Here is a 130,076-nt window from a genome sequence, read left to right as displayed (position 1 = left end):
ATAAAATAATTATTGGCCCTCGGGACCAAATCCTGACCGACGAAAATGAGGTCAAATGTCAAAAATAGACGTTTTATCACTAACATTTCATAGCCGTCTCTATTCAGAGCAATTTGTAAAAAGTCGGTAGCGTCTAGGATAATGGAGATAGGTAGGACGAAAGAAAGGACTCAAAACGGCCCGAAACGGACAAAGTGGCGCCTGGACGGTCACGCATGAGGGATTCTAGAAAAAGAATTGGGATAGAGGAAGGTACCTAGAAAGGGCTTGGAGGCACTGCTTTCAATACGAATGACGCGCGCTGTGGCAACAACAGCCGACAATACTAACATAGTCATGCAGAGTATAAGATAGCGTCGACAGCAGTCTGAACAAAATGACGTCATAGCCGATACGCGTCATAATTGGGCGGAAACTTAGCGGAATTCGATAGTGACCTTTATTTCAAATCCGATTTACTCAAAACTTTCTACGTGAACATATACCGTATTTGGTGACATTCGAAAGGGCAGTTCATTGCAGTCAGTGTGACACCATTGCTATCTGCGTGCAATGTATTTCAAGGATTACACGGGTTTTGACGTAATACATAGTAAATGAATCATTTTTGGCGATAACTTTGCGGTGACGTCATCACATTTTACTAGACTTGGCAAACGTATATGGATACATATGTCTGACAAGTTTCACTGACGTAGGTATAGGCCTAAAGATTTTTTTATTTTGGAGCAAGTTGAAGTTATGTCGCAATTTTCTTGAAAACTGCAAATTTGGAGGGCAATTTTCGCAAAGTCGGTTAGTGATAAAGATATATCCTGAGGTATCAAAATCTAAAAAGGGTACGGCCGGGTTGCGTCATATTTTTTCGTACCACGGCGAGCCCAGATTGAGCTCGCGAGGGAAACCTGCGCATGCGCACTCGCGAAGGAAACCAGCGCATGCGCACGTGGAATCCGGTCGGGTGGTCAATAGGGTGATAGTAATTATACAAATCATTCTTTCATCAACTCATCGTTAGCTCAATCGGTAAGGACAGCGTGTTACTAATAAAACCTTGGAGTTGCCGTGAGGGTTCAAATCTCAGTTTATTTAGTTTTTTTACCTTTATAAATAGTGAGGCAAAGCAATAATCAAAGTCGAATTGTTTGTGACCTCTTTGCAAGCTTAAGTAGCTTGTTATGTATGAAAATGAGTTCATTCTGGAATCTGGGCTCGCCGTGGTACGAAGAAATAAGACGCGGCCGGGTTAGGCCGAGCCAATTTCAGAAACGTAGAGGGCGTTATCTATATCGTGCCTGACATTGGAGCGTGAAATTCGGCAGGGATATGTGTTTGATACGATACAAATACTTTAAAAGTTTGAAACAAAAAAGAATTCGTAAAAGAAAGTTATGGCAATTTGTTATTGTGATTTGGGAAAACGACGAGTCAGGTGGCGACATTGGAACACGGAGAATACGCCTACGAAATGAATCGGGCAGGAGAAAAGAACCTAGATAGGAATCACAAGCACTGTGTGCAAAACGAATGTGATTTTTGGCATGAGATAAGACGCAAACAAGAACAAGGCTTTGACAAAAGTCGTTTATGCAATTAACACAAACTTCCTTCTATCTAGATTGGGAGAGAGAAAGAGAACCAAATGAATAAAGAGAGAGAGAGATATATATATATAAAGAGATTGAGAAAGAGAAAGAAAGAGGGATGTGTGTGTGCCAGAGAGAGAGAGAGAGAGAGAGTGAGAGTGGGGGAGAGCGATAGAAAAAGTGTAAGAGAAGGATTGAGGGAGAGAAAGAGAAAGAGAAAATGTGATTTTATATTTGCGTGAGTGTGCGTGTGAGAGAGAGGAAGGTATGGTGGCCCTGAAGGGGCATCGCGAATAGACGAAATCGCGAATTATTCACGACGACATTGGCGACGAAATTCACGATATCGTCAATTTCGTCGAGAATACTTGGCGATAAAATTCACGACGTCGTCAATTTCGTCGTGAATAATTGGCGATAACATTCAAGACGAGATTCACGCCTGGCTGGTTTCGTTGCCAATTACGTCATCAAATTTATTTTTTCCTTGCTTACGCAACCTGCCTAGTCTAGCGGTAAACAATCCAGCCCCTTGAAGACGATTATGACAAGAAGTTTTTACCATGATTTCTGTGAAAATCGTAGGTTTTAACTTCATATTATGCTCTATTTGTATTTTATAGGGACAAGGGAAATTGTACATCGGAAAATAACCCGGTATGCATTTAATAGTAGATCTTTGTCTTAATGCACTTGATGCATTGTCCCAGGGGCGGCGATCCCGGGAGGGGGGGGGGGGGGACACGTCCCCCTCAATTTTTCTAGGGGGGACGAAATCGTCCCCCTCAAAATTCGAAAAAGTGCGCACAAAAAATGTATAGCAAATACTGACTAAAGACTGCAACACCCTTTTAGGCTCTGGAGGGCCTAAGAGTGCAGCGTTTAGAAAAATACAAATGCAAAAATCGTCTCACTCGGGAGATACGCTCCCTCGTGTAATATCCTTAAAAATGCACAAGTAAATACCGGGAAAAGTGAAGTGTAACAAAATGTATATTGCTTGTTTTTATACTATAGTTTTGCTAAGGACTGTATTTTTTAATACAACAAAACTTCAAAAACCTGTGAGGGGGCAGTCACATCCGCCACCTACAACCCTTTCATTCACTACTGCTCCCTCGCATCTGCGTACTGATGGGGGAGGGGGGTTTGAGGACAGTTCCCCCAAATGAAATTCAAACGTGGTTTATTTCTAATTCGATACCAGTGATTTAAAAAAGTTGCTGAAATGGCATGATTTTTCCCTGAGCTTTCGGGGGCTCAGCCCCCTGGACCCCACAAAGGGCCATAAGGGGGAGCCCCTGGTTTCTCATCTGACCGTAATTAAATGCCGAAAACTCCTGAGCTTCCGGGGGCTCTGGCCGATGGATGCTCATCTGATCGTAATTTAATGCCAAAATCCCCTGAGCTTCTGGGGGCTCCGCCCCCTAATTGATCCCACTCAAATTAGTGACCTGCATGCCAGTCTCACAAATAAGGTATCAATATATGCTCATCTGACCGTAAATAAATGCCTAAAACCCCTGAGCTTCATGGGGGTCCGCTGGGTCTTTGCCCTTGGACCCCACGCCAATTTACGCTCCACTTTGCTTTGCTTTGCTCTACGTGATCGTAAATACTTTAGCCCCCCCCCCCCACACTTCGAAAAAACGTTCCCAGGGCCTGCGTAGCATGTAAGAGTGGTGCTGATGATCCCCCCCCCCCTCATTACGCCACAGACTGCTCCCTCGTCCCTCGCATGTTGTCCCCCAGGTCATGAAAAGAAATCGCCGCCCCTGCATTGTCCCATAGCCATACGTTTACTTCCATGTCGTATTTTCTCCTGCAATAGCACACTCGTCGACTAGCTCGAACTGAGCTGAGCTGAGTCGATGATTCAATTCGATGTAGGCAAGCACCAGATCTAGATCTACGAATCTGGGTTGACTTGTTTACTAAATTTGTAAGCTTACTCAGTGTATATACAACCTAACTAAATACAGTTCCAATGCACAGGCACAGGGCCAAGGGTAATTAACAAAAAAATAAACTAGTTAACAAATAATGAAATATTCATGATATTATTAGTTAAAGCCACTCCAGGGGCCTGTTTCATGAAACCAACTCCATGACAGTCATATCTTTGTTGGCGACCTACGGCGATGTCATGAAGTGGATACACCGTTTCACAAAACCATGACAGACATGATATCGATATATCGCGATACTATCAGCTAAAGAACTTGGCCTTTGTCACGATCCATGAGATTTATCCCGAATAACCAAAACTAGTTTTTGGGCTAAAATTGTTCAAAAAGAAATATATATATATATATATATATATATATATATATGTTTACATTTTCCTAAAATAAATCAAAGACAGTGTCATTGTCAAAGTAGATCATCAAACAATTTGCATATTGTTGTAAAGATGTTTAAATTGAAGAAAAATCCAGTGAGTGGTTTTTTCAAAAGTTAGTTGAAGGATACCGTAATGTGATATTTTATCAATACGTACTGATTTGTGTACTGTGACTAGGATTTTTAGGCAAAATACCTTTTCTCAGCCGGTTTATAATTCTAGTGTCTCGTAAACACTCGCTATCTAATTGATTTGATATTGAAAATATAATTTGGAAGAAGTTATCAGTGAGGAAATAATAATGCACATAGGCCCCAAAGGTAAAATGGTATCCTATTGAAAGACTATGGATCGGCTATGGAGAATGGTGTGTAACATTTTTATCTATTTTATTGATGTTATCAATTTTGCAAAAAATCAGTGGAAGGAAATACGTTGATTGAAAATATTTTAAACTGATATAATGTTCATATTCAGCTTTTCCAAACATCTGTATATTGTGTATTATATTTTTGATCAATAAAATCCTGTTCAGTGATTGGTCAACATAGCATCATGTGACCAAACATAACAATGCTATGATGTAACCGTGACGTCATCCATGGTATAGTGCACTATACCATGGATGGCGTCATATATGCAATCGATGAAGATCAATGTGCTATCGGCCGCGGTCGCGGTACCGTCGTCTGCGCTGCTCTCACTGCACTATACACTACTCCAGTGACAGTAAACATTATTATTATTATTATTATTATTATTTGTATGAAGGTTGGTTTGAAAAAATATAAAACAAATATATATCATGCACTATTTCAAGCCAATACAGTGTGAGTCAAAAAAAAGTTTACACCTAGAAAATTGCTAATTATTTAAAGAAATCATCGATAAAATATTAAAAGATTTTATGTCTTATGAAAGAGTGTTTTATCCCAAATCATTTGGTACCATTTGTGTGTGGTATGTGTTCACGCTTGGATGAACAGGAGACATTGTTTGCGAGAGTGCAAACATCGATTTGCGCCAAAGTTGCCTACGTGATGTTTGAATAAAACAATTGGGATTTGGGTATTAATTCGGTCTTTGCAGATCCAAATAATACCCCTAACAAAATTAATTATGCCACACATATCAAATAACGAATATCAAATGTCCACGAACATTTGTGCGCGTGTGTGAGGGTGTGTGTGACTTAGCCCTTTGCAAAACCACATATCCAATGCATTTCATTTGATACATTCAATCCATTCTCTCACTCCGCAAATCCCAACATAATACATACTGTAGGCATCACTTTGAAGCAATCCGATTTTTTGCACTCTCGCAAACAATGTCACCTGTTAATGCAAGCGTGAACACATACCATACAAAAATGGTACCACATGATTTGGGATAAAACACTCTTTCATAAGATGTATAATAATTTACTGTTCATAGATGATTTTAACAATAATTAGCAATTTTCTAGGTGTAAACACTTTTTTGACTCACACGGTAGTTGAAAAAAAGAAAGACAAAAAGTATTAAAGATAATAATGATTGATATAGGTAATTACAACATTAAACTGATGATAGAAATGATAATACGAACAAGAAGAAAAATAAGAAGGAGAAGAAGAGAGGAGGAAGAGGAGGAGGAGGAGGAGGTTAATATGATGATAAATATGTTGAATTTCTGTTTTAAACGTATACAAACATAAGTAAAGGGCCGATTATACAAAATATTAAAAATATGAACCGGCAGAAGAAAACACAAAATCGGAATTCAGGAACTTCAGGCTATCATTGGAACTAAAATGACAGACAAGTGAAAAGCATAAGCCTCGTGGTAGATCAATGCTAATTAAGGGAGTCATGCTTTATATAGAATGAGCATCCCAGAGAATTACGTACCGAACTCGTCTATATTTTTCTCAAAATGATATTGAAACCAATCTTACATTTCGCGGCCAATGGAATGAATAGTAACAAACTGACACATGGTGGCGCTTTACAGCAATTTAAAGAGATATGACGGGTTCGGAGGAGTGACAACTCACTTGTCGCGGAAGTTGTCGCTCGTCTTGGCAAAGACGGTTTTGCGAAACACTTAGCTGACAAGTTGCGTAACAGTGGCGAGATGTCGTTGATAGTGTAGTTATGACGGTTTCGAGAAACGGCATAGAGAGTCAATGGTAATGCGTATTGACCTCTACCACTGCGATACGTGTTAATAGGCAGCATTTTAATACAGGAATAGTCAATACACTCACAACAAACAAATGCACACAATCATGCCGATGCGCTCTCCAGCAAAGCATAAAGTATAATGCGTATTGACCTTTAGCACTGCATACTTGCTTAAAGACAGGTATTATACACAGATACTTACACCACACACTATTGCATAGACTGCACACAATAGCACCGATGTGGCTGATCGGCAAAATTGACACTAGACTTACAATTTGAATTTTTTAAATTATTCTTTTTAACATCAGTAAGTACAAAAATAAAAAGTATTTTACTGCTATTTAGGTGTCGTCAATTGTCACTAAAGTACCGATTTGAGTGAAATCAGTTGAGTTTTGTACAGTGGTGTTTGAAATAATGAGAATCAATAGCACAGCTTTTAACACACAGCCAGTATAGTATTGCAGCTATTATGTGTGGTTAAAGCCAAGGCCAAGGGATCGTTTAACAATGTAAAAATCTTCGAGTGACCGGTTTTACCATAATCGATTTCCCCAATAAACTGTAGTGTTATGAAAACCGTTTGGTAAACGGTTTTCAAAATGTGTAATTCCAATCATAAATATCTTGATAATCACAAAGGCGATCGGCTTGTAAACGTCATGGGGTTCCCGACTGACCTAACGGTTTATAATTATCATGGCAGCATGAGCTAAATCAGGGATTTCGTTTCAGAATCTGAGACAAAGTTACCGGATCCCGCACAAGAAATACTTTTATTTTTAAAGGTATGAACTAGAAATGTCCATGAGAGATCAGTTTAAATATAAAAAGGACTAAAAAGATGAAATACAGTGTGTATATACCACATGTATGCTCATCTAAAGGTCTGTTAGAATGAGGTCTGCTCATTATTCATAAGGACCGCTATCCATGAGGACCACTATTCATAATTTGAGATAAGGGTCATTATTCATTTGGGTCATTATTCATAAGAACCGCTATTCATAAACAAATAGGAGGGTTCCTATTCACAATGCGAGAATAGGGTCACTATTTATAATGCTGAATGAGGGTCGCTATTCAAAATACGATGAGGGTCATTATTCATAATACGAGAAGAAGGTGGCTATTCATAATACAATAGGGAAAGTGTCGCTATTCATAGAAATTAAATAAGCAAACACAATTATATTAAAGGTAATACAGAGTTTTGGTATGGGGTCATGAATTAAGGTCAAATAAACGTATTGGAAGCATGCGATCCTACAATATTCAGTGATCGCGGTTGAAATCGAGTCTAAAGAAGAAATTCTAAATAATAATCTCTTTGTGTTGTATAGCTCCCTCTAAAGGTCAAAATATTAATTTAGCATTAAAACAATGTTTCTTGACTAAAATCGACCGGTTGGATATTCCCGTTTGGAAATTATATATCACAACTGCATATTCTGAGATGTTCATGGTCGCAGCTACCATTGGATGACCGTATAGACACTTTTCCAAATTTATCATTTTACCGGGAGCACCGGTAAACTATCTCGAAAGCAGAATTGTTTTAGAGGCTAAATTCTCGAGTGCCTATAATACATCCTTAGGGCATCCAAATATATAACTTGTTGCTACGAGGGCTAGATATCCCAGCCCCATAATAAATACAAAAACAAATTTCCACAACATTTTTTTTTTCTTCTTCTATTTTGTTGCACCACACCCTATCAGACCTCCTTACCCATCACCCAGTAGCGGATCCAGGAGGGGGGGGGGGGGGGTTTGATTTTTCAAATTTTCGAGGGCCCCAAAAAATAAATTAGTGCTCACTTCTCCGCCCCCTCCCACTGAACGAAATATTGGCCGGCACGATTTTCAAATTTTCGGGAGCAAAAAAAAAAAAAAAAAAAAAAAATTAGTGCCCACTACCCCTCCCTTCCGCCCCCTCTCAATGAGCGAAATGTTGGCAGGCACGATTTTCAAATTTCAGCACACTAATTTCAAATTTATTTCAAATTTGGGCCCCCCCCCCCCCCCATAAGAAATCATTGATCCGCGCCTGCCATCAGCACCTCTTTGTACGCTAAATGACGCAAAAAACCTTCAAGGTCCGAAAGTGTTCAAGCCCCCTATCCTCCCAAACAAAATACAATTTTAAAGTGCCCCCTTCCCACCCCTTTCCGGGCAGTAACTGGACTAATGGTCGAGATTCTAGACAAATCAAGTAATAGGTTAATTGATAATTATGATTACTAGTATTCTGAGGTTTGATAAATCCTGGAAACAAAAATCTTGAAATTCTTCATTGGCAAATATTGAGCTTCTTGGGGCCTGGTCTTTGACTTCTGGCACTGGATTATGGTTAAGGCTTTATAATTTGTAGGTCCATAGGTCCTATAAAAAGCTACTCTTCACAAAAACATTATTGTCGTATATATTATAAATAATTACTAGTTCCTAAAATAGCATGGGCCTGGATGTTCTACTTAATGTCTCAGTGGAGTAGCCAGGATAAGATTAGTAAGGGGCAGGATGGGCGTGGCAAGATTTCTCACAAGGGGGACAAATTACAATAGGATTATAATTATTCGAAGGTAATGGGGATGTCTCTATATAATCATCAAAGATAAAAGGTACAATATACCTTTTTTTTTTAAAGACATACCGGCCATAGACCTACAGGGTACGCCATCGTTCGTGTAACGCCTAAAAAAAAAAAAATCTTATTTGCCTTTAAAATCTTGAAAATCTAACATCCTTATTATATGAAAATTATATTTTGCTATATTATGTATTTACGAAAAGATGGTATATAACCTTAGTCCCTACAACCTCCTCTCCGTCGCTTTCTTCCTTTGCTGAGGGTTAGGGACATGATATCAGCCCCTTGATGGCAACACCTTGAAGACAATTGTTGGTAATATGTACTTGTCCCAAGGGAATGCTGCAGGGAGGGTAGGCCGAATGGCGCAGCGTGGTCGGACTGATTTGGGGTAGGGGTGATGGCTCATGTTCTTTATTGTAGCACGCCTTTTTTCTGTATTTGTTCAGAAATGTATGTTTTCGACAAATATTTGAGGCGTGTATCACCCCCCCCCCCCATCGCTAGTCCACAGCCATGACGGGGGGGGGGGGTGGTGTGTGCCCTTTTCAATATTTCTCTTTCTTGTTATAATTTTGTTAGCTTATTTCTTTTTTATGAATAGCGACCCTCATTCCGTATTATGAATAGCGACCCTCTTCCCGTATTATGAATAGCAACCCTCTTCTTGTATTATGAATATCGATCCTCATTCCGCAATATGAACCGAGCGAGGTTACCAGTTCTATAATATTGGTATCAAGAGAACTGTACTGGTACATTATGTAAGAGATATGCATATAATCATACTCAAGTTAGACATTTCTAGACTTAGATCCAGGTCTACATGTAGTAGTTGGACTTAGATCTACTTGTATAATGTTACCAAAGTATCCAAGTTACATGTAAAAATGTAGATCTAGAAGTTAGAACAAGTTAGATTTCGATCCAAATATATCTCATACATGCATAGTCATACTCATAATTAAGAGTCATACTCAGTCATCATAGGTCCAGTCTATAGTCACCATGAACTGCTTAATTACAACAAGGCTCATTTTAATAATGGTTTGTTTCAAACCGAATCCAATTCGAAACATTATGTCTTAGGTAATTAATCTGTTTTAGTCCTTTTAGTTTTAGGCTAGTATGGTACTAGTATTATTAGAGTATAATCTAGTTTTCACTCCACAATCAGATCCGATCAAGTCCAGCAATTAGTCCTGTATCTACGTGCATGGTCCACTCATTTCTAATCGCCACGTGACTCGAAACATTATGTATTAGGTAATTAGTCTGTTTTAGTCCTTTAACCCTAATAAGGCCGGGGGGGGGAGGCCAATATGGCCCCCCTCCATGATCATATAGCTCCGTTTAGTCTCATTTGAGAACGCCCCCTATCGGCAGAGTCCAGCCTAACATGTACGTTAGCCTATAGACTTTTACAAACAAACAAACAAAATCGTTACAAATTCATTTTTTGTTTAAACGAAAAGGACATCCACCCCGACGTACGTTATCAATAGCTCTTTCATTGGAACCCTCATGTCCCATTGAATTTTGAAAGTTCACCAACCGTAAATTTGATCAAAATAGGTCGCAAGCTCGCCATTGCCTATATAATACATGTAAAACAAGTCGAACTTTGGACTCAATTTACCACGCGATTGTTAGGTTATAAGTCAAGCACACGAATGATAAGAAGCATGAATTATCATAGATTAGTTCTGATTTGTTCATTATGTCCATTTCATCCAACCCCCCACCGTTATTTTTCCATTTAGTATAGGCAAGCATTTTGCCGAGGTAAGCAAAAACATGAATATTCATGAACACCATGGACTATTCGATTATTAACAGAGGGGTGCAATTGTGCACCACATCAAACTCTCCTACTTTTAGTCAAGTGTTTCATTGTATTATGTAGTTTTGTAGATTTATTTTACTAACAGTTTAATTATCAGATATCAATGATAGTTTAAAGATATGGAAAAGATTCTTGCATTTTATATATAGCAAAGCAATCTCACATACAAGATCACTATCAAGTGTCGTCTGATCCGCCGATTGCCGTCTGCTATATACGTTCTATAGATGGCGAACAAGCTACGTTTGTGCTGGCGAAAATGAGACAACCGGAGCAATATGTTTTCTGATCGTTCGGGAACGCATATGGATGGCGCCCGGCCGCTCGCTGACTTTTTTCTTTGGAGCCTTGCGCATCTTTTAAAAGATTTTTTTTGAAAATTGGACCTACAGTTTAACGTGACCTTTTGTCTTTGCATGTCAGCCCGAAAATCGCTCATTTTCGTGATTTGTGTACAAAACATATAGAATTGTCGCTAGAAATGAAATAAAACAACAAAAAGAATAATATACATAAGTGAAAAATACATAAGAAATTTTTAAAATAAGAGATAACATAAGGAATAAGCTGGTTCTTCCAAATCTATTGTCGTATTACTTTTTCAAATAGTCTAATGAATATAGGTAGTGAAAAAGAATGCTTAAATATGAATAATATATGATTTAGGGGTAAAAATGTGATTTGTATCACCTTATTTGCATAAATTACCATAAACATACAAAGGAGTTAATTTCTTATAAAATTGAAATTATCATAGTATATACACTTCACTTGACATGCTAGCAATTTTTCGCGGAGATCGGCTGTTTCACGGCCGAGATCTTAAAGGGGCCTTTTTAGGGTTAAGACTAGTATAAGACTAATCTAGTTTTCACTCCACAATCAGATCCGATCAAGTCCAGCAATTAGTTCTAGATCTACTTGCATGGTCCACTCAGTTATAATCGCCACGTGACGCGCTCTGAGCGGCTCAGTTCCAAAACCCATGGACCTACTACGAGTAGTAAGTCCATGCAAAACTAAACTGCAGTGCTACTGTTCTGGTCATGGTCATACATCTAGACTCTGGTCTTGGCAAGCCACTAGGCTCTGGTCCTTGCGAGCCTCTAGGCTCTGGTTCTGCCGCTGCATCCGTTCTGGTCCTCCATGTAATTGTAGCAGAGCTCTGACAGTCAATTAATTAATCGTTGTGTGCCCGTCGGTCATACTCCTAATGCCCCGCATAATACAGTTCACAGGCAATAAAGTACGAAGCTCAACGTTACGCCAACACATATTGGCGATGCGATGAAGATATACTCAACTGTGATTGTCGGCAGTTCAAAAACGTCACTTATCAATCTTCCCAAGGTCATGCAAGATTATTGCTGGCTCAATGTGATTTGCAGTTTAATAGTAAACAAATATACCATGCACTGAGAGGTTCTAGTTGAAATTATGGATCGAGGTGGCAGGAATAGCACTTTTTTCAAATCTCTATTTTCAAATTCGGGACCAAAAAAAAAAGGTGCTCTTACCACCCCCCCCCCTCCCCCCCCCCCCCCCCGCTTATTCAGCTGCTGGCTGAGTCGTTGCAAAATGTTTGGAACCCCCCCCCCAAAAAAAAAAGTCCTCTTAACCCCCTCCTCCCCCCCCCCCCCCCCCCGCTTATTTAGCGACTGGGTCGTTGCGAAATTTTCGGCGCGTTTTTACATTTTTAAACCCCCTCTACGCGCATGAGCCCACCTATACTTGTTCCAAAAAAAATACATTCCTAGTAAGTATTAGTTTAACATCGACTCTTTCAGTCTTTGTTCACTCAGTGTGCTATTAATATTAATATTAGTAGGCCCTAGATCAGTACAACACTCAATAGATATTAAAACATGGAAATGAGTGTATGGTAAAATGTATTAAGTGCATATAGACCATTACATGCATACTGGGTAATTTTTCCGCTGTAAAATTTCCCTTGTTCTTATCTTGTCAAAGATAAAACACAAATAATAATAATAGAGCACAATATGAAGTTAAAATCTATAATTTTTCACAGAAATCGTGGTAAAAAAAGTCTCGTCATAATCGTCTTCAAGGGGCTGGATTGTTTACCTCTAGACTAGGAAGGACGCGTAAGCAAGGAAAAATAAAATTGACGACGTAATTGGCGACGAAACCAGCCAGGAGTGAATCTCGTCGTGAATTTCACCGCCAATTATTCACGACGAAATTGACGACGTCTTGAATTTTATCGCCAATTATTCACGACGAAATTGACGATACCTTGAATTTCATCGCCAATTTTGTCGTGAATAATTCGCCCATGTCAGCGCATGCGCACTGTTGTAACCGTAAACTGGTGTATTACATGTAGTTACCCTTTTTCTTTGTGTACAATGATCCCGCTTGGATAGTTCAGGCCGGTACTGATGAGAATTTGCTGGGAAGATCCGTTGAGATTAGCTGACATGATTCGGTTTCGGGAATCATCGGTCCAAAAGACTTTACCACGACTCGTATCCAACGCTAGGTTGCGTGGGTCTGAGAAAGAAAACACTGACAAGGTGACCTCCAGGGATGACAATGGAAAAAAAGGTAGGAGAAGAAACAAGAAAGATGTAGAAGAGGAAGATGGTTATGATATAGATATAGAGAGGAAGGACCAAATCGAAGAGATAAAGAGGGAAAAGAAGACTTGGTACTTGGTAGGATTCCTCCAAAAGACGCCGTAAAGGTGTTTAAACTGGAGGTGTGTCGTCGTGTGCGGCCACCAACTTTAGGTGCTGGTTTTAAGTTGGTTTTAAGCACAGATTTCAAAGTATTTAAGGAAGGTTGGGCTACAATTGAGGGAGAAAGACTGTTCCAGTCCTTAACTGTCCTTGGGAAAAATGAGTAAGCGTATGCATCCGTCCTGACTTTGTTGATATAGAATTGTTGGTCATGGCCCCGTCTTGTTCGTTCTACCTTGGGTGAGATGTAATTCTTGTAGTTGATGTCCATCAAGTCATGAATCATTTTGTACAAACAGGTGATACGAGACTTCCGTCTTTCCTCCTGGAGGGGGATCAAACTCATTGAGTCCTTCAAAGCAGTGACACTTGAATATCTTGTATAAGTATTTTTGACGAATCTAGCTGCTGCATCTGGACTCTCTCAATGTTGCTGATGTTGGTGCTCGTATATGGATCCCAGGCTGAAGAAGCATAGTTAAGATGAGGTTTAACCAGCATAGAATACAGCTTCTCCTTTGTTTTTTATTGAAGATTGATAGAAGTTCCTTTTCAAGAAGTTGACTACTTTCATGGCCTTACTTCTTGAATTTTCAACCTGCTTGTTCCATCTCATATCATTTTGTATGATTATACCCAAGTATCTGGTGTGTGTGGTTTCTTCGAGATTGACTCCCATCATCTGGTAGGATGTTCTGTTTGGTTTTCTGCTCCTTGTGACTAGCATAGTTGTGCATTTGCTCGGGTTGAACGTCATTCCCCAGGTATTGGCCCAGTTGACCAAGGTGTTAAGATCCGTTTGCAGTATTTCCTCATCTTTGGGTGATCTTATGGTGTTGTAGATTAAGCAATCATCCGCAAAGAGTCTGGTAGTACTCTTCACACCATTATCAATATCATTGATATGAAGGAGGAAGAGATGTGGCCCGAGGACCGTACCCTGTGGAGTCCCACTAAGGACGGGAACCCAGTCAGAACACTCGTCGTTAATCATGACCCTCTGGGATCTCTTAGTAAGGAAGGATGATATCCACTTTTTGGTTTTGGATCTAATCCCGTAGAAGTCCAGTTTAGTAAGAAGGCTATGATGCGGCATCACGTCGAAGGCCTTCGAAAAATCCAGTATAGCTACATCCGTTGTCAGTCAAGTATCAATACTCTTTGTAAGATCATGAGTTGTCAAGATAAGCTGAGTTTCACAAGATCTTGCCTTTCTGAAAGCATGCTGGTTGTCAGAGAGTATGTCCCATTTTGATAAATGGGTCATGAGATTCGAATCAATGATATGTTCCAGGAGCTTACAGCAAACACACGTTAGAGAGACCGGACGGTAATTCGCTGGGTTTGTTGTGGGCCCTTTCTTGTAGATAGGTGTGATGTTTGCTTTCCTCCAATCCTCCGGGAGGTCACCCAGATCGAGTGATTGCTGAAATAGATGCTGGAGTATAGGAGCAATTTCATCTGCTGCTAACTTCAAGGCTTGATTCGGGACTTGATCTGGACCTATAGCCTTTGAGGTATTGATATTCCGCAACAGCTTCCTAACTCCTTCTGTATCGACAATTACGGGTGGCATCTCCGGGAAGGGATTTCCAGTCATGGTTGGTTGAGGCTTTTGGCCTCGGCTCTCTCGATTGAAGACGCTTTCAAACTGGCTTGATAGTGCAAACGCCTTGTCTCGGGCATTGGTGAGAGTTTGATCGTTGACTTTCAGGGTTTGAATGCCGACATTGTCCTTTCTTGTTGAGCGTATATATCGCCAGAAATTCTTGGTGTTCGCGTCCTCCGTCAACTCTTTGATGTATTGCCTGTGTGCAGATCTGATGGATTTACTAGCATCTTTGCGTATGTTTGTAAAATCAATCCAGTCTTGGTGATTTCCAGAACGCTTTGCTTTGATGTAAGCTTTCTCCTTCTTGCTACACAGTCGCTCGAGTGTGCGTGTGAACCAAGGCTTACGTATATTCTCCTTGGCTGTTTTGGTAGGTACTGTGTCGGAGACTATTGTCTTCAGATTATCCCTGAAACACAACCAGTTTTCCTCAACCGATTTTGAATCAGGATTTCTCTCAAAATAATCTGCATTCAGTTTCCGAACTTTGTCTTTGAAGTCATCGGTGACTACGTTCTTCCATAGTTGCATTATGCGCGGTGACTTTTTCAGAAGATTGGTAAGGGTAGAGAACTTTGCTTTAACAATACAATGGTCACTGAGGCCTGCAACTGGCTTCACATCTGTGACTAGGGAAGGATGTGTTGTTAGTAAGAGATCCAGCGTGTTCTCTGTTCCATTTTGGTGATGTCTTATTGGGAAGGTAACTATCTGGGATAAGTGGTTGTCATCAATAAGATTCAGTAAGGACTTCTGAAAACTTCCCTTTGGTGAAGTAACATCATCAGTGCTCTAAGTCAATCCTGGGACGTTAAAGTCGCCGCCAATAATTACATGAGGAGATCTTGTGCTGCTGTGTATCTTGAGTAAGTTTTCCCTCAACTTATCAATAGGGGTAGCGCTTTCTCCTGGTGGTCTATAGAATGCTCCCAACAGAACAGTCTCGCCAGAAATCGAGGCTTGACACCAAATGAGTTCGACCCCCTCTTATGATAGGTCTTTCCTTTCAAAACATGGAATGTCCTTGTTGATGGCTCTTGGTCAAGCCATGACTCTGTGCCGACCAGAATGTCCAGTTTCTTGTTATCAATGCTTGCTTGTAGAATTGAAGCTTTCCCTCGGACACTGCGGCAATTTAAAATGGCCAAGTTCAGAGAACAATTGGTCGAATTTGGTTTAACCTTAGGATGTTGCCTTCTGGTATCATTATTACATGTAGATGTAGAGTCCTTTTTATTTAGTGTCCATTTTCCCGAGGATTTACACATTTTTATTGGGGAAACATGTCGCTGAACTATTCTCCAACCATCCGATGAGTTGGCAATTTTGAGTGTAGGCACTCGTTTCCGACTCTGTAGGTTGTTGGATTTCGCTTCAGCTATATCAGCTTGAGGTTGATGTCGATGTTGACGGGAAGGGAACCCTGTCTTGGGTAGCTGGTGGTGAGGATCGGCGGTGGATCTGCATCAACGTCGAAGTCAGGGTGCAAATCTTTTCCCGTGTCGTTCTCTTTAAGACTAACATGTAGCAATGGATTGTCACAATTGTTAGAGTAAACATAAGCAGTAGAATCGTTTCTAGATTTAGTTATATTCAAGTCGTCACAGGTAGTACAAATCCAAACCATAGTAGATCTATTACATGTACTAGGATGGCCACTATCTGAAGCACCTGAACAGGCATTGTGAAACCATTTGTTACAACCTGTGCACTGGATACAGTTCGTTTTGACAGCATACCCACACAATCCGCACAATCCGCAAGGATACTTAGGTTTACGTCCCCTGCGGGCTTTTCCATTTTCTGGCCCAGGGTTAGGGTTAATATCGTTGGCTAATAGATTACCTACGATGAATAAGGGAAACTTGACTCGTGGTACTCCTACTGGTCCTAGGAAGGGTGTTGTGCTTAAATTAAGCCCTTTTGCAGTTTGAGGTTTCTTTACACAACTCAATGATATTGAATACATGTTCCGCAGTTCCACACAACTTAAGTCAAACTCAAAGTGGTGATAACGCAAGTTCATAACATTGAGATCACGAGGACAAAAGTCATGGTAAAAAAATGGTAAGATCCTACCGTGTCTAACTCCAACAGAACTAGTAGATCTACTCTGCTCCTTGAATCTCGCCTGGTCATCTGTCCTTAAACGTAGTACTGACAAGAAGAGCATCACACAGATATATGTTGAAAGGTTTGCCGTAAAAGAGAAAGGTTTGCCTCTCCTCAAACCCGATCCCGCTAGGCATGTCATACTCTGAAAACCTTGGTTCCCGAAAAACAACATGGCGGCGAAATCGGCGCGGGAAAGTCAGTCATGTGATCATAAGAAAAATTTGCCCACTTTTATCTTCTAAAAATGGGTTAAGAAACCGCCGTTCCAGTCCTATAAATTAGGTTGATGACACTAAAATGACATGTAGTTAAAAGCACGGCAGATCCGGCGATACTTTATTGAAAACAAAATAAGAAGCTGAAGGCTAACATAAGTTTAAAAATATAAAAGCCGCTAGGTAAAAGCCGCTATGATGACGGCATGCGACGCGATGCAGGGCGGCCGACAGGCTCGGCCGTATTGCACAGCGGTCTATGGTGGGTATAATCTCCGTACACGTGTTGATCTTTTTGCGTTCGGCAGCAGGAATAACTCGATCTAATTTCCAGTTTCCAGTCGTCGAATTTCACAAAAAATTGTCCACAGTTGCTTTTAATCAACTCCAACAACATAATCTTCGTAGATTTTAGTTTAAAAAGCAAAACAAATGGGGTAAATTGCAAGTTTAAAAAACAGAATTTGCAGCAACGAAATTTGATGACCGCCTCCAACGACACACGCAAAGACGAAGAAGAAGGTACAAAAATACAGAGAAAAATAAAGGTTATAAAAGATCATCAAAAGCAAGCACATCAGCAGCATTAAAAATGAGAAACAAAATAAAAACAAGAAGTAGAAGGTGAAGAAAAGTGAAAGGCAAGAAAAAGGAGAAGTAGAAGTCAACGCGGAGAGAGGAAGAAGTAACAAAATGAAATAAACAAACAAACCTAAAACTAAACAAAGATAAAATAAAATAAAAGAAACTAAAAATAAAAACAAAGAAACAAACAAAACGGCGAATTGTATTTAAAGTCATATTTTTTTACAACCTTTAACAAAAAATTCTTACAAATAATTTAAAAACTGAAATGCAATTTATCTGAAATCTTTAAACAAGAAAGACAAATGCTAATTCAGGAATACTCACATCTGGCATTAGTACTATCGACGATCACGCTTTGCATACTGCCATTGATATTCGCGCGTCGTATGGATCCTGTATATTGGGTCCAGTACACCATGCGAGTATCGGGATCGTAATCGACGCCCATCGGTTGAGAGACGGAACCGAAGGGCAAAGCATCGAAGGCTAAAGGGTCGAGACTGCCGCTGGAAAAGTCGGCCATAATTATTGCAGGGCCGGAGTGGTCAGCCACAAATACCATCGCCTCCGCTGTACATGAGAAAGAAAAACAAAAACAAAACGACACATGAAAAAAGTTTATTGTACAGCATGTACAGTTTAAAATACCACAGAGGATTTCTACATAACCGGGCCTTGCATTTGTTATTGCTTGATTGATTTATTAAAACCTCGGTAAAACTGCGGTTCAGCATAAATGTTTGCGCTTGATCAGAACTGATCGCAAATCCTTTAATCAATATCCCATCTCTTTGGTGCAGAGTTGCGATTAGTATGAGGATACGATCAATTTGAATTGATGACAGATGTTAATTAGACGGGGTTCCCTTCATTTTTCACAGATAAGTTCGAAAAGAACAAGTGAACAAGAAATTGCAGTTAAGAAAAAAAGAAAGAAAAGAAGACGAATGAAATTGGTAACGTTATTGCAACCATCGGATTTGTTGTAGCATGGCTCGTTATTCCCCCATCTCACTAGAAAAGCGATCATAATGACCATGGCAATATGTGAAAACTTCGTTAAGCATGGCAGACTTTCCATCCAACCCCACTTTTTGCCTGTGAGGCGAATATACTACAGCTCAGTTGAGATCTACCTGCGCTGAATGCGATGGCGATACGATGAGCCCGCCCCCCCCCCCCCCCCACTCAGAGGTCGGAATGACCGCATGCGTGTTGCCAAAATGTCCGGTAAAGGGGTACTTTTCGTGCGACAAAGTCCGGCTCGAGAATTGTAAAAAAAGGGGTGTATTTGACTTTTCACCCGGAGATTTCTTTAAAAAGGGGGTGTTTTTCTTCTTTTTCTCTCATCTCTTTGGACTTCTGAGAAATTATTCCGAATTTAGGGGGGTACATTGAGCATTTTTCCTGATTTAGGGGGGTCTCCAAGGCAGGAAAAGCCCGCGAAAAGCCCGCGAAAGGGGGGTTCGGAAATGTTGGCAGTCCTCAGATAGGGGGTGATTTCAAAAAGAGGGTACGAGCATATGCGTACCCTAAATAACACTGAGTGGGGGGGGGGGCGGGACGATGAGAGTACGACGCTGCCGCATTCTCGCCTTTTTTTTCGAGGCCGATGAGATGCACTGATTCTGCGATCAAAGCGATCGGAATAAGAGGCCCATGCGCTAATGAAAACCTCTCTACAGTGAGGCTGCGAGCGAGCGAATGTAATAGGTTCATGCTGGGCTTCTGTTTCGATTTGAGGCCATCGGTATATAAATCGGGGCACTCGGCATTACACGACAGTACACTCTGATCTACCGAACGGACGTGCCTCTCCGAGCTCCGTTGCTTGATCAAATTAAATCTACTTTGAAACACCAAATTAGCTCGGTCTTCTGTTAGATTTCCAACCCCAGTCTATCTGGAATAAAGATTTTGTGAATTCACAATACTCTTCTTCGGAGTTTCATTTGTGGAAAATATCAAAATTGTTTCTCTGATTTTCGGAAACCACGCTAATTTTTTTTATTTGGCGCCAAATATATAATGTGACCAAGTGATTGGTCTCAGTGAAAGAAAACCATCTTATCTCTTTCTGACCAAACTCCATTTAGTATTGAAATTGTTTTGGTGTATGGTGATTACCAGAAGGTAGGCAATATTATCGGGCATTTTTCTGCACTGCACTGTATGCTAACCAACAGAACTAACTTGAATTCCTGGTAGCAACACCCATTTCGTAAGCCCGCCAATATGGCGGCCTACAACGACCCTAATCCCCAAAATATTTTTCATCAGAGATAGAAGCGAACCACAATTATAGCTTTATCCCCGTAGAAAAAAAATGCAAAGAAACATCCTAGGAGAGCTCCCAAACGGCCACGAGAAGATAGCCACATTATAGAACGTTAAAAGGCACAGTCGGGATCGGATAGCGATAGCCCTACATTCCAAGAAGCCCGAGCCGACCCACATCAATCTTCCACCACCCAACATGATCTAAGAGTACTACTCATCCCAATCGAATGAACAACAAACCTATGACACGTGAATCCCATAAAAATAGCAGTTAAAGAATCTTTAGGGAGTTGTTTACCTAAAATACAAGAAATAGAAAATGGTTCCTTTCCTACCCTGTCTTGTAGACACACCTGTTGCAACCGACAGTTGGGACAAATCATCTCACAACGTGAATAATAGGTAGTGGTTCAAATATTGCACAGTACCCGTAGAAAGAATATGTAAGACTATTTACAAAGTAATGTCGCTTCATTGCGGGTGAAGTAAGTGAGAAGAAACTCATAATCATTATAAAGTAATAAGGCCTTAGAACCGAGTACAGAAACAAGCGAAGAAGTTAGACGTGAATTATGATGAAGCTAAATTAGCTTTGGTGTAGATTTTAAACCCTCTCTAAAAGACGTGTGCTCCTATAAGAACAGCTCCAGGAGAAGTGATGAATATAGATGTGGCAAGCAAGTGTAAAGTGCATGCTATACCAGTTTCTTGGGTGGTTGCACATCCCAATCACATAGGATATGGAATGTGCTTGCCACAATAACTGCACATCCCAACACATATGTTTAGAATGTGCTTGCCAGAGAAAGTATGTGTTGCACTCTAATAATGTTAATAATGAACGTGGCGAAGAAGCCGCGGAAACGCCCCGCCAACTTCAAAGACGACCAAGAGAAGGAGCTAGGGGAATGACTCTTGGCTAACCCCATGTTCTATGACAAGGTTTGCCAGGCGTACCGCGATACAAAAAAGAAGAAATCTGCCATTAATGATAAGTGTACAGAGATGGGGATCGACCAGGGGAAATACGACACGTGGTACCACTCAATGAGGAGTTGATATGGCAGGCTGATAATGACGTCGTCTGGATCTGGGCCGAGGGAGTTCACTTCTCGGGAGAAATGAATCCTCACCACCTTTTCCTTTTTAACGGCATGAGTGTAATTATATAATTATTTGTTTTGTGATTAATTGATTACTGGCCTATATTTATTTTAGTGGAGCTGTGTAAACAGATGTGTCTAATATGTAGTGCATATTCCAATATAATAATACTGCTTAGTTGCTAACATTGATGTATAGAACCATTTAAACCTGACATTTTCCTTGATATTTCCTGTGTTATGGTTTCTAGCTGAAGTCGAGATCTCAGACGGCGGCCAAACGCCGGGATAAATCGAGGAGAGCAACGCGGAATGGAGGCCGTCCACCCGCAAGACGAACCCCTGAGAGAGGATCGCCTTGATGAAGTAGAGGCCACCACTTACTTGGAAAGCTTAGATCCTCCTCTTTCATTTGATGCAACTCATAATATACATATTTCACGCATGTGTGATTAAAATGAATTTGAAGAGAGGAAACCAAAAAGTCATTTGGCGGATGGTATCTGAATTTCAAAGAATTGACAACAGACTTAACTCCGTTTCGTTGACAATCAGCCATGCATGAAGTCTTTCGTCTACGGCTTATTGTCAGCGAAATGGAGTTAAGTCTTTGTCAACTCTGTTTGTTGCTACGGCAGGCACCCAGTGAAAACGAATTCGTTTGATAAAATTATGGAAATGCAAGCACTACTTTAAACAAACAGAACTTTGTCATTCCTTGCTCATCTTTCCTGACTGAGGTGTCATATGAAAGGGCAGAAACTCAACTTTCTAGAAATGTGATTTTCTCCCTAAAATTAAGATACCGTCCGCCAAATGACTTTTTGGTTTCCTCTCTTCAAATTCGTTTTAATCACTCATGCGTGAAATATGTATTATATTAATTACATCAAATGAAAGAGGAGGATGTAAGCTTTTCAAATATGTGTCATTTAGTAATTATAAATGTGATTAAGTTATGACAAAACGCACGTGATTGTACGTTTCAAACGATAATTCTTAGTTTCGTTTTTTCTGGGACGCACTGTATAATTATGTCAAGCACCACCAATCAAAATTACTTATTTATTATATATTCCTGGAGACATATGATAAGTTGTAGCCGTTCTAATTTTATAAAACCTAAACACACAGTGCTTATAGATATGTAGCTTAAGACAAATGTTTAAACATTTTTTTTTTTTTAAGTCTCACTCATAAATAAGCATATCTGCTTTCAACACGTTTATCGAATGCTACCATATATCTTGGGAACAATACAAAACTAGACATGCAATCGTGTCACAACGATATGCGTGCAATGACGCACGTGATTGTACGTTTCAAACGAAAGAGCTTCTCTCGGACTATCTAGAGCAATGTATAAGAAGTCGGTAGGTTCTGTGATAGTGGAGATTTGGTAGGGCGAAAAAAAGGCCACGAAAACGTCACGCATAAGGGATTCCGGACAACGAAGAATACAGTGACCTTGGAGGAATGCTAAAGACTATGCCGACGAAGTTTGAAGGGAATTGGAATAAAGGAAGGGACCTAGAAAGGGCTCGCAAGTTCTGCGTGCAAAACCCACGGGATTTGGTTCTTGATGAAAATGTGGTGACGCATACTGTGGCACAAACAGCCGCCCATACTAACACAATCATGCAGAGTATAAAAAGGCGTCTAAAATGTCCCCCTTGACCAATTTTGAAAATCCGGCTTCGAGAGGCACTACGCTTGGTCACTCCCAAAACGCTTGCAAAAGGTCAAGGAAATAGAAGGACGGTATGGGGGGGGGCGAAAAGCAGTCTGAAAATGACGTCATAGCCAAAACGTGTTATAACTTGGCGAAAACTCAGCGGAATCGCATTTGAATTTCGACTACAAACAGGCGCGCCGGAAGCAGTTTGGGATTGGGGGGGGGGGGGCAAACATTCAAAGGGGGCTCACCTTCCAGGGGCAGTAGCGTAATGAGCGAGAATGTTTGTAAGGGGGGGGGCAGAAGAAAAATCTGCGTCACCACCACTCTTACACGTAGCATGCAGGCCCCGCGGAAAGTTTTTTCAAAGTTAAGTATTAACAATCAGGTAGAGCGTAAATTAGAGTGGGATCCAGGGCCTTAGCCCCGAAGGGGGTCAAGGGGCTGAGCCCCCGGAAGCTCAGGGTTTTTAGGAATTAAATGACGGTCAGATAAGCATATTTAGATACCTTATTTGTGACACACTGGCTGGTCACTAATTGGCGGGGAGTCCAGTGGGCAGAGCCCGCGGAAGCTCAGGGTTTTAGGTATTTAATTACGGTTAGATGAGCATCCAGGGGCCCGCCCTAGGGCCCTTGGTAGGGTCCAGGGGGCAGAGCCCCCGGAAGCTGGGGGTTATTTAATTACGGTCAGATGAGCATTCAAGGGACCGCCTTAGGGCCCTTGGTGGGGTCCGGGGGCAGAGCCCCATAAGCTCTGGGGTTTTAGGCATTGAATTACGGTCAGATAAGCATATTTGTGACACTGGCAGGTCACTTATTGACGGGGAGTCAAGTGGGCAGAGCTCCCGGAAGCTCAGGGGTTTTAGGTATTTAATAACGGTTAGATGAGCATTCAGGGGCCCACCCTAGGGCCCTTGGTGGGGTCCAGGGGGCAGAGCCCCCGGAGGCTCGGGGGTTATTTAATTACGGTCAGATGAGCATCCAGGGGACCGCCTTAGAGCTCTTGGTGGGGTCCGGGGGCGGAGCCCCGTAAGCTTACAGGTTTTAGGCATTGAATTACGGTCAGATAAGCATATTTAGATACCTTATTTGTGACACTGGCAGGTCACTAATTGGCGGGGAGTCCAGTGGGCAGAGCCCCCGGAAGCTCGGGGGTTATTTAATTACGGTCAGATGAGCATCCAGGGGACCGCCTTAGACCGCCTTACATATAAAGTATCTAACTGCTGTAACCAATTGAGAGCCAGCATTATTCCCGCCTGCTCAGCTCTATATGAGGATGTTCCGTCAGACAATCTCTTTGATTGTTTACACGCAAAGTAAGGAACATAGAAAGCTGCAGAACAACGTCCCTCTATCTTTAGGGTGTTTGGACCCAAATTATCTCTTAACTTCTCTGTTGCAAAAGTAATGGATTATCAGATTTGTTTATCTGACTAGCCAATCCGATTATTTATTATTTTGGCTGTCGTATTTCAATATCCTTGTACTTTTTGTCCAGAAATGTATCCACCTTCAGAGCTGCTACATATAGCTTGACTATTTCATTGCGATTGTGTTTTCACCGTGCCCCTCAAAGCAGTCAACACTTGTAAAGTATATCTGATTTCTTTTCAAAATTACTGTTTTGTTGGAAATGAAAAATAAAACTGAAGAAAACTGAAACGACCCTATGAGCATATAGAAACAGTTATTCCTCTCATAGCAGTCAATATATGAAACGTTTTATTCCAAAAGGAGCTAAATCCACTTTGGGTACTCAGTAAATCGCCTTTTTTGATTTCTCCATTTTCCCTTTAGCCATGTACCTTCATGTGTTTTTATATGTTAAAGGTGTCACCCTGGACCACTAATAATTATATGAATTAAAAAATCTACAATTTTTTCTGATTTTTTACAAAATTTTCATTTTTTAGTTTTCGTAGATTTAGCTCATTTTGGAATGAAAAATGGATTTAGCTCATTTTGGAATGAAACGGATTTAGCTCCTTTTGGAATATGACTGTCCTATGTTGTTTACTTTCATTTAAAAAAACAATTTTAGTGGGGATTTCATTACTATTATTTAAAAGGAAATGTTTGCTACTAAATTTGAATAAATTTCAGTGACTTCGTTGAAGAAAGACAAAATAATTTATACACACATTATCCTATCACGCAACCTGTTAACTTTTTAGAATATTTTCTCTCTCACCATTTTTTCAGCACAAAGAACAATTCGTGCAGTCCTTAAATAACTAACAATTAGACAAAAATAGTATGATTCAAAGTATTCATTTGAGAACCAATAATCATCATGACAAAATCAAAACTGCTTTGAGAGTCGATATACAGTGATCTCTTTTCTCTTCTTCTAAAATTGATACATTTCATTTCAATTGCACCAGGATAGTATACAAAAAAAATTGCATAATGTTTCCTTTGCAATCAATATTGCAACCTTCTTTTAGATTGTAATTATCAGCTTGGTACCTGCAATTCAGAGTCATGTCATACTTCCTATCACAATACACGAAAATGTTTCATGGAGTTATTTAGAAAATCTAATTACAGGGGTGGTTAAACTGGTTCTGTTAAACTTACAACAACAATACAGCACGTAGATAAAAAGTCAATGAAACCCAGTTACTTGTCATTATGGATTGACTGATATTGATGATGCGACTGAAGTATTGAATACGATCGATCAATTTTTCTACAATCAAGTAAAGGAATCCATCGTGAATATGAGGTCAATGCAGTCGATTTGAGTTACAGGGTATACGGTACATTGTATACTCCACTGAAATCATGTTCGAATTACCCAATTCTTCATTTCAAAGTGCGAATATTTCAAAATGTAATGGAGAATGCTAATACAATTCTCTTAGGTTTTTGAAATTTGAATTTAAATCTAGTTTATTTCACCTATAAGATATTAATGGATACGTAGGGAAAAACAAACAGTAGTAATCATTACACAACTATAATAAAAGCAAGTCAGTCATACTGATTTTTCACACTCTGAATCAATATTTAATACAACTTGAATAATTATTATTATGCGTATTTCAATGGTAACGGACAAATATTTTAACAAAAGATGTACAAGCGTAACACATGAAACATCATCAGCCATATTCAGTCAATCAATCCAAATTTCAAAAGACAAAACAACCTGATTTCTTACCTTGTAGAGATGGAGCACATTGTAAAAGAAGACAAAACAGAATGGATAACACGAACCCTTTCAGATCGGCCATCCTTAAAACGGAATGAGTATGGACATATAAACCTGACTGTATAATAACGACTATGCGGCAAAAGCCAAGTTGCTTGCAGATTTTGTTTTGTTTTCAGTATAGTATAGTTTACTGCTGATCGTCGTGAAGGTGGCACCTGTCTGCTTCTGAAGAAAATGGCTGAATGAAGAAAGGAGGAACTAATCATGACACTAAATTGCCTCTCACATTAAGATTTTAAAAAAAGAAGCTATGACGCAAATACTTGAAAAGCGTTTGATATTACTTTATGATTATACACATAGATTGCAAACGATTTGTTGACATTCAGAAGCCGATAACATTCATTCCGTTCCAACTCATCACCCCGAGGATGGAAACAGAAGCTGATGTTCTCACATAGGTATTTGCATTACGTGTGGTTAAGTTGCAATTCATCATATATATTTTCGAAAGGGAAATGTTGAGAATGAAGCGACGCGAATAGGAGATAAAAAAAGGGGTTAATCATTAACAGATGAAGTTAATGCTTTCTTTGTATCAGGAGGCGCGATAGCTCAGTTGGTAGAGCAGTGGTCACGTAATCCTGCAACCCGGGTTCGAAACCAAGACGATGCGCTAGTGCCCTTTGGTAAGGCATTACCCCTCAGGTCTCTCGGAGAGCACTTAAAGCCATTGGTCCTGTGGTTGCTTACTAACAAACATTTAGGGGTTTTTTTTTTTTTTGTACACATGAAATAATTAGAAATTCATGCCGTTTCTTTTCCTTTTTTTTCGATTATTGACATGTTCCTTCTTTTTGACACACATTATTTCTTTCTCACTCCCGTTTGCTCTCTCACCCCCCCCCCCCCCCCCCCCTCTCTCTCTCTCTCTCTTTAACACGTGTCACAAGAGAGAAAAGCCATTCAATATTGTTTTTATTATTAGTATGAAACAAAATGTATTTTGTTCATTATATCCTCATGTTTTTGTATTAATGTGTGCATTATACGTGCAGAGAGAACATAATATTTTGTCTGCATGCATACATCATTGTCTTATCGTGTACATATTTCAAGGTGTAGTTACCTTTCATAAAAAAAAAGTTGCACGGTCATCCGGATACTTTTGCTCAAAGCACAATATGTGCTGACTATTCTGTTTGGCTCAAAACCTTTATACAAACAATAAAATGACACAATGATGCAGTGATGCTTAAAGGTTAAAATCCTGACGCGGAAATATATCACAAGACAAGTTTTTGTACAGTTTTGCAAGCTAGGGCACTCCCTCCATGATTCTCATGAAATATCAAAATTCGATATGTTGATAAAAGACCATTGATATTAGGGACTTTTAGATTTGCACAACGACAGCGTGGATTGCTACGATCGACGTCCTTTTAATGCACTGCCTTGAATGGACGTCACACGTATTAGTCCACGCAAATCTAAAAGTCCCTATTTACTCGGAGTGAACTTGTGTTCTTAAGGAAGGTAGGATTGGGAACCTGATTATAGATGCAAACATAATTGTGGTTTGGATTAAAATGGCTGGAATGCTCCCTATCGAGTGGAGAGTGTGTAGAAAAAATTTAGAAATGTAAGTGTCATCCAGGTGACCAGTGTAATACACTGTATCATGCTTTGAATAGTTAGAAAGATTCTGAAAAAGAAAAGTTGTAAAAAGGAAAACTAAGAATTGCAAAAGACTCATGCCTTTTGAATGTTTGTATATATGCAAATTCTAGTTTATTGTGTTCTTTCCCTCTTTCAAAAAGGCGATGTGGTCTAGTGAATAAGTCATTCGACTGCAGATCACTAGGTATGGGGTACAAATCCTAGCCCGCCACTAACGTCCTTTGACAAGGCGTTAATCTACATTTAGGGAGGGGGGGGGGTCATATCAAATGACCCCCCATGTTTTGTCAAAAAAGAAGGGGACCACCCATTTTGCCCCCCCCCCCCCCCCCATTTTTCTTCTTTGCACCCGGAAATGTGAAAATCGGTCTTGGTTGCACACTACATCGGTCAAGATCGCAATGTAATTCTATGCATACAGGATCTCACATATGGAGTGGTCGTTGATGGAGAGGAGATCATTATGATGATGTTTATGATAATTAATGCATTATCTATCTGATCATTTGCTAAAATTTTGTATTTTTGTTATGAAAGGATGAAGAAAAGATTTCGAGGAGTTTTAAGTTATTAGCGTTCACAATCAGACAATATGTCGATACGGTCAGAGAATGATAAAAACTATGTAATGAAAATGTCTAGAAATGTTATCATGCGTCCATTTGCGCCTTTCCGTTGGGTGTTGAGTTGAATAAACTCTCATCATAATGAAATAGCGGTATTTGTCATGATGTCATCTTTTTTTTCACAAATTATATCGCCTCTCACATCACGATATAAAAAAGCGATGACGCAAATACTTAAAAAGTGTTTTATATTACTTTATGATTATGCCCATAGATTGCGAACGTTTTATTGACATTCAGAAGCCGATATCATTTATTCCGTTCCGTTTTATCAGCCCCAGGATGGAAACAGAAGCTGAATTTCTCACATAACTATTAGCATTTCGGGTGGTTATCATGTTGTAACTAATATGTTGAGAATGAGGCGAGGCGAATAAGAGATAAAACGATGATTTCTTTTATTACCAATGTCTGTGTTTGCTTTGTATACGTGCACATCGAGGGAAATGCATGCTGGTGCTGCTCGTTTTTTTTTCGGGTATTGACATTGTAATATGTAGCGAGTTGCGTTGTATTGAGCAATACTTGCACGCATGCGCAGCGTTGACTATGCATTAAACATGAAGTTGGACGTCAATATCATGGTCTAAATGTGTCCTGCTTACTGCGTCCTTTCACCAACCCACAAACCTAAAACAATTTTGGCGACGAGGAACGGATTATGTATGGAACAACTGAAAAAAGCGGATGATTATGGATATTGATTGCACAACACAGCCATTGCCTATCCATATGGCATAGTGGTTGTCATCCTGTCAGAGTATTTCCATCATCAGATCACTCCCAGCTAGCTATGTAAAGTTTTGTATGGACGCTTTGCAGTGTGAAAGCTGCCAGCCAATAAAGCAGCCCGACGGTGCAATAGTCATAGTTTGTTTAGCAGATGTAGCTCATCTGTTATAAGCCCAGCCATTCAGGACCAGCAAAAAGCCCTGCCAGACTTGGCCCTTAATAAGCCTAGGTCATGTAACAGACTTTTTTTTATTGTGAGCCTAGACCCCCTAGACTAATTAGCCCAGCAAGCTCTATCCAAACGGTCCAGATGATTTCAAGCACAGCCCAGGTCCAGCCCGACACAGCCGTGTAGCCCAATTTCAGCCAAGCCCAGGTCCAGATATTAAAGCTTGAATTAGCCTGCCAAGACCAAGTCTTATGAACACTAAATGAATAGACTCCCAATCTAATGTAAGCAAACAATAGAAAACGAACTCAGTTGAAAATTAGTTTGTGTTGAAAGTTTGGCAGGAACAATATTGACGGATTTCAATTTCAATTTATTGTCCAGTATCGGATTTTTTTTTTGCTCACATTTTACAAACGTACAAAGAATCAAAATAAGTTTACATACAAAATACATCATATACTTTGTCATAGAAATTCTTCAGAATATTGCTTTACAGAAGGTTTTCTTACATCAGTCAGATTTGACCCTCCGGGCGCTCCCGATTATTACCCGGCTGCCATACGGCGCTCTAGCATTTCAAGGAATAAATTCCTACCAGGTACCCATTTACTTCACTTGGGTGGAGTGTGGCAAATGTAGATAAATGTCTTGCAAAAGGACATTAGTGCGGCGGCAGGACTCGAACCGCGGACCATGTGATCGACAATCCGGCGACGTATCCACTGGATCACAACACCTCTGAAGGAGAGTGAATGTGTAGATGCAAGGCTGTAATATTAATTGATCAGCTTATCTATGTTCATTAGCATTTATGCTACGCAATGCTTATGACTGTGTTCTGTATATTCCATTAAAGGTTGAACCGCAATCATCGTTTGGTATCAGCACAAGGGTGTTATTACTGAGTCTTTTATACGTCAACGGTGGGACTTTTAATTAGTAAAGTATTAGAATTATCGTCATATATCATCACAGAGATAGAGACAGGAATTGACAGGAGTTTGGAGCAGAAGGTGAAAACCTGCTCAACTTGTCAGGAGCACCAACGTAGCCCACCACCTGCCCAGATCCACCCATGGGAATTCCCAGCGAGGCCATGGAGTTGGAGTTACACTGTCTTCCAAACACGCCAAAAAATGCCAAACCGGAGCCTGACCGCGATGTTACCAAGGGCAACTACGCTTTACCGGCAAAAATGCCAAGCCCGAAACATTCCAAAACGAGTGTGATCTTTTGGCGTGTTTTGGCGTGTTTGGCAAGTATGAACGTTCGCAGTTGTAACATTGCGATGTTAGGTCACGTGACATTAGGAGCGGAGCTAGCTGTCGTTTTTGAAGAAAATGATAGAACGATGTAAACAAAGAATAACATAAGAGAAGGTGATAGAAGGAAGAAACAAAGAATAACATAAGAGAAGGTGATAGAAGGAAGAAACGAACACTAACATAAGGAAACACAGAAAGAGAAAGTGATAGAAGGAAGAAACAAAGAATAACATAAGGAAACACAAAAAGAGAAAGTGATAGAAGGAAGAGACAAAGAATAACATAAGGAAACACAAAAAGAGAAAGTGATAGAAGGAAGAAACAAAGAATACATAAGGAAACACAGAAAGAGAAAGTGATAGAAGGAAGAAAAAAAGAATAACATAAGGAAAGAAATAAAGTGATAGAATGATAAAAAACAAAGAATAACAAAAGAGAAGGTGATAGAAGGAAGAAACAAAGACTAACATAAGGAAACACAGAAAGGGGAAGTGATATAATGATAAAAAACAAAGAATAACATAAGAGAAGGTGATAGCAGGAAGAAACAAACAATAACATAAGGAAACACGGAAAGAGGAAGTGATAGAACGATAAAAAACAAAGATTTCACAGAGTTGTAGTGCCAACTAATGATATTACCATGCACATCAGACATAGATCTATTTTGTAGACACTTCTCTTGTTATGCTTACTGTACTCTCAGGCTTTCTGAGTTGAGCAGTTGCACGCATTTTCGTCTGAGTCTTTGTGAATTTGATTTCTTACCCACATGACACTACTGTGCCAACCAAGAGGGGAATATACAAAATTACAAACCATTATTCATGTGCAGTTGGATAGTGGACAGTTTCATTCATCGTGGAAGATGTGATAACATTATGGTTAGCGAACAAGTAAATAAATAACACAAGCAAAACATAGAGAGCCTCTCATGTCAATGTATGGAATGTACCTAGTCTTTAAACTGATATTATAACTGCCTTGTTCTTTATAGCTTGCGCACCACATCGGTCAAGATCGCAATGTAATTCTATGCATACATGATTTCACAGATGGAGTGGTCGTCGATGGAGAGGAGATCATTAAGATGATGTTTATGAATAGTAATACATAATCTATCTGATCACTTGCTAAATTGCTTTTTTGGTTGTTATGAAAGGAGTTTAAGTTGTTAGCGTTCACAATAAGACAAAATGTCGATACGGTTAGAGAAACTATAAAATGAAAATGTCTAGAAATTGTATCATGCGTCGATTTGCGCCTTTCTGCTGGGCGTTGAGTTGAGTAAACTTTCAGCACAATGAAATAGTGGTATTTGTCATGATGTCATCTCTTTTTCACAATACATTCATGTCGCCTCTCATATCAAGATATAACAAGAAAGCGATGACGCAAATACTTGAAAAGTGTTTTATATTACTTTATGATTATGCCCATAGATTGCAAACGTTTTGTTGACATTCAGAAACCGATAACATTCATTCCGTTCCGTTTTATCAGCCCGAGGATGGAAACAGAAGCTGATTTCTCACATAACTATAAGCATTTCGGGTGGTTATGTTGCAACTCATATTTTCCAAAGGTAGATGTTTAGATTGAGGCGACGCGAATAAGAGATAAAAAGATGATTTCTTTTATTAACAATGTCTATGTTTGCTTTATATATACGTGCACATAGAGGGAAATGCATGCTGGTTCTGTTCGTTTTTTTCGGTTATTGACATTGTTATGTAGCGGGTTTTGTTATAACATCGTTGTATTGAGCAATACTTGCACGCATGCGCATCGTTGACTTGGCATTAAACATGGAGTTGGACGTCAATATGATGGTCTAAATGTCTCCTGCTTACTGCGTCTTTTCACCAACCCACAAACCTAAAGCAATGTTGGCGACGAGGAACGGATTATGTATGGAACAACTGGAAAGAAAGTGGATGAGTATGGATATTGATTGCACACACAGCCATAGCCTACTCATAGTCATAGTGGTTGTGATCCTGTCAGAGTAATGCCATCACCAGTCCACTCCCAGCTAGCTATGTAAAGTGTTGTATGGACGCTTTGCAGTGTGAAAGCTGCCAGCCAATAAAGCAGCCCGACGGTGCAATAGTCATAGTTTGTTTAGCAGATGTAGCTCATCTGTTATAAGCACAGCCATTCAGGACCAGCAAAAAGCCCTGCCAGACTTGGCCCTCACTAAGCCTAGGTCATGTAAAAGACTATTTTATTGTCAGCCTAGACCCCCTAGACTAATTAGCCCAGTTAACTTTATCCGAACGGTCCAGGGGAGTTCAAGCACAGCCCAGGTCCAGCCCGACACAGCCAATGATAATAAATTTGACCAAGCCTTGGTAAAGTTACAAACACTGTACACAGAAAGATGTATATGGGACTACACGAACACGTGGTGTAACAATCCTACCCCGGAGTTTTACGATGTTACATGCCATATTTAGAATATAAAGGCATTTGAAGAGCCATGCTTTTCAGGGAACATGTCTTGTCTGATGTTCGTCCAAACTTGCATAATAAGAATGATAACGCTCACAAATTGTTTTTTTTTTACCTCTTCCCAGAACTCAACCTTCTCTTTAAAGCTTGAATCAGCCTGCCAAGACGAAGTCTTATGAACACTAAATGAATAGACTCTCAATTAAATGTAAGCAAACAATAGCAAACGAACTCAGTTGAAAATTAGTTATGTGTTGACAGTTTGGCACAAACAATATAGACGGATTTCATTTTCAATTTGTTGTCCAGTATCGGAATTTTTTTCCCTCACATTTTACAAACGTACAAAGAATCAAAATAAGTTTACATACATAATACATCATATACTTTGACATAGAAATTCTTCAGAATACTGCTTTACAGAAGGTTTTCTTACGTTATTGTAAACAAAAATAAGTGAATTGTTCGAATGAACGGGATGGCCCGGAAGCGTAATTTTTTTCCCACTTGTCGAGCTCCGGACCCCCAGTATGAACTCACTTGCATACAGCCAATCAGAGCTCATCTTGTCAATAACTGTTTACGCGTGCTAAAGATGCGAAATTCGAAACGGTGCAAAGCCCTGGGGCCGTATTCTGAACCCTGTGTTATCTCTAATATTGTTGTATCTTTGGATATAAGATAAAGTTGGTATTCTGAACATTGTCGTAACTTTTGTGTTATCTTTTGTTGTATCTTTTCTCTCATCTCTTTGGCCGCGCCTGCGCTCATAATTTGGTGCGCTTGTAATTGTGCGTATTATTAATAAAGTGGCGTTTTATCCTCATTTGCATATGCGCACGAGAAATAATATGTCGAGATAATTGGTATTCTGAAAGTTGTATCTTTTATCTTATCTGATCTTGCATGGTATTTACAACAATATTTACAACAGGTAGGGGGTTGTTGTATCTTTCGTGGTGATGTAATGGTGGCAATCTTCCTTGCCCAGAACCAAGTTCGTGCCAATAGACAAGTTAGAAGAAGATTGTGTGTTGACCGGAAACATCTCAGATGAGATTTTTCTAAGAAATTACACGCTAGGATATGACGATTTTAATGCTCTCATCTTAACTATTTACATGAAAGCGTGACTTGTTTTCATGATCCACATGCCAAAGCGCATATGATGACGCGTATAATGAGCGCTCAATTAACTAATACGTGCCTTCACGGTTGTTTCATCGCAAAGCATGCCGGGACATAATTCTAGTCCATTTTCACCTTCGCCGTGATCAGCTGTCCTGTTGCAAACAACGGGATTCTTATCGAATCAACATCATAATCTTGTACATAGTCCGCTATTCTGCAGTGATTTTCTTCCAATCCAGTATCATTTGTACGGTAAGAAAACCAAAGTTTGTGGTTATTCATTTTTATGACTAATAAAGCTGATAATACGACGTAATGAGAGTGGGCCGAGATCCAACTTTAGTAAATGTAGGCCTACATTGTAGATCTAGTCCCGTATGTTCAAATGTGTGTGCATTTTAAGTAGACTGATTGTCTTTTAAGCTGCTTAAGTACACTCGTCTCGTGTTTTAGGTAGAAATGTACAGTAATATGAGATTTATGTCTCATGAAATATTAATAGACTTTCTAGATCCTATAATTGATAATGGAATAGGGTCTACTAGAATGGCTGACATTTAGATAGTGATTGCAATTAAGTGTAAAAAAGTTAAAGAGGCCATGAAAATGATAGATTTGTCGATCTGGATCTGGATATAAATTCTGATATCGATGAGCTCAACTTGAGCATCTACGTGTTGAAGAAGTGATAAGGATTCTTTTGTTACAATCATTCTTGTGGTCAGGAACTTAATATGATTGTCTTTTCCCTTATATTTATCAGTTGCAGCATCATCGAACACGGCCGATGAAACAGAAGATAACGTGCATGTAGATGTTACGAGAGAGCTCATTTCACAATGGACAACAGAAGTGTTACGTGACTTTCTACAAGGAGGGGACTCAAGCTTGGAAATCGAGTACCGGTAGTCATTATTTTATGGGTGTTCTCTGCCTTGACTCTGGGGGTACTGTTCAGCCATCCGAGGTAGAGATAAACTGGACGATGGATGGCGAGGGGGGGGGGTGGGGGGTAGGCATGCAGAACTGGCCTACTATGTTTGTATGTACCTACTGGATAAGGACCCTCCATCACTAGAGGGAAAAATAATGAGAGACTACAAAGAGGGGAAGGCATATAGTTATTTTGCCTTGTGAAAAAAATTAGATTTAGCCCCTAAAAAAGTGTTCCTTCGGGTATCAAATGACGACAGGTGAAACCTCACAGTTGTAGAATTATTATCTGTAATGTGATTTCCAAACCATGTGACAGCAAATGGTGTATGGTGTATGTTGTAAAGGTATTGTAAAATGCATTGTTTAACAATGTATAACAATGTTTAAACCGAGATGGACGTATGGCCCTACGTGCTACCAGTGTCTGTGATATGGTGTATTAATACTGAAGCCCTAACAAAATTGTGCTTCAAAATGATCAAGAAGTTCCTCTAAAAAGTAAAAATCTTTGTTTGACCCCTTTTACCATACTCGTTTTCCCCAATAAACTGTAGTGTTATGAAAACCGTTTGGCAAACACAAAATTTGGTTTCGATTTTCCAATCGTAAATATCTTGATAATCAGACAGGCGATCGGATTGTAAAAGTCATTGAGTTCCTGACTGACCTAAATTTATCATTGCAGCATGAGCTAAATCCAGGATTTTGTTTCAGAATCTGAGAGTAAGTTACCCGATCCCTTTAAATGTGTTTGCATTAAAGGTGGTACCCCCCCCCCCTTCTCAGCAAAAGTCCAGTGTGTAAAGTCAATACGGGCAGATCTTTTTCTTTGTTACGAGCCAGAGATTTTGGGAACACGCATGCGGTACCTCCGTTCCCGTTCCTGGAGGGGGGGGCGGGGGTGGTACTACTTCTTCATAAGATGTCAACTTATATGCATTGCATTAAACCTGTTGATATTGATCTAACTTGTATTCATCTCATGGTTATATTTATTTTATCAATAAAATAAAACAACACAGAGAAGGTTGTAGATAAATACTAAGCAATCATTACTGTATGTAGGACGCCGAGTTGAAGTTATTCATGATTTATTCAAGAGAGGAAGGTCAGACAGACCTGATGTTTTATATATTTAACGAGAGAAAAATCATAGAAACAGAGAGAGGCATCGAGAGAGATGTCGACGCTTAATGAAAGAGAAAGAGTGATAATAAGGAGAGAGGAGAGAGAAAGAGACAGAGAGGGGAGGAAGAGATAGAGAGGGAGAGCAAGAATTAGGTGTGAAGAGGAAGATCTAAGAGAACAAGAGATTAAATTTTACAAATGTACACGTTTCCATGTCCCTTTACTTAATTTATATTATAATGTAAACGATATTGTGATGGTCTTTGCTTAATTTTAGTTTGCATTCTTTCCTTTAGCTTTATCTTCTAATTTACTATTCTAATTTAGTAAATGTTAGTATAAATATATTTTGATTTCTATCTCTTCCCCTATGTCATAGCCTCCATTCTTGCTCTCCCTTCCTCATGTTAGTCCATCTCTCTTTCTCTCTCTCTGTAATGATAACCCCTCTATCAATCTTTTCTCCATCAACTCATGATATGTTCCTCCTCTTCTCCTTCTCGTTCATCATCACAATCATCATCATCATCTCAAAACTGTATTAATCAATCTATATGACTCTTTAGATTGATCAATACAGTTCTTATAACATATGACCTTTATGTACAAACAATAAACCAAATGGTCACAATCATTTAATAAAAAGTGGTAAGAACAATTATTCCAACTCTATGGGCACCAACGTAATCTCCATTTTCTCCTCCTCGTTCAAATATTAGCTTCTTTTTCATTCTTTACTCGTGTTACTTCTCTATCTCTCTGACTATACTCACAAGAAAGTAGAATCAACGGTTTGACATGAAACAGTCTAGAAAATGAACTAAATTTATTCAAGTATCAAATGATTTTGAATTACAGACAGCTTTCTCCCACGAGATGAAAAAAATATCTCCCTAACCAGAAACTGGCAAAATAACTAAATGCCTTTCCCTCTTTGTAGTCTCTCATTCTTCCCTCTAGTGATGGAGGGTCCTTATCTACTAGGTACACACAAATGTCTTTATAAATAGTAGACGACCAGCTCTGCAGTCTGCATGCCTTTCTCCCCCCCCCCGCCCCCTCTCCATCCATCGTCCAGTTTATCTCTACCTCGGATGGCTGAACAGTACCCCAGAGTCAAGGCAGAGAACACCCATAAAATAATGACTACCGGTACTCGATTTCCAAGCTTGAGTCCCCTCCTTGTAGAAAGTCACGTAACACTTCTGTTGTCCATTGTGAAATGAGCTCTCTCGTAGCATCTACGTTATCTTCTGATTCATGGGTCATAGTGTTCGATGATGCTACAACTGATAAATAAAAGGGAAAAGAAAATCAAATTTAAGTTTGTGACCAAAGAACCCTCATCACTTCTTCAACACTAGATCATGTAGCAGACGTGTATGCAGGGGGGGAGGGAGTTTCGGGGGTTGAACCCCCCCCCTCCTCCAATTCTGTTTAGACTATGTGTGTGTGTGTTTTTGAGGAAACCCCCCCCCCTCACTTTTTTAATAACAACAATAAATTAAACATTTTTTGTGCTAAAGGGTGACCCAAAAAAGGTGACCTTACCCCCTACCAACTGAACAAATATCGGTCTCCTAAATTTCATATTTTCGGGGAAAAAAAGAAGGGAAAAAAAAGGTGCTCTTACCACCCCCGGCTTATTCACCGGCTGGCCGAGTCGTTGTGAAATTGACTGCGTGATTTTCAAATTTTACCCCCCGGCCCCCCCCCCCCCCCCTCGAAAAAATCCTCCGTACGCCCCCGTCATGTAGATCCTCAAGTAGAGCTCATTGATATCAGACTATTATATTCAGATCCAGATCGAAAAAATCTATCGTTTTCATGGCCTCTTTTACTTTCTTACATTTATAATTTCTAATTGCAATGATTTTCTAGGCCTAACTGTCGGCCATTCTAGTAGACCCTATTCCATTATCAATTATAGGATCTAGAAAGTCTATTCATATTTCATGAGACATAAATCTCATATTACTTTACATTTCTACCTAAAACACGAGACGAGTGTACTTAAGCAGCTTAAAAGACAATCAGTCTACATAAAATGCACACACATTTGAACATACGGGACTAGATCTACAATGTAGGCCTACATTTACTAAAGTTGGATCTCGGCCCACTCTCATTACGTCGTATTATCAGCTTTATTAGTCATAAAAATGAATAACCACAAACTTTGGTTTTCTTACCGTACAAATGATACTGGATTGGAAGAAAATCACTGCAGAATAGCGGACTATGTACAAGATTATGATGTTGATTCGATAAGAATCCCGTTGTTTGCAACAGGACAGCTGATCGCGGCGAAGGTACAGGTGAAAATGGACTAGAATTATGTCCCGGCATGCTTTGCGATGAAACAACCGTGAAGGCACGTATTATGCCCTAGATTAGTATGAGCTATAGACGCATCTTCAGATATGGCATAAAGTATTCCTATTGGTTGACCTACTTATCATGCTTATATAAAACAGATTTTTATTGGTAGAGTCCATACAAATGGGCGTGTCAACAGTGGTCAGAGATAAGATAGAGCAGTGGCGTACCTGGGGTACTCCGTCAGGGGGGGGGGGGCAAGCGACCGAAACAAACAAAAAAGGCGATGCTAATTTTCACTTCTGGCGAGCGAGCGAGCAAAAAAAAATCTTTAAGTAACGTTTGGTATATAAACTGGTATTGTTGCAAGTTGGGGGTGGGAACATTCACTTGTTAGCGACGTTAATTTCATTTTTTTGCAAACGAGTGTAGCGAGCAAGAAAAAAATCACTTCTTTTTTAATAATTGCCACTTAAACTTGGTTCAATTGTCCCATGCAAGGCGCGGGAACAATATTGTGTTTAGGGTGATTTTATACCCATTTTAGCTAGCGAGCGAAAATACACCTTTCTCTCAATGAATTGCTATATAAAATTTGCAGGTAGGGGGCGGGCACAATCGTGTTTAAGGCAATGTCAATCCCATTTTGGCGGGCAGGCAACCCCCTACGTTTCTCTTTTTAATGATATTGTAGCAGGTTAGTGGTGGGCACATAATTCCATGAGCTAGCGAGCGTAGCGAGCGAAAAAAAAAAATCACTTTTCTTTTATAGGGAAAATATGGTACATAAAACTTGGGTTCATTGTTCCATGTCAGGGATGTGATTATTAAAAGCGGTGTTATTTCTATTTTGGCGAGCGAGCGTAGCGAGCGAGCAAAAAAAATCACTTCTCTTTTATAGGGAAAATATGGTATATAGACTTGGGTTCATTGTTCCATGTCAGGGATGTGATTATTAAAAGCGGTGTTATTTCTATTTTGGCGAGCGAGCGTAGCGAGCGAGCAAAATTTTTGTAATGATAATTGGTTCATAAATTTCAGATTTTTTTGTTGCAGGGCAGGGCTTACACAATCATGTCTAAGGTGATGTTAATTCCGTTTTGGCGAGCACGAGCACACCAAAACTTCTTTGAATAACGTTTGGTACATAATTATTAACTGGTTGTTGCAGGTTGGGGCGGGCACGTTAGTGGTGTCAATTCCATTTTGGCGAGCGAGCATAGCGAGCAAGCAAAAAAAATAAATTCTCTTTTAATAGAAATTAATAAATAAACTTGTTTTTATTGGTGCAGGTCAGGATGGACGCAATCGCGTTTAACGCGATTCAATTCCTTTTTGGCGAGAGGGCGAAAAAACTCTTCCATTTTTAATGATATTGTCGCAGGTCGAGGGTGGGCACAATTGTTTCCAAAGCAATGTCTATTCATTTTATTCACGAGTGAGTGTAGCGAGCAAGAAAAATGAATTAGTCTCTTTTAGTAACATTTGGTACATATATTGTGTGTTATTGTTGCCATGGTTGCAGGTCGGGGCCCGTCGGGGCAGGCACAATTGTATTCTAGGCAATACTAATCCTTTTCTTTTTTCAGGGGGACGAGCAAGTGAAAACATTTAATACAAAATAGGCTAGCAAGCAGTTCGCGCCAGCGAAGAGTTTCAAATTTGTTATATCACTTATATTTTCCTATTTTCATTTGTTTTAATTTTTCAGGGCCGTATGCGGAATATTTTTCTGGTGGGGGAGGGGGAAAGATGCGTTAAAAGTTTTCGAAGAATCTCAAAAGCAAAAGGAGTGAAGGGAGTTCGAGCGACCGAACTGGTCATGAGGGTACTTTTGCATTTTCAAAATTAGAATTGAAGGATTTGGTATAGGCCTACACTACATTTTCAGGAAAAAAACTGTACGTTTTCAAAATATCTGGGGTCAACTGCCCCCCCCCCCCTTTGGTGCGTACGGCCATGGTCTTTTTTTTTAAATTTCCCCATTTTTATTCCTTTCCTTTTCTTTTCCCTTTTTCTTCCTTTTCTCTTCTTCTTCCGTTTTCTTTCCTTTTTTTCCTTTCTTTCCTTTTTTTTCCCTTTTCCTTTTTTCTTTTTCTTTCCCTTCTTTTCTTTTCTTTCCCCCTTTTCTTTTTTTCTCCTGGAGCCCGTCAGGGGGGGGGGGGCACTCTGCCCCCCCCTGCCCCCCCCCCCATAGGTACGCCAGTGAGATAGAGGCGGTCCTTTAAGAGATAACACAGGGATAAAATGATGTTCAGAATACCAACTTACAACAATATTAGCGCTGTGTTATCTCTGGAAGATACAACAAAAGATAACACAAAACTTACAACAATGTTCAGAATACCACCCCTGGGCTTCACACACGTACACACAGCGCATTGCCTATATCAGCATGCATGGTGTGCGTGCATAGGCATAGGCTTGCAAATGTTTCATTTCTGCTCTAGCATCTCTACCTTAAGCAAAGTCATTACAGATCTACTGTACACCTCTTATAATATCAGCTTATAAAATTGCTGCGAAAAACTCTTACTTAGCACTAAGTGATTACTCTAGCAATCAAGGATAGGCCTTTCTCGTTATCGAAGCTACTATACTATACCCAATAAACAAAATCACGTGAAAATCACGTCAATATCAAGGTATCGACTTGAGGAGAGTTACGTTCTTCAAACACCGGACATTTACGTAAATGTGTTAATACGTTTATTGCACTAGGTCACTTAAAACACACGTACACTAAATCACGCAATTGTCACTGCAATATCACCATTATAATAACGTGATTATCCCTACCTTGGAGACCATGGTTTGGAAACCTAATACTCCCGTGTTTTTTTGGTTATGAAATTACATCTTCATGAACGAAATTATCGCGTCACAGAAACACGTGAAGCGTTAGTGATAGTTTTAGTCAAAATACCTGCGTGAAATTCACGTGAATATTACGTCGAAGAGGAAATATATTACTGTAACCCGCGTTCAACCCAATAATTACGCAAATGTTACACAATAAATAAACCAAAATAATGACGTTCTCATCCCGTTTCTGAACATCGTGTTTTGGATCTTCCATAATTACGTCCAGGCGCGCTGGAAGCAGTTTGGGATTAGAGGGGGTGGGGGTCGGGGTGGTTGCAAACATCTCAGAGGAGAAAGCTAGTTGCAACGGGTCCAGTTGATGAACCAGTTAATGCCAACTGGTAACCCCGGAAATTGAAATGGGCTAAATGATCCAGTTGGTCCAGACCAGTTAGAATTCAACTGGTCTAGCTGAGCCATTAGAACCATTTGATAAAACTTCCAACCAGTTGAACGGCAACAACACTTCAATACTGGTACGTCTGTATTTCCAATGTAAAGGCATTGGTAATGAGTAGACTTACATAATTTAATTTATCAACAAAAATTCATATACTTGTATTTTATTGAAATTATTTTAGTTCTAGTTAATGTTTTCCTCATTCATGTTTAATTAAATGTAATTTATACGAAGTAGCGAAATGTCCTAATAACTGGTAATTTATATTTGTAGTATTTTCGAAATGAATTGCATAAAACTAAATCATCAGTAATTAAGAAATATGCTGTAAATTCAGATAAACTGTTTAAAAAACATAGATCTGCACGCACCCCATATTCAATATGCAAATTAATTTGTGTCAGCTGGTTCAACTGGAAACATGCCAACAGTCAGCCAGCAGTCATCAACTGGTGCAACTGGAAATATGCACACAGACTGGTTATCAACTGGTGCAATGAAAAGATGCCAACAGTCAGTTATCAACTGGTGAAAATAGAAATATGCCAACAGACACGGGATTATCACCACGGAACTTAAATGGTAACTGTGAAACCATCAAGACACCCAAGAATAACTCATTTTTCACACCTGGAAATCACGGAATACCCAGCTTAGATTAATAATCCGTTTGAGTCACGAGATCATCACCGCGGAACTGCTGGCAACTTTGACTACCATTTACATAGGTGTTTTAAGACACCTAATAATTACTAATTTTTCACACCTAAATATCACGAATTCACAGCTTAGATTAGTAATCAGTTTTAGCTACGTGATCATCACCAATAAATTTATGGTAACTTTGAAACCATTTAAAAAGGTGTTTTAAGACACCTAATAATTACTAATTTTTCACACCTAAAAGTCGCTTATGCCCAGCTTAGATTAATAATCCGTTTGAGTCACGAGATCATCACCGCGGAACTGCTGGCAACTTTGACTACCATTTAAATAGGTGTTTTAAGACACCTAATAATTACTAATTTTTCACACCTAAATATCACGGATACACAGCTTAGATTAGTAATCAGTTTGAGCTACGTGATCATAACCAAGAAAGTTATGGTAACTTTGAAACCATTTAAAGAGGTGTGTAAGACACCTCAGAATTACTAATTTAATATAACCAAAGATTCACGGACAGAACAATAAGACGATTGGCCGGTGTAAGTAACGTGATTATTACCATCAACCTTGGATAACCTGTGAAACCAATCGATTAAGGTGCTTACAAGACCGAATAATTACTTATTTATCACCACCATCGGTGAACGGACAAAAAACTCGTTGCTTGGTCAAGTGGTTATTTGGTCATAAACACGTGATTTACAGAGGTAAGTGGAATCACGTTACTCCAGTCGCGTGATAAATTGGTGGTTTTTAGGTTAGATGAAAACGTGAACAGGAGTACCTTTTTTTTTTAAATGAAAGCACGAGTCGATAACGTTTAAATTTAGTTCAAAGGGCACCATACTTTAAAATCACTTAAATTACACTCCCAAAAGAGGTTACTTTTTAGTGTTTTGTTTATTGGGTAGGGACTCATTTCTAAAGATTTTACGATTGAGAATTTATCAAAGATCTATACACCTTTAAAAGGCTCTAATCGTCTGGTTGCTTACTTACAAGCATTTAAGGTTTTCTTAGCAGTCAGGTAAAATGAACATCACATTACATCACATCACATCAGCTTACGAAATTGCCGTGTAAAGTTATTACATAGCGCTAGATTTACATTTAAATTATTCTGACAATGATATGCCTTATCGTCATCGAAGCCACTATATAGGGAAAATTTGTGAAGATGTTCTGGTTGAGAAATTTATTATAGCTCTACACCTCTAAAAGGCTCTTATAATATCAGCTTAAGAAATTGTTTTGATGTTCTCAGGTAAAAAATTCCTACAATGAAAGAAGTAACAAAATAAAGCTGATATTATTAGAGCCTTTTAGAGGTGTATAGTCTAGATCTATAATATATTCTCAACCGTAAAATCTTTAAAAATGAGTCTCTATAGGATAACGAGAAATGCCTATCCTTGATTGCTAGAGTAATCAATTAGTGCTCAGTAACGCTTTTTTATTTTATTTTATTTTTTTATTAACAAGATGAGCTCTGATTGGCTGTATGCAAATGAGTTCAAACTGGGGGTCCGGAGCTCAAGTGGGAAAAAATTACACCGGCCCGGAAAGATTACAAAAATAACATTACAGAAATAAAGAAGATCGTAAAATTGAGGTAGCATTTTGATCGTATTTGCGGATCGAGAAAGGAACAAAGAAATTTAGGAAACGTTGAGTGCGACAGTTCATTGAACGAAGTCGTTTACCAGTACGCATACAAATATATTATAGAAAGAGAGGACGATTTTCGTTCTTCATGATTTGTTTTACTTCTAGAATTATTTTGGACTCGCATGCTTCATTCAAATTCCGAATTTCACTCGTTATCATCCCTGCTTGTTTGGTGATTCTCTGGAGTGTGCTAGAGTCTCTCTTCCTACACCTCCCGTACCAGACTACAAAAGTAAATAACATAACACTTTCTATGATGGATTTGTAGAACAAAGTAAGGATAGTCTTATCTACATTAAACGATTTAAGTTTGCTAAAAAAAAATCCTTTGTTGAGCCTTTGAAAAAACGGATTTACACTGATCAGCTCATCATATTTTGTTGTCAAATACGGTGCCTAGGTACTTGTTTGTCTCGAAAATGTCTATATTTTCTTCTTTTATCTTAATAGGCAATACAACTGAACGTGTACACGTTCTGAAATCAAAATTTTTTTCTTTCGTTTTAAGTAGAGGTGAGGTGTTGTGGACGAGTGGATAAGTCGCCGGACTGTGGATCACAAGGTCCGTGGTTCAAGTCCCGCCGCAGCACTAATGTCCTTTGGCAAGACATTGATCTACATTTGCCACTCTCCACCCAGGTGTTAAATGGGTATCCGGTAGGATGCGAAAGCTAATGTGGTTAGATTAGCAAGTGTGCGCATGTAAAAATGACGCCTGGCTGGAATGCTCCCCAGGGAGTGGAGAATGTGCATACATTGTGTGCGGGTAAGCCTGAATCCAATGACCGGGGTAATAGTATACTTATCTGTAAAGCGCTTTGTGAGGGCCTCCGGTCCTGAAAAGCGCTATATAAGAACGAGCTATTATTATTATTATTAAGTTGAAGAAAATTTTGTTTGCACCACTTTTGAAACTTGTACACCTCGTATCGATAATTTACCTCATCTTTACTTATGATACCCACTATCGCCGTATCATCGGCATATTTCACAAGTTAAAGTGACTCGGTAACATTGCTGAAGGTTGATTAAATAATTGCTAAATTTTTCATATACAATTGTACTCATTATATTCCTTCTACTGTACCAACCCTCTGGCATGCAAACAAATCCTGAACCAATTCTCAAACCACGAAGATATATATGGTTTTCTTTGAAGGCGTAACTGTGCGACACCCTCTAACAGTGATTAACAGTAAATTCTCTCAACCATTTTCGAATTTTCCCAACCGTTTTTCCATGAAAAAAGGGACAAATAATGTCAACACTGTCAACACTTAAATGTCTGAAATGGAATGTAGAGCCATTTTATTGCTTTGTGACGATTTACATTTACCTTAAATTGTAATAATATAGTTGGGAGAATTAAGGAATCGACCAGATCAGTTTTTCCCAATTTGTATCATTCTTAACGGGACTTTGTAACATTGTTCAGATGAAAGATAGTGGTGCTAAGGTAGTGAATTTAATGTTAGATGTACAATTAAAGATAATCTGAAAAAATGAGCGAAAACGGACCATTATTCATGGTACAAATTAGGAAGAACTGATCTGATCGATTCCTTAATTCTCCCAACTATATTATTACAATTTAATTACATTTAAGGTGAATGGAAATCTCACAAAGCAATAAAATGGCTCTACATTCCATTTCAGACATTTAAGTGTTGACAGATTTTTTATAGCCTGCTTTATGTCTTTTTTTCATGGAAAAACGGTTGGGAAAATTCAAAAATGCTTGGGAGAATTTACTGTTCATCACTGTTAGAGGGCGTCATACATCGACACCTTCAAAGAAAACCATAGATATCTTCGTGGTTTGAAGCATGTCCAAGGAGTAAACAGTGAAAATAAACAGTGAAAAGTTAAATGATGACTGACCTGGTATTATCACAGGTCTAATAAGATTTAGAGGAAAATACTGTGTGATTTATAATCTAGCTAATTTGGTGTCTTAAATTGGCAATCAGCTGATAGACAGAGTTTGAGGTATTACAGCAAGTAGGTCAGGTTATGGGTCAGTGCAGGGTTAAGCTCAGGAATATGTATAGGCTCATGTATCTTTCATGTGTATAATATGAAGTAGAGTGAATGTGTATATTATATAGATGCAAGGCTGTAATATTAATTGATCAGCCTTTCTATGTTCTTTGGCATTTATGTTACGCGATGCTTATGACTGTGTTCTGTTTATTTCATTAAAGGTTGAACCGCAATCATCGGTATCATTCGGTATCAGCACAAGGGTGACACTGAGTTTTTCATATGTCAACGATTGGACTTCAGTAAAGTGTCAGAATTATCGTCAACAACAGTTATCTTTTTCCAAGTTCTTTGATTATGTTGACATATTTGTCTTTACCATGGCAAGATTTTACCAAGCAGTCACTGGATCGAGGTGTCAAAGAATAGTTGATAGTGAGTGTGTATGTGTGTGTGTGTGTGTGTGTGTGTGAGGGGGGGGGACTGCCCGTGCCCCCATTTCCTGAAACATCACAGATTATAGATGTACTTACAGTATACTTACCATTCGACACTCCTAATCCTAATTGTCTGCGTTACTAAATAACTAAATGACCAACAAATTAGGGGAATAAAATATTTACAAAACCAAGCACATATTCGGCTCAATCTTAATATTTTAAACGCTTCAAAACTCAATGAAATTGATATAAACTTGAAGGAATTTTAAATATCCATCGAATGACACGAATCCCATGGGGATTTTACCTAAATTGTATCTTTAAGATTTGATTTTACAAACCAAACACGCCGATCAATACACACATACAAAATAAGAGCAAAAAAAAAGAATAGTTTTTTATGGAAATCAATTCAATAATTTTGGTTCGCTATAACATTTCACATTTGCACAAGATATTGTCATTTTACATGCGAAATTTTCTGGAAACTTAGGGAAAAAGGCACTTTGAATTTCGATATATATAATAAGGTTTTTGGATAGAATGAAATTTGGGAAAAAAAATCACCCCCCCCCCCCCAAAAAAAAAAAAGTTCCTTTAATATTGCAATGCTCATTAATATCAATTCCATTGAGATTAGTATCAAAATGTAGATCATTTGATTTTCTTTCATATGACATGAAACTCACATGGTGGTTCAAGGTTTCCTTGAAATATTCTTGACAAAATACGATTTTTCGTGCAGCGAAGTATAATAGGAATCCGTGCATAAAGCAAGGGGAGTTCGAAATGTCACACGGTACACAGCGGAACGTGTATGGATATGCATGATTTGGCGCTATCAAAATTACGTAATAAGGCTTGATATTTTGACCCTGTCACGAGGTTGCTACGTATTAGCCTGGACTATTTTTCTCCCCGGAAAGATGGTTGAGAGAACAAAAAAAGGAAGAGGTTGGATTGACGGAAAGAGAGAGATTGAGAGAGAGAGAGAGAGAGAGAGAGAGAGAGAGAGAGAGAAACAGAGATAAGGAGAGAGAAAGAACACGCAGAGAGAGGGAGGACTAGGAGGGGGTATAGTGCTACAAGTACATACATTAATAAAGACATGCGACACATTAATGCGGTTCATTATTTAATTTGCAAATAACTGCACCTGGTTACATATTTTGAGAGGAAAAATTGAAGTAAGGTGGAAAAGGTTTGTGTTATACTTGGCTAGCAGTAGTAATAGTTTAAAGTAAATATGATGCTTAGAAATCAGGTAAGGAATGTAAAGTAATACGCACATTTATTTATGCAATATGCACTATATATTAAAAGAATTATATGCAATAAGTGAATTAATATCAGAAAATTGAGCCACCCGAACGAAGAAAAAAACTCTCAACATGAAGGTTTCGTTTTTGAAAGGGGACTAAATCAATCATGACTTAACTAACTCTCTCGATACAAGAGTTGAAATCCCCAACCAGAGTAGTTGACATGACTCTCAACGGATTACTCCAAACCATTACATTCGAGTGGATTCCTCTATAATTCGGAGTGGATTCAACTCTTAACGAATCGATCGCTAATATGACTCGTAAAAGAATGGATGTCCCCTGATGAAGGGAGCACAGATAATAAAGTTCTCCGTTCCGTATACATTATCTAATGTCTGACAAAGCGAATACATGCATTTAGGCTTAGATATAAATGATGAATTATTGCACGATAGCTATTTTTACGTCAATCGTACTGCAGGTTGAACGATAGTACGGGATGAAGAGATCGCCAATCTAAAAATTAAGGTACGTGTTCAACTCCTGTAGATAAATGTATAATCATGGCTAAAAGTTAGGTCACATTGAAAAATACCGGCCGAAGAAAAAGTGTGGAGATAATAACAGATGATGAACAGATCGATAGCCGAAAATATAATGCTAAAATTGCCACCTCTGCTTCTGGAGGCACAGTAATAAAATTTAAGGTTTTTCGACAAGTATATTTCGATGTTAACTAAAAATGATAATGAAGTTAAAACCAGTGTTATGATGAGAGTATGTTTAAGAAACTAGATCACTAGGTGAATGAAAGACATCTTTGTTCATTGATAATCTCAAAATACATTACATGTATCATAAAATGTTCATTTTATTTTCGATTTCAATATATCTGAAAGATCTACATGCAACATGAGCTCAAGGACTTTCGAGAAATCAACCTAGAGCGATTTCAATAGCCCTGAGCGTCACCTTAGAGTGTGCGAACATCCCAATGACATTATTACTAAATCTGAACGTGATCTCGAAAGTCTTTGCGATCGAGCTTTACTTAAAAGAAGCAAAACAAAACAAGAACAAACCATTTGTGACATTTGTATCCCTACGCCTTGCTAATACCAACAACTAAACAGCAAATGAAAAGTTCATCTCCAATGATAAAGAGCAACAATTTAGAGAGATTCTGTTATTATTAAAATGAACAATGGAACAACACGCAACTTTAGATACTTGTTTTTCTGCATCTATTGAAAGTAAATTTATTTTGGAGTTGACTTGTCCTTTAAACATTACAAATATTGAATGACAGAAGAAAAACAAAATAAAAAACTAAGTTGAGAAGATCTTTTTAGAAATACACGAGAAAGCATAGAAGACATACTCGTAGAGGTTTATATGCATTCATTTTAAGGCTTTCTACTACCAGCTAAAGGTACCATTCTATATTTCGGTTTGGCTATCATACAAAAGTTTTATGCGCAAACAAACTAATGAAACAAAACACATGACACCATCTAAAATTGCAATTAAAGATATCTATCACTAAGTGGCTGCATTAATTAAAATCATAGCATTTATCTTGAATCCAATGGTTTCCCTATTTCAGAGGTGTCTTCATCAACACTAGTTCGAGGATAGCAACGAATATTCAAAATGATTCCGTGCAAAGAGGACTTTGTCACGTCGTAAATTATACTACTAATTTTAGTCCAATCAAAGCGATTTCTTCGTCTTCTTATTTTCCTCTCTTTCTCTCTGCATGCGTTAATAGTCCTGCTCGGTTACGCCCACTCTGCGATAGCCAGTCAGCTCGGGTCGACGACGACGCATGCGCACCATCATCAGCGCCATGATGACAGTAAGAGCAATAAGAACACAGAGGGCGCTCACAGCCACGATCATCAGGGGGTTATGAGATTCGGGTCCTGGAGAGTGAAAGAAAAAAATTGACAAGATATTAATAACAACAAAAACAACAAAAAGAGTAATGATAATGATGAAAATAATAGACCTAAATATACTCATGATACTCGCGAAAGGGCCGCCCGCGCGCTTTTTGTGACCGATATGTGTTGAAAGGACGTACTTGAAGAGTTGACACAATGGTAGATAGAAAAGAAAAAAAAGAAGAAGTTGGTGAATGCTATCCTAAACAGAACTATAATTGAGTTGTGAAGTGTGACGTCATCAACAAGTCTATTTTTCTTCATTTTCCGAAAGAGCATCAAAAATAATTTGCAATTGTGGAAACCAATTGAATATGTTGAGTATTGGCTGTGATATGACCATTTGAATAAATATATTTCCTATAGGAATTAAGTGTTATTCGCTCTATCTCCTAACCATTACGAGCCAGAGCAAATAGCACTGACTTCCTATAGGAAATATATTTATTAAGATGGTCATATCTCAGCCAATACCTAACATATTCAATTGGCCGGTGGGAGACCGTTCGGGAATCGGTGGGTCATCAGACGATCACTGCCGGGACGCCGATTGGAGAAGCTCCCGATTTCGCCCAGTTTCGACCTAAAATCGACCGGCGGCCGACGGAAAATCGACAGGGCACCGCCCAGGCATCGCTGGAGATCTACAACCTGCTCGACTTTTCCAAAATCGTTGGGCGATGCTTAAATTCCAGCGGTTACCGAGCAGGCTACTAATTGGTCGGTAGTCGCTCTGATTTGTGACAATAGCTTACAATTCGGGCGGCGCCTGCTCACTTTTACCCGCCGCCCGGGGAGTCGCCGCCTGGCCGCAGGCCGAATCGAGCCTTCGCCGTCGAGCGATTTAGGTAAAAAAATCGTAGCCGCTAGGTAATAGGCTACCGAGCGGTCGCCGCCCGATTGTCGCTGGGAGATCAGTCGGTCACTTGGCGACGAATTCAAAATCGGTCGGCTTCCGCGGGCAGCGCCATCTTGATTTACAGTGGCGTCTGTTCGATCAAGGCTGGGTATATTAAAAGGCGCTGTTCAGCGCGCTTGACCAGAGACAACAGCTAGATTTCTACCCGAAGTTTGTTTCACCAAAGAAACAAAACACGCAAGAAAACCAAAAAAAAACAACACCAAAGTGGGGGGGGGGGGGGGGGAGGAGCCTGCCCGTTAGAAATTCCCGGCGGTCCGCCGCAGGTACGCCTACGAGACACACACAGATGCCCCGCCGATCACCGGCCGGTCATCAGCTAATTTCTTTTAAATAAACCGGTGGCCGGTGGGAGTCCACCCGTAAATCCGTGGGTCATCAGTCGGTCACTGCCAGGACCCCGCCCGGAGAAGCTCCCCGATTTCGCCCAGTTTTGACCTTAAAATGAACGGCGACCGACGGGAAATCGACAAGGCATCGCTGGGGCTCTAAACGCAGCCTGCTCGACTTCTCTAAAAACATCGTTTGGCGGTGCCTTTAAAACTCCAGCGGCGACCGAGCAGGTTATAAATCGGTCGGTCGCCGCTCTGAGTTGTGACCATAGTTCAAAGATACTCATCAACAACTAATGTATGCAATTAAATTCGCATTCTGACTGCTGAGAAAAATTAGTTCGGAACAGGTGCATACGCAATTTTCGTGTAATCAAAATGAATGCACAAATCTTTGTTAAGTGCCTCGTTACAATAATTTCATTCACCCGTTATCAAATAAATTGTATCAAGACACTTCACAAAGACGTGTGCATTAAATATGGTTTAGTAGGAGACCAGCCTGTAGCTCCCGGGACAAATCTCTAGTACAGCGGATTAGCTCCCCATATAACGAGAATTGTGCACTTTTTGATAAAAGCATGAAACTTCTAACATAGTTAGTTTAGACCATAAGATTCATTTTCAGATGTGGAGGGAAGTCAGATTTGACCTCTGATGACCCTGAGAGGTCAAATTCAAAATGGCCGCCAGTCCGCATGGTCTAATGTACAAACACGCTAATTAACTTTTGAACAAAATAGTCCAGAAAAACATTTAAGGTGTCGTTTCCAACTAAATTGAGGATGCCAATGCATTTGGTTATACTTTTGAGATCGCCAGATTTCGGGGTTTGGCATTTAGGTCAAGGTTAAGGTCAAAATTGACTAAAAATAGCAAGTTTTCAATGTTTACAACGAAACAAATCCCATTTATTTGTCATTTGTTCGCTCCTATGTTCTCAAATTTCTTTAAGAGTGGTTCCCCTGCAGACCATGAGATTCATTTTCAGATGTAGAGCGAAATCAGATTTGACCTCTGATGACCCTGAGAGGTCAAATAAAAAATGGCTGCCAGTCCGCCGCATAGTCTAATAATTGTCCAAACACGCTTAACTCTTGAACTAAATAGTCCAGAAAAACGTTTAAGGTGTCATTTCCAACTAAGTTGGGGATGCCAATTCATTTAGTAATACTTTGGTTCCATGACACATGCTCCGCCGACGATTGCTCCGCCGACATTTACTCCGCAAAACGCGACAATTGCTCCGCGACATTTGCTCTGCGACATTTGCTCCGACGTCAAATGCTCCGCCGACAGGTGCTCCGCCGACAGTTGCTCCGCCGACAGTTGCTCCGCCGACAATTGCTCCGCCGACAGATGCTCCGCCGACAATTGCTCCTCCGACAATTGCTCTGCCGACAATTGCTCCGCCGTCAATTGCTCCGCAAAACGCGACAATTGCTCCGCCGACATTTGCTCCGCCGACATTTGCTCCGCTTGAAGCGACACTTGCTCCGCCGACATTTGCTCCGCCGACATTTGCTCCGCCGACATTTGCTCCGCCGTCAATTGCTCCGCCGACAATTGCTCCGCCTGAAGCGACAATTGCTCCGGTGACATATGCTCCGCCGACAATTGCTCCGACGACATTTGCTCCGCCGACAATTGCTCCGCCGACAATTGCTCCGTCGACAGTTGCTCCGCCGACAATTGCTCCGCCTGAAGCGACAATTGCTCCGGTGACATTTGCTCCGCCGACAATTGCTCCGACGACATTTGCTCCGCATGAAGCGACACTTGCTCCGGTGACATTTGCTCCGACGACATTTGCTCCGGTGACATTTGCTCCGACGACATTTGCTCCGCCCAAAAAGTGTCCCATTAAATACAATTGCTACTAGTACTACGACAAATGCTTCGCCGACAATATTTTTTTTTCACGGGTTGTTTTTGTTTCTTTCTTTTTTTCTTCATTTTTTGAATGCATTTCATGACATTATGTAAATGAAATGAAATGAATGAATGTTGATAATGTGGGAGGAAAAAGCAGTTGCCTAAAAGTCATTTCGAATATACTGAAATAACTTTCCATCTATCACTGTACGTCCCACATAATGTACACTAAACACTCATTACATGTCATGGGAAGTTTTTTTTTTTTAAAGTAGAGCAGCAAGCCACATTCCCCAATACGCGCATACCTCCTAGTTAATTTCAAACAGCTCATCAATATGTAAGACCTGAAATTACCTCAATGAAAGAAGACTAATAACATGAGAGGAAAGAAAAGAGCAAAAAAAAAACAACCGTTTTTTGCTATTCCCCATAATGTTTGATTTAAAAAAATAAAAAATAAAATTATAGCTCCTTACGCAAGTTCTCCGGCGAAAGATAATTACTCCGCTCAAAATCTGTTTCATGTATTACTCATTAGCTGATCCAAAGCTCAAGGCTATCTCTCTCTCTCTCTCTCTCTTTCTCTCTCTCCCTTGCTCCTCCTTTTCCTGTTTACACCGTTTTCTTGTCTTCTTTGCTCTTTTCTTTCCTCTCATGCAATTAGTCTTCTTTCATTTCCATCACTTCTTCTCTGCTCCCCCTCTCGAGTTCTATTTCTCTCGTGAAATTGAAACGTAAAGTAATACAATCATGTAGTACATTCTTGTTTAGAATAATATTTTCAATAATATCCAGTCCATTTTCTAAAGGTTTCTTTCCTTTAGTTAAGTGTATGTAGCTTTAATATATATATGTGAGTGTGTAAAACACTCCGTTTCATTCGAGTACTTTGTTTTCACTAAATAATTTAAGGGACTCACGAAGCCACCGGAAGAAGAGCAATTGGCTTATCATGAAGAACTAACATCAAACTGCAACAAAATGATTTGTATAAATGTGAATAAGCAGAAAGGCTGCCATCTCATTTTCCCGTCTGAATGGGTTCTCTTCCTTACGTATATAAGTGCCCTTATTTTCTAAACTTTTTTTTTTATATTTGTGTGTTTATTAAATTTTCAATCATATACAAATTACATATTTACAAGTCATTGGTAATAATTAGACAAACAAAAAAACCAATATGTATAAGAACAACTAACAATAATGAAAGGACAAGAAAGTTATAAAAAAAAAACATTATAGTAAAAAAAAATACACTGTACACATATAAATCATAGTTTGAACTCCAGTGCATAAAGGGGAGTGAGGGGGCACAGGAATAAAAGTTAAATCAACATGAGTATCATAAGTCAAATCGCCATTTCTTAAAATGCGAAACAAGCTTGTTCCTTTTTTTCGCTGAGAAATATTCAATATCTTTTTGTTTCTTTATAAAACTCTTAAAAAGATCAACACTTGGTAAATCCCCCTTACTTATTTTCTAAACTTCCATGATGACCTATTACATTGTATAATGCTTTACCTAGTAAGATGCATTGATCGAGGTAATTTCAGGTATTACATATTGATGAGCTACTTGAAATTAACTAGGAGGTATGCGCGTATTGGGGAATGTGGCTTGCTGCTCTACTTTTTTTTAAAAACTTCCCACGACATGTAATGAGTGTTTAGTATACATTATATGGGACGTACAGTGATAGATGGAAAGTTATTTCAGTGTATTCGAAATGACTTTTAGGTAACTCCTTTTTCCTCCCACTTCATCAACATTCATTCATTTCATTTCATCTACATTATTTCAAGAAATGCATTCAGAAAATGAAGAAGAAAAAAAGAAACGAAAAAAATAGGTGTAAAGAAAATATTGTCGGCGAAGCATTTGTCGTAGTACTAGTAGCATTTGTAGTTTATGGGACACTTTTTGGGCGGAGCAAATGTCGTCGGAGCAAATGTCGGCGGAGCAATTGTCGCTTCAGGCGGAGCAATTGTCGGCGGAGCAATTGTCGGCGGAGCAAATGTCGGCGGAGCAAATGTCGGCGGAGCAAATGTCGGCGGAGCAATTGTCGCTTCAGGCGGAGCAATTGTCGGCGGAGCAATTGTCGGCGGAGCAAATGTCGGCGGAGCAATTGTCACTAGCTTCAGGCGGAGCAATTGTCGGCGGAGCAATTGTCGGCGGAGCAAATGTCGGCGGAGCAAGTGTCGCTTCAGGCGGAGCAAATGTCGGCGGAGCAAATGTCGGCGGAGCAATTGTCGCGTTTTGCGGAGCAATTGACGGCGGAGCAATTGTCGGCGGAGCAATTGTCGGCGGAGCAATTGTCGGCGGAGCATCTGTCGGCGGAGCAATTGTCGGCGGAGCAACTGTCGGCGAAGCAACTGTCGGCGGAGCACCTGTCGGCGGAGCATTTGACGTCGGAGCAAATGTCGCGGAGCAAATGTCGCGGAGCAATTGTCGCGTTTTGCGGAGTAAATGTCGGCGGAGCAATCGTCGGCGGAGCATGTGTCGGGTTACCAATACTTTAGGGTACGCCAGAACTCTGGGCTTTGCATGAAGTCAAGGTCAAGGTCAAAATTGACTAAAAAAATAGCAAGTTTTGAATGTTTACAAAAAGTTTTCCCATTTATTTGTCCCCCTATGTTCTCACATTTCTTTAGGAGTGGTTCCCCTGCATAGTCTCCATCGTAATCCCTGTCAGTTAGTTTATTTCACTAATTATAGCACCAAACCAGTAGTTGTCTTGTAACTGACTATATGCATATAGCATGGTCAGTGGGCAGCTAGGCAGTATACGGTACAAACCTCAATTAAAGTCAGGGAAACTGCTCCTTTCCGTTACTGCTCAATAATACTGGTAAGATGTTCTTTAAGTTACTTTGTGTTTTATTTGGTTTAAGTAATTTAAATAATCGCTACAGAGTTTGAGGAACATGCCATAAAGCAAACTAACGTTTCTGCTAACACTATACAAACATCACCTTGACCAGCAACCTGGAGTGCAGGCAGCATTCTTGAGGGATGGGAACTTCTGACAGTACTGAAAGAGATGGGGAATCCATCTCTAGAACAAAGTCAAGACATACTAGTCATTGGCACAAGCGACATATCATGGACATCCAATTGGCTGAAACGGGGAGAAGGATTGAGACCCTAGGTGAGCAGTACACAAAGTTTGTGACAGAAAGGCTAGAGCAGTGTACGACACCTAGCTGTCACACAAACACTTCATACGAACAAGTTGCCATTTTTCAGTCGGCAGCCGGCGAAGGTTATATATATGTTAAAACAGAAGGCACAGCTTGCAGCACTTAAGAGTGACTGTGGTCTCTTTTTGAGGATTTACATCTCGTGTCAGACAAGGGATGGAGATATGGACAATTTCTTCTCTCATGAAAACCTGGCAGTCCCGCCAGCTTTGTTAACTGGAGGTAAATGCGGTTTGGAGTTAAAGCAGATCTACTTCGCTGCCTGGAATCAAATCTGCTCGAAAACAATAGTGCACCTGTGGCCCAAGCAATAATTATTGATGGTGAAGCTGTGGTTCAATTAAATGCTCAACCCTGGAACATCAAGAACATTTCAAGAGTATGGAGAAAAAGTGTTTGCCCCATACATCTTTGCTCAACTCGAGAAAAGCATCCACATCGACCTTGGCTATGGTGTATACTTACCTGCTAGCCTGAAAGCCTCAATAGGGCAGGAAAAGGGAAAGGGCACCAGGAAAAGGGTGGCTCCTTCCATTTTGCTGCCAGAAAGCTGGAAGGACTTCCTTCGATTCAATGAGAACAAAACCGAATTGTTTGATTTCATGTCATGCGAAGCCGTTTACCTCCCTCTACCACAGGGCAAGGAACTGTATAATATGCAACAGATGGAAGTGGAGTACTCTGCTCTCCTGCTGAGTCACACTTGGTAGGCCTTGTCCCATGGGTGTAAAAGGGTATCCATACGTATTGTTGGTACTGATGCGGTTGAACTGGCCGTGGCTTCATTCAGCAAGACAGCTCCTGATGCTAGCTGGGGATCGCTTTTGGTGTCAGATCAAGCTTTCGGTACAAGGCTTTTCATAAAATCATGATAGTTGCCACCATGAGTCTGACACAATGTATGACTCTTCCAATCTTTCATGCGTTCACCGGGTGTCACACTGTTTCTACATTTACAGGAAAAACTTAGAAGTCTTTCCCAGAGGTGAATGATTCCTTCAATGAACTCCTGTGCATGCCTAGGATCGAGGTCAGTGAAGGATCAATGTTACTGCCAGAGCGATTTGTGGTGCTAATACGACCGAACCAGTGAGAGCATGATAGTGAATGATGCCAGGAAACAGCTCTTCGCACAGAAGTCTAGAAACCTGGAGAACTTTCCTCCATCCCAGGCAGCACTCAAGCAGCACCTCAAGCGCACTTGCTACCAGGCCAACTGTTGAAACCAGATATTGGCCAGGAATCCAGAGATGCAGAGCCATCTGACTTGGGCTGGACAAACGAAACAACTGGGTGGCAGCCTCTTTGGACCACTCTCCCGGAAGCATAAAAGTTGTGGCATGAATAATCCACTGTCGCTGCAAGAAAAGATGCACTGGAATGTGATCTTGTTCTGGAGACTGTTAGATTTTGATCGTTACCATCATTAGGATATGCATAAGTTGTGGACAGTGCTAAATTCATGTAAATATCTATAGCTGTGGTTATGAACAGGTTTTAGGTCGTATTTGGAATAGCTTTTTTTGTCTTCTGGGCCCAATTTCATAAAGCTGCTAACCGGTAAGCAAATTTTCGTGCTATAACTGTAGCAGACAACTATGGTTAGCAAGAAAACAAGGCGTCCACCTTGTACGTTCACGATGGATTGCATTGTTACAAAATTCATTTTCGTCCAGTAAGCAGCGTAAGGTTAATGCATTTTCGTGTGCTTACGGTTAGCAGTGCTTTGAAGTAGAAACTAATACGTAAGCACAGAACCAGCCGATAAGCAGCTCTATGAAATTTGGCCCTGGATAGTCAAAGTGGTGGTACACGGGTCTTTTTATTAATTTTTAAAATAATGAAACCTTAAGTGTCAAAATAGAGGCAATGTTTATTTTAAAAAAGAAACCAGCACTTTTTTGGCCTAATATGACCTTTAACTTGACCTCATTGCAAATCCCTGAGTTCTGGCGATCTCAATGTATTACGTAATGAATTGGCATCCCTAAGTTAGTTGGAAATGACACCTCAAACGTTTTTCTACACTTTTTGGTTCAAAAGTTACCACGTTTGTACATTAGACCATGCGGACTGGCGGCTATTTTGGATTTGACCTCTTAGGGTCATCAGAGGTCACATCAAACTGTTAGATAAACTAACTGAAAAGGATTAAGGTGGAGAACTCTGCAGGGGAACCATTCCTTAATAAATTTGAGAACATAGCTAGGGAGAACAAATGACAAACTAGACTTTAATTCGTCACTTTGACGAATTAGGTGATACGTAATTATGCTCATGTGTAACGTAATGAAGAACGCATTTTCACGATTTCATCTTTCGTTATAAAATACTACTTCCATTATGGTATATCCATGAGTCAAGTTTCAACTGTGTAGAACAGAGGGAGACAGCGCAATAGAATAAGAAGAAGGCAAGGCAAGAGAAAGAGAGAGAGAGATAGAGGGAGAGGATACAAGTGTAGAGAGAGAAAGAGAGATAGAGAGTGAGAGAGAGATGCAGAGACAGACCAAGTAAAGGAGAGGGGCAGAACATGAGGGGAGAAGGGAAACACAGCAAGAGAGAGGAGAGAGAGAGATGCAATTGAGAACAATGCCTTCAATATTTCTATAGCATAAATAAGCTCTTTTGAATACTGGTCATGAAAATGTTGCCGATAATCAAAAAACGATTATGTTCATATTAAAATGATGACCATGATTGAAAGTGGCACAGCGCCCCCCTCATGTTTTCGATTGAGGATCGTTATATATGATAACTGTTAACTATTACCAGGGAGAGTGCCCTGCTATTACTAAACAAGCTCAAATTTTCGCCTGATTGCAGAGATAAACTTATACCAATCATTGAAGTGATATTTCGACGCACTAAATACCCAACAATGACGTCAATAGAGCTGATTATGACTAATAAGGACTATATCTTAACTAAGTTTCATGCTGCTTATTGACCGTTCCGTATTGGAAAGAAAGATCTACCGTTTGAATAACGTTTTGACGCACTAAGGATGTGAATGCTTCCGTGTGCCATCTGTCAAGTCTTGAGATAACATGCAAATAAAGTTTTTTAACCCTTTTTTTTATCAATTAAACATGAATACAGTGATTTATTTAGTCCTGATTCAATATAAAATATGAGTAAGATATTTATATTTTACCCATCCATAAACCAACATCTATAAGATGTTAAATCTAGAAATGATTGTTAGCATGCATGGCAGTGAACGGCCAAACGATGGAAATTGCCTCAAATTTCCTTTGATTTGATTTGTATACATGTAATACACTAATAAATGAGACACTGGGGTGATGCAGAGAGAAAGGGGGGAGACTATACAGAAATAGAGAGGCAGATCGAGACAGAGCAAGAGATAAAGAGGAAGGCAGCTAGGCATCTCACCCATCTCCTTTCTCCTCAATCCTCTTTTCCCTCTTTCTTTTTCTACTTTTACTTCTTCTAATAATTCCCCTTTTTTTACAGCTTGGATAAAACATAACCTTTTTCTTGTAGTAGCTATTACCTAAAGGAAAATATAAATGTGTACAATTTGTCATATAAGTATTCGCATAATAACTTCGCCTCTATCATTTGTAATTTGTATAATGTGTAATGCTTGAATATTGATATCGATACCTTAGGATAGTGTTACTGTACCCTCTGTTTATCCTCTTACTATCCCCACTTGAATCTTATTTTTCTTCCTCCTTCTCTTATACTTTTTCCTCTTCTTCTCCCTCTTTATCTTCTTCTTAATCTTACCATCTTACCATCCACTTTTCTTTTCTTTCTTTGCTTTACATCATCATCATGTTCTTCTTCACTTTTCTGTATCTCCTTTTTATATCAAATGATTTCGGAAGATCAAAAATGAAATCCAAATTTCGAAGTTGAATATTATTTTTAACAATTTACTCGTTCAGGTTCAATTCTTTAATTTCGATGTTATTTGATATGAATGTTTGTATATATTGCATTTTAAATTTGTAAAACATTTCCTAATTCGGCCGTTTATGCCGCAATGCATTGTTGTTCTTTTATTTTTATTCTCAATAAACCATTATCAATTCAATTCAATACTAGGACACTGCTAACGTTAAAATTTCACAAATAGGACATACGTGACATCATAATTACTGCAAAGTTCTACGGAATTTGCAAATCCGACTTTCAATTGAAAATTTCGACAAGATCCCATCATCGGAATAAAAAACTAAAAAAAGCATTTTATAGCCCATGGTCTCAGCTATAACATACCCAAATTTGGGAGAAAACAAAGCACAAATAAGAAAGATAGTGCTCATAGATGAATGCCATGTAGATTCATGATGTGAACAAAATTCACCTTCCATAGACATAACACGCAAATGACGAAAATTCTGACATGTGGCCTTTAATTGAATTTTGTACTATGATGACATCATTTAAATGATCTCAAAGACGATTGCCTCGACTACAACATATTAAAATCTAGAAGAGAATCGATGAATATTAAGAGAAATACACTAAATTTTCCATAAACATAATGACGTCATAATATGCATTTTTGTATTTTTGACTTCCAAGGCCATTATGATGACGTCAAGATGTACTTAATGGCCAAATGAGATATGAAATCATACCTTCGACTCATACTCTATCTAAATATGAAAAAAAAATTGGCAATCCTTATTCATCCCAATGGACTTTTTATAGGCATGTTTTTGCCCGTATATGCTATGTATTACAAAAATCGCGCGTGCGGACGGTTATTTTGAACGGACGCTCATTCCGTTATTAATAGTGATAAAGAGACAAACTTGGTATCAAATTGTTCGGAAAATTATGAGGAATATCCTGTCAAAAATTTTTGCGGAGGAATTATTTTTCGTTCGGCCGTGACGAAAGAAAACGCGCAAAAATGCGTGTTTTGCGCAATTTTTTATGAATGCTTATAATGGCCTGAAACGTATGCAAAAAAAATTTAAGACGATTTTGAGCAATATAAAATTTTACGCGCGCATTAACGCGCGCACGTACGCGTACGCGCATTTTTGAACGCGTTTATTGACCTGAAATTGACGGGACAGATATTGACCTTGATCGTGATAAATATGAATGAGAAATGGCGTTCTGTTATGAAGATATGATCATGAGTTGATTTTCACAAAATGGCGCCTGGATGACGTCACGATGACTTTGAGTCTTTGAAAAGTCACGCAGTTCTAAGTTAGACTAAGATCTATCATCATTGAAAGATTCATGATTATGGCTTTATTCATTCTTGAGATATCCTGCGAACAAATTCATGGCAGAATAATAAAAATAATAAAGAAAATCTTGACGAAATCAAAAGGTGATACGTCTACGTACGTATCACCTAATAATGGGGATTTAACCTTCTGTAACCATTCAAAACTTGCTATTTTTAGTCAATTTTGACCTCGACCTTGACATAAATGCCACACCCTGAGTTCTGGTGATCTCAAATGTACTACCAGATGAACTGGCATCCCCAATTTAGTTGGAAATGACACCTTAAATGTTTTTCTGGATTATTTGGTTCAAAAGTTACTGCGTTTATACATTAGCCCTTGCGGACTGGCAGCCATTTTGGATTTGACCTCTCAGGGTCATCAGAGGTCAAATCAAACTGAAATAGACTACCTGAAAAGGATTAAGGTGGAGGACTATGCAGGGGAACCATTCCTAAACTAATTTGAGAACAAATGACAAATAAATGAGATTTAACCATTTGTAACCTTTCAAAACATGCTATTTTTAGTCAATTTTGACCTTGACCTTGACCTAAATGCAAAACCCTGAGTTCAGGCGATCTCAGAAGTATTACCAAATGAATTGGCATCCCCAAGTTAGTTGGAAATGACACCTTAAACGTTTCTCTGGACTATTTGGTTCAAAAGTTAAGCATGTTTGTACATTAGACCATGCGGCCTGGCGGCCATTTTGGATTTGACCTCTCAGGGTCATCAGAGGTCAAATCTGACTTCCCTCCACATCTGAAAATAAATCTTATGGTGAAAGCAAACTATGCTAGAAGTTTCATGCTTTTATCAAAAAGTGCACAATTTTCTTGCTAAGCCGCTGCACTACTCTGGGAACAAAGGTTTGAAAGTGTTTTTGTGTTTCCTGATAAATACTGAAAATTTTTGACTTGGGCTACATGCCCCCTTGAAAACCCCAGGCATTTTCGTGGGTCAAACAGGGGTAGATTCAAATATATTCCAATTGTGTCGATATGCATATCAAATTACTCGTCTGGTCATGAAGATTCCAAAAATGTATAGTTTGCTATACCTCCGACCTTAAATGAGGGCACTATGGTCAAAAACGTTGAAAGGTCAACACATTTTTGACTGGTGGTCAAATTCACCAACACAGTAAACCATATCAAATTGCATATCAAATTACTTGTCTGGTCATGAGGATTCCAACAGGCTGGTCTCTTACTAGTTTAGCCTACATTTCGAAAATGGTATATTTGTACATGATACATCTCAGACTAAATATCACTGCTACTTTGTCAGATGATCCGTGGGAAATTGGGAATTGAAGGAGGGGTCGATAACTGAATCAGAGGGTATATCGGTATAAGATTGAAATAGACTAAATAATCACACAAAGCAAATTCATCCAAACATTTGACCGAAAACTTGGGTCGACTGATCATGCCGAAACAAATCATTGAACCTGTGCTGCGCATACGATCCAGAGCACTGCCGGCTGGGTGTGCAAAACATTTTACTCGTTGTAAGCTGCTCGCATTGTCCTGTGTTGTTCTCTACTTCATGTGACATGAATTCCTTTGCATTAATCAGTTTAGTCAGATGCCGCCTTATCTAATGCCCCATGAACATGAACGACATTATTCTTGTCAGCATTATTTACTCTTCGGGAACTACTCACCGTCATCAATGGCATCAATCAGCATAGCCCTTTGGGAGCGCTGGGCATCGGATAGCGGTCCGATCGTGATGGTGTGTGGTTTGGACCGGGAGCCTGTGGTCTGCAGACTACGACGAGCTCGTGCTAGGCACCCCTGGGCGCAGCGGGAGCCCGAGTCGTTGTTGTCACATATCAGGATTGAGCAGTGGACGTAAACCTGATAATCATAAGTTGTCGAAAATTATGATAAAGTCCCGCATTTCAACGTGGGGGTTAATAGCACATTTTTGTTTTGGTCCCAACAATTTCGTAACGACTCAGGGGGGGGGGGGGGGGGGGAGGGTATGGTCACTTCACTTTTTGGGAGTCACCCTTTGGTACATTTGTTAAATATTTTTTTTATTAAAACAAAAAGAGGGGAGCAAGGGGCCATTGTTGACACTCACCTTGTCGTAATCGCCAATGAAGGTAAAAGCATCGATACTGAATCTCTTGAAAGTTGAAGAGGCCCAATTGTAGATGACTGCTGTGCTGTCCACGGCACATCTACAAAACACAAACACATGTTTTGAAATAAATTGGCTTTCATGATGATATACGTAGTGCATTTTAGAATTTTAGGCTAATTCATAGGCGGATTAGGACTGAAATTCGGTTGACAATTTCGATGCGACCGGCCCACTCAACCTCTAGGTTACATATCCGACCATCAGAGCACAAATCGACCGGCCCTAAAGACATAATAGCGAGTTTTCGCTACCGACGACGCGGCATTCTACAATTCTAATCTTAGCAGGGGGTCGCATTCAGAGCGAAAATTTCCGCGTAGCGTCCAAACCTACGACGGTATACAGACTGATTAGCGTCGGGAGTCGAGCTAGTACTGGGTGGCGAGCTCATTTAAAACCCCGTAGTCAGCACTTGCGTCGCCGTGCGAAAACTCGTTAATATTGAAAGGCCCGCAGGGGGAAACTCTCCAGACCCCCCCCCCCCCCCCCCCCACAGTCAGTCTTCCCCTTTGGAATAGCACAGTGTATGTCCATTCATGAACGGATGTGCACTGCTCTTACTTGTTGGATGAAATGTAAGAATCTGCGACCCTTCCCCCCCCCCCCCCAAAAAAAAAAAAAAAAAAAAAAAAAAATCATTGACAACAGGAAAGAGAGAAAACCCGAGTCCATAGAAAATATAGGGAAGCTAACCCCTAATAGGTATATTCCCTAAAGAATCAACAGGATCAGATTAAAAACAGGGTGAGCAAAGGTAGAACAAAAATAATCTACCCATTCTCGATGATATCATAGCGGTGATCGTCTCGTGGGTCCGGCGAGCTCGTTGCCCAGCACGACTCGATGAGAAGCGTTAGGTTCGCGACGGACGTCAGACGGACGCCGAAGTATAGCGGTGTGCCGAGCATAACTTCGCCGGAATCGTTGACAGGTTGGTAGAAGCCTGAGTTTGTATACCGGTCAAGGTTCAGCGAGAACTCACCGTATCCTTTCTAGATGGTGAGATACATTTGAGATATATGAATGTCAGATCTGGGTATATGGGACACATAAATGTACCAGCAATATTTGATCGATATATATAAACTAACATAATTTCAAATATGACAGAAAATGTACAGCAATCATTTCCATGTGACATACCTAGAGAGAATTCGCAATTTACTTTTAATGTTTATCAGAACTTAACCCTCAATGAAATGTTGATAATAAATAATAAAGCGGTCTCATTTTCCTATGGTAGTCACTGCTCTTTTTACGGGCCCCACAGTTATTATTACCCAATATTTACAGGTATCAATTTAATAAAGCTAGATCTAAAGTGACAAAATTAATGTGGCCTAAACACCTCGTTCAAGGATGTAAGCACTCAGCAAGGATCGAACCCGGGACTTCTAATATGAGAACCAAGAGCCTTATGTATAATAATAATGATGCTAATAATTATGATAATATTAATAATTATAATAATGATAATAGTAATAATAGTGATAATAATGATAATACTAATAACAAAAATAAAAACAAGTCAACGCAAAGCGTAGCATCCCCTCGCAGGGTACAAATGGCCTTTATACGCCAGAACAAGTACCTCCATTGGACTATACTATTATATTACTAGGCAAGGAAGTTAACCACATTTTCACATATGTAATTATGTGTTTTTGCATATTTGATGAGCTATGACCTTTCCCCTTTGACCTACATACTCAGAAATCAAACTTAGGCTGTACATGTATTTTGATACCATGTACCTGCATTACAATGTCATTAAAATTCGGACGCACGGAAGGACGGACGGCAACGTTACTATATCCCTTCCGACTTCATCGGCGAGGGGATAATAATCGTTTCTTCATATAGAGTACCGAAGTGCTAATGCCATATCCGGCCGTCGTCCAGGTGACTAGTTCGAAACAACATTGGCTGATCACGAGGTTCACCGCAAAATCATTCAAGCAACGGGCTGGAGAAGGGCAAATTCAGTGTTTGGGGCTGGTGTGATCACTACACTATTTGTTGTTTGGAAAAAGCAACCTTCACAACTTGGCCAATATAACGTCACACTTCGGTAATTCTATTTAGCGCAAATGTCCTCACGCTGTGGCGTCGAACATGATTACATTGTTCTTGCCAAAGCACATTGTGCCGAGCTGAGATTCGAACCCTCAACCCTTGGATTGATAGCCATGTAAAAGAATTACTATTCCACGACATCTCCACCATCATGCCACGTTGCTCCTATCAGAATTTGCTTTACTTAAGCTACAAAGTAATTGAATCCTCACCTCTCCGGGAACATAAAGATCACCTTTAGGCAGGAAGGACTCTTCCAAGACTTGTGTCCTCTCCAGATAGCAAGTAACAGGGATATGAATATAGTGTTCTCTGGTAATGAGCTCATTAGTTCCATTTTCAGGGCGAGGCTTGTAAAACGTTACCATGTTGGTAAATATTATGTAGTCGTCGTCTTGCTGCGTGTATTGATTGGGGGGGGGCAAGGGCATATAAAAATGAATATTTTAATAGAGAAACTGTTATGGGGACCAAAAGGTAACAGTGTACCGTTTAAGCTGTTCTACTCATGATGATGATGATAATGATGATGATGATGATGATAATATTATCATCAGGGCAATTCCACGGTAACGGAAGGACACTCAGACAAGATTTTTGAACTTCAGGTTCATACTAAAAGAACTGTTTTATTAGTATAAGATGTGAAACAGTACAGATATAATACCTATATAAGTGCCTTTAATTCTCCCCCAAAAAATTGTCATTATAGTTAAGTAGTTTAAGAATGTGCATATTAATTATCTCGGTAACGGAAGGACATAAAAATGGACATGGTTTTTCCAGTTAATTAGTGTTTATCCAAACTTTGTGAAGTTGATGAAGCTTTCCACTTGACTGAAACACATTTTGTTCCCCATAGTTTAATACATACTAATAAAACATTTCTTTTAGTATGAACCTGAAGTTCAAAAATCTTGTCTGAGTGTCCTTCCGTTACCGTGGAATTGCTCATCATTGTTGGCAGTAATTATGATAATAGGAAATGAATAAACGATTCATTCGTAATGGGTAACTATCTGACTGGAGAGTAGCTGATTTAGATGTAATATGTTTTCTAAAAGACATTAGTGCTACGGCAGGGAGTCTCACCCGTACATTATGGTCCACAATCCACGGACTATATCCAGGCGACTACAACACTTCTACTGGATATAAAACCTCAACAATAGTAAATACTTCTGATTTACTATGGTCTGCCAAAAAAGTTGAACATTAGAATAATAAAAATAGAGTACGAATAAAGACAAAGAACATTACTTTTTGTTCATCTTTGGCCTTTATTGCCATCCATACATCGGTGTTCTATTTCAGAGTTTACTCTTAAACCGCCTCTGAAGATTGGGGCCTTTGGGTAAAGAATACCGTGTTTACAAAAGCAAAAGAAATTCATTTGGCTTGACAGACAGCTTCAATATGTATTTTTGTAAATGTTAATATTGGGTCTACGACCACTTGTAAATGTTGATAATTAACATTGTCTTTGAAAGAATGGACCAGCGATTCATGAGAACATTACTGGAATCCTCATCAAGTAGTATTTTTGTGATGCATCAATGGTAAATAAACACTTATTGACCATACCTTTTGCGTAGTACCACATCTGTCGTACATGGTGGTGATCGCAACATGCTGACTGTCGTGGTCGTATCCAACACAAGACTCGTCTTCGAAATGGACATCGCGAGCGTCGTCGCTGATCTCGAGAAGGGTTCTGTCCATAATGAGCGTCATCGACACGCTGTCACAAGTCAGGTCTGCATCTGCGAGAAGATATCAAATGGATGCATGATCAAAATATGAACTTAGTGCTCTTGCAATTTAGGGACATAACATGGCGAGAGTCCATTTGCAAGGGGCTAGTTACATCTCAGTTTCTTCTTTAAATCTGCAACAATCATATTCTATATAATTCGTTTACATATTTTTTTTCAACAAAGTCATCTCTCCGGAGTAGAAATACAAAAATACATTGAACGTTAATCCCAATTCAAGATATATTCCGCTCATGTGATACTCCCCCCCCCCCACCTACAGACAAATTAATAATTCGTATATTTCATGTGAAAGTGTAATAAAACGAAATACGAATCACAAAAAACATCGCGTTGATTTGTTTGCTGAATGGTGTGATTTCTTCTAAAGATTTTATTAACTGCGTTAATGGAACTTGTGAAGGCAAAAGGGTCCATATTATCACGTTCTGTTTTTCAACCGATTGTTTGAGCTGCTCTTTTTTCAATTCACTTTCAGTGCAATTTCACATTACATGGTGTGTTAATTACCGAACCTCTCTTTGACGCAGTTCTGCATCACTGATCACTGACGCCGCATGTGCAACGAGTAGTTTGCGAGCACAAAACCTTGACGGAACGCATGGCAAAGGGTCTGAGCAAGGAGCCTATACAGAGACTGTAGTCAATAGTCCCTGTACGGTAGTGCTCGTGACTTAGGGTACGTTTATGCTCAACTTCTTCTGGCTAGAATGAGGCATTTGTTATGCGTTTAGTTCAAAACAAGGTTGCGTCCTTTCTCATTTTTGTAGAATCACCGAAAGACGGCGATCGTAATCGCCGATCATAAACTCACAAAAGGGTGCGTTTTGAATCGGCGATTCTGGGGAAGCATAAGCGCACAATCATTTGTAAACGCGTTTAAATAGGGTCAACGTAGCATGCGCAGTGCAGGTTTGTGAATCCAGCTGCAGAGCCAGAATCATGCCTGGAGGAGCCAGAGAAGTGAGCATAAACAGTACACCGTGGAACTGCGATTACGATGAGCGTTTACGATGTTCGTTTCAAATCGCTCATTCTGCCTTCAAAATTGAGCATAAACGTACCCTTATTTGACACATCCAAAGACTGGGTTAGGCTTTGATCAAGATTTAAAGGTTTTTTTGTTTAAGTGTCGAATGAAAGTATTTGCCTCCGGTGCACTCGAGGCGTTCGTTCATTAACGCAGTTCAAAATCATGCAGGCACATGCATGCACAGAATAGGTCCAGGCATTATTTCTAGCCACAGACACAACCCCTGAGGTAGGGTGCGGTAGCCTGGTACAAGATGCGTTTGTCCAAAATTGGGCCTCCGACAAAATACCTAAATAAAAATCTACACAAACCAATCAGTTCTCACAGAAAATTTCTGTGAAAAGTAGTATAGAGCCGTCTTTATATTGAGGAGGATTACTGTTCGCCGCGTTCTAGCTGTGGGATGAATCTTGATCAATTGATCAACTGGCGTCTTGTGGCGTAGTGTCATATAGCGCATCTGTGCAACGGGATTTACATGGGCAGTGCTAGTATTGAATAACAGAACAAAAAATCATCGACCTAACAAACAAAAATCAGATGTATTTACCTTCAGGCAAGCAGACAACACTGGCATCTTCCCCATGGACGCAGTTGTGATTGCCGAAACCGTTATGCGGGCAGTCGAAAATGTGTACCTCGTTGCCCGAGCAATTGACGTTATCCATCCAAATAGGACCACTACCCTGGCCGAAGCGTGCCTGGATTGGCGCACTGAGGGCATCCTGATAGCCTAGACTTCTGCAGACCACACGTGCATCATTTATGTCCCAATAGTCGTCACAGACGGTTCCCCAAGATCCGCTACGATATACCTCTACCCTTCCTTCGTGTGCTTCATTACCATTCACGAGACGAACTATGGAAGAAAGACAAGCATGGAATCTATTTCAGCACATAGGCATGGGAGGGGGGGGGGGGTTGAGGGCAAGGGCATTATTCCTAAATATTTTTACCACCAAAAAAGAAGAAGGAGAATATGATACGGTCAGATTACTCGGTACCCTTTTATTCCTATATTGTCTTAATGCACACATGACTCTTATTTAGTTGACATAATCCGGCGTCTTCTTTGCATTCAGATGACACTGACGCCATTACAACGTGACTACATCAATGGACGATTCCCTGAAATGCCTACCGTACAACACAAATCTACTGTCCATTTTTTCATTCAAGATCTCTTGATTTACTGATTGAATAATGGTTCTTTTGGTATCACGACCATTGGTCATTGTCCCATTTAGAGGTCATTCGTTTATGGATGACAGTCGGAGGATAAAGAAATTTATGTCGTGCGAAACACATGGATTTTATATTAAATAGATAAATAACATGACGCCACAGTCTACGCAATCCTAATTAAAAATATGGCATGTTCCAAGTAATTTTGCAAAGACTTACCAGTGCTTGGTGCTTCAGTTGGCATCAGGCTAGTTGTGTAATCTTGATATAAGTGATAAAGAGGATACATGGATAAGTAGGTAAAAGGAGGCGGAGGAAAAATAGAAACTAAGATCGGTTACTTTCACTTCAAATTCATCTATAATATTTCAGCTGCAAAATCCATCCAACGAAACTACATGAGAAAATATAGAAGAAACAAATTCTGAAGGGTCCACAAGGCCTGCTACAAGAACACTATTTGTCGGTCTCGTGGTCCAATGGTCTAGTAAACACTCAACACAGATAATTATTCCACCACCATGTTGTTGAAGGCACCCAGGGATCATCAGTGACTGGTTCTAAATTGTGATTAAGAGTAAAAATGTATATGAAGGAGAGCCCTGTGTCTCTGCACCTAACATTTCACTGGAAATTGAGAAGAATTTTCTTTCATATTCCTTTCGAGCTTGATCTCACATTAATGCTAATATATTCTGCAGAGTAAGTTTGCGGACGGAAAATTTCATTATCATGATCATACTATTGTATAAATTATTCAGACCTGTATTTGAATTGGAAAGACTCAGTTGGAGCTGAAATCCTCTTTCAGTGACTGAAGAATCAGTGGTGAACAGCATCCAACTTTTAGAGGCGTCTAATCTAAAAAAAGTCAACACATCAAGAATATTTTTGAGAAATGCATTTCAAGGGTTATTTAAAGGACATTAAGTATTGAGAAGTGATTTTTTTTTTTTTTAAATATTACTCAGTTTTTTCTTCCAATTTCATATTTTATTTTAATTTGTATCAAATATTTTATTGTTATTTTTAGCCGATGTTTCTGCATCTATTTAAACAAAATCTAAATATTCAAACAACATTAACAGTATATAATATAATTGATTTACACAAAATGTTACAACAGCAATACAAAAAGAAATACATAGAAATAATTGAAAACATGAAAATATGGGGGTAAATCAACGAATAAAGATAAATTTACAGGCCAACTTTCATGAGCATGAATGCTTGAGCCGATAGCAGCCGATATGGAATGACGTTTAAGTCTGAAATGTCGGTAATTAAATGATTAATAGAATAAGTATGGTCAAACGTAACATAACTGTAGGTTTGTTATCACCAGGCTCTTTTAAATCTTTTTTTTTTTTGGGGGGGGGGGGGGGAGGAAACTTTTTTGTTGGTTTCTTTTGTTTGAATCTATAATAATTTTATGCGCATCGTATCGCAGCAAAGCTTACTCTGCCTTCCCAAACATCAAGGTCTCATATAATTCATTATTGAATTAAAACAAAAATGTCTAAAATATTGATACAAATATAATAAAGGATCTGTACTGTAGACGAGTCAATTTATCTCTAAAAGACAGAACGCATATAAAACAGTGAAAGCAGATATCATACACGATATATGAATTATATCTTATATGATATAAGACTAGAATAGGGTAGATAATTTTCATCACTTCATACGGACCTCATATCTGGTGGAAGGGAAGAACCTGACAGCTTAGCCAGCTGAACACTTCCAGGAGACAATGGCGATTCTCCAATCCCGATTCTAAGATAATCATAATCACTTTCAAGTTCGAAAGCCATAAACTGAACAAGAACATCGTAGCCTGAAGGAGCCGTGATATACCAATGATAGCGCACGTTGTTCGGGTAATTTGAAGGATAGTTTGGAGACGACATGGTCTGGGTAATCCCAACAACGAGAGTCACATTTTCTTCTGTAAGATACGTGTTTGGAGATAATACATTGGTCATCTCTATACAGATCAATTATAACAAAAGACTCTATTTCACCCTATCAACTGTTTTATGACACTACTTATTAGGAAAATAATTTCTTTTGTATGAATTTCACACATTGATTGCAGTACTATCCTAAATCACCTTATGCTTTAGAACTATAGCCTATACTTTGAGTAACTGTTTATGTAATTATATCGGCCCTGAATTCTACTTGGTCGAAATAAAATGATAGTAGTTGTACAGGACCTTTAAGACGCTAGACCATGGAACGTAGGATCGAGGGACGTGGAATCAATGGAACATGAGAGCAACTGGGCCTAGGACTGATAAGATGTAGGGCAATGATATAAAGGACCAATCTGACATAGAGCCTATGGGACACAGGACATAGGAGAGTTGGTAGGTTGGACCATAGTGACAATTGGCCCTGCAATTGGACATAGGACCGGTTAGACATACAGTAGGACCTTTGGGAGTTTGTACCATTGCGAGGATTGGTCCTGTAATGGGAGGTAGGACTAGTTGGACATATAGGACCACTGGCACGATTGTTCCTGGAAGGGAACATAGGAGCGATGGGATTTAGGAGCAATGCGATTTAGGACATATGGGACGTAAACCGATTGGGGCAAAACGTTCTTAACATTAAAACGTTCCGCAGCTTGTTACACTCGCGGCTCATGTATGGTGTCACATTACAGTGCGAGTAAACATCTTAATGATAAGCAAATTTACCATGAATATATCAATTAAAAGTACATAAAAAAGAGCAGCTTGTTTAAAATCACTCTTTATCGGAGCCACTTTTTCTCAACGTGTTGAGCGAGTGTAAGCTGAATACGGCTATGTACATTTATCCCCTTTAATCTTGAGATGGATATAATCATGAATAATGCACAAGACATACGTACCTCCTACAAAAGGCATGTCCCACCACCCCGTTGTTGAGTCCCACCACCCCGTTGTTGTAGGATCAGGGACATCGGGGGTTGGTTCTGAGGTACAATAATCAAAAACGTTTTAAACAGGTATTTCTTTCCAATTTAAATCACTAATATGACCAGTTTGCTGAAATACAAGTGATACACAAAGTTTAAACGATATAGGAAGCAATGTTATCATTAATATCTATTCTCCATAAATTGTTATGCTTCAGTAACCTTGGAATCTTATACTTCCAATAGTTGCCATTCACGCCTAGAACACATAATTTCAACTTTCTAAAAAATGTCTGAAAATAACAATTACATGTATTTGGGCAATAATTTTTACAGGTAGAGCAAGGTTACTAATACAAGTTTGAGGTTTTAGTTGTCATGCATTTAAAACGTATATATATATTCATTGTTTACATATTTCGTGTCAAGAGCAATACAGTAGATCAGACGTGGTCTAGTGTATCCATCACCGGACTGTATTCGCGTTTTGAGTCGACATCTCGACTCTCCACCCAGATGTAGTAATTGGATAATTGGTATAGGAATGTATTCCTTGAATCTATTGGGATCGCATGGGATGAAGTAATGACAAAACAGAGACAGACTTACGAATAGTACTCCACCACCAAGTTGGTCGAGGTGTCCTGTTATCTTCAGTAGTTGGTTCTAAAAAAGAAGAAAAAAGTCAAGATATTCAGGAATGCTTCGTAATCTAAATGTTTTAATCCGAAACTGAAGAATTCTGAAAATCCTATTCACCTAGTTTTGTCAGTATTTGCACTTCAAATTAATTTCTTACAATTTAAACCAGTATCATTCAGTTCAATTAGATTGTTCTTCATTTCAATCTTTGGTTGAGCTAGAACGAAGTAGACATGTATAACATGAAGCTGAATCTCTTTTTTTTTTTTCTTTCTTTTTTTTTTTTTTTTCTTTTTTTTGGAGGGGGGGGGGGAGGAGTCAGCTGAGACCAAACAATTTAGTATTGGTGCAAAAGAAGGCAGAGAAGGCATATTTGTATTGCTTTCTTGGTATTGTGACCATATAGGATGACAAAGACAGACTTACGATCAGTATTCCACCACCACCGAGTTGGTTGAGGTGTTCTGTTATCTTCAGTAGTTGGTTCGAAAACCAAATAAAAATACTTCAGGAATTTTCGTTGATTCTTGGTATTTTTTTTGTGTTTTCTTCCCGCAAAATGTAAGTCTCAAACAATTTTATAATATTCGATATTTCGAAGGTTCATCTCAAACAAAGATAAAGAAAAAAGATGAAGGAAAAAAAAAAGAACTACACCTCTGATGATTTGAAGCAATGTAAATTAGTATCATCCACTTCAATCAAATTTTCTTCATTTCAATCTTTAGTTAAGGTATGATAAAGTACACATCTATAACATGAAGCTGAATCCCTTCTTAGGGGGGAAATGGGGGATCTGTAACCGAAGGATTTGTTTTGGTGCAAAAGAAGGCAGAGAAGACAAACATGTATTGTTTTCTTGGTGGGTAAACTACAATGATGGGTAACCTACAATTTGTTATCTTAAAAAGGTAATTTCCTCATGAAATTACATAACGGTTTTAAATATGTGTACAAACTTGCTGCTTTTTCTAAATCTAATTTTAACTACACATCAATTTCTCTGGTGGCACCCCTAAGGAGATCTTGCGGATACCCAAGTGCGGTGGCACCCCGGTTGAAAAACGCTGATCTAAGCAATGGCGGGATCCATAATTTGGATACAAATCTCTTTAACCCATAAATGGCTCCAAGAAGAGGCATTTGAGACCGAGGGACTTAGTATTGGTACACACAATTTATTTGTATTGCCTTCATGGTTTTGCGACCGTTTGGGGTGAAGTAATGACAAAACAGAGAAAGACTTACGATGCGTATTGTAATCTGGAGTCGTTGATGCTAAAATGAAATAAAATGGCAAAAAGAATTTTCAGGGATGATTGTTATTTCTATTTTTTTATCCTAAAATTGATGCTCAGAAACAATTTAATAGTGTTCAGAATTCTGACGGTTCCTCATTCCACCAAAGGAACAAAAATATATCATTTTGTAATTTCAGAAGACTTATGATATTCAAACGTCACGGATATATGTCATGTTATTCACATAACGTCGCCTCAATTTATTTCAATGTCATTAAAGGGATTGTTGAGTTCTGTTGCAGAGGGCACTTAACAAAATAATTTCGTGTGAGATAATGAAAAACTGAGTGTCAAATTTGAAAGAACATACAATTTAAATGACAAAATCATCTTTGTTTGATCAACATTGGTTTAGAGACGGCTGAAATATCCATAAATATAACGATTTCTATTCGATAATTTGAAAAAGCCGTTAAAAAACGAAATAGCGCCTTTTACGTAGTATTTCAGCCAATGCTGATGTTGGCTTTTTTGTTGGCTTTTTCGCGTCGTTTATGTAACGCACAACCAGCCGGCCCATGTATTGTTATTATTAATTAATTAATTAACGGTTAACGTATTTTTTAAAGTGGAGCTGAATCGGTATGATCGTATTGGCTAAATTTCACACATTTTGGGGTCTAACGTTACCCTCATAGCAAATTTAGGTCATAAAAGGGCACTAGAAATGTCATAAATAAGAATAAGAGCAATAATCATGCACTTTGAAGGCATTTGCGGCCTGAAAACAGAACTCAACTATCCCTTTAAGTTCAATTCAGTTCTAATTTATTAGAATTTTGGTTGAGCTAGAACGAAGTATTTAATGAACCTATACATGGCTTTAGGAAATGATTTCAGTTAAGAGAATGGCATCAACATGGCCCAGAGGTAATAATGATGATGATAATGATAATAAAAATAACAATAATAAAGATACACAAAATATTGAAAACATTATAATGAAAATTATACCTATATTAAGAAAATTTATTAAAAAGAAATGATAATGATATTATTGATCATAATGATGAATACAAAATATATCTATTGCTTCTGAAAGATGAAGATACACCATTGTAAAATATAAAAGGATGAATTTATAGAAGCGGAAACTAAACTTAAGAGTCTGTCACGTAAACTTCGCAGGTCAAGTGCAATAAAACTATTCATCCTTATAAATTTCATAAACTTCATTTCATTTCTACATGATGTACACAGAATTAAATCGTTCTCTTTTGATTAGTGTTGACGCACGATGTCTTTCTATTGGGCTTGATGTCCCAAGTCTTAGTATCTTCTAACGGGTGCGTCCATAAAAAGGGGGCCTGTGACCGCCATCTACATTAAAGTTATCCGTTGGAAAAAGAAAAAAAAAATTCAAGAGACCATTTAGAGTAAGACAAAAAAAATCGGACTTTTAGCATTTTTTTCTTCTTCATAATTTTTAAATGGTTGTGTTACATTTTGGACCTTCTGACAATTAATAAGTCGGAGAATTCCTAAAAATAAACGTTCACTTGGGTCCGAAGGTTTGCGTAATCGATCTTCTCGGTATCGTAGACCTACGTTCTAACCCGGTGTTTTTTAGGGTACGCATATGCATGTTCCCTCCTTTCGAAGATACTCCCTAAGGCGAGGCGTCAAAAATATCGATACCAGCAGGCTGCCGCCTCACGTATTGGCGCATCGAGGCTGCAATTACGGCCGAAGCCTGGCTGGGGCAATTATTTTTCTTTTATTAGCCCAGCCGGCTTGCGCCAGGCTGGGATCTGAGGCTCGGTTTCCATTCGAAAGGCGGCAGCCGGCGCATGCTTTTGAATGCAATTTCCTACCGCCAGCGGTAGCCGGCTGAGCTAATTTAAAAAATGCAGCCAGGACGCACAAGTGCAGTTAGCTGCCGCTGGCTGGTATATTTATTTTTGACGCCTCGCCTAAGTCCGGTGTGTAAAGTCTTTTTTTGTGTATGTACGAGCCGGACTTTGGTGCGTGAAAAGTACCCCTTTACCGGACATTTTGGTAACACGCATGGTATCCCTCCGTATGGGGGGGGGGGGCGGGGGGCGTTATAACGGGCTGCCGCAGTTAAATAAATACGTAATCGTGCTTATGCCTAGGTCACATTTGCCGCAGCGGCCGTACGGTCTAAAATATCTACGGCCAATAGCAATTATAGGACCGCCGCAGCTTTCCCACGGGCACATACGGTAGCGGTCACATATGTTAGGGTAGCCGCAAGACGTATTTTGAATTTGTGAAGACAGAACATCTGCGACTGCCATACGGCCTTTGAAATGATGACGCATTGCCGCCTTAGGGCGTCCCTGCGGCGGCCGTAGCGTTTTGACAAAATTAATACTAAGGCAGACGCAATACAGCCGCAAGGTGCCCGCAAGGCGGCCGAAGGGGCATCATACGGCAACCGTGTGGCCAGACTAATGCTACCGCTTCATCCCTGTAGAATGGCGTGGTCCAGCTGATATGCCTCCACGATAGGATAGTTTTTGCCACTCTCAACTACACTCTACTGCGGCATTTAAATAATATTTTCTGACTAGGTAATCCTGTACTAAACATGGTTACCGGGTAGGGAAGCAATATTTTGAATGCCATAGCAGCTCTGCTAAAACCAGGGTAATATTACAGCACTTACAAGCATCACTATAAAGTGTATTATTGTTTTCATTATTATATATTTTAATGTGAATAGTTTAGAATGCGCAAACAAAATGGATACGCACCATTACCGCAGAATTGAACATAGTCATGACAACAGTCACCAAGTTGCTGGCAGGCAGAATCGCAATAGCACCCTCCCATGTTGCCACAGTTACAGCACCCTTGGCAGAAGTCACCTAGAGTAGAATAGATATATACAAAAGTTAATTGCCGTACTTACTAAAGATTTAGTTCACTGGGTATGCTGTAGCCCTCATGTTTAATATTCATTCAATGTTACTGTTTAATGATAAACGTTCTATAAGTACTCGAAAACCAGTGTCAGGTTAAAGTGCATATTCAAAAGAAGATGAAAAAAAAATTCAAATCAGATCAAATATTGGGGTAAACACATGGTTTGATATTTTAGATCAATTTAAAACCTTTTAAAACCAAATGCATGCGCTAGTTCACCTTGGTAAGCAATTTATTTCCTAGGTATCCGCGTCTGCTTTATCTACAATCATACACTCTTTAAAATTGTCATGGAATGTGCACTGCAAACGAATAAGGGGCAAGGTAATAAGTGAAAATTTGAAGAAAAAAATGCTCTGTACTTTCAGGTTGTGCACTCTTCTTTCTTTGAAGAGTACAAGGCTGCTGTGTAGTGCAGTGCTTAACAATACAAGTGCTGAACAGTACATTTTGCACTCTTCACTTTTGACGCTGTCACTTAATATTCCGAGGTACTTCTCATTCCAAGGCTGCAATAGCATTACAAATATGGTATAATTTTAAAGAAGAATACAACAAATTTCTAATGCTCCTAAATTTCTTTTGAAAGGTTTATATGAAATGACTTCGCCTTTGAAGCTGATGTATAATTTCGGTAGGGAAAGGGAAATTTTAAAGAAACATGTAGTATGTTCTCCTTGCATAAAAAGATATACGTCTGATATTACTTGGTATTCTATCCATGCTTTTCAGTGAATTGTAGAGTAAATATCTGCGAGGAATGCTATAAACTTCCCTATGCAAGAATCCTTCCAGCCCGATGGTTCACGGCACCATACTCTCAGCTATTCGCTTAGAGACAGGTTGGATATAGACTGTAGCATAAACACACAGTCCTCGTAAGGCTTACATGTGGGAAGTGTAAGTGGTCGTTGCTGGAATTTACCATCCAGAATGACCAGGATGAAATCTAAATTATTTTGTATCTCTCATTTGTTTAATATTTTACTTGAAAAGGACATGTGAAGTTTTACAGTAGCTTAGTATTGGTAGTATATTCACATCTAAAACTAAAGAATTTTGACGAAAAGTGTTAGGGGGCTTACAGAAACTGTACATCACAATGTGAAAGATCTAACCATGAAGAATTACATGACATACGTACCTCCTGTAACAGGTAGGTCTCTTGTTGTGTCCCACCATCCCGCCGTTGTAGGATCAGGGCCATCGGGGGTTGGTTCTGAGATACAATAATCATAAACATTTAAACACGTATTTCTTTCCAATATAAATTACTCTATCACATGATTTAAAAATCAAAATTTGATACCTTTCATGACAAACCTTCAAAGACTGAAGACAAAAGGTCATACGAACATGAACTGTTTGCTAAAATACAAGTGATACACAACGTTCAAACGATATCGGAACCAATATTATCATTAATATCTATCCTAGACAATTTTTTATGCTTCAGTAACCTTGGGAACTCTCAAAAGTTGTCATTCCGCAACGCCTAGAACTCATTTCTGAAAAAAACAAATACATGTATTTCGGCATGAATCTTAATAGGCAAATCAACGTGATCAACGTTTGTGGACGAAACAATTGTGTTCTCATTGTAGTTTTTTTTCTCTCTAGTTTTCTATTTTCATGCATTTTATACGTATATATTCATTGTTTACATATTATGTACACGTCTTTTTATTTCAAATATTCCACGTCATGAGAAATACAGGATATCAATCGTGGTCTAGTGTATCCATCACCGGACTGTGGATCACATTGTTCGCTTTTCGAGTTCCACCGCGGCTCTATCGTCCTTTGGCAAGACATTAATCGACATTTCCACTCGCCACCCAGGAGTAGTAAATGGGTAGTTCGTATAGGAATTCATCCCTTGAATCTATTGTGATCGCATGAGATGACGTTATGACAAACCAGAGACAGACTTACGATGAGTACTCCACCACCACCAAGTTGGTTGAGGTGTCCTGTTATCTTCAGTAGTTGGTTCTAAAAAAAGAGAAAAAAAGTCAAGATATTCAGGAATGCTTTGTTGGGCGATCCAACTTCACAGATTTTCGCAACCTTCATGGAAAGCCCCGCATATAACCTTTGTAAACATAGTTAAAAATGTACTGTTACTTTGTATATTTTGATTTTTATATTGCGAAATAAATTTGAATTTGAATTTGAATTTGAATTTGAATTCTAAATGTTTAAATCCGAAACTGAAGAATTCTGAAAATCCAATTTAACATAGTATCTGTCAGTTCAATTCAGTTTTACTTCTTTTGAATCTTTGGTTGAGCTAAAACGAGGTGCACATATAAAACATGAAGCTGAATCCCTTCTTTGGGGGAAAAAAGGAGTCATCTGAAACCAAAGGATTTGTTTTGGTGCAAAAGAAGACATCTGTATTGCATTCAAGTTATTGAGACCGTACGGGATGAAGTAAAGAGATAAAACACGGAGACAGACTTACGATCAGTATTCCACCACCACCGAGTTGATGGAGGTGTCGTGTTATCTTCAGTAGTTGGTTCTAAAGCGAAATAGAAATACGTCAGGAATTTTCAGTGATGCTTGTTAATTTTCAATTTTCTTTAAATCCGAAACACGATAGTCTCAAACAATTTAATAATACTCGAAGTTTTAAAGGTTCATCTCATACAAATGACCAAACAAAAGGAGAAAAAAAACCTACATTTATATGAATTCAGGAGAAGATTTCCGATATTTAAACAAGTTCCAGAAAAAAATGTGCTGCACTTCAAATCGATACGGAGCAATACTAAATATTATCATCCAGTTCAATTTAATGTGTGTTCATTTTAATATTTGGTTGAGCTAGAACGAAGTAGACGCGTACAACATGAAGCTGAATCTCTTCTTGGGGGGAGGGGGGAATGGAGTCATCTGAGACCAAACAATTAAGTATTGGTGCAAAAGAAGGAATTGAAGGCATGTTTGCATTGCTTTCCTGGGATTGTGACCATATGGGATGACAAAGACAGACTTACGATCAGTATTCCACCACAATGTTGTTGGAGGCACCCAGGGATCATCAGTGACTGGTTCTAAATAGTGATTAAGGGTAAACATGTATATGAAGGAGAGCCCTGTGTCTTTGCACCTTACATTTCACTGGAAATTGAGAAGAGTTTCTTTCATATTCCTTTCTAGCTTGATCACACATTTATGCTAATATATTCTGCAGAGTAAGTTTGCGGACGGAAAATTTCATTATCATGATCATACTATTGTATAAATTATTCAGACCTGTAGTTGAATTGAAAAGACTCAGTTGGAGCTGAAATCCTCTTTTAGTGACTGAAGAATCAGTGGTGAACAGCATCCAACTTTTAGAGGCGTCTAATCTAAAAGAGTCAACACATCAAGAATATTTACGAGAAATGCATTTTAAGGGTTATATAAAGGACATTAAGTATTGAGAAGTCATTTTTATCTTTAACAAATATTACTCATATCTTTTCTTCCACATTCATATTTTATTTTAATTTTTATCCAATATTTTGTTGTTATTTTTAGCCGATGTTGCTGCATCCTTTTAAAAAAAAAAAGCTAAATATTCAATCAACAATAACAGTATATAATAAAATTGATTTACACAATATGTTACAACAGCAATTCAAAAAGAAACACATAGAAATAATTGAAAACATGAAAATATGGGGGTAAATCAACGAATAAAGATAAATTTAAAGGCCAAGTTTCATAAGCATAAATGCTTGAGTCGATAGCAGCCGATGTGGAATGACGTTTAAGTCTGAAATGTCGGTAATTAAATGATTAATAGAATAAATATGGTCAAACGTAACATAACTGTAGGTTTATTATCTTCAGGCTCGGTTAAGTCTTTTTTTTTTGGGGGGGGGAACCTTTTTTTGTTGGTTTCTTTTGTTTGAATCTATAATCATTTTATGCGCATCGTATCGCAGCAAAACTAACTCTGCCTTACGAAACATCAAGGTCACATATAATTCAGTATTGAATTAAAACAAAATTGTCTACAATATTGATACATATATAAGAAAGGGGCTGTACTGTAGACGAGTCAATTCATCTCTAAAAGAACGCATATAAAACAGTGAAAGCAGATATCATACACGATATATGAATTATATCTTATATGATATAAGACTAGAATAGGGTAGATAATTTTCATCACTTCATACGGACCTCATATCTGGTGGAAGGGAAGAACCTGACAGCTGAGCCAGCTGAACACTTCCAGGAGACGATGGCGATTCTCCAATCCCGATGGTAAGAAAATCCCAATAGTTTTCAAGGTCGAAATCCAGAAACTGAACAAGAACTTCATAATCTGAAGGAGCCGTGATGTACCAATTATAGCGGACGTTGTTAGTGTAATATGAAGGATAGTTTGGAGACGAGATGGTCTGGGTTACCCCAACAACGAGAGTCACATTCTCTTCTGTAAAACATTTGTTTGGAAATAATATAATGGTCAAGTCTGTTATGACAAAAGACTCTATTTCACCCTATCAACTGTTTTATAAGACTACTTATAAGGGTAATTGGCAAGATTTCTTTGGTAGGAGTTTTACACATTGATTTCAGTACTATCCTAAAGCACCTCATTCTTTTAGCCTATAATTTGAGTCACTGTTTATGTAATTAGATCGGCCCTCAATTCTACTTGGTCAAAAGAACAATATGACATAGGACATTTAAGATGCTGGACCAATGGATCGTAGGATCAATGGGACGTGGAATCAATGGAAAATGGGAGCAACTGGGCCTAGGACTGTGTGTAGGGCAATGAGATAAAAGACCAATCTGACATAGAGCCAATGGGACACAGGACATAGGAGAGTTGGGAGGTTGGAGCATAGTGACAATTGGCCCTGCAATTGGACATAGGACCGGTTAGACATAGGACCTTTGGGAGTTTGTACCATTGCGAGGATTGGTCCTTTAATGGGAGTTAGGACTAGTTGGACATAAATGACCACTGGCACGATTGTTCCTGGAAGGGGACATAGGAGCGATGGGATTTAAGAGCAATGCGATTTAGGACATATGGGACGTACAGCCATTTGGGGAAAACGTTCTTAACATTAAAACGTTCCAAAGCTTGTAACACTAGCGGCTCATGTAATGTGTCATATCACATTGCGAGTAAACACCTTCATGATAAGCAAATTTACCATGAATATATAAATTAAAAGTTACTAAAAGAAGAGCAGCTTGTTTAAAATCACTCTTTATCGGAGCCACTTTTTATCAACGTGTTGAGCGAGTGTAAGCTGAATTCGACTATGTACATTTATCCCCTTTAATCTTGGGTTGGATATAATCATGAATAATGCACAAGACATACGTACCACCTGCATAAGGCATTTCTCCTGTTGTGTCCCACCACCCTGTTGTAGGATCAGGGCCATCGGGCGTTGGTTCTGAGATACAATAATCAAAAACGTTTTAAACACGTATTTCTTTCCAATTTAAATCACTAATATGACCTGTTTGCTGAAATACAAGTGAAACATAAAGTTAAAACGACATAGGAACCAATGTTATCGTCAATATATATTCTCCATAAGTTGTTATACTTCCAAAAGTTGCCATTCTGTAACGCGTATAGAACACATATTTTGAACTTTCTCACACATTTCTGAAAATAACAAATACATGTATTTTGGCCAAAAAAATTAAAGGTAAATCAAGGTTATTAATACGAATTTGACGTTTTAGTTTTCATGCATTGGATACGTATACATTCATTGTTTACATATTTCGTGTCAAGAGCAATACAGTAGATCAATCGTGGTCTAGTGTATCCATCACCGGACTGTGGATCACATTGTTCGCGTTTCGAGTTTCGCCGCGGCTCTATCGTCCTTTGGCAAGGCATGAATCGACATTTCCACTCGCCATCCAGGAGTAGTAAATGGGTAGTTCGTATACGAATTCTCCTTTGAATCTATTGTGATCGCATGAGACGACGTTATGACAAACCAGAGACAGACTTACGATGAGTACTCCACCACCACCAAGTTGGTCGAGGTGTCCCGTTATCTTCAGTAGTTGGTTCTAAAAAAAGAGAAAAAAGTCAAAATATTCAGGAATGCTTCGTAATTCTAAATGTTTAAATCCGAAATTGAAGAATTCTGAAAAATCCAATTTAATATAGTATATGTCAGTTCAATTCAGCTTTACTTCTCTTGAATCTTTGTTGAGATAGAAATGAGCACACATATATATATATATATAACATGAAGTTGAATCCCTTCTTTTGGGAAAAAAAGGAGTCATCTGAGACCAAAAGGTTTAGTATTGGTGCAAAAGTGGGCAGAGAAGACGTATTTGTATTACTTTTTTGGCATTGCGACCGTATGGGATGAAATAATGACAAAACAGAGAAAGACTTTAATACGATCAGTATTCCACCACCACCGAGTTGGTTGAGGTGTCCTGTTATCTTCAGTAGTTGGTTCTAAAACCAAACAAAAATACGTCAGGAATTTTCAGTGATGCTTGTTAATGTTCAATTTTCTTTAAATCCGAAAAAGTATAGCCTTAAACAATTCAATAATATTCGGAGTTTTGAAGGTTCATCTGATACAAATGACCAACAACAAAAAAAAAAAACCTAAATTTGTATGAATTCAGGAAAAGATTTCCGATATTCAAACAAGTTCCAGAAAAACATGTGCTACACTTCAAATCGATTCGGAGCAATGCAAATTATTATCATCCAGTTCAATTTAATTTTTGTTTATTTTAATCTTTGGTTGAATGAGAACGAAGTAGACATGAACAACATGAAAAGCTGAATCTCTTCTTGAGGGGGGGGGGGGTGGAGTCATCTGACACCAAACAATTTAGTATTGGTGCAAAAGAGGGAAGACATGTTTGTATTGCTTTCTTGGGATTGTGACCATATGGGATGACAAAGACAGACTTATGATCAGTACTCCACCACCACCAAGTTGCTTTAGGTGTCCTGTTATCATCAGTAGTTGGTTCTAAAACCAAATAGAAATATGTCAGTCAATTTCGGGATTCTTTGTAATTTTGATTTTTCTTTGAATCTGAAAAATTATAGTCTCAATCAATTTAATAGTATTCGGAGTTTTAAAGGTTCATCTCACACAAATGTTAAGAAAAGAGGGGAAAAAAGGAACTGCACTTTTGGTAATTTAGGAGATGACTTCTTGAGAACTCCACAGAGTGGATTTGGCGCGATATAAGTTACATTATTATTTTATACAAACAAGTTCGAAAAATACATGTGCTGCACTTCAGATAGATGTGAAGTATTGTAAATTAGTACCATCCAGTTCAATTAATTTGTCTTCATTTCAATCTTTGGTTAAGTTAAAGATGAAGTAAATTTCTGGTCATGCGATTGCATTGTGAAAGAAACGGTGTGGAATAGACCAGAAAAGGTTGATCATCTAGCATATAAGAATTTGTGTGTATTTCAAGGTTCTGGAATCATCAAAATGATAAGAAATTTGGCCAAGTCTTGGTAAAGTCTTTTTTTTATTTGTATGTAGTCTTGGTTAAAGTTACAAACACTGTACACAGAAAGATGTATATGGGACTACACGAACACGTGGCGTAAAAATCCTACCCTGGATTTTTACGATGTTACATGCATGGGTGTCGATCGCGGGGGGGGGGGGATGGGGGATATATTTTAGGTGGGGGGGATGGCCTGTACAATCACCCCCCCCCCCCCAATAATTCACCACACAAAAAAACATAAAAATTAAAAGAAAAATTAATGATGAGAGCCCGATGAGATTAGTTAATGGTTATTACTCGCAAGATGACTATCAATATACACATTTTGCTATCTAATTTTCATAATACATACATATATAAATAGAAAACGAAGTAAATGAGACAACCGTATATGAGACAAGAATAAATTGAATTCTCGCTCTTACGGTTTCATCAGGAAGTGATGGAATTATTCAATTTATTCAATCAACAGCATTATAGAAATGCAGTGCGCCAAATGCGACATTAAGCGACGAGCTTAATGTTAAGCGCGAAGCGCAAAAGTGCAAAAAAAAGAAGTAGAGAGTGGGAGAGAGAGATAATGAGAGACAGAGAGGATACAGGCGCGTAGCCAGGGGAATCGCCCCCCCCCCCCGAAAAAAAAGAGAGAAAGAAGAAAGGAAGAGGACGTAGGAAGAAAAAGGATTAAGAGTCGAGAATGGTACGACGAATCGTCTTCTTTCTTTAATAATTTGATGAAACTTCAAAGCTTCCGCGCTTCGCGCTGGAGGGGGGTGACTGAATTCAGACAAGGATTAAGAGTCGAGAACGGTACAACGAATCGTCTTCTTTCTCTAATAATTTAATGAAACTTCAAAGCTTCCGCGCTTCGCGCGGGAGGGGGTGACTGAATTCAGACAAGGATTACGAGTCGAGAATGGTACGACGAATCGTCTTCTTTTTTTAGTAATTTAATGAAACGTCACAGCTTCCGCGCTATGCGCGGAGGAAGGGGAACTTGATTCAAGCAAGGATTAAGAGTCGAGAACGGTACAACGAATCGTCTCCTTTCTCTAGTAATTTAATAATACATCAAAGCTTCCGCGTTTCGCGCGGGAGGGGGGAACTGAATTCAGACAAGGATTAAGAGTCAAGAACGGTACAACGAATCGTCTTCTTTCTCTAAAAATGTAATAAAATATCAAAGCTTCCGCGCGGGAGGGGGTGAACTCCCCCTCCCTGTACCCACCCCGCAAGGGAGCGCGCTTCGCGTGCTCACTACCGCCCCCTAAAATAAAACCCTGGCTACGCGCTTGAGAGGATAATAACCCAGGTAGCAAGCCCATGTGGGGCCCACATGGGTCCCATATTCTCTGAAATGTTATCTTTATTGACGGTGACTTGAAAAAGTTAATAACCTGGAAGGGAGGGGTGTAACCTGCCACACGCTTCTACCTCTTGGTTGCTTTGAACCATTGCCGAAAATATTTTGGCACCTATCATCCCCCCCCCCCCAACCACGGATACAAATCGACACCCCTGGTTACATGTACATGACATGTTTAAAATATGAAGGCATTTGGAGAGCCATGCTGTTCAGGGAACATGTCTTATCTGATGTTCTTCCACACTTGCATAATAAGAATGATAACGCTCACAAATTATTTGTCACCTCTTCCCAGAACTCAACCTTCTCTTTAAGCTATAATAAAGTCCACATGTTTAACATGTAGCTAAATCTCTTGTTTTGGGGAAAAAGAGTCATCTGAGACCAAAGGATTTGTTTTGGTGCAAAAGAAGTATTTGCTTTCTTAGCATTGCGACCGTATGGGATGAAGTAATGACAAAACGGAGACAGACTTACGATCAGTATTCCACCACCACCGAGTTGGTTGAGGGGTTCTGTTATCTTCAGTAGTTGGTTCTAAAAAAACAAATTAAAAAATGTCAGGAATTGTTGGTGATTCTTGGTAATTTTGATTAATTTTTTTTTAATCCGAAAAATGAAAGTCTCAAACAATTTAATAGTATTTGGAATGTCGAATGTTCATCTCAAACAAATGTAAAGAAAAAAGAGGGAAAATGCACTTCTGGTAATTTAGGACAAGACTTCTGATATTCAAACAAGTTCGAGCAATACATGTGTTGCACTTGAGATCGATTTGAAGCAATGTAAATTAGTATCATTCAGTTCAATTAATTTTGCTTCATTTCAATCTTTGGTTAAGCTATAACATGAAGCTGAATCCCTTCTTTGGGGTAAAACGGGTCATCTGTAACCGAAGGATTTGTTTTTGTGCAAAAGAAAGCAGAGAAGACGTACATGTTTTGTTTTCTTGGTAATGTGACCATTTCAGGATAAAATAATGTCAAAACAGAGACAGACTTACGATCGGTATTCCACCACCACCAAGTTGGTTGAGGTGTCAAGTTATCTTGAGTAGTTGGTTCTAAAACGAAATTAAAATATGTCTAGAATTTTCAGGGATGCTTATTAATTCTGAATTTATAAAGCCGAACATTGATAATCCGAAAGAAAATATAATAGACGTCAAAATTCTGAGGGTTCATCATTCAAAGAAGAAAAGAAATGTAGAGAAGATGAGAGTGAAAAAAAGAGGAAGTTCGCCCCCCCCCCCGCAACAACAAAAAAAATAATAATAATGAATAATCTCTAATTTTAGAAGAAGACTTCTGATATTCAAACAAATTCCACAAATAGATGTGCCGCACTTCAAATCGATTCGGAGCAATGGAAATTAGTATTATTCAGTTCAATTTGGTTTTACTCTATTTTAATCTTTGGTTGAGCTAGAACAAAGTATAACATAAAGCTGAATCTCTTCTTTGGGAAAAAGAGTCATCTGAGACCAAAGAGTTTATTTTTCCTGCACAAGAAAACAGAGGAAACATATATATATATATATATATATATATATATAAATATTTCATGGTATTGCTACATTATTGGATGAAAACGAAACCAAAATACGTAACTTAGTATCATCCACTTCAATTAAGTTCGACTCCATTTCAATCTTTAATTGAGCTAGAACGGAGTAAAAATGAAGCTGAAAGTCTTCAACCTAAACGTAGCTTTAGGAAAAGAGTACATTAAATTATTTTGAGAAAGGTATCAAAATAGCACCTTATGTGATGATAACAACAACAACACTTATAATAATATATATATCTAATAATAATTAGAATAATGCTTATGTTAATGATAACGATAGTAATAATGATTTGGTTTTATTTACCAAGGGTACTATTTCAGTTACATTACATCTCTTTCGTGACCCTGTAATTAGTATTACCCGATTTTCCCAAGCAGTGTTAGGTATCCATTATATACAACTATATCGAGAGGGAAATCAAATGGCAAAACGCTAGGTCTAAGGATGTAATCACTGAACAATGATCGAACCCGGAAACTTTTGTAAGAGAGTCAAGAGCCTTCACCAATGTACCACAGTGCCCCCACCACATTTGTTTGACTCACCCGGTTCAGATTGGTAAGTAGTAGGGTTGTAAACTTCCGTCGTTGTTGGCATTTCTTCTGCAAAAATATGATGACAGGAGACAAAATTAATCACGACGTAGCTAAAAGAATTTTTTTCATTAAACTTCTGATTTATACCTAATAAAGTAGGCATTTCGTTTTAAACCGTGCTCATGACGGGTTGAGGCTTAGGACAATGAAGCAGACAAATCATTAGTTTAATCTATAATTTCAAGAAAAGGTTTATTCAAATATTTAAGACAAATAATAATGAAAGCTTTCACGGTGAATTTACTATCAACATTCAAAAGAGACTTATTTAGTATGCCTACCATCAATTAACTTCCAGAGAAAGTGTCTTACGGTATATTACGAATGATCATGTGTCATTTAATTACCCTGGCTTTAACAAACCTACCATGATGAGACTCTTAGGCATTCTGTAAATTCTAACTTTTCTCTCTTGAAAGCCTAATAAAACAAATGGGGTTAAACAATTTTGGTGTGCTTTTTCTTTTTTGTAACAATAAAGAATAAAGAAAAGCGAAAGGAAAAATAATAGGTTAATGAATTAAAGAAGAAGGATAGTTGTAGCCTGAGTGGGGCCTCCTGTGGAGAATATATTTTATTTCTGGAACACACTTAGGGGGACGCGTTTTCTATATTCAACCAACGGTCCACCTGTTACTAATTCAGTTAAACCAAACCCGGGTTTAGGATTACGTTTGACGAAGGAAAAAGGTAGACCTTGGATTAACTTCATTATAGTTATTGCACCATATTTTGAACAAAATGGGATTAAATTTCTAAACAGAATATGGGGAATGTGTTCTTAAGATTCCCCCATGTCCCCTCCCCGTGGATCAGCCACTCTCATGACGGTGTATTCGAAATGCGAATCAGATACAAACCTTGATACACATGTATGCCATGTGGATTTTGGAAAGTGCTGTGGTAGTAGAAACTGTAACCGCTGCCATTGCTGGTTGAAGTTACACCAATTGCATCATAAATCCAATCCGTCCATATTATAGTGTCGTCGACGACTGCTAGGTCGTAAGGATGAATCGACGATGTCGCCAGGTGAACCATTCTGTCGTTGCCCCAGAGGTCGACGGACTCGATTTTATCGGTTCCAGCGTCGCACCAGTAGACCCGTGTACCTAGGCATTGATTCACGAAACCGTAATAAGTACATGTTCACCGATATCTTATTGAAACGTGTCCCAATCTAAATACACGCGTTCAATGGGATATGGGCGAGCGTGCATGACAATTTCGCGAAACGATGCCCTGATGGTTGATATAAATATTAATTCAGTTCATAATCATTAATACGTTATTGTTTACTCTGAGTGGGATAAAACTAAATTCTTATCTGCTCGAAAGATTTACAATAGATATTTCAAGAAAATAATTTTATCCTCATTATGAAAGAGTTTTATATCTGACTTAAAATATCATAATTGCCAACTTGTAATTTGTTGAAGAAAAAAACTCCCAAGGACAATTAATCCTCGGAAAATGACAATCCCGAAAATGACAATTCGGAAAATGATCACCCTAGGATAATCACCCCTTAGAAAAATTACCCCTGAGGTTAATTATCCCCTCAGGACTCATTTGCTTGCGTATGTACGGATGTGAATGAGCGCATCTGTTAAGTTACTTAAGTGTAGCGCCATGGTGAAACGTAGATTTTTTCTTCACATAAACTCACAATGCCGATGTTGTTATTGATGTACGACTTGCACGTACATATATGAATACATATACAAGTATCATATATTGAGAATAATCCAACCCAGTTGGATGGAAATCATGTTCATTTGCTTTTACCATCACTCAATAAGGGTCATTATTTATCACCAAGGTCCGCGGTAAACTTGACTAATTCATCAATCCAGGGGATAATCTTTTTAAAGTATTATTGGTCGGAGGGTAATTTTCTAGATGATAATCAAATGTCCCAGGGGTAATTGTCCTAGGGGTGATTGTCCAGGGCTTATTTTCCTAGTGGTTATTGTCCTTGGTGTATTTGTCCTTGAGAATTCTTGTCCAAGGAGGATTCTTGTCCTAAGAGGACAATTGTCCTAGGTGTTAATTGTCCTGAAGTGTAATTTTTCCGGGGGAGGGGTAGTATTTTTCTCGATGCTAATTGCCCGGATGATCTTCTCGCGGGGTAATTGTCCTTGAACTGAATTCGGTAGTGTACTATAATATTTTGAATGATTTTGTGACACATATTTATTTCAATAAATTAACAAAATTATCCACTTAATTTGTTTTTTAATTGTTTGATGTTCAATGTAATCCTTACCGTCAGCGTTTAATGCCAACCCATTGGGATATATGATGCTAGAGTTGACAATGACGTATCTGTCCCCGCCATCTAGATTTGCTCTCTCGATTCGACTTGGGGCACTCCAGTCCGTCCAAATCATCACTCTGTGTAAGGGGAGAGAATAATACTGATAGCAATACTACTACTACTACTACTACTACTACTACTACTACTAACAATAATAATAATGCAACAACAACTACTAGTACAACAACTGATAGTACTACTACTAATACCACTTCTCCTACTACAAGGCTACTACTACTACTACTACTACTACTACTACTACTACTATTATCACTACTTATACCACTTATACTACTACTAGACTACTACTGGTACTACTGCTACTGCTTTTGTTGACCAAGGAAATTCTCCTCAGCTTCAATGCTGTTCTTTCTAAGTGCCCGGCGATAGTTATATATTCACAGTGCCAAATGTGTATTTATGACTCGCCAGAGGTCATTAGTGCAGGGTAATAATTCGAACCATTGACTATTAGATTGCGATTCAAGTGAATTGAACTACTAAATCACAACACCTAATGCCCTTTGACATCTCCGTGGAAATTTGTTGAAAGTATTAAAAAAAGTTTAAAGAGTATTAACACAATAGGGAAATGAATGAAAATTTAAAACAATTTTTGCAAATTAATCCGTACATGTACAGCGTTTTATCATCGCAGGCATCGGAAGTGTCCAAAAAACCAAATGTTTGACACTTTGACTTTTCATTTTGGAATATGAACACTTTAGATGGCGTCAATAAACCCATAAAAGATAATAGAGCTCAGCATAGCCCAGTATAAAGTATTCATTTAATCACCTATTTGTTGAGCCACAATGAAGTTACTTAAAAATAAGCTAAGTCGACTTTCCTTTTCCGACTTCTTTCGTTTGCAATTCATGTAAATAGCATCCTATATAAAGCCAGAAGGGCATAAAATAATAAATTAACAGAAACTTAAGGCCCTTCTATAGCTCCGAACCGATGATCTGAATATCACACCAGGAAAATTGATGGATGCAGAGGAGAGGGAGAGAAATAGTAATTTAAAGATTGGCGGGGATAAAGAAAGGGAAACAAAAGAATAAAGAGAGAGAGAGAGGCTGTTCACACCGCAAGGGGGGACCGTGGGCGGACCGTGGATCGCATTATCGTAGCGCGACCCACGGTCCGCCCATTGGCATTAATTTGCCGGATTCACACCGCAGTGAATCTATCGTAGCACCCCCTTTTTTGAGAGGTCCTGTTGCCATGACGCGTGACGTCATTAGGTCAGAGCGGTCAAATACTTCGCGCGCTATTACGAGTGGGAGTGTTGAGTTGAACCGATTCAGATTCAGATCGCACCAAAATAGAACGAGTATAAAATTCCCCGCGTGTAGAACAATAACTTCCGGCGTGCTATCGTAGCTCGGGTTCACACCGGCAGAGATAACGCGGTCTAGAGCGCGCTAGACCGCGCTATCTCTCGTGGACCACCCCTAATGCTAGGAGTCCACTGGGCCAGCACCAGTTGGTGCCAGTTCGCGCGAAAGATTATGTGATTGGCGCGTAGTGGCTCGCTGTGGCGCCGAATTAATGTCCGCTCGGCATGTGTCGCCAAGTGGAATAAACTGGGTGCCATATGGCGTGCGCCAAATGCCACCCGGCTTGCTCCAAAATGTTGCGCCAGTTTGCGCCATTACACGGCCAATTGATTCCAAAATTCACCCTGCTGGCGCCATTCGCGCCAATAGACGGCTACTTTGCGCCACTTGGTGATTAGTTTGTGCCAAAGGTCGCCAAATTGGTTTGAACTTGCCGCCGCTTGGCGCTACTTGCCGACTATATAAATACCGGCCATCGGCTACATGGTTCAGACCCTCCTCAGCTGCTGTATGAACAACATCTCTACTAAATATTTACAATTTAATATGTCATTGGCGCAACTTGGCGCGCGCCATTACATTCCAGTGGATTCCAATAGGCGGATTGTTTGCGCCAAAGGGCGATATGTTCGCGCCATTTGGTGCCACTTGGCGGACACTTGGCGCTGATTGCTCGATGCAAGTGGCGCGACGAAAATTTCAAACATTTTGAAATTTTCTTGCCGCCACATTCAAATTTGGTGCCGTTGCGGGCCACCACGAGCCAGTTGGGAGGCAGTTTGAGCCACTACACCCACTAGGCACCTTATTGGCGACACTAGGCGCCACAGTAAATTGCGTTGGCGCAAACTGGCACCAACTGGCGCTTGCCCAGTGGACTCCTAGCATAAGAGGTGCTCCAGTGGCACGCCGTTTTGGCTCGCCGTGGCTCGCTGTTGGGCGGACCGAAACGACGTTGTACCTTCCACACCGCAGAGATAGCGCGCGCTAGACCGCGCTATCTCTGCCGTTGTGAACAGACCGCGCTATCTCTGCCGTTGTGAACAGCCTCAGCGATTGGGAGAGATGAAGATAGACAGTTGTGTGTGTGATCGAGAGAGAGAGAGAGAGAGGGGGTGTGAGTGCTAGTGTGTGTGTGTGTGTTTGTGATAGAGGGGGTTAGAAAATATTTACCCTTCTACTTGGTGTACGATGATTGCGCGTGGACTCTCTAAGTCGGTATTGATGAGAATTTGCTGAGAGGATCCGTCAAGATTAGCCGACATGATTCGGTCTAGGGTTTCATCGGTCCAAAAGACTTTACCACGACTGGTATCCAACGCTAGGTTTTCTGACCCTGTGAAGAAAGACGATGACATAATAAGGAGGAGATTAATAAAAAAGAAAGATGAAAAAGAGGACGATGGTTATGATACGGATGAGAGGAAGGGTCGAATCAAACAAATAAAGAGCACCAAGAAGGCATTGGGGGAAAATGACGAAAAAGATGAAGATTTAAGAATAAAGAAGAAGTTACAGGACATTCCCCAAAAGCAAGAACATCAGCATCAAAAAAGAGAAACAAAATGAAAACAACAAGAAGAACAATCAGACGTAGAAGGTAAAGCAAACAAGTCGAAAATTACAAAGGAAAAGTAGAAGGAAAGAAGAAAAAAATAGAACAACATGAAATAAAAGAACAAACAAAACTAAAACAAAACAAAAATCAAAACAAAGAAACACAAAAACGGCATATTGTAGGTCTTTTTTTTAAACAATGGTTTTTTAATTTTTCTCATAAAGAAATTTTAAACTGAAATGCAAATCTTAAAAAGGAAAGAGAAATCTTAGCTCAAAAATACTCACTGCCGACAATACTGCTATTGACGATCACGCTTTGCATAGTGCCATCGATATTCGCGCGTCGTATGGATCCTGACGTTTCGGTCCAGTACACCATGCGAGTATCGGGATCGTAATCGACGCCTATCGGTTGAGAGACGGAACCGAAGGGCAGAGCATCGAAGTTTAAAGAGTCGAGACTGTCGCTGGAAAAGTCGGCCATGTATATTGCCCCTCTTGAATTGTCAGCTACAAATACCATCGATTCCGCTATACATGAGAGAAAAACAAACATGGAGAAGGTTTATCGTACATCATGTACAGTTCAAACTCACACAGAAGATTTTGAATAACAGGGCCGTGCCTTTTTGATGAAGTGATTCATTCGTATAAAACATGGTCAAATTCGCGTTCAAGATAAATAGTTGCGCTTGATCTAGATTGATCACAGGTTCTCAAAAATCGCTAACTTACACAATCTTATCTCTTTGGTACACAGCCACCGGGCATGGTGGCTCAGTGGTTAGAGCGCCCGTCTCATGAACGGGAGGTCGTGGGTTCGAACCCCGGCAGAGTTATATCAAAGACTTATAACAATGGGACCTTCTGCCTTCTATAGCTAGGCGCTCAGCATATGAGAAGGGTAGTAATGACATGTTATGTTATGCAGGGCCCGCTGGAAGAGCAGTTTCATAACTGAGGTGCCTACCCTGTGAAAATTATTATTATTATTAAACATGTCAGTTTCAATACGCTCTTGAGCAGTGTGATGCGCTTTGGCACCTCTTAGTAGGAGACCAGCCTGTAGGTCCCGTTACCAATCTCTGGAAACAAAGGTTTGAAAGTATTTTTGTGTTCCCTGATGAATACCGAACAATTTTGAATCGGGCTGCCCCCTTGAAAATCCCGGGCATTTTCGTGAGGGGCCAACAAAGGTCAAACAGGGGTCGAAATTCAAATATATTCAAGTCGTGTCAATATGCATATCAAATTACTCGTCTGGTCATGAGGATTCCAAAAATGTATAGTTTGCTATACCTCCGACCTAACATGAGGGCGCTATGGTCAAAAACGCTGAAAGGTCAACGCACTTTTGACCGGTCGTCAAATTCACCAACACTGTTAATCTTATCAAATTGCATATTAAATTACTCGTCTGGTCATGAGGATTCCAAAAATGTATAGTTTGTTATATCTCCGACCTTAAATAAGAGCGCTATGGTCAAAAAGTTCAATGCACTTTAGACTGGTGGTCAAGTTCACCAACACGTCCGATTCTAATGATTTTAGTGTCTAATAATATGTTTTCTGACATAACTAATTCAACTAAGCAACTTTTAAAATCAAAAGTGGTTGCCATAACCTTGAAAATTCCCCCAAACCCATGGATAAGAAGTTGTTAAATGTTTGTCACCGAAACGGCAGCCATTTTGAATTTGTATGGTCAAGGTAAGCCCTTTTACTTTTGAAAGTTGTATAGTTGAATTCGCCACATCAGAAAACATATAATTATACACTAAAATCATTAGAATCGGACGTGGTGGTCAACTTGACCACCAGTTTAAAGTGCATTGACCTTTTTGACCTTTCATGAGGATTCCAAAAATGTATAGTTTGTTATACCTCCGACCTTAAATAAGAACGCTATGGTCAAAAAGGTCAATGCACTTTAGACTGGTGGTCAAGTTCACCAACACGTTTTAATTTTTTTCTGGACGGCAATATCGTCTTCTAGTGAGATGGGGGTATTATGAAATTCGCAAGCGAAGTTTCCTCATTATCAATGCATGACACAGCAAAAATAACAGAATTTAATTATTTCGAAATTTGTATTGTTATAAACTTAGTAAGAGTATAGTGTTGTTGTTATTATTATTAACAATATTATTGATACTAGTAAGTTTCCCCAAGGAAGAGTATATTTGTAGAAAAACATACCTGTCATGTTACCCGTCTCAGGCGTAGTCACACTTGTATCTATTGGTAGGGAGAGAAAGGGAGAGAGAGATACAAAAAAGGGGAAGGAAAGACAGAAAGGAGGATAAAGACAGGTAGAGAAAGAGAGAGAGAGGGAGAGAGAGAGAGAGGGGGAGAGTGCGGGCAAGAGGAAGAGGGGAGACAATTAAACACAACTAAAATCATCGTGTTAAAGATTAACATTCATAAAATTCATGCCAATACTATTGGAAGAAGCGGTTCATATCAAATCAAATAAAAACAAATATTTCCCACTGTAAAACAACACAAATAAACATCAATGACGAATTATTGTTCTAAACAAAAGTTGCGTGGTCATAGAAAGTACACAAAGGGTTTTTTAAAAATATCCCTTATCAGGTCCGTGTAGTTTAAAAGTCAAATTGCAATGCGATCATCATAGAGTGACTAACGATGGTAAGGCTTTGCGTATGATATTGAATTGCATGTCCTCAGCACACTCTAGACACCTTGTTGCTGTATTGTGTCTCGTAGATACGGAACCGGACTATTTATCGCATGGTTCGCGGTTCGAGTCCGGCCAGGCAACTGAGCTCATTTGTAAAGCCATTAATCTACATTTGCCACACTCCCCTAGGTGTAGGAAATGTTTACCCGGTTGAAAGAAATTCCCATAACTTTTAAAGGTAAACCAACATTATAAACAAATTGCTCTTGAAGAAGAGAGGGGGAAATTCTTGGGTATAACAAATACAGTTAATGTCGTACCAGGGAGTTGAAACTTCCTGGTCGTAACAAGTCAGTATGAATTTAAAAGGTTAATTGTCAAAAAGAAAAACCTCAACGTTCTAGAAATGTGATTTTCTCTTTGAAATTCAGATACCGTCCGCCAAATGACTTTTTAGTTTCCTCTCTTCAAATTCATTTCAATCACTCATGCTTGAAATATGCATCATATGAGTTGCATCAGATGAAATAAGAGGATCTGAGCTTTCCAAATATGTGTCATTCAGTAATTATAAATGTGACTAAGTTATGATAAAACATCGATACTTCTCGGTTTCGTTTTTTCTGGGACGCACTGTATAGGCAGGCTGCGCTTATATTTAGGTTATTTTTAGTACATGTTTAATGAGAAACCATTTTAAAGGGGAACACAAAATGCGGTCTTTATGGACAGGTGCTCTTTCAATACAGGTGCTATCTAAGGTTTGCATTAGTAGTATTAGTAGCAGAAGTAGTAATATCGTTAAACGTACGCTAGTACATTCACGATACTAAGCTATGGAATATTTACAAAAACAAATGTAACAGAAACATTGATTGCCATGACCTACCTATCGTGCAGGATATAACCTGCGACATCGCAGGGGACCAGTAGTCGGGTGATCCCGAGTAACAGTAAGAATAGGTCGCACCATTTGAAGCTAAATAACCGGTAGGACATGAGAACTGTGCGTACGTCCAAGGTGTGTAATTCGCTTGATCCGGGTCTATTATGACGTTCGAACCGGGATTGGGACGCGAGCAATCTGTTATGAAGTTAAATGGAAGGTCGGTTGAGGGGGAATTCAGCGAAATTTAACTAAAGTCAACGCACAGACTCGCACTAATTCTTGAAAGAGAGTGCGTCATAAAAGGATTTAGCACGATCGCAAAGGGCAAATTCAATAGTCTATTGTGACCCACATAAATCATGTTTGGTTTATCCAATACGTCATTTTAAAGTTCGAATATTTTAAAAGGTAATGGACAATGCTTTTGAAATTTTCTGAGGTTTTGCTAACGTGATATATATTTTGTCTTTATTTCATTTTCTCAATTCATGTCCGAAATGGTAAAAAAAAAATGAATTTTTATTTGAATTTGGGTTTAAAGATAAAGACAAGTTATGGTCATGCGATTGCATTGTGAAAGAAACGTTGTGGAATCGATCAGAAAAGGTTGATCATTTAGCATAATAATTGTGTGTACCAGGCGCGTACGCAGGATTTTTTCAGGGGGGGGGGGGTTAACATTTTTAAATCGGGCCGAAAATTTCGCAACGACTCAGCCAGCCGCTGAATAAGCGGGGGGGGGGGGGGGAGGGGGTCTCGAAATTTGAAAAAGCGACATTTTGCTCCGTCGTGGGTTTTTTTAGGGGGGTTTACACACATAAAAATACCAAAGGGGGTTCAACCCCCCCCCCCCCCCCCGCGTACGCGCCTGGTGTGTACGGCAAGGTTCTGGAATCATCAAAATGATAAGAAATTTGGCCCAGTCTTCGTAAAGTTACAAGCACTGTACACAGAAAGATGTATATGGGACTTCGTACACGTGCGCGACACGTGCGTTTATCTCTCAAACACCAATAGATAAACTAATTTACCAAATATATCAATTAGTAAGCGGTTTCCCGGCAAAAAAAATTATCATCATGTATTTCTCAAAACATATTCTTTCACATGATTGGTAATAAGAGCTTCCATTTCATTTTTTTAAATTGGGGCGTTTCCAATACTGCTCTTTACCTTTAAGTTCGAATTTAGAATATGAATTTTAAATTTCAATTGAAATCTAGATAATGACACCTATAAGATATCAAGTAAGAAAAAACATTGTACAACAATAATAAAAGTAAGTCATTCATTATGATTTGTCACATTCTGAATCAATATTTTATTCAACTTGGAATTTTTATTATTTTGCATATTTAAATTGTAACGGACTAATATTTGAACTAGAAATGAAAGCGTATAATACATAAAACATCATCAGCCATATTCAAACAAACAATCCAAAATTCAAATGACGAAATATCCGGATTTCTTACCTTGTAGAGATGGAGCACATTGTAAAAGAAGACAAAAAAGAAAGGATAACACGAATTCTTTCAGATTTGCCATCCTTAAAACAGGACCCCGGAATGGGTATGAGATTATAAACCTGACTGTTTAATAACGACTATGCGGCAAATGCCAAGTTGCTTGGAGAATTTTTTTTGTTTTCGGTATAGTATATTTTACTGCTGATCGTCTTGAACACCTTCTGCTTCCGAAGAAAATGGCTGAATGAAGAAAGGAGGAACTAATTATGGCATTAAATTGCCTTTCAAATCGAGAAATAAAAAAAAAGCTATGACGCAAACACTTATATTACTTTATGATTATGCCCATCATAGATTGCAAACGTTTTTGTTGACATTCAGAAGCAGATAACATTTACCCCGTTCCGACTTATCAGCCCGAGGATGGAAACAGAAGTTGATTTTCTCACATACGTATTAGCATTTCGGGTGGCTAAGTTGCAATTCATAATGTTTTCGAAAGTTCAATGTTGAGAATGAGGCGATACGAATAAGAGATAAAAGAGGTAAACTATTAATATTTGAAGTTAATGCTTGCTTGTATAACCTATGTCTGTGTTTACTTAATGAACAGTGCGTAAAGAAGAAAAGTATACTCATTTCTGTGTAGCCTCTGATTGATGAGTTATAACGTCTGGTACCTTAAATTACATTTCAATGTAAAAATGGACTAATAACCTGTCTAATGATACCATTTTCATAATTGTCCTGCCAAGGATGACTTTTTTAAAAGTATTGAAAAATGTTCTTGTACCAAATTTGGGCTGAAGCAATGAACGTGGGTCAAAATCTATTATGTGTGTGTGTGTGTTATCTCATTAAAAAACAATTGGCTCCTTTATTTCATTGACTATAGTATTAGGCAGTTGGCAAAAGGGGTTAATATCGACTCAAACTCAAGAAATACTTAGTACAGGCACGATTTATGATATTCTCTTTGTTATGATTACAATCCTGACTTCATTCGCTTCCCTTGTTTAATGTAACCTTATCCTTGAGTGATACAAAAATGGATAAATTTTATTTTTGATGTTTTCTTTTTTATGAAATTCCGCTGTCAATTTTTTTTTATATTTGTCATCACATGTTCATCACGTGTTCTTCTTGCAATTGGGTTTAGTAACTACTGAGTCTTTATTCGATATTTGAGATGAACACATTATGCTTCTAAAGCGTATGAAATGGCGCAGTGGACGAATGAGCAGACAGAACTTAGATACCATGAGACAAGAAGTTAGTAGGCTGTCTAAAATAGTTAAGGTTTATCATGTGGATTGAGACAAGCTTGTGTCAAAGCCTAAGTTAAATTGCATTAATTGTTTTAATACGCACTGTGTACATGAGATAATGGACAATTCATACTGTTTCTTTACCTTTTGCGTCTTTTTAATACAGTGCATATAAATGGGAGGTAAAGAGAAAATGCCATTATCGGTAATTTATAACATCCACTTAACATAGTTAAAACCGCAGTTGGAAATGAATGATATGCAAAATAGTAACGTTTCATGCAATTCAAAAATAATATTTGCTTAAATAGGTATTGTATTGTTAAAGTACAATGCGTCTATATATTCACACACACATGATATCATTCTCATTCTCATTCTCTTTAGATTAACCCCTAGAATGCCATATTGGGAAGGATAAGCAAGCTCAGGAGTGGTAGCTTCGTCTTGCCAACCATAATGACTGGTCGAGTGGATACGTCGCCGGACTGTAGATCACAAGGTCCGCGGTTCGAGTCCCGCCGCCGCACTAATATCCTTTGACAAGACATTGATCTACACTTGCCACACACCACCCAGGTGAAGTAAATGGGGACCTGGAACGAATTTATTCCTTGAAACGCAGCGCGCGTAACAGCTGTACTGCTAAAGTCAGGATAATTATGCTGCATTATTGTAGAGCGCTTTAGAGACTACTGATACAGTAAGTGTTAGGCGCTATATAAGCAATTATAATTATTTATTCTAATTTGTATTGGGTAGGATTTGTCCACTGATATATATATAACGCTAAGTATCAACTTCTTCTCTTAAAAGTTATTATACTTTTCGTAATTGATTATCTAATAATGAAACAAAAATCATGTAAATATGGGGATACCAATTATCTTTCTTAGCTCGAGGCTGGATCCATTACGAATTTGCTAATGTTTGCTGCAATTACGATATTAGCCCATTGCATACAAGATATCCATTTACACATAGGTGGAGAGTGGCAAAAGGGGGAATTTAAGACCTGCCAAAGGATGTTAGTGTCCGGCTGCGATTCGAACCCTCATCCCTTGGATTGACAGTCGAGAGATTGAACCCTGCCCCCTGTTATCATATAGTGGAGAACGAAATACAGACTGCGTCATGTGTCAATACACAATTCATCTCACAAAGGATCGAGCCCGGTTCTCCATAAACAAAATACCCCTACAATGAAATGTCTTTTTTTTAATACAAATATTTATTTTGAACTAGTTATTTACAGCACAATTTCAGCTAAAAATATATATTAAAATCCGAAAAAACACATTTATATTTAATAAATATTCGTACATTTGTTCGTGTTAAATTCTAAATGAATATGTATTGGGGTATTCAAATAAACACAATATAAACTACGTTACGTGTGAATAAACAATTCATCTTACAGAGAATCGGGCTTGGTTCTCCATCAGCATATATATACCTCTACAATTGAAGAACGTTTCAAAATTCAAACAATTATGTTGAACTTGTTATTTACAGTACAATTTCAGCTAACATATCTGAACATTCGAAATAAAATATTTATATTTCATAGATATTCGTACAATGTATTCGTCTTACATTCTAAATTATCATGTAGTGGAGTTAAACAATTAACACAAAATATTAAATTATGAAAGCGCGATGTCATAATTCAATCAAAAAATGTGTCCCTTACTGCTCAGGGTTTCGTCATGATCTCGAATTAGAAGCTTCGAGTTCAAGAAAAACTCGACCGCATTTGTCCAGATAACCCGGATTTCGAGACTAAGAGGCTAGGCATGCTATGGTGGGAAACATAGGCGCCGGAAGTGGGGGGGCAGGGGGGGCAGTTGCCCCCCCAGTCAAAAAAGTGGGGGGGCAAAACGCATTTTTGCCCCCCCAAAACGCCCCCCCCCCCCCCTCCAAAAAAAAAAAAAAAAAAAAAACAGTAAAGGCTTGTATTTTTAATCCAAAAGAACGTAACAATAATAAAAACCTGAATTAAATCACATATACAATTCCATTCGAAGAAACGGAAAGTTCACAGGAATTAAATTTCATAAACATTGCGCATGCCACCTATACGGTATTTATCAATGGAGGTCTCTATAATAGCGATACGCGCATATCGTGGACATATTGTGCGAGAATGGGAAAGCGTGCCCGTTTTTTTTGTTATAGGGGTGAGAAGACATGAGCCCCTGAACGCTGGCGTACTGATGGGGGGGGGGGATGATGTATTTCTTATTCGAAACAATTGATTTACAAATGTTGATGTTGTGACATGATTTTCCGGCATTTTTTCTCCATTTCTTTTGTAAGTCATACCTTTTTATGCGTTTGTTGGAAAATAAGAAATTCCCAAATTACAGTCAGGCGAAATACGCTAATTTAGAAGCCTTTATGTCATGGTCTGCAAAGTGGCTGGGCTCGAGCCCCCCCCCCCCCCCTCTCCTTTTTGAAAAAGTATGTTAAAGAAAAAAAGAAAGAAAGACGGAGAAAAAAATAAGTGACCTGCCAATGTCACAAATAAGGTATAAAAAATGCTCATCTGACCGTAATTAAATGCTTAAAACCCCAGAGCTTACGGGGGCTCCGCCCCCGGACGCCACCAAGGGACCTAAGGCGGGCCCCTGGATGCTCATCTGACCGTAATTAAATACCTAAAACCCCTGAGCTTCCGGGGGCTCTGCCCCCTGGACCCCACCAAGGGCCCTAAGGCGGCCCCCTGGATGCTCATCTGACCTTAATTAAATACCTAAAACCTCTGAGCTTCCGGGGGCTCTGCCCCCTGGACCCCACCATGGGTCCTAAGGCGGGCCCCTGGATGCTCATCTGACCGTAATTAAATACCTAAAACCCCTGAGCTTCCGGGGGCTCTGCCCCCTGGACCCCACCAAGGGCCCTAAGGCGGCCCCCTGGATGCTCATCTGACCTTAATTAAATACCTAAAACCTCTGAGCTTCCGGGGGCTCTGCCCCCTGGACCCCACCAAGGGCCCTAAGGCGGGCCCCTGGATGCTCATCTGACTGTAATTAAATACCTAAAACCCCTGAGATTCCGGGGGCTCTGCCCCCTGAACCACACCAAGGGCCCTAAGACGGCCCCTGGATGCTCATCTGACCGTAGTTAAATATCAAAACCTCTGAATTTCTGGGGGCTCTCCCCCCCCCCCCTTGGAACACGTCAATTGCCTTACAGAGGGCCCCTGGATGCTCATCTAACCGTAAATAAATACCTAAAACCCCTGAGCTTCCGGGGGCTCAGCCCCTTGACCCCCTGCCGAGGCTCATTCCCTGGACCCCACGCCAATTTACGCTCTACCTGATCGATAATACTCCACTTTGAAAAACGTTCCGCGGGACCTGCATGTAACGTGTAAGACTGGTGGTGATGCAGATTTTTCGTGTGCCCCCCCCCCCTTCCGAACTTTTTTTCTCATTACGTCACTGCCCCTGGAATGTGAGCCCCCTGGAATGTTTGCCCCCCCAGTCCCAAACTGCTTCCGGCGCGCCTGGTGGGAAACGACCAGATGTCTCTATTTCAACGTCATTAACCGCTTAATTTGATTGTAGTGTAATCAGTCAGAGGTCATTTCGTAAGAACGAAATGAAAAGGGGGAAAACCCACCTCAAAAGACAAGTCCGTGAGAAAAAGACCAGTTGTAGTCCGGAGCTTGGACTTTTAGATAACGTGGGATTTTACGCTAAAAATTCCCGAAGTCGTTATTGACGTTGCCATGATCGGAACTGAATTAACGAAACTGTTAATTAAACATAAAGTGCGTTCCAATCAAAATATTGCCTTCCGAAAAATCCATTTGAATTAGCATAGATTTGACGACCTTCTAACTCTAAGCAGGCAATACAATAGATGTATATAATCTATATATTGTTTCGAAGAGGTACGGGGACAATATTGCCAGTATACAAGGGGGAGGTGGGGCTATTGCACACTATACGCCTTTTGACCGAATTGGATATGTGACTGCCTAGAAATTGGTTCATGGATTTTTTTCTAAATTCCGACATCCGATTCATCGTGGCAAAAAGTTGGAATAATTCTTGTATTTTATATCATCATAACCAGGTCAATTATGATAGAAAATGGTATAATATATCAATAACAAAATGATAAATAACAAAATTTCCTGATACAGGAAATTTTCAATAGACGAGTAACATGTGTGCCGTCTTACGTCTTAAATACTGTAACTAAGGAGCACATAGTGATTTTTTGAGCTAAGTTTCATGAATGGAATATAAAAAGATAGACATAATTTTAGAGATATACTGTGATGCAAAACATTATGTACATTTCCAAAAAGACAATACAGTAATTACATAAAAAGTGCGTTTCCCCATGCATGTCCTGCATGTTCCATGACTAGATTTATATATTTTTTTAAATATTTGTTTTTTCGATCGACGAATACAATAATAAATATTAACACAAAAATAAATACTATTCCAAACCGTCATTAATAAGTTTTATGCCATGGGTATGTGGTATTATTCCTTTTTGATTTGTCGTAGGAACTAACTATTAAAATTATTACGGTTCAAATGCAATATTTTAAAGTTTAGATTATTCTCTCTTTTTCAGTTGTTGGATAAAGGAGTTATATAATTATATATCATGTTCTATTTTTTTAATAACTCCAATCGATTTCTTCAGTCGATGAACTTTTAGTAGATGAAAATCACACGTTAGACAAAGTTTCTGGAAACACCAGCCGTCTTTTTAATACATAAAATAAATAGGAAGTGTATTTCACATTTAACAGAATTTCATATTGATAACAGGAATTTTAATTAACAAAAGCGTATGTCGCCGAGAATCCGAACGACGAATAGTCCGAATCTGAAAAGAAGCTGATTCGAAGCCGGTTTCCGGATGAGAAGTAACCGAACGGAACATGTTGACCGCAGTATATACTGCTGTAGAACCGTTGATCTAGGTCTTTGATCTGCATGTAAAGAGAAAATAAAATGAACAAAAGAGGAGTTTTAAGAAATGATCGGATTTTATATAGGCATTGTAAGGTAAAAGAACAAATGCTTTCTCAATCTCTTTACAAAAATATCATTGTAACAATGCCCCACGGAAAGGATTGTTATCGATGAAAATTTGATAGGACTCGAAATATTACCACATCTTTGAACTGAATTATGCTACCTCATTGTGAAGTCACAAGTATTATATTTACGTCCAGCATTTTGTTTTTAATTGTAATTTTTAGCACAGTGATCAGCAATTGGTAATAACTTTAACGCAATTCAATTATAGTGAAATTGCATGACTAGTATTATCAAAATAGTGGGATCTCTGGCTCGCTATCTGACTGAAATTGTGATCAACATAATACAAAGTACACTACGATATGTAATGCACGCACATCATTATGATTAGTACGTGACTAGCCTTTGTAGAAAACTGGTGTTTTGTCTATCTAATGTGCAGAGTGAATAGGATGATGAATTATGAAGAAAAAATGTATAGTGGATGCATGGAAAGGAAAAGGGGATGAGGTTGGAGAGAGTGGAAGAGAGAGAGAGGGAGAGAGGGGGAGGGGAGAGAGTGAGGGGATAAATGTTGAGTGAGGGTGGGTGCAGAAGCGGATACAGAGGGGTATTATAAGCGAGATATATGGAGAGTGAGAGAGAGAGAGAGAGAGAAAGAGAGAGAGAGAGAGAGAGGGGGGAGAAGGGGGAGAGAGAGAGGGGGGTTCCATATATATAAGTGTACTATTTAGGGAGATAAGGGAGAAAGAGAGATAGATAGATAGAGATAGCGAGAGAGAGAGAGAGAGAGAGAGAGATATTGGGGGAGGTGATGCCATATAGAAGGGAACTATTAAGGAGAGATAGGGAGAGATAGGGAGAGATAGAGTGAAAGACAGAGAGAGAGAGTGAGAGAGAGAGAGAGAGTGAGCGCACGCATGTAGATGAATTTAATAAGAAGATGGAAAACGTTATCCAATGATAGGTGTGGCGGTCAAACTAAGAGATGTATATTAAAAAGCGGTAGCTGGATTCAATCAAACAGACTTTAAAGGGATAGTTGAGTTCTGTTTTCAGATCGCAAATGCCTTCAAAGTGCATGGTTATTGCTCTTATTTTTATCTATGACATTTCTAGTGCCCTTTTAGAACCTAAAATTGCTATGAAGGTAATTTTCGACCCCAAAATGCGTGAAATTTAGCCAATACTATCATACCAATTCAGCTCCACTTTCAAAAAAACACGGTGACCGTTAATTAATTATTTAATTAAAAATAACAATAATTGGGCTGGCTGGTTATACGTATTATAAGCAACGCGAAAATTCCAACAAAAAAGCCAACATCGGCATTGGTTGAAATACGACGTAAAAGGCGTTATTTCGGTTTTTTTCAACGGGTTTTTTTCAAATTTTTCAAAATATCTAATATTTTTGGTGGTACACAAGTATTAGAAATCGTTATATTTCAGCCGTCTCTGAACCGATTTTAATCAAACAAAGATGATTTTGTCATTTAAATATTATGTTCTTTCAAATTTGACACTCAGTTTTTCATTATCTCACAATAAAATTATTTTGTGTAGCGCCCTCTGCAACAGAACTTAACTATCCCTTTAAGATGAAAACGATTAATTTTTACTGTTATATTTAACCTATAGGAGAGAGAGAAGGAGGTACTAGGCATATTAGTTAAAATTTAATCCTTACCTAACCTTGACGAAAAATAAGGCTCATTGATTTACATGGACACAATTGCCATAACTCGCCGATGATATTTGAATCCGGATATCTAGTTTATATCCAAAATATTTCATTCCCTTTTTTTAATACCTTTTCTGCTAAAAAAAAAAGGACAATGCACGCAATGTAAACATTTCATGTACCATAGCTTATCTAAGGAGGAACGACATGATGTATTTGCATGTTCTGTTTTGCAATGTAATAATTAACCCTTATCGCCCAGATACCAATGTCTGCTGAGCGCAAGAAGGTCGTTACTTTCATTTTCGTTTCATAGGCATGACTATCCATGAGAGGCAAGTCGTTTAACAATGTTAAATCTGAAATGCACGGCCCTACGTGTTATCAGTGTTTGTGATATGCTGTAATATTGAAGCCCTGAAAAAAATTGCGTTTCAAAATGATCAAGAAGTACCTCAAAAAAGTAAAGTTCTCTGAGTGACCGGCTTTACCATGCTCGTTTTCCCCTTTAGGCTGTAGTGTTATGAAAACCGTTTGGAAAACGCAAAATAAAATTTAGATTTTCAATCATAAATATCTTGATAATCAGACAGGCAATCGGCTTGTAATGACCTAAAGGTTTATAATTATGATCGCAGCATGAGCTAAATCAAGGATTTTGTTTAAGGATCTGAGACAAAGTTAACGGATTCCTTTAAAGCTTGATCCTCTCACCCTTCCTAGGAAGCTCTGGGTTCAGCTGAACCGACTGCGATCATGCGCAGGCCGCTTTGCACCAAATAATCATGAAGCTCTGAGGTGTCAAAGACTCTGACCTGTGTCCATGTGATCGAATTCAAACTGTTAAGCATGTTCTGAATGAGTAGCACTGTAGCAGGACCCACATGTCCCCTCATTGATATGAGCAACCCACAACTGGGACCCGTTTCGCAAAGCATTTTTTCAACGACAAATGACAAAAAGCAATGAAAAATCTGCTGATAACCAATCAGAAGCAATACAAGGATTTCAGTAGCTTATAACAAAAACTGTCATTTTTCACTGATGACAAATTTTGCGAAATGCCCCCCTGGTGTCATATCTAAACAATTGTCATTTCTAAATTGCTATGGATGTTATACGAAATAATAATTTCATAATCAATGTTTGTTTTCTCTTCATATTTCCTACGACATAGGGATAAGGCCCTTCTGGCTCGAAGCAGACGCTATCATTTACGAGAACACCTGCAGAGATCACATTGACTCATCCACTTGCCAGTTTAAAGTTCGTTGCCTTGCTCGATACGTACGTCATTAGACATTACATTTTGTATATAATGTCCACTCTCAACCCAGGTGAAGTAAATGGTTACCTAGCTAGCAGGAAGAATTTTCTTGAATGTTATTGTGCCGTGAAAGTGATCTTGGTGATGCACTGGAATGCCGATGTAAATCATGGCCCACTCGTTTTTGATAACATTTGCCTACATTTCACATGTAAGCGTCACTTTTGACCCAGGTGTAGCATATGCATGGTTATCATAAGAGGTTTTTTCTTAATGCTAAAACGCATACATGTGATGAAGCCACAAACTGTAGTTACTACATCTGTTTTATACATATGCGCTACGAGTATGAAACGAAGAATCTCTTCGATTGTCCGCCCAATTACTCCTATTACTTAGTTTGTTCTTAATAGCGTCAATGAAGCAAGGAATTTAATACACTCGCTAATAATTCAAGACAGTCTTTGTACTGCTTATTTTGCTTTCATTGTTTGTGTCATGTCTCCCTGGCGCGTCCAAGACAGTGCAAGTCGCTCACGTATTATTACGTCAGGACGGTCAGGCAAATAACGCCTCGTGCGCTTGAGGCTGTAGAGTAGGTGCAAAAGGAGCGCCATTGCTTGAATCTTGAATTTGTTGTACCCGTGTGCACCTGTGCAAAGTGCATGTGAAAGAAGCAAACATCGGGTAGGTTAAGCCGTGCGTGTACTTGAAGACACACGTGACTTACTGTAGAGTTATAGAGGCGTGTTCAGATATGGCATGGTAAACCGCCGACAAAAGGACTAGTGCGTTTTTTACTGAGCTCTGGTGTGTTGTAAGATACAGAAAGGTGAAGCGTATATAACATTCGGCATCATCGCGGTTTTTCGTCGTTATGTCTGAACGAGCCTTTAATCAATTTACTATGTGAACAGCGTTGCTATTGTCGTGTTGGGATCGGTGTATTCGATATTGGCAGTAGGAGAGGGACATAAATATGAAGCAGCAAGGAGAGGAGAGGAGAGATTTACGGAGTCATGTGAGAGTATTTATTATCTCCAAACTTTGGAGAATCGAATCGGTCACATCATTACGAACTTCCACATATATGTCAAACACAAGATGAAGGAGAGCCAGCTAGAAGGAGGGTCTTGATTTAATGGTGATCAAAACTCATCTCCTTTCAGAAACCAGACCATGTAATATTTAAACAGAAGGATACAAGTACTATGAGGGTAGGTTACATTGTGTCTAAGGGACAAAGACATGAATGAGAGCCGCCAAAACATGGGCTTAAACATAACAAGGGTGGCATTTCCTGGGAAGGGGATTGTGAGTGCATTTGGTCTTTCTATGGGGGGATTATAAAGATATAAACTTGGCTTTTAAGTGCATCTCAAATTGGGCATCTTGTCAGGGTATAAAATATGAGGGTACTTTAAGTGGTTTTTGGGACAATACTACACAACACTATTCACAGAAACTTCTAAAAATCAACCTGAGGCAATTTCAATAGCCAGTCCATCTTCCATTGATGAGAGCCAACATTAGAACAACGAATTACATAATCCGAGAATTATCTCTCACTGATATACAATACAATAGGATATTGAAATTACCCTTGGGTGGATTTTTAGTAAGTTAATGAGATCGGGTTCCAATCAATGTAAACATTTAATAAAATGTATTTACCAAAATGTGGTCTCTGGTTGTCGAGCACAGCAGTGCGTCCTCCACATGGAGATTGAACACGTCGAAGTAGAGATTGATTCGGACGTTGGGAGGGGCCACGATGTGATAGACGCACCGCTGGTCGGCCGGGTAGCGTGAAGGGTAGTTGGGACTGGTCAAGGTTCCTGACTCTTCCAGGAACACCTGGTCACAGTCTAAGGAATTAAAATACAAAAAAAAAGATATTATAGAAGTAAGGAAGGAGGTGCATTAAACATGAGGGCAGAGGAAGAGATAGCCAGAAAGTGTGTATATGTGAAAGAGAGAGAGATAGAGAGAGAGAGAGAGAGAGAGAGATAAATGAGGAGAGAGAGGGAGAGAGAGAGAGAGAGGGATAGAGATAGAAGGGGATATAATATATATTATAGAGAGAGAGAGAGATAGAGGGAATATAAAGGGTAATACATGTATGTTCTCATATCTTTTTTAGATATTGTCTTGACTAAGAAATTATTATTAATATGTCATTCTCTTCAAACGCAATACATGTATGTACAGCGCCATGAGCGTCAGAGCCTGGCGGATACCGGCGCTATATAAATATCCATATTATTAATATATTAAAGCTTCATTAAAAGAACCATATACTCTCAAATCAGTTCATATCTAAAGAAAGGAATACGTGTCAATTCTACTTACCAGATGTTGATACCGATATTGGGATAAATCGATACGATAACGAGTAGCCCCTGTCGTCTGCTACTGTTGTGAGATCGAATTGCAGTATGTTACTTGTCGATGTCCAGTTGAAGTTTGTGAATGAGCTGCATGCACTGTACACATTTTCTTCATCTTTAACACGGAATGAATCACCTATAAGCCGCAAATGTAAAAAAAAATATATATATAAACATTGAAAGGAAGTTGATAGAAATCATTGTTAAATTGTGGAAATCCTTGCATAATAGCTATCTTAAAATAGTACATGTATTTACAAAATGGTGTTTGAAGTCAGTGACATATGTGATAGCAAGCAAGCATTAATACTTTATTGAACGTTGTTTCTCCTTCTTAAAGGTTTCCGATTATGTTACACTAAACGTTGAATTAATAATAAATTCAAAGGGGAGGGGGGGTCAACGCCACATTGCTAGTTCAGAAGCGATTATTCCGAGTAATACACAGAGTCATGAAAGTTATCGAAATGCAAGACAAAAGGGTTGTGATTTCTTATGACACAAACCTAGTTGTTTCAGTTTGAGTATGAATGTAGGCAGTGGGTATAACGAAATAGTATTTAAAATGCAACTCATTGTCAACACAGGGATGTCAGTCTTAGATTGCGCTTAGGCTCTTCCCTGTTGTTTGATTTTTAACGTTTACATAAAGTAATTCCAATGAAGTGATTTAACTGTCATTGCATCCATCAAAATATTAAACAATTGTACTGACCTGATGAGCAATCTACATAGACGAGTTTAAAATTGACCAATACCACGTGACCAAGCGGTGCAACGATAACTATACTTGAAAGAGCGCCATCTGTTGACCCTATTCTCTCGATAGTACCCTGGTCATGTGTCAGGAAATTGTCGTCTGAACGAACAAAAGAAAAGAAGGAATCAAAATATTGATATTTTCAATAAAAACAAATTTGGTACTTGATATTGACATCTAGTTTGTTGTAAGGTTTTTCTTTTTGTTTGTTACTCGTAAAGAAGTTCATGTCAGAAAAAAGTCTGCTATGAGTCATCTGAAAAAAGTTGACGGAATCTAGACAAATTTGTAATACAATTTTCTGATATTTGCTAAAGAACAACGACAGTGATTTGTTGTTTAAATAAAGTAATTTATTTTTTGCCGACGAGAAAAACTGAATGCCCTCAGATTTGTTTTTGTTTACAGTCAGGACGGGAATTCGAATTAAAAAAAAACATTAATACTAATAATACATTTGTATTTGTATGGCACTTAGGTCATAGAGAGGGGAGAGGGAAGGGGTTGGAAAGAAAGAGGTATGGGAAGGACAAAATCCTCATTAATTTGTTTTCGATAAATGTTGAGAAAATCCCTGCAAGTACTCGAGGTAAGGAAAAGAGTAATGTCTATTATAAAATATATACACAGACACATTTAAAAAGCATCACGGACCTGAACGAACGACTGGCGGCTCACTGACGCCCCCGGGTTGTGTCGTCGCCATTGTGACATCGTCTTCCGTTGAATGAGATGACGCTTCGCCCGGCTTCACTGTCGATGTCACGCATGCACAGGGCTCCGACGTATGAGGCTTCGGCTGGGGGCACTCATCGTCGTCCAGGACGGTCAGGAAATCGGAGCCGGTTCGGCATAGCGCCAGCCGCGTCCGATTGGCGCAAGGTTTACACTGTTGCGTGAATGAAATATACAAGTTCATGCTTAGTCAAAGAAACTTTCTTCAAAATGCCATGGAACAATGATTAAGTATAAGCTTCATGTTATGACAGAGACGAAGATGGGAGTCCGGTTACACATATTAGGTTACTGACTCTGTTTAGATAAAATCTTTCCATCAAACTGTATGTTTCCTATAAAATTGAAAATTAAACTAAGTATTTATTGTCATATTCGGAAATTCGTTTTCCCTGGTACAGTTTTTCAAGTGATTTTAATAAAACAAGTAATAAATCATTATCTGTCAAAACAATGGTTAAGAATAAGAATCACAACAGTGTCAAACTATTTTTAAAGGGGTTAGATACTTGAGAGGAGGGCAAGGTCAGCCTTTTTTCGATTTGTTTTCTTTGGTTTATTTAGTTCAACTTCTCCCCAAAACGGAACGATAAAAATGAACTTTGTATTGTCATATGTATTTCATTTTCAAGGTGGTGGAAAACTGGAACAAAATTTGAACAAAATGACCTCTTGTCCCTCCGCTTCTGTTAAGTTTAAGTAGCAAAAAATATGTTTTAAAATAAATAAATATGAACAAATTACTTCAGACCACGAGCTGAGCACCCATGTCCCAGGGCAACGGGGCAAGTCCGTACAAGGTTCGACAGCACTCGGTTTTTCCGAATCGTCGCAGAAAGAATCGTCCACCACTCGAACCCCGTCGACTGCGAACAACAGACAAACCACCACTCGAGTTCGCACGCCTTCACCGCAGGTGGCGCTGCAAGTAGTGTTCAGATCCGCCAAAAACCACCTGCCAGAAAAGGATCAGGAATAAAAATCAGTAACATATTGGAAATTCACCTTTTTAAAGAGAGTATGTCTCATGCAAATTAGACAAGCGCAAGAGATATCAATCTAAACGGCAGCGTTATATATTGAAGGCGAATTCATGTAAGAATTTGTTTACTATGATAGAAACGATGTATTCGTCTATTTATTTGAGTCAATGAATTCCATCCTTTCGTAAGATGACTATAAACAATGTTAACAGGTACAACTCCTGTGAATATGAATATTCTTTCACGGTCAGTTGTTTATAGAAATACTTTTCACGTTCTCTAGACAGTTTTGTGTTTCCTGGATCATCATCGTAGGAAAACATGGTATTTCTATACAGTACTCCCAGCAGTGGCGTACGCATAATTTTTTCAAGGGGGGGGGGGGGGTTAACATTTTGAAATCGGGCCAAAAATTTCGGAACGACTCAGCCGGGAGGGTAAGAGGACATATATATATATTGTTTTGGTCCCAAAAATTTCGCAACGACTCAGCCAGCCGCTGAATAAGCGGGGGAGGGGGATAAGAGGACATTTTTTTTTTTTTTTTTGGTCCCAAAATTTGACAAGTTGACCGATCGACATTCCGTTCCGTTGGGGGGGGGGGGGGGGGGGGGGGGGGTAAGGTCATCTTTTTTAGGTAATCCATTAGGATTTTTTTTTTAATTATTTAAAAAAAAAAAATCTAAACTCAAAAGGGGGGGGGGGGTTACCAAAAACATACACATACACAACCCCCCCCCCCCCTTCGTACGCGCCTGACTCCCAGAGGGTCTTACCTTGGCGGACAATTGTCTTCCTGGCAAGACTCGACAATGGGGACATGTCGGCTAGCAGCGTCACAATATATGTCATCAACGAACTGGACGCTGATGACGTCGACGCATCGAACAACTTCCATACGGGTACCTTTTGATAAATGAAATTTAATTAGGACGGAATTTCAATTTTGTATATAAACATTATTTATCGTATTTCAATGCATTGCATGTATACGGGCAGGTGAAACTGGACTAATGCTGTGTGTGATTTAAAGATATTGATGTCCCACTTGTAATTCCTTTCAGTTGATCTGGCTAAGTTCCTATCACCGATGCGTGGCATTCAGAAGTAGCCGTAATCCAATACGTGCGTTCGAAATAGTTGCTTTTTCCCGTTTCGGATTTCTCCTCCTTGATGATTTTGATTTGCAGTGACAGGGGGAGTGGGCAACCGGGGTAACATGTCCCCCGACAAAACCTACATTTTCATTCCCTCGTTTAATACTAATTTTTTTTCTAACTAATGATATCGTTCCAGCACTGATCTGTAATGTAACTTTCATCTCAATGATAACAAAGTAAGGGTAATTACCGACACCACAGGTAACACTGCATTCTCCGCCGGACTTGGCCCAGATATGAGTCACTGGAGTCGGGGTGGGTGTCGGGACTAGTATGGACTCACTGACATAGTATACATAGCGAATATCACCGGAAGCTATCCTCCCGGATGTGTCAGCAAAGGCCTGGATTTCTATGTCGTCTAACGTGGGCCCAGCTATCCTGTTAACGGGTGATAGTATATATTAATAACAAGCATGGACATTTTGGGGTGAAAAGGTATCATGCTTTTAAGGGCGCCATCAACATTAGGTGTGCAGATGAAATAACTCCAATTACATACATTGTGTTAATATATTTGAACCTTTATATTTCTTTGAAGGCAAAGGCAAAATATTTTCGCTTTATCTGTCTTTCTCCTTATGTTTGGGTTTTGCAATTTTCAAAATTTCAAATTTTCAAAAATGTTCAAGATTTTCCATCGGCTAATTGAAAATGAATGCTATGAACACTCTATTATATAAACTAAAGGAAAGGTGATGATTTTCAATTCTTCTTTTGAGTTATTCGCTCTTAACCTTTCATCAAAGTTAATTGCGCCATCCCAAAAGATTTGAAAAAGTCTATGGCACATAAAAAATGAGCAGATTATGATTACGAGATCAAACAAAACCATTCAGCAGGTATAAGTTTAGACCTTTGATTTGTAAAGTTCTTACGTAATTATCTCTTGTCCAGATGCTACGTGATAATGAACGGTAGTGTTCCCAACGCGGTATTCCCACCTCGGTGACCGGGTCTGACTGCTGCCACCAATTGCGAGCTGGCCGTTGATCATCACGTCTGTTTAGGAGAAGGCGACATGTTACAGAGAGAGAGAGAGAGAGAGAGAGAGAGAGAGAGAGAGAGAGAGGTAAAAAGAAAGAGAGAGAGAGAAAGAAAGAGAGTGAGAGAGAGAGAGAGAGAGAGAGAGAGAGAGAGAGAGACCGATTAGGAATACATGATGGAGAGGAGCTTGAGATTGTTGAAAAAAACTAAATGTATATATATATATATATATATATATATATATATATATATATATACATGGATTATATATACACAAACTTTCGCCCATATAACGTTGGAATTAATTTTTCTTCCCTCTTTCGCCATGAAATGATCGGGATAATGTGACATATTATCATGTTTATGAAGTTTACAACTTTTACGAATTGCATTGATCCATATGACTCTTTAGATCAATCTGTAAAGTTCCGAGAAGATATAAAGTTTATCTATAAAGAATAAATAATATTCTCACAATAACCTCGTGAACAGCCTGAGGTAATCAAAAATTGATTCCACCTTAATGGGCAACAGTGCATATATATATTTACAAATTTTCTCAGGGCGTCTAGAAAAAGAGGTATAATAACTTTTGCTTTTGCCCAGTTCACCCTATTAAAGACGCTTAAAATATTCAAGGAAAAACTTACTAACAGGCCAGTCACCCATTTACTACAAATGGGTGGAGGGTGGCATATTATTAGATTATTTCTTGCCATATAACATGTATATAGTGCAGCAGCTTAGACATGAACCGCCGACCATGTGATCCACACTTTAGTGACCCGACAACGCTAGACTATTGGGTTGACAGTGCCATAAATCATGGAAATATCGGTTAATTAGTATTTTATCTTTTGCTTTAAAAAAAAAATTACATCGAGTTCCAGAAATGAAGAAAGATCAATTGCATCTCCTATCTCTTTAGTACACAGTAACGATTAACAACGCTAGACTATTGGGTTGACAGTGCCATAAATCATGAAAATATCGGTTAATTAGTATTTTATCTTTTGCTTTCAAAAGAAAATATTACATCGAGTTCCAGAAATGAAGAAAGATCAATTGCATCTCCTATCTCTTTAGTACACAGTAACGATTGACAACGCTAGACTATTGGGTTGACAGTGCCATAAATCATGAAAATATCGGTTAATTAGTATTTTATCTTTTGCTTTAAAAAAAAATATTACATCGAGTTCCAGAAATGAAGAAAGATCAAATGCATCTCCTATCTCGTTAGTACACATTGACGATTGATAAGCCTATCACTTCCAAATGACTTCTAACAACAACAAAAATGTAATTGAGTTACGGAAATGGAGAATGATCAATCGCATTTCCTATCTATGTAGTACGAAGTTACGATTGATTATCCAATCAAATGCAAAGCACCTGTTATTCAATCACAACTCTTTCATAAGGGTCCAGATCTACTGATTGATCATGAAGACAACTTACCCATAAACGTGGTGGTGTTTGTATTGATCACGCTGAGTGACGTCACATTCTGTTGCACGGTCAGAAAAGTGATAAATTCTGCATACAAAAAGAGAGGCAAAGTAATTCCATAAGATTCATTACTTTTGAATACCAGGACAAGAATCAGCGGTGAAAAAGAAATATAACAAGCAAGGAGGACACGTAATAATAGCTGCACCACGACTAATATTTTACATTAATTGAGAACATTATAAAGACGTTATTGACTGTTTCCTCTGGAACTTTGAATGGGCGAAAGTCGGACCCTTCCTTTGCTGAATACGACACTGTCTTGATAATATTCCTACCCAATACTCATCATGTATTGTTTTGAGCGAAAACAAGGGGTGCCTAAATATGCATATGTGACCAGAGGTCGGACATATTTCATATTGTTAAATATCTGTCTGTTATTTTCTTTTTCTAGATCGATTTAATGCTTATCACTAGCAATAATTATTTCATTTTCAGTAATTACGCAATGTTATTCAACTTGTATATTTTTGTATTTTACTGAACTAATATTTGTTCAATGAATTGTATTTCAAAAGAGGTATTTAACCCTTGAATTGTAAATTCAATTCAATTCAGCCTCATGACTGCTATTTTAAATGTTGTAGATTATAAACTATACTAAACAGATGGAAAACATTATTATGAGGCCAATATCGGCTAAAAAGTAATAAAGGTCTCTTAATCATTGCCCCCAGGGGAGATATTCGTTATCACAAACCGTTTTCAAAATTAATCCGGGTAACGTGTAGAATAAAAAATTGATGATATATGTTAAATTTTAAAACCAGCGCAAATGAAATTAAAATAAGTTTATTTACAGCGTTCAGGGACAAAGTTTTTTTTTTTTGTATAGGGAGGAGGCTACTATAACGTAAATGGGGAACGGCCTCTTATGCGACACGAAAGAAACCAGTCGCCGCAATGTCAGCCCTCGACTTCCCTCTCCCCAAAGCGGAATTATTTTGGACAATAGTACCTCATTCAGTCCATGGTATTTCGAAGTTGTCACACTATCTTGCAGAGAATAGACAAAATGGAAAATCTTACGTTGTTCGGATAAGTTGAGTTGTATAGAACCGTCTACCCGGCGACAAGTGGATCCGTTTCCGCCGCATACCCGGCAATTGTCAAAGTCCACTCCGGAGTACTGGTAGCCATCGCAACCGAACTCCCGGCATGTCCCCTGCACGCATACGCGCATCTCGCCATACTCCAGTGAGCAGCGCGTACCGTCGGTGTAGGCGCCGTCACGCTGGTCCAAGACGCGTAGTGTTTCCCCGGTCTCCGACTCTATGTCGGCCTGGCACCACAGTTCACACAACTGGTCTCCTGTGTAACAAAATTCAATTTGGATACCGGGGTTTATTACCCTACACGATTAAAAGAGAAGAGAGAGCCACTACGAAAAAATAAATCAATAAGTAAAAGCGTAAATCAAAATATATCTATTTAATTACAGAATTGAAAAAAAATAATAAAAATCGACACACTCACCCGCCCCCCTCCTCCCCCCCCCCCACACCCACACACGCAAACAAAACGCATGTCTGCGCAACCTGTCACTTTTAATGAGATCTTATGTATAGAAACCTGAGTAACTCTCTCAAAAACACTTCTTGGGCTAAATCTGTGCCTGGAATTTCCGTGTCATTGGTCTTTTCTTTTTTGATCAGCCTTGAACGTGCGGTACCTTACCCGAAGTCGATGGATGCCCAAAGCCAAATGACCAATCTGACTGGAAGAAAATCCCCCAGACAACAATAATTGTCGCTGGAAGCATGTGTTGTACGACAAAATGTAGTTACCTGATAGATTCTGAGTGGTGGATGTCCAGGTAAGATCATGATTGTCGTACTGCTCAAGACCAGATGACATACATTGCTCGTCACGGAATTCCCTTTGTGTCGTTTTACATTCCTGATAGTAAACAAAACGTATTTTTAAAGTTTAAAACATGATCGCTTTTTTTGAAATATCAAATGAGCGGTAATTTCAACATCACGTTCTACATCCGAAAGAAATAATGTTAAAATTACGTAATAATTCATTTTCCCGTTTCTGCATTCAATCGGTGACGCTCAAGACTATTGAAATTGCCTCATGTTGATTTTTCGACAGAAGTTGTGATCGTGTTATAATAAAAACTTCAGTAAAACAAGCACATGTTTGCCTTCAAAATCAGCCTGTGGAACGCAAACCCCGACAAAACAAGGCGTTTTAATAAACCAAGACAAATTATATTTTAAAAATAAATTGAAGGCCAATTATTAAAGGTCACCAAAAGTTCCTTTCTTCAAAACATTGTAGTTGGAAAACTAAAATAGGTGGGAAACTAAAACAAAAGGCCATTCATAAGGTTATGATCCGTATTTGATAGAAAAGATAAGGTATTAAATTTGTGTTTGTTTTAAAGATAAGGTTATGGCGTTTTTACCTGTACGTTGCACAGATTGGCTACAGTGGATTCGCCTTGACAGGGTTCTCCTCCGTTATGTGGCCTGTAAAGAATACATTCGTTAATAGGACCGTCAGTGCGATACTTAAAAATATCCAATCATCTGCCAAAATGCATCTCATAATCGTTTCTAATGATGCACATGAACTTTCCCTTTCTTTTTTCTCCTGTCGTGTCCCTCAAAGTAATCCGCTTTGAAAGATTGCGTTCTTCTTTTATGTTAGGACTAATAATAAATATCGGATAACATTAAAGGGGGAGTAGCATGACGAGACTACGTGTCTTTCCTGTGACCTGACTCGGGGCGAATCGAGTATAATACGACTCGGGACGACGCGACCGCAATATTCACGTGCGTGCAACATACTCGAAACCGAAGCGTGTGGAGTACTTCGGTCTGTTTCGCGAACGCTAGCGCGCACTGACCGTTAATCAAGTCCTTTCGTTTACATGCACTTGTTCAAAAGAAGTCGTAGTTGGCGTTAACCAGTATTTGCCATGCTATACCCCTCCCTTTAACCTAAATAAAAAGCATTGTTGCACGAGTAACGCCAAAATATTGGATGAGTCGTAGACGAGCTCAGGTATAAAGATTATCCCTTAAAGCTTTTTGGATAATTGATTGCGAACCTGTTAAAATGTTCATGAACTACAAAAAAGGGTACACCTCTTTGTCTTGAAAACAAGTAACAAACAATAAATCGGCGAGAATAACAAACCTTAGGATAGGTGGTACTGAGAAGACGATCTGCAAATTTTCAAACAAAGATCAACCAATGGAAACTTCAGTAGCCTGGCCCATGACCTTTTGGAATGTGTGAACATTACAATTATGTACGGTATTACGTTATCCGAGTGTGATTTAGATATGGGATATATAACAAAAGTAGCTTATGTCGTGTTTGAGACCCATTCATTAAACAGCTTTAAAATGAAAATGAAAGGAGCTCACTCACTCAGGATTGTTGCAATAGCGATATCTCAGCTCCACACCGCCGCCGCATGTTCTTGAGCAGGGGCCCCAGGTAGCGTCCCATGGGGACCAGCCCCCATTGATAGGTGTGTTGGGTCTGTCCACACAGGTGCCCTCAATGCACCACTGTATGCAAAACGAGTATAGCGATAATGGAAACGAAGATAAAAAAATGTTAGTTTGGTGTTGGGCCTCGATCTCGACACGACACTGGTGTGCTTTCAACGTGTATGCAATACAAATGGATATTTGAAATATAATTAAATTTGCATCGTCACGGCAACCTAAGGAACATCTAGTATGAACTACAACATGACTAGCTTAAGGCTGACTTTAGATTTAACCTACTGCATGATTGGGGAAGGAGCGACTTTCAGTTTGGTGAAACAGAATTACAGAGTGAACAGACAGGTTTATAGTAATTGAAAGGACTAGTGCAGAAAGCTTGGCGAAGCTTACTTTATGTTCTCCGCATGTTGTTCCGTCTGCTGTTGCTACTCCAGTACGCGAACAAAGACCGTTTGGGAACCTACAGAACATTTTGGGACATCGATCCTGTTTTACAAATAGAAGAGATAAAAATGCATTTACAAAACCAATTATAGATATACACACCGTTAACACATTTTTAAAGGATTTTTTTTATAAATCAGCCAACCAGAGCTTGTTATCTTTTCAAGCCTTTTGTTCTCCTTCAGCATAATTATGTATTTCCCTTTGATGTTGTAGGATTGCGGCTTTCTGTCCATTCCTGCGTATTTATAGGATGATTGCAAGACGAAAAGCTTACAGTCGGTCTTTCGGTGTTCTTATATAATTATGTAAAATACTTACTTGAACTCCATAAATGGGTAAGGCTGTGTCCGTGCATGCACCGCTAAAGTAGTCTGAGTATTGCAGGCATTGCTCGTCAGCGTCGTATATCTCACCCGGAAGCTTTTCTCCCTCATAGCCGACAAGAACTTCCGGAATGTCGTCCAAGCAGGTGATGGTCGGATACCTGAAAACCAAAAGAGAACCAATATTTCATTAATTTAATTTTAGATTTTTGATTGATGTTACTATTTCCTACATCTGTGGTGGATAAGCCCTTTTACCAGAAGTTGGTTTCGAAGGGGTCCACATTTTTTTTTTTTTTTAATCGTTACAAATCAATATTTATGAAGTAACATTACATGGCAACAAGGAAGAAACAAACAAACAAAAATGAAATCATTAAACTTTATAAGTAATTTAGGTATGAGAAGCCTACTGTTTAATTCGATCTGGACTATTATAGAGCGGGCCATTTAACTACGGACCTTTCTTGTATGTTTTAATGAAAGTGGTATTAAAAAGAGAGAAATAAGAATACGGACCTTAGAAAAGCGTCCAATTGCTCCCGACTGCACTCCGACCAGAGATATGAGCCAGTCCCACCAATACGACTCGATGACATGATGTTGGTCCCGCCAGAGCAACCCGTGTCTGTGTCATGAAGCATTCCAACTCTGCAAACAAAAAAACGAAAATGGTTGAATATTTAATTAAATAATTGGTTCAATAGTGAGGCGCGGTGGCTCAAGGGTAAAGCAGTGGTCTCGTATCAAACAGGGAGGTCCCGGGCTCAAAACCAATTTAATGAACTTGTTGCCTTTGAAGGCATTACTTCTAATTACCAAGTCCCTTGGAGAAGACTCAAATCCGTAGGTTCCCTCGTTACTTACGTACAAGCATACATATTTTCTTAGGAGCCAAGTGAAACAAACAAACCAACCAACCTAATACTAAGTCGGCATAATATATAAAGTGTACACCTAATCCTCATAAGGTATATTAGGGACAGCCGCGCTCGAGGGGATAGCCAAGGGTGTTTGGAAGTTTCCAAGGTACAGAGAGTGGATGATTAAATCAATGCCCCTAACGATTGTTCTACTTTACTTTTTTGTGGGGGTGGGCAAGGGAGACCCGTGTCATCAAGTATGCATGTCCGGAAACGTTGGCAAATCAAATTGCATATGATCACAAGAGGAAAGTATCGTTATGTATAAAATGATACCGAAACCGGATTTCGTTTTGATTTGATTTGATTTGATTTGATTAGATTAGATTAGATTAGATTAGATTAGATTAGATTAGATTAGATTATATTAGATTAGATTAGATTAGATTAGATTAGAATTGATTTGATTTGATTTGATTTGATTTGATTTAATTTGATTTGATTTGATATGATTTGGTTTGATTTGATTTGCTTTGATATGAAGTGATGGGGTTTATTCGCCATAAAACTGAAACAAAAAATCAATTAAAAATTTAAGAGTGAAAACGTCACAATACAATACATTTTAATAATAATTTAATAAATTACAATAATAATACAAGAAGACATAACATTCACTATAACCACAACAGGGAAATGAAAAGGAAAACAAAAAAGGAAATAAAAAAGACAGACATTATGAAGGAAAGAGCAGAAGACTTAAATAGAAAAATTGAAAAAAATTGATGCAGAACAATTGTACAGTTTGATTGAATATACATACGTGTGACCGATCTCATGAGCGATGATAAGACCAGACGATGGGCCGTTATCTTCATTTACTGAGCACTGGTGAGTGGCTGAGCATGCGCCTCTCAGATTGGCAATACCAAGCAAGTATTTATTCTGCTTCAGTTCAATGTCGTGTCTACATAAAGAAAATAATCACGAAAAATTCAGAGTAAAAGAAAAATGATTGGTGTCAAAGAGGAACGGGTAGAAGTAGCACAAGTAATAGATTACAATATACATGTATATGTACCTTAATTGATAACGTTTATACAAAAATCGCTTCATACTCCAATTCAAAGAGATCATGGCATAAAGTAAGTTCGTTTGAAAATTCTTCATTTTGTATGTTGCCAGTGGCGGATACAGAAGGGAATATAATACCGAATGATATAGCTTAACGTTCTTTATAAAAGGGTGTGTGCCCTTACTAACTTACCGTTCACTAACCCCCGCTACAACGAGAACCTTTTTGTGTCATTAAATCAATATAGCTCTTTAAGCATGGACCTACTAGCAATGGTATAACTTTTGATAATTTATTCATTTTTAACCAGACTTTTTTGCTCTCACAGAATTCTGGATATGCCAATGTTAGGGGATTATGTATATTTTCATTTATATATGTGGTGTCAAAACATTAGGAGACAATTGTTACTGCTTATTCTTTAGATTTCATTAAAATCAGCTTTAAGGAAAGTTTTAAGGAAAATCTTAATGAAGTAAAATGTTTTAAGGGGGTCGATTTGAAGTTGGACTGTTCTGACATCGCTTGGATCGTTAACATTGTGGCAATTATTCCATGATATTCAGCCAAAAGAAAGCAAGACAAACCTTGTGATGAATACGGCATTGTCATAATGGTCCGGGTGGTCGTCATCGAGCTGGTTTGTGTGATATTGGTATGAACAGAAGCTACTCAGAGTCAGCTCACCGTCCGGTACCGAATTCAGCGTTGCGCCATCTTCAGTAGTAATCTATCGAAATCGACGGGGAATATTCCATTTTCGTAATATAATCTAACTTAATCTACAAATCTATGTTTAGTGCCTCGATACAAAATATTATATTCACATGTTTCGAATAATTTCAATAGTCAGAATGCGAATTGCGTTCATTAGTTGATGCTAGGTAAGACTAACGTTATGGCTTTTCCTGCACGTAATGTAAATAATTTAATTTGGACACATTAGTATTTAAAAAAAAAAATGATCATACATTGAATTTTAAAATGTCCTACTTGTAGCTTCTTGCTCCCTCTATATAGAAAACTTCCCCAATCGGTGCCTGTTGGTCCCCCATGATCCTCTTTTTCTTATGTTAGTTGAGAGCTGAGTTAATGAGATAGCCACATATCAGTGACCTCGCTGTGTGGTCTAGTCCCTTCTGGCCCAGTAATATTGACGGTCTTTAAAGTCTACTATTTTCTCAAAAAAATTATCATAAAATTGTGATTGTACTTACTGAGTCAGAGGTCATAACCATAAGCTTCACAATATGAAAGTAAAGCCCTCTCCCGAGCGATTCATGCCGGAACCTGCCGGCTGCCTTGTTGATAGAAAAAAAATATTTATATAAAACTTCGACGATTAGAAAGAAACGAGCTCAAACAATCCTTACAATTAATTCAGGATTTTGAAATATGCGACGCATGTGTTTAAGGATTAGCGGCACATGTTTACATTTGTCCAAAAAAAAAAACTTGGATGGCCTCGAAAAGGGGGCGGAGAGGAAGTGGGCACCGACGTTTCATTTTTTGAGGGGATCATACCGTTCGTATATAATCTAAATCAAATGTGTGAGTATATGAATACGAATTAAAGTATTCGAATAATGGGAAATGGTAAATATAAAATACTTAGATAAAATGAAATACCATAAAGAGTACAAACCGAATTATCAAAAAATAAAAATTGTTTTGACATTGGCCCCCGCTTCGTTGTGATATATTCCCCAGGGATTCGGAGGAAACAAAGAGAGGATTTAAAATAACTTAATTTTGACATATACATAGTTACTACAATCTCGAAGAAACCAATGATTTCCCCATGTAATACCCCTGAATTTTTCCAAGAAAGAAATTGAGCAAAAAGCGGGAGTTATACATAATGTATAGATTGATTTCCATCTCCCCAACTTTTGCTATATACATAATATTCTCGCAGATTTCGGAGAAAGGTATTTATGATTAAACGAATTTAAGTAGTGGAATAACAGCTAAGAGTGAGATGCTGTTTAAAAGTATCGGCTTTCATGGTGATGCGGTTGCACCGTGTGAGAGAGGAAGGAGGATAGGGGAGTCCTGAAAAGGATCCCCCATTCTCACATGGTGCAACCGCAAGCCTACTGTATAACCACGAGTTGATATTAAATGAGTAAGAGATAAAAAAACACCTTACACATTTCAGGACTTGCCCTTGTATACTCACTATGTTCATCAGGATAAGTGTATAATTCGCCACGTCTGGTCCGTAGAATAGTCGCATCTGATTGTCCGCAACCACCAACATTTCCATCGCTTTAGCGCCATCTGTTTCCCGCCTTTTTCTTTCCGTGTCTCGCTTTTTTCGTCCTGTGTAACCCGCCCTTGCTTGTGATTGCATCGGTGTTGTATGATTGAATAATGTGTCAAAGTATCCTGTTGTAGTAGAAATTATAATAATAATGGTAATAGTAGGAGTAGTAGTAGTAGTAGTAGTAGTAGTAGTAGTTATGTTAATAATGACAATGATAATAATAGTTATAGTTATAATTATCATGCTAGTGATAGTATTAATGATGATTATAATCATATTAATACAAACGATAATTATTATCATAAATAATAGTAAAAGATAAATAAATAGATTACAACAAATTGATACATGAATTAGTGAGCAATAATTTAATTGATTAATAAATAAACAAATTAATTAACTAAATAAAGATATTAATCATCATATTCCATTCTTGTCTCATTATGACTATAGGTCTTTACCTACTTCCAAGGGACTTTTGCCTTTCATTTTCTGTTTGATATTACAGTTTCGTACAACTTGTTATAATTGATGATGATATTTAAAAACGATGCAAATGCAAGGCACTGCGGTATACGCGGAGGAGTATGATAGTGCGTCATAATCATAAGTTCAAGTAATTTCTGCCTATGTGTGAATCATTCCTCTCCTCAATACAGAAATATTAATAAAAGTTTATTTTGATGTAATGTACTTCATTATAATAATTAAAATCTTTGTCAATATGTGCGCTATATAAATTCCAATATTATATTATTATTATAACGTTTTTTATTTGGCTCTCGTCAGAAATTAGCAGATTACCTTAATCTGAAAATACATGTTTTCAGCGCACACTTGCATGACAGATACGAACGTTTATATAAGTAGTACTGCGAAATAACGATACTTTAGATCTTATCTTGAAATAACTTATGAAGAAAAGTAATCCTCTTCAGATCAGACGCCGTAGAGCTGTGCAAAAGTACCTTCTTCTCTGATGATATTAGGATTTTCACCCACATAAAATCATTCAAACTGAATTGTTGCTGGTTAGTACCAATTATATAGTTTCAGAAATAGTATTATGCCTGACAATTGGGCAAGTTGTAATTAATGCAGATCGAAAACAAAACATAACAATTCCCGCACATCTTTCTTTTTTCAGGCTTTTTTTAATCACTTTTTTTTAACAGAGGCATGACAAAAAAAAACTATTAAAAAACCATGATATTGATCCTGGACAAATTTTGAACTCAAACCTTGCGTCACAAAGTGTTCCCCTCAAGCAAAACAGCACATTTTCAATCTTAGAACCTTTTTTCAAGTGGAAAGATTCTCTTTCTGTTTGAACCAGTGAATTGTACCCACATTGTTGGGAGTATGCTAGTCTGTTTTGTTTTCAGGGCCACCCTGTAAATGTAGCCATTATTATCGTTACTTTCATTGAAACATTGACCACCTACTTGAATCAAGTCCACAAAAGTGCTCTTCTTGCATATCGTCGTCATCCCCTGCAACCAATGTGTCGTTCCCGCTTTCGGTGTCGCGGTCGTCCGGGTACTGCGCGTCGCGTTTGATAACGATGTGGAGTGGATCAGATGATAATGACCTCGCGGCATTTCTCGCAAACGATGTGTCGTCTTCAGGGACTCTCATCTCGGCTTCTCTGCGGAACCTTTGGGCGTGGTGCTCATGGAGGGGTCTGATTACAAGATCATACTCTGGCGTGCTTATCACTCCAGTCTGTTGAAGAACGATAAAATAAACAATGAAAAAGATGTGACTAAACATGAATAAGTAATTAATGTGCATGACACGATCGCAAAGACTTTAACAAAAATTAAAGTGTAACTTCGATAGGCCGAACCTATTGTGTATACAATGGAAACCATGTTCAGATGACGTAATGTGTAATTGTGATGTTAGAACATTGTAATAATGTAGGTAATGGAAATTGTCTTTTTCTGGACCCATTCTTTACCTCTGAACTACAACTATGAACAACCTTTTAACCTTTTCTTTGCTTCTAGTGCCGACTGCACGAAGCCACAGGCAATTATAATTGACAAATTATTCGGTTTGTACAACACAAAAGCTTAGCACAATTATCAATTTTTAGTATTGATTAGCTACATGTTAGCCATTCTAACAACTGATTTTCTCTTTTTAAATAATTAAATAATCTCGAATCCATTGGTATAACCATCTCATTGGAAATACATAGGGGATCATTTCAATGGATTATTAAGTGTTAATCTCTCGGTAAAGAGCTTAAAACCACACTTGTGTCTTGCTAGCTTACCAGACCGCTACAGAGACTGAGCGCGGCGTTCGAATTGCCGCCATTGAATTCCGCAGGGAATACCAACTCGCCCTGGTAGAGACACTCCGTGTGGACGGGTTCCGAATGCGTCACCCTGCCGTCCGAACCGACAAACTCAGCTTCTAGCCCCTCTTTCACTAACCCCTTTGCCGAATCGACAACCACGTGGTATGTTGTGTCGAAAGCATCAAATTCGAATTGGCGCGCATTTTCGTGATGATGTTGGGTCGTCTGCTCTGTGTCTGTGGTGGAGCGTCTACTCCTAGATGATGCACCTATCTCTTTTGGCTGGGCTATATGATAGCCTAAAATAAAAAACGTAAAAGAATCAGTCAATTATTAATAATTCTTATTACAAAACAAGATTGAAAAAATGAAATACATAATAACAACGATTGAAACTGATACCTTTTTTTTTTAAACAGATTTTGTTTTGAAAAAAAAATCTACCTTTGTAATTTAAATGGCCATGTCCATCATCAATTGAACTGTACGAATACTTTGATAAAATGTGACGTTTCTATGGAATATATAAAAGGGTAATGTAAATGCAAGAGTGTCGGTCTTGTGGGTTATTTGTCTCGTGGGCCGTTGGCTCGTAGGCTGTCTGTCTACCTGGATGCCACGTTTCAAATCTATTACATTCTAAATAAAAGTTCATGTAATATCTATTTTTGTGATCTTTTTTTTATGTCGGTATATTTTTGTCTGCTCTTACAACTGGTATTAACATTCATTTTTTTCCTTACCTACAATCTTGTCCTCCTTTCCAATGTAATTCCTCAACTCTTCATGACTGAGAAAAGTATTCTTTGAGGAATGAGAGAGAGAAAAAAAATGTATTAACAAGTTTTAATTAATTTTTAAATAAATTGATATTAGGTGGTTTATGGTACAATGCTCTACGTTATTAAATTCACCTTATTGCAATGAAATGCTAATGATTGAAAATTACTCATTATGAGTTAAAGTTCATTCATTATCCATTTCTATACTCACGGTCTAATTACCGTTATATGTGCATTTAATATACATGAACTGTTTGCAGATACTGGCACTGTATCGTACTCGGAAATAGACCATTTTCAAAATGTATTCAAATGTATACAATAGCCACTTTTACCTGTTACTCAATATTCATATAGCAAGTTGCAACTATTTGTTTTGCTATGTCGGAATAAAAACCTATTGACTTGCCCAAATTAACAACATGATATTTAATGCAATTTTGTATTCTGACTATTGAAATACGACTATTCGTAAGATGTGAATGTAATCATTCGTACAAGGCAATACAATTACGAAAGGGCTATTTATACTATCATGTTGGTGATAGCGACCCAGACCGAGTCTCGTTTGTCTGTCTTTTGTGTCCAAGAGCCATTTTAGCTGGAGACAATTCTTATTGTGGTTTGCGTGTACATCATAACATACACCTATCTAAGCTCGCATTGTATGCAATTTTGTATTCTGACTATTGAAATACGATTATTCGTAACATGTGAATGTAAGGATACAAGGCAATAAAATTACGAAAGGGCTATTTATACTATCATGTTGGTGATAGCGACCCAGACCGAGTCTCGTTTGTCTGTCTTTTGTGTTCAAGAGGCATTTTAGCTGGAGACAATTCTCATTGTGGTTTGCGTGTACATCATAACATACACCTATCTAAGCTCGCATTGTATGCAATTTTGTATTCTGACTATTGAAATACGATTATTCGTAACATGTGAATGTAAGGATTACAAGGCAATAAAATTACGAAAGGGCTATTTATACTATCATGTTGGTGATAGCGACCCAGACCGAGTCTCGTTTGTCTGTCTTTTGTGTTAAAGAGGCATTTTAGCTGGAGACAATTCTCATTGTGATTAGCGTGTACATCATAACATACACCTATCTAAAGCTCGCAATGTATTATATATGTCTAATCCCCCTGTTTTCTGGTGTTTAACGACAAGTTTAAAGACATGTTAAAGACAAACGAAGAAAGGGAGGGAATGCATTTAAAAACGGTATTTGTCTGACGAAATTGAGGGTACGAGAGAAAGAGGAAGAGAGTCAGTGGATCAAATACATTGCTTCGTTCAGCATGGCGATATAATTAGTAGCTAAAAACTCAAACATTAGAAGTGGAAAGTTGAAATCAATAATGCTTGTAACAAACAGCAAACAAGTAGACGACGTAGGGTTCGTAGGGGATAGTATTGTGACGATCACTATTTTTCTTTACAGCAAATTCTATTTCCGTGTTACGAACAACTTGACCTTGTAACTCTTATGAAAACATCCTTCAATCGTCATGAATAGTCCCAAGTAAGTATATAATTCCTTATAAATCATTCGTATTATTATCTCAAACTTTTGAGGACAAGGAAAGTGCGTTAACCGTGTTTTCTTTTGTGTGTGCGTGATAGGCATACAAAAAAAACCTTGAAAACAAGTCTGTTTACAACAGGGGGACGAACCGGTGTACTCCCAAACAATGGTGCACGTGGAATGTCTTAAGTCCTTGGATAATACAAGTGGAGTGGCCAATCTTGTTTACGACCCCTTGTTTTCTTCTTCGTAGACAAAGATAACCTTTTCAATGACGGCTGCGAATAGATGGACAAAGAAAGATAGGTTACGGGAGAGAGAGACTCCTCTCGCGTGTACGCACAAACATGCAATTCGTCACTGCCACAGCCTGACTCATGTATATAATTATTATTCGAAGTTACACAAAGCAGGGAGCTGAGACTCAAAGTAACCTTTTACTTGCTTTGACAGGCTTGTGACGCGAAACACAAAATGTACAATAAATGAATCAAGTAGCATAATTGTTTGCAGCAAGATAAGTATAGTCTCCAACCACCTTAAGGGTTATGTTAGACAGCACTACGCTTAAACTCAACATGAAGTTTATTTTATGAGCCATGCAACATCTTCTTAATAGGGACTTTTAGATTTTGCACGACGAGAACGTGGACTGCCCTTTTAAGACAATGTGACGTCCTTTTAAGGCACTGGCAGTGACGTCACATTGCCTTTAAAAGCAGTCCGCGTTCTCGTCTTGCAGA

The 130,076-nt window shown here is 38.8% G+C and overlaps 2 protein-coding genes and 1 long non-coding RNA gene across 3 annotated transcripts in view; 1 reads left to right on the top strand and 2 right to left on the bottom strand.

Annotated features, from left to right (window-relative positions):
• The first annotated feature begins 34,260 nt into the window (after nt 1-34,260).
• Nucleotides 34,261-35,427, top strand: LOC115929003. Its single transcript, XR_004066294.1, has 2 exons — nt 34,261-34,311; nt 34,823-35,427. It is a non-coding gene; the product is annotated as an uncharacterized LOC115929003 (long non-coding RNA).
• A 12,162-nt stretch (nt 35,428-47,589) lies between these two features.
• Nucleotides 47,590-100,290, bottom strand: LOC100888203 (deleted in malignant brain tumors 1 protein). Its single transcript, XM_030998003.1, has 33 exons — nt 98,490-100,290; nt 97,015-97,209; nt 95,678-95,716; nt 93,764-94,009; nt 93,092-93,254; nt 90,522-90,649; nt 89,113-89,364; nt 88,202-88,258; nt 87,090-87,149; nt 86,564-86,623; nt 83,624-83,683; nt 83,221-83,280; nt 82,572-82,643; nt 81,403-81,658; nt 80,482-80,579; nt 80,223-80,279; nt 79,685-79,744; nt 79,153-79,212; nt 78,362-78,436; nt 77,046-77,159; nt 74,273-74,302; nt 72,992-73,048; nt 72,356-72,439; nt 71,164-71,419; nt 70,232-70,329; nt 69,688-69,729; nt 68,834-69,142; nt 67,060-67,238; nt 65,688-65,873; nt 64,174-64,391; nt 63,337-63,436; nt 62,912-63,107; nt 47,590-49,657 (listed from the first exon to the last, which is right to left on the bottom strand). The coding sequence occupies exons 1-33, from the start codon at nt 98,560-98,562 to the stop codon at nt 49,497-49,499; spliced, it is 4,101 nt and encodes a 1,366-aa protein (XP_030853863.1). The 5' UTR covers nt 98,563-100,290; the 3' UTR covers nt 47,590-49,496.
• A 4,055-nt stretch (nt 100,291-104,345) lies between these two features.
• The window catches only part of LOC575740 (A disintegrin and metalloproteinase with thrombospondin motifs 13), a 29,369-nt gene continuing 3,638 nt past the window's right edge, over nt 104,346-130,076 (bottom strand). Inside the window, exons 2-25 of the mRNA XM_011666390.2 lie at nt 127,761-127,821; nt 126,991-127,316; nt 126,152-126,431; nt 124,620-124,828; nt 123,655-123,738; nt 123,025-123,167; nt 122,186-122,329; nt 121,019-121,150; nt 120,495-120,660; nt 120,120-120,215; nt 119,644-119,786; nt 118,667-118,730; nt 118,038-118,149; nt 117,280-117,561; nt 116,197-116,274; nt 114,627-114,750; nt 113,939-114,129; nt 113,365-113,494; nt 112,350-112,560; nt 111,525-111,759; nt 110,826-110,969; nt 110,073-110,246; nt 109,395-109,588; nt 104,346-104,717 (exon numbers count right to left, since the gene is read on the bottom strand). Coding sequence (XP_011664692.2) covers nt 104,559-104,717; nt 109,395-109,588; nt 110,073-110,246; nt 110,826-110,969; nt 111,525-111,759; nt 112,350-112,560; nt 113,365-113,494; nt 113,939-114,129; nt 114,627-114,750; nt 116,197-116,274; nt 117,280-117,561; nt 118,038-118,149; nt 118,667-118,730; nt 119,644-119,786; nt 120,120-120,215; nt 120,495-120,660; nt 121,019-121,150; nt 122,186-122,329; nt 123,025-123,167; nt 123,655-123,738; nt 124,620-124,828; nt 126,152-126,431; nt 126,991-127,316; nt 127,761-127,821 — 3,882 coding nt within the window. The 3' untranslated portion in view covers nt 104,346-104,558. The remainder of the gene's footprint in view (nt 104,718-109,394; nt 109,589-110,072; nt 110,247-110,825; nt 110,970-111,524; nt 111,760-112,349; nt 112,561-113,364; nt 113,495-113,938; nt 114,130-114,626; nt 114,751-116,196; nt 116,275-117,279; nt 117,562-118,037; nt 118,150-118,666; nt 118,731-119,643; nt 119,787-120,119; nt 120,216-120,494; nt 120,661-121,018; nt 121,151-122,185; nt 122,330-123,024; nt 123,168-123,654; nt 123,739-124,619; nt 124,829-126,151; nt 126,432-126,990; nt 127,317-127,760; nt 127,822-130,076) is intronic.

Source organism: Strongylocentrotus purpuratus, unplaced genomic scaffold (assembly GCF_000002235.5).
Source record: "Strongylocentrotus purpuratus isolate Spur 01 unplaced genomic scaffold, Spur_5.0 spur5_scaffold_4, whole genome shotgun sequence".
In the NCBI taxonomy this organism is placed as follows: Eukaryota; Metazoa; Echinodermata; class Echinoidea; order Camarodonta; family Strongylocentrotidae; genus Strongylocentrotus; species Strongylocentrotus purpuratus.
This window is presented reverse-complemented; position numbering and strand designations above follow the sequence as displayed.

Excerpts from the sequence above, each read along its gene's own strand:
- LOC100888203 (XM_030998003.1), bottom strand. The coding sequence starts at position 98,562 with ATGGCAAATCTGAAAGAATTCGTGTTATCCTTTCTTTTTTGTCTTCTT. Across the intron at positions 87,150-88,201 it reads TACTTACCAATCTGAACCGG|AACCAACTACTCAAGATAAC; the intron begins GTGAGTCAAACA and ends ATTTCGTTTTAG. Across the intron at positions 63,108-63,336 it reads TCATTGGCGATTACGACAAG|GTTTACGTCCACTGCTCAAT; the intron begins GTGAGTGTCAAC and ends TATGATTATCAG.